The sequence below is a fragment of the Hakea prostrata genome, unplaced genomic scaffold (assembly GCF_041222555.1).
Source record: "Hakea prostrata isolate BN-2017 unplaced genomic scaffold, UWA_Hpros_2 contig_31, whole genome shotgun sequence".
Taxonomy (NCBI): Eukaryota; Viridiplantae; Streptophyta; class Magnoliopsida; order Proteales; family Proteaceae; genus Hakea; species Hakea prostrata.
The window spans coordinates 272,131-400,533 of NW_028291150.1; the positions used below are offsets into that span (position 1 = coordinate 272,131).

The 128,403-nt window shown below is 37.9% G+C and overlaps 2 protein-coding genes across 2 annotated transcripts; one reads left to right on the top strand and one right to left on the bottom strand.

The window, feature by feature from the left end:
• Positions 1-50,331: 50,331 nt before the first annotated feature.
• On the bottom strand, positions 50,332-51,588 carry LOC148999165 (protein ANTAGONIST OF LIKE HETEROCHROMATIN PROTEIN 1-like). The gene has a single exon (XM_089141414.1). The coding sequence runs from the start codon at positions 51,586-51,588 to the stop codon at positions 50,332-50,334; it is 1,257 nt and encodes a 418-aa protein (XP_088997540.1).
• A 3,848-nt stretch (positions 51,589-55,436) lies between these two features.
• Positions 55,437-120,219, top strand: LOC148999166 (bifunctional dethiobiotin synthetase/7,8-diamino-pelargonic acid aminotransferase, mitochondrial-like; the record flags this gene model as incomplete). Its single annotated transcript, XM_089141416.1, is given in 13 exon segments — positions 55,437-56,345; positions 64,291-64,461; positions 64,642-64,903; positions 65,193-65,273; positions 66,610-66,730; positions 84,012-84,160; positions 103,725-103,819; positions 104,204-104,313; positions 104,402-104,548; positions 109,206-109,339; positions 109,425-109,556; positions 110,014-110,148; positions 120,107-120,219. Coding segments are annotated over 13 exon segments (2,399 nt in total), but the record flags the coding sequence as incomplete, so codon positions are not given.
• Positions 120,220-128,403: the final 8,184 nt, after the last annotated feature.

Sequence of the window (128,403 nt, forward strand, 5' to 3'; positions counted from 1 at the left end):
ATCATGATGATGATCATGGATCTTAAAGAACATGATGAGATCATGGAATAGATGGTTGCAAGAGTGCATCATCTTCTTCCTGATCTCAACAAAGAACAAAATTAAAGAAAGAAAATCAGAGATAGAAGAAAGAGTGAGTGAAATCATACCTTTGCTATAGGAGGATGAAGAATTCTTCAAGTCTTTGTGAGAGATCACCAAAGAATGCAATGGAATGGATTAGATTAGGGTTCTAACTCGTTCTAGAGGCTTAGGAGGCAGATGAGGCGGAGTATTCCCAAGATTAGACTTAAATAGAAGAGACAGGACCAAATTGGTAAATTCATAACCAATTGGTCAATTGGTCCAATCGCCAATGAGTCGACCAATCAAGACAGCAACTTCAAAATGTGGATTTGAAGGCTCAGATCAAGTCCAAACATCAAGGGGTTTTGTACACACCTAGAGTGACATACCTAAGAGTTAGAAATGCCTTTGAATCAATACAAAGACCACTCCAAGACCATCAACTAATCCAATCTTCATCAGGGTGCAGTTTCCACCATTGGAACACTGGCATCAACACTCATGGATTCCAATCCAGCCATCAAGTCTTCAACAGAAATGGCCCAAAGATGACTTCTTGCCTTACTTCGGGTCACTGGACCTACAAATAACAAAGTTTCTGGATTAGGGTCAGGGCTGGGTTTCACATTCACTCCATGCATATACAGGAACTATTTCTCACCAAATTCCCAATGTTGCCGAACTTTGAAGAATTGTTTCATAAGAAGAGAAATCTGATCCCAAGCTCGCCAAATCTACCAAGAAAAGAAAGCATACAGCCCTCCGTTCATCCAAGAAAAATTCTATTGAGAAGGAATCTTCTCTTGGTCAAGAAAAAGTTGACCAGGCACCAAAAGATTCTGGTTAGAGAAAAACTGTTGTTGAAGAAAATCCTGATGTACAGCTTATTAAAATTGTTGCCAGTGATACTCATGTTGCCAAGAAAAGAACTTCCAACACTTTGAGATGTAGACTACGGTCTACAGGTCCAGCCTCTGGTCAGGGGTTATCTAGCTCCAAGAAAAGGAAAAAGAAAGAACCTGATTCTGCTCCCACTGAAGCCCCCATTGAAAAAAGTAATCCTCAAGAAGAAGCCCCCACAGCCACTGATGACATTGTTGAAGAAGCCACAAAACATACACTTCCCCCTGCATCAGCCGAATTACCCCATGACGCTTCAATTCTCCCAAAAGAGATGGTTGAGAATGAAGGTCAAGGTAAGGAAATTCTTGATTACTCTTTTGATCATCTGAAGAAAATTGCTAAAGATATACTCGCTAATGTTGCAGGTGAAATTATTGAACAGATTGTTGATCAATTATTTGATGTGAATGTTGATGTGCCCAATCCTCCTTTGGAAATTGTTGCTAAAGAAAATATGTCTGAAAGTATTCCTCAAGAATGAAAATATTTCGTGAATGATCCCCTTGTTTTTGCTTTGCCTTTACCAAATCCTGTTGTGAATGATGTCATTCCAGACATTAACATAGCTCCTGCTCCTGAAGAAAATGTCCAGAACATCCACCTAAAGAAGTCTTTGAAGTTGTCCCCCAAGAAATTAATGTTGCTCCCCAAGAAGTTAATGTGCTAGCTGATCCCCAAATTGGTCTTGAGGACCAAGAAAACATTGCAGCTGAAAACTTTGATATGCAAGTTGATCCAAATGATGCAGCTGCAAGTGTGGGTCCTCATAATATGATTGAGGTCGACAATCTCCAACCAATTCCTGATCAGCCAGATGATACTCAGAGTGTTGCTGACTCAGGAAATCTCTTTAACCCTGGATGGCTTTTGAAAGAGAACCATACAGCTAGCCACAATTGGGAGGTTGCTAGAGAATGGGGAACAAAGGGCAAGATTCCTCGTGATAAGAAAGAAACAGCCCGTATGTCTGACCTAGATCTTTACTCACATGGATGGGGGTAAGGAACAAATTTCTATCTTTCTTATTAAAACTAGCTTACTATTGATTTCATTTACTTACTCTATTTGGTCTTTATTGATTAACCTACAGATGTTTTGGAGCTGCTTTCAATGCTTTTTCTGAAGTACTAGAAAGAGAAAAAGTTTTGTCTCAGGAAAATGACAGACTGATTAAAAGAAATTTTGAACTGGTAAATGAGGTACAAGAACTCATAAAAAGTTTGAACTCTTCGAAAGAAAATTGACCAGCTGCTGAATTCAGAGAGATAGATTTGATCAATGACATAGATGATTTACAAACTGACTACCAACTTTGCTCTGATTTATGCACTAACTTGCAGGAAGAGGCTTCTATGTTAAGGAGTGTTGTTTTGAAACACAAAGATGAGCTTCTTCAGCTCGAAATGTTAAAGAATGATGCCCTGGAAAGGGCCAAACTTGCTACTGTTAAGAGAGAAGATCTCAAAGAAAAATTAGCCAGAGCCTTTGCCTGGTCAAAAGATGTTGAGAGAGAGAAAAATGAATTCCTAGAAAAGTTTGAAAGGACTAAGAAATTGAATGCAGACTTGGAGTTGGCTCATGAATACCATCATAAAGCCTTTAACTCAATTTTGCAGGAAAAATCTGTTTTGGAATATCAAAATGAATAGTTTGGGATCGAGACTTCACGAGGTTGCTGCAGAAAGAGATAATCTGAGGGTTTCTTTAAGTTTGATTTCTCAGGAAAAAGAAAATCTAGATGCTCTTTTGGATGAGACTCTGAAAGACAAAACCTCTATGCTTGAAGATATGCAGTAAGAAAGAAAACAATTTGAGCTTGAAAAGAAAAGAATACATGATGAACATCAAGTTATTCTCAGCTCAGCTACCTCATCAATGGAGGAAGCAGGAGATAATCCAGCTTTCCTCGGATTTTGCAAGAATATGGTAAAGGACTGTTCTTACCAAATCTTTTATGAAATCCTCAAGATTCACCCCAATATGGATTTCAAGCTGCTGCCTCCAGAGTTTCTCCCATCTAGAAAGTTTTTTATCTTAGGAATTTAAAGCATCCGAATTCAAGTAGTTCTTCGGAAGATGACAATGATGATGACAATGATGACTCTTCCAGTTCTAACAACAGTTACTCTTCCAGTGATAAGAATGATGATGATGATTCACCTCCCAAAGGTGATAAAAATGCTGCTACAAATGATAACCCACCTGCAAATCCAAATATTTAAGACAACATTTTCCTTTGTTTTTCAACTTACCTTTTTGTCAACCTTTTAATATATGGTCTCTGGCTTTGTCAATCTCTTTTATATCAATAGGATTTCCTTTTCTTTTCTTTTCTTTTGCTCCTTGTGGTTTTGATAAAATAATATTTTGAAGAGAACCTTTGCAATGTTGACCACGGATATAAAATGATAACCATCCTCAATTTGTTGCACATCTGATCAGATACCGCACTTCTGACCATCTACTATATCTTTGATTAGTTGCTGATGAAGTATGCCTAAGGAAAATATGGCTGATGAAACTTTTATAACTGATCAAATATCCTTAGAGAAAAATAGCTGATGAAGCTTTTGCGTCTTTGATTAAAATCTTCCATATAACCTGTTTTGTAAGAATTTTTCTTGATCAACTCTTCGCCCCTCGATCGAAAGGCTACCTCGGAAGGCTGGCTACTTGAGCCTGACTTTGGAAAGTTGGGATCATCCTCGAAAGGAATAATCCATGATTAAGCTAGCATGACCAAGCCTCAGAAGGCTGGCTACTTGAGCCTAACTTACGAAAAGTCGGGACCACCCTCGGAAGGAATGATCCGTGATCAGCTTCGAAAAGCATGACCAGGCCTCGGAAGGCTAGCTACTTGAGCCTGACTTACGAAAAGTAGGGACAACACTTGGAAGGAATGATCCGTGATCAGCTTCGGAAAGCATGACCAGGCCTCGGAAGGCTAGCTACTTGAGCCTGACTTACGAAAAGTCGGGACCACCCTCGGAAGGAATGATCCGTGATCAACTAGCATAATCAGGCCTCAAAAGGCTAGCTTACTAGAGCTCGAATTCGGAAAGTCGGGATCACCCTTGGAAGGAATGACCCTAGATCAGCGTTGGAAAGCATGATCAGACCTCAGAAGGCTACCTCGGAAGGCTGGCTTACTAGAGCCTGACTTCAGAAAGTCGGGATCACCCTCGGAAGGAATGACCCTGGATCAGCGGTGGAAAGCATGATCAGAAGACTAGTTCGACGAAAAAGACCTTTTGCGCAAATTGAAGAAGAATCTTTTGATGACAATGGTTGATAAAATAATTTCTTCAAGAATACCAAAAAATTCTGCTTCCTTTCTATTGATAATATTTCTTGAGGTGAATTACATTCCATGGTCGCCTCAAACAGCTCCCATAAGCATCCTTAAGCCAATATGTATTTTTGCTCACAGTTTTTGTTACCACATATGGTCCTTCCCGGTTGCGAGAAAGCTTTCCACAGTTCCTCAAATTTGATGCTGATTTCTTTCTCAAGACCAAATCCCCCACCTTAAAGATTTACGTCTAACACAAGCGTTATAGTACGTCGTTGTTCTCCTCTGGTACTCTATATTTCAATATAGAGCTCTCTCCCTGACTTCATCCAAAAACTCAAGACTTACCCTCAATCCTTCTTCGTTAGTCATCGGATCGAACCTCTTTGATATGTCTGTCCAACCATAACCTCCATTGGAGCCAATACCTCGGACCCATATGCCAGCTTAAAGGGTGTTTCTCCCGTTGGTGTTCTGACTGTAGTCCTATACGCCCATAGCACATGAGGTAACTCATAGATCCACAGGCTGTTTGCCTCATCCAATCTCCTCTTAATTCCTTGTAAAAGTGTTCTGTTAGTTACCTCAATTTGACCATTGCATTGAGGATATGCTATAGAGGAGTTCTTGCATTCGATGTGATAATCTGCACAGAATTCCTTGAATCTTTCATGGTCAAATTGAGTTCCACAATCCGTCAATAAGACCTTTGGCAGACCATATCTGAAGATGACCTTGTTTCTAAAAAACTTCTCAATTTGATTTGTGGTGGTTGTGGCTAAGGCTTCTGCCTCCACCCATTTTGTGAAATAATCAATTGTAGCTACCACAAATTTTTTCCCTCCAGTCGTAACAAGAAATGGACCAAGTAGATCCATCCCCCTCATTGCAAATGGAATGGGATTGAGAATTTATGTCAGTTGCTCCCCCGGTTGGTTCTGAATTGGAGCATGAATTTGGCACTGATGACATCTTCTTACATATTCAATTGCTTCAATTTGCATGCGTGGCCAATAGAATCCTTGCCTTAAAATTTCATAAGCCAAAGCTTTCTCGCCCAGATGACTTCCACAGATTCCTTCATGGACCTCTGCTAGAGCATATTGTGCATCAGATGGTCCACAACATTTCAAAAGTGGTCCTGAAACTGTTCTTTTATATTACAGTTTATTCTTTAGAATAAACTTGGCAGCTCTTCTTTTCACAGTTCTAGCATTTTCTCTGTCCTCAGGGAGAATACCCTCTTTTAGATACTATATAATAGGATCCATCCAAGATATTTCTGCATCAATTTCCATTATCTCTAGCTCTGATATGCTAGGATATCCAGCTCCTCAATATATACAGACTGCGGTAAAGAAGCAAATTTTGCAGATGCTAATTTCGCAAGAGAATCTACCATTGTGTTTTGATTTCTAGATATTCTCATGATAGAGAATTGTGAAAACCATCCTTTACATTCCAACACCTTCTTAAGATAACTGATCATCCAATCATCTTTCACATCATATACTCCCGTGACTTGACTGACCACCAGCTCAGAATCGCTTTTTACTTCAATGTTTTGTACACAAAGGGACTTGGATATTTTAGTCATAACACACATAAAATCTTGCATAAGACGAAAGACCTAAGATGAGAGTGATGTATCTCCTCCCCGTCTTTTGTTTTGGTAATCTATTTCCTCTTCATCAGAAAAGAACAATGTGATCTTCTACTGTTTTCCCACGTTATAAATAATATTTATTTATGGATATCCATTACCCCCAAAGAGATCATACCAAAAGATTAACTTCCAAATGAAGATCTCAGCCATCTTAGTGTGCAATATTGGCAATTCGCATTCCCATATTAACTGAAGATCTTAGCAACCATCATTCCACATCAAGAACATCTTATTGTATTTCTTTATAAACTCTGATATTCCATATCAGAGAAGATGCTACTTCTACTGTAAATATGTAATGCACTCAATTCAATGAACAATTTTGATTGATGTTGTTCTAGTTTTCTTTCTTGTCTCTAATATATTTTCTCTATTATATAACATGTTATCAGCACGATTCCGCTCGAAGTAATTGTAAACGACTCCACCCAAAGTAATTGCGTTTTGAAAAGAAAGACAACAGACTATATACCATTATCCTTTCTATTCTAAGGTGAAAAGGATGATCGACCTCTCTGCGTGTTTCTGTAACAATGGAGTTTGTCTTGTTCATCTTGTAATGTAAGTGCATCGTGATTAAGGTATGCGTTTTATTAAATCTAAGAGTCAAACAAATAATAAGATATTATGTTGCCTTGATAATTATGGCTTGTCATTGATCAATCTCAACATGATGGTTTTATTTATTGCATATAATGGTTGCTAGTTTTGCACCACAAATATTGTTGGATGCACCTGAAGTTGCAAGATTTGAAAATGTAAATAAATACACTTTTGCAAATGCACATGAAGTTGCAAGATTTAAAATTGTAAATGAATACAGATCAACAGTTTTTAAAACTAATTCTCAATTGAAATTATTTGGAGAAACTATTATTGATGAGGACTTACTAGAAAAAAAAAATCTTTTTCAACTTTTCATGCTTTAAATGTGTTATTACAATAACAATATCAGGAAAATGAATTTTAAGAAATACTCTAAATTATATCATGCTTTTTGTGGTTGAGTAAATAATGAACTATAAATGAAAAATCATGAAGCTCGTCCTATTGGTTCTACTCCATTCCCTGAAGTGAATGCAACAATTCATGATAAGCGTGAAAAAAGACAAAATTATAATTTGGTCATGACTGTGGAAGGGACAAGGCAAAAGACAGAATAATTACCGTCATTATGATGAAAATAAAAAAAAAAGAATAATAAGGATTCTCATGTAACTCTTAAAGGAGTATAAATAATATTTATCATTGATGTGGTATAAAATATCATTAGGCATGTATTCGTACTCCACAATATTTCGTTAAGCTTTGTTAAGATTTAATTAAATGAATGAAAATAATATGAAGATAAATTTGGATTTTTCAAAATAATGATACTGAAGCAAATTTTGCCTATGAAGAAGATGATTTTAATAGCCTCACAGATACTACACATCTAGATGCTGCAAACTCATTCGAAGATAATAATTGAAGATTTAATTATGTTAACAAAGTTCAAATAAAAATAAAATTAATATTATGTTAATTTGTAATTTTTTTCCCCCTCAAATCTCATCTCATATGTTAGTTTATCTTAAATTTAATCTTTTTCCCTTCTAATTTATTTTTATTGATTTTCTATATATCTTTGATGTATTTTGTTCCATTTTGATGAAGAATGTGAATATTCTCTAATGTGCTAAGACGCATATTATACTAAGAGAAAAAATATATTATCTTATTTGATGACGCGGAAGCCAATTTTCATACAATAATTGATAGTACAACATTGATTGAGGGCTCCAGAAGAGTTAATTTATTATTATCTAGGAGATCAAATTGGCTATAAATAATGCATTATTTTATAATAAGTCTCAAGATAAACTTATTAAATTTCAAGCTATTTGCCAAAATGATTATCAGATTGAAACTACAAATCATACTATTATATAAAAGCATGTACTCCAATTTCATGGCAAATATTTCACTTGACTATTGTATCATTTGTTTTTATCCAAATGTTATATTTTATTTACTCAGTTTTTTTCATCATTTCCTTCTTTTCTCACCAATTGTCAATACCCTTTGTATTTTTTCTTTTTCATAAATTTGTAAGATCAAATAAGAAAGGCAATTACTACTTACCATCATATTAATGGTAGAAGATATTTCCAAATCTTCCCTCAAATGGTATTTCAAGAGATTTTTCCCTCTTAAAATTGTTTTCCATATTTTGTTTGCTAATTTTAACTAATAATTGTGGTATACTTTTTTTATTTTACATCTATAAAAAACATTAATAAAATTTTCTTTTTCTTTTTTCTTAAATTAATAAAGGAGAGGATTACTAAAAAGAAAATTAGGGGAGAGAATTTTTACCAACGATCATATTATTAATTTATTAATGGTAAAAAATATTTCCGGATTTTCTCTACAGTCTTCTTTCAAGTAATTTTAAAATTTAAACTCTTTTCCATGTTTTATTTTCTAATCTTGATAATAATTGTATTTTTGGATTTCTATGGAATATTTTTCTCATTCATTTCCATATTTTACTTTCTAATTTTACTCTATATATTTAGAAGAAAAAAATTATAATTTTGCTAATAATTGTGATATATATAATATTATAGGATTTTAAACTTTTTTCAAGTAATTTTTCCCTATTAAAATTCATTTTCATGTCTTGTTTTATTTCCATGGTACATTGTTTGTCTTTTTTTTTTTTTATTACCTGAATTGTCGTTTGTACGAGTTACAATGCTTTGATTTGAAGCGTTTCTTTTCTCTCCAACAAAGACAAAGGCGAACAAAGGAAGTGACATATCTCAATATTGACTGTGTTTCTGTTATGAGATCCTCTTCATTACTCTATGTGTAATAAGCACAAATGTATTATTTTCTCACAAATCCCATTTTCTTCCAATAATTAGGGTTTTGACCTGACTAGCTAGTGTTTCCTATTAAAATCCTTAGAACTGCTTTCCTTCACCAATAGCTCACAGTCTAATGTTGACTTGATTGAATTTTTTACTGGTCATCTTCTGTGGTGAAGTTTATGTTGCTTGTGCCTTGATGTTTGCTTCTTTCTAATAGTTGTTTTTAACCTTTTGTGATTTCAAGGGGTAACAAAAAAAAAATGATAACAGCAGCACGACCCACATGGACACCTGCCAAGGAGGTACTCGAATTTTCGGTACCTCTCAAAAATATTCCTCAAGAGATATTGCATTTCATATGACTCTCAAGCCTAGGTTAGTGGCACTTATATGCCTTCTTGTTGATTCCTAGACTGTTGGATAATTCTATATCCAATAGATTCTTAAGATGTTTTTTTTTGTCTATGTACTTCAACACATTTCTCTCATGGGATACTTTCAATGTTTATGGTTTTATGATCACTTTTATGTTTAGTTGAAGTAAACCACTTGCAGGGGTTAATTTCTTTTGGTATTTGATCATATATACATGATGTAGATAGCATTTGATTTGATTTTAGTTGGTTTTTTTTGCAAATGAAGGCTTAAGGACAGAGGAGTTACAAATTCTTTTTGTTCACGGTATTAGATAAAAGTAATAAACAGTTTGGATTTTTATTTGTTTCCTCTGACAAGTTTTTTTTCTTTCTAATTTTGCTAATAATTTTGATATATATGATATTATAGAATTTTGAACTTCTTCCAAGTAATTTTTTCCTCTTAAATTTTTTTTCCATGTTTTATCTTCGAATTTTGCTAATAATTGTTATTTTCTTTCTTCATGTTTTATTTCCACTATGATCTATTTTTTATTCTACAAAATCTATGTTATTTTATCTAGAAATCTACAACGTGACTTCTTCTTCTTCAAGTCACATCAAAAGTGAGTAGAATACCAAAATTCAATCAATCTTCTTTAACTGAAAGGTTCTCTCATTTCTCTATTACTCTCAGTCACCCTTTTTATCTACTCCTTTTACTATGTGTAGTGTTTAGAAGCAAACCACATACCGTAATAGATATATGTTATCCGACTGATTATCATGGTGATGGTTATATGTACTATACGAGGCTCATTTTATGGTTCTTTAAACATTTGTTTGGTTGACTGTAAATCCCTTCTTTACAAACGTTGGAAACTGTAGCTTTGAGTTCTAATTCTTTTACTGAACATTTAATTAGCTCATTTTTCTCTAAACTACTGATAAAGTGTTCAATTTAATCATTGTAAAACTAAATTGGGAATTTTTTTTTCACATTATTTAACTAGATGAATATCTTCTTGTGTTATTGTTTAGTCTGCATGCTAATGACATCTATAGGTGACGTCACCTTCTTTTGGTTAATGTTGATATTATGGTGCTTTGTTTTTAAATATCTTTTTAATGGCTTAATTTTCTTATGCATCTTGATACTATATCTAAATTTGTTGATGATTAGATGATCAAAGCATTCTTGTGTTATAGCTTGTTTGTTTGATGGCATCATCATATAATATTGTTGAACCTCTTAATTGTCAAATTGCATTCCTAAATGACGCACATCTGTAGGTGACATCACCTTCTTTTGGTTAATGTTGATATAGTGCTTTGTTTTTAAATATCTTTTTAATGGCTTAATTTCCTAATGCATCTTGATATTATATTTAGATTTATTGATGATTAGATGAATAAAACATTCTTGTGTTATAATTTGCTTGTTTGATGGCATCATCATATAATACTGTTGAACTTCTTAATTGTCAAATGGTATTCATTTGTAGTCGATTGTCAATGCAAGCTCACAAATTTAGAAGCCTCAAGCGATAATTGAAGAAGAAATGAACCCAACTGTATGTTTTTTGTTTGACTTGCTTTTGTTGCTTCTTTCATAGAGAAGGAAAATTTTAGAAACAGTATATTGATAGACCTTTTGTGAATGAAGTGTGTGCAACATATTAAGGTCAACTGGGTTTTTTATTTTGGATATAGGGATGAATTTTTATTTAACTATAGTTTGGTTAACATCTGAATCAAACAGAGGTTCTTAAGGTTTCATCTTGGCATATCTTGATGACTAAAATATAGGTATGATTAATCAAAGTTTTAACTTAGTCTGCATATATTAAATCCTTTAGAAAGAATCATGGCATGTTTCAAACCTAAACCTTTATTTTTTATTTTGGAAAAAAAAATCGGAACCTTAAACTCAAATTACAAGGTTATTAGATGATTGGATGAAAAGTAATTACACTATGAAAATTACCCACAAGTCTTTGTGACTCTATTAGAAAATCATCATGTATAAGTTTTAAAAGTTGCTAAAACATTTATAAAAAAATGTATATTGAGAACTTATCTAGATGCTAGGTGAATGCCTAGAGAAATTTGGATCAAGGATTTTGAGTGTGATTTTGTACTTTCTATATTTTTTTGAAGCCTGAAACAGCTTCTGTTTTTTGGATTTCTCTAATCAACTGATTAAGAACTTTAAGGATCTCGACTTAGGTATTGTTCTTAAATGATACTTTAACTTGTGCATTTTCACCTCTATTTTGATTTTAATTATGTGTGTAACTACAAATGTAATAAGACACTAATTTGTAATTGTTGAGCATAACCTTTTTCTTTTCCATCAAAGAATTAGACAATGACTGTAATAACACCTTTAAGGTATAAATTTGTTGTTCGACAACGAGTTTTCCAACAGGCCTTACAAGGAGCTCTAGGAACTTAAATAGTTGTTTGAACAATGAGTGACATTTATGTATCATCAGTGCTAATATTGGCATGTTTGGGGCAATGAAATAAATAACCGATTAGTCCTAGTACTGTAGGCATTATTATTATTTTTTTTTGCTTCCGAAAAAGAATTAAGAAAGACTCATGGTAACCATTTGAGCTGACTATGTCACATCCACCCAGCCAGTACCCTATCCGCAGTACCCGAGTATGTGATCCACAGCCCCAAAGATCAGTTCGTGGAAATCATCCTCCCCCATTGACAACAATACAATCGAGAATAAGACTAAATCAATGTGTAAATATTATAAATGAATAATCAAAGAAAGGTTCATAGAAAGATTACAATTCAATCAAAGTGCGGAAAATAATACCGATAGAATAAATCAAATATAAAGGTGTAGTAGAAAATCACTCTATAACGGCAGCAGAAAAGTAGATCAAAATGTAAATGAAATTACAACCATCTCAAGAATATAAGAAAAGAATAACTAAGTCTAATCTAACTCTCTTCAAATCTATAAATGGTTTGTCGAAAGGTAGAGGCTTTAATATCCCATCGCCGACACACAAGCACTAGAGTCTGTCTAATCTTGATAAGTTCCAACTTCACACTGATAGTCTTCACCGTCATAGTCATAACAGCTAGCACTTTGGGTACTATATGAGTCATCCACTGGGGCTTCATAGTACTGGTTCTCATAGTCATCAGTACCTGCAGAAAGAACTAACAAAGTTGTTACAAAAAGGATGAGATTAAAAGAACTCAGCAAGGCAGTTCATTCCACAATCAACTCATATAACATGATAGCAGAACATACAGGATGCAATGTGATATGAAACAGATATGCAAGTATGCTTATAACTCTATGTATGCTGGTCTCTAGTGGTAGGCATGCTTAAGTCATAGCACCATCTTCTGGGTAGGTCTCAAATCACTCTCCCTCAACCATCTCGATATCTTGGATTCTCCGGTGGTAATTGGGTCCTGCATCCCTCTCAAATATTCCATGGATGGGGTTTAGGTCAACACTACTGCTCACCACCATTGGTCTGAGTATTGGCGCATGTCATGGTTAATCTTAGCCCAATGCAAGTCATCTACTTAGTTATATCAAGTCCGGATTAGATACTTCCATTCCTCGCCTCTCGTGATCCTTTTCGGAATCCTTCCCACTAGAGTCATCGTATCCTATGGCACCGACCAACTCGGACTACAGACTCTTAACCCTACTGGTAATCCACAAATAATAGACCAGAAGCTCTCATGTCCTCTCACAGGTTGGTTATCGGTCTTGAGCGCCCATGAGCCCAAGTCTACTAAATGCAACCCTACCAATGAATGGCCCCTCAAAATGTGATCTATGTCCTCTCACGGGTTGTTTACTGGTCTTAGAGCCCAAAATCCGCCATTGCTGCCATGGGTCACTCGGTCTCAATTCCCCGCCGATAGGGCTGATATAACACGATAATCCTAGCCAAACACTGCTAGACATGCTGTGAAATCCAGCCCTATCCTAGCCCTAACCCTGACCCGGAAACCCAGTTGTTTTTAGGTTCGAAGACTCGGAGTAAAGGAAGAAGCCAGCTATGGGCCATCTCAGTAAAAGACATGGTGTTTGACTCTAAACCCATGGATGTTGATGATGGAGTTCCATACTTGGAAGTCTATGCAGATCTGGAAAGGAAGCTGCACCTGTTTGAAGATGAGATTAGTTGAAGGACTTGGAGTATTATCTGACTTGGTTTGAAGGCATTTCTACACCCTAGGTATGTCACTTGATGTGTGTGCAAAAGCTCTTGGGGTTTAGTGTCCATTTGATCCTTCAATTCCCTGTTTGAACTTTGTTGACTTGATTGGTTGACTGATTGGTCGACTGGGTCAATAGACCAATCAATCGACCAATGGTGTGTTAAATCTGAGAAACTCCAATTTTAGGGTTTTTCACTCTCTATTTAAACACACTTCGTGTTTCTTAGTGTCCTCTGCCTCCAGAACACTTTGAGAACGTGGGAAGACTCGTTTGAAACTCTCTTCGGTGATTTCGAAGATTCCTCTGCAAGATCTGAAGTCTCTCATCTCCGATCTGTTAGTCTAAGGTTATTATCTCTTCTGTATTGTAATTTATTCTTTCTTTAATCTTGTTCTTGTCTGAGATTAGGAAGAAGATGCTGCATTCTTGCAACCATCTCTTCCATGATCTCATTCTGTCTTTAGGGTTTATGATCAGCATAGAGATCTCAACTCTAATTCTTGTAAGATCCATTTGAAACCCTAGTTCTTCTTATGGATCTGATTTCGTAACCATTTGAATCTAATTTTCATGACGTACTTGTATTTGATTCTGATTACCTTTTTCTTGGATGAGATCTAAATCATCCCTTGCCTTTGCGGTGATTTCCATGGTGTATTTTCATCGAATTCTAGGGTTTTCACCCAATTAGGGAAACCATGATTTTAAATTGAATGTAATGTTTTTAATCATTATTAGTGCCCGATCTTTACTCCCTTGGTGTTAGAATACTCATATAGTTTTCCTCCAAGTTTCATGAAGTTCCGAACCCTGTAGTTTGAGTTTCGGATCAGAATTCCCGTATTTGCTTCATACTGACCTTGTTGGTCGATTGATTGGTCGACTGGGTCAGTAGACCAATCAATCAACCAATGAAGTCAGTAGCTTTGTTTTTCGCTCAATTTGACTCGTTTGCTCTCTAATCTTTTAGGCATCTTTCCTAATGTTGTATCTATTGTTAGGAGTTTAATTGCTAAGTTTGGAACCTCTCTCTTTGATCTTTGGATTATCTTCGATGATAATCAAAGAAAGGACAGTTATTTCATAATAACATAGATCGCATACTCTTTGGTTTCTACTTTAAGAAACTCTGAGTTTATTTACTGTTCTTGTATTTATACTTCTGATGTACTACTGTAAGTACAGTAGCACTTCACTTATGTATTCTTTTTTTTCATTATTCAAGTTTATATGAAATGCTTATTACTATATATTGTTTAATGATTAGATTATGCTTTTATATTCTCTTTTGTATGATGAGTTGTTGATTGTGTATGTCATAACTGATCTGAGAATGTGTTTGATTAAGTATGGTTTGGGATTGAGAGGTGTCCTTTTGACACTTCTGTCTTTGGACAATGTGAAACCCAGCCCTAACCTTGACCCGGAAACCTTGTTATTTGTAGGTCCGATGACCCGAAGTAAAGTAAGAAGTCAGCTTTGGGCCATCCCAGTAGAGGACTTGGTGTCTGGCTTTGAATCCATGAAGGTTGATGATGAGGTTCTATTTATGGAAACAGAATCCTGATGAAGATCTAATTAGTTGATGGACTTGGAGTGCTCTCTATCTTGGTTTGAAGGCATTTCTACCTACTAGGTAAGTCACTTGACTTGTGTACAAAACCCCTTTAGGTTTGGATTTGATCCTGGGCCTTCAATTCCCTGTTTTGGCCTTCTTGTATCGCATTGGTCGACCGATTGGTCGACTCGGGCCAGTCGACCAATCCACTCGACCAATGGGTGCTGTCTTTGGCAATTAGGTTGATTCTTGCTCTATTTAAGTCTAACCTCGAGTCCACTTCGTATTTGCTGCCTCCAAACCCTCTGGAACGAACCAAAGACCTCTGCAAGTCATCTCTCTTGCATCCTTGGAGTTTTCTTGGCGGATCTTCGTCGGAACTCTTCTTTTTGCATCAAAAGGTATGTCTACTCTCTCTTCTTCTCCTACATCTTTGTTTTTCTTTCCTTTTTGAGTTGAGACAGTAGAAGAGATGCTGCATCCTCTGTTGCAAACATCTCTGAACATGTTCTCATGATCATCCTAAGGATTTAAGGCTAGAACAATGATCTTAACCATGATCATTGCAAGCTTTTGAAGGATTCATGATCAAACCATGATTTAATCTCTGTTAATTTCCTAATCTGAATTCTGATCTCTTTGGATCTTCTTTCATTGATCATGTTAGTGGTTAATGGTTGTGTTTTCTTTCTATGATCCATAATCCATAGAATTCTAGTTGTTCTCTTCTACCTTACTATGTGTTCTTCATGATGCATGATAGTACATATATGGTAGGTTTTATTTCCTTATTTAGATTTATGCTTCTAAGCCTTATTCCATGAAGACCTATGCATGTTTTCATGTTTTCATTACCAAAAGCAATGATCCATCCTCCTATTGTTCTTGTCTTTGTTTTCTATTTCAAAATCCATCAAGATCCATGTTTGATTTATTTATGGTAACTTTTTGTTTCCTAATTTGGATCTTGATACCTTGATTTGAATAGTGTTTTGAGGTCCCCTATATGTTAGAATACTACTGATGTAGTCTACCCCTTGATTAGTACCCTTTTGAACCACCAAATTCGGGTTTCATATCTCAAAACTCTGATTTTCTAAGCTACTGTCTGCATTGGTCGACTGATTGGTCGACTGGACCACTCGACCAATCCACTCGACTAATGAGTTCAGCAACTCCAGAATTGGTCTGTTTCGGATGTTTTGGTATCTTTTCTGTTAGGGATCTTTCCTAATATGTTGTATATACTTGTTTAGGACCTTCTTCTCAAGTTTGCCAAGATCTTACTTGATTTCTTTGGATTCTTTGCGAGTTATAAAAGGTAAGGATGGTTATTTCCTTAATTACATAGATAGCATGAATCTAGTTTCTATATTTGAATATCATTGATATGTTTCCTAAATTAGATTCTTACAATGATATACTACTGTTGCATAACTTTGATTACAGTAGCATTACTTATTCATATTGAATTGATTCATGTATGATTTACTTACCAATGTTATACAAGTGATTGTTATACTGATTTCTTTCCATATATGGAGTTACCATATATGTGATGATATGAATTGATGCATGTGTATGCTTACGTATGGTTTGGAAAGGAGAGGTGTCCTTTTGACACTTCTGTCCTTGGACTACTACGGGAATATTATGGGATATTTTCGGAGATGCCCTCTGGACACCTTCCTAAACTGTTGGATGACATATATAGGATTGTCTAGTAGTGTTTGGCTAGGATGTCCTGTTATGTCAGACCCTAATCGGAGGGGTATTGAGACCGAACGACCCGTGGTAGCAATGGGGATTCATGGGCGCTCAAGACCGGTAACCAACCCGTGAGAGGACAGGAATCACATTGTGGGGGCCATTTGTTGGTAGGGTTGCATATGGTTAGACTTGGGCTCACGGGCGCTTAAGACCGGTAACCAACCCGTGAGAGGACGTGAGAGCTTCCCGTTTACCATATGTGGATAACCAATAGGGTTGATGAGTCCGTAGTCCGAGTTGGTCGGTGCCATAGGATACGCTGACTCTAGTGTGAAGGATACCGGAAAGGATCGTCAGGGACGAGGAATGGAAGTATCTGGATCTGACTTGATGTAACCAAGTAGAAGACTTGCATTTGGCTAGGTATTACCCTGACATGCGCCAGTACTTATACCAAATGGTTGTGAGAGAGTGTGTTGACTTAACCCCCTGCCAAGGTTTGTCCTAAGGGATGAAGGACCCATTACCAATCGGTCGCCCGAGATATCTTAAATGGTTGGAGGGAATCCAAGATATCTTAAATGGTTGAGGATGTGAGTGGACTTTCCTAAAGAAGTACGGTGCTATGACTTAAAGCATGTCTGCCAATAGAGACCAGCATACTTAGAGTTAGATTCATTCATTCATTGTTTGTCTCATATCATTTGCATTTATGATTGTTCTGGAATCCTGCCATTTATGTTATTATGGATTTTAACTGCCTTACTGAGTTTCTTTGAAACTCATTCCTTTATTGTACAATGTTGTTAGACTATCCTGCAGGTACGGAATACTATGACGGTCCCTATGAGGAAGCGCAAGGCGAAGAGACATATCTCCAGGAAGGTGATTGCGGTTACCACAATTACTCTGAAGATCCCACGGGTGGTTATGCTCCGTACGATGCTTAGTCCGACCATTGAGTGGAAGCGTCCTTGTGCCATTTATGAGATCTATACCTACAAGGATGTCGTCTACAAAGTGGAGAATAATTTAGTTACCCAATGTACTTGCTACTGGGATTAGCTTTTATCTAGTTTATTCTTTAGAGCTACTTTTCCGCTGGGTGTAAAGTGGGATTTTTGCTTCACTTTACTTATTTGTTTGACACTCTGATTATATCTATTATTCCGTTTCGTTTATGATTCATTCTTTCATTATTGGATCTATGATTTATCTTCCGCACTCTTGTTATGATTGTTCATGATTATGTTATTGTTTATGTGGGAGGTTGATCACTCGATACCTGATCTTCGGGCTGTGGATCACACTCTCGGGTATGCCAGATAGGGTACCGGCTGGGAGGGCGTGACAGGTTGTCATACCTAGGGTTGTCTAGCAGTGTTTGGCTAGGATGTCCCCGTTATATCAAACCCTAGTCGGAGGGGTATTGAGACCGAACGACCCGTGGTAGCAATGTGATTCATGGGCACTCAAGACCGGTAACCAACCCGTGAGGGGACATGAGAGCTTCCCGTTTACCATATGTGGATAACCAATACGGCTGAGGAGTCCGTAGTCCAGGACTATGGGGACTCTAGTGTGAAGGATACCGGAAAGGATCCCGAGAGGGGAGGAATGGACGTATCTGGAGCTAAGTTGATGTGACTAAGTAGATGACTTGCATTTGGCTAGGCTTAACCCTGACATGCGCCAGTACTTAGACCAATGGTGATGTGAGAGAGCGGTGACTTAACCCCCAACCATGGATTGTCGGGAAGGTGTTCCTACGCACTACCAACCGGAGCCGAGTGACTGAGACTTACCCAGAGAAGTATGGTGCTATGACTTAAAGCATGTCTGCTAATAGAGACCAGCATACATAGAGTTAGATGCATACATACATTATTTGTTTCATATTTCATTGCATCTTGTTATGTTCTGCTACATGTTATTTATGTTGTTATGAGTTAACTTGCCTTGCTGAGTTCATTCGAACTCACTCCTTATTGTACAATCTTTTTGTTAGATTATTCTACAAGTACTGACTATTATGAAGGACAATACGATGAAGCGCAAGCCGATGAAGCGTACTACACGCAAGGTGCTGGCAACCATGAAGATAACCCTGATGATCCCGCGAGCGATCAAGTTGCGTACTACAATTAGATGTAACATAGAGTTGGAACATCTATGTTGGATTGATGAAGTCCACTATTTTGAAGATGTTATCTATAGGATAGAAAACTCGTAGTCCAGTTTGACTTGCTTTCTTTGCTTTTCTTTAGACTCAGTTGTAATTCTTTTTACACTTACGTGCTACATTCCGTTGTAACTGTGGAGTGAGTTTCCGCCTCACTCTACTTCTTTTTGATGTGCTTACATCTGGTATCATTTTTCCGCACTCTGATTATTCTGATATTCATTTCCTGATTAGATCTTTTGTTTATAATATTATACTTGATTTTATCTGTTCATGATTATGTTATTGCATATGTGGAGGATGATTTCCTCGATACTTGATCTTCGGGGCTGTGGATCACACACCCGGGTATGCCAGTTAGGGTACCAACTGGGGGGATGTGACACATGCCCTAGGTATGTCAATCAATAATCAGGGAAAGAGTTGAGGGGCACTATAGGAAAGCGTTCCATACCACCTCCACTGGTGTCCAAAGACAGAAATGTCAAAAGGACATTCCCCATTCCCCAGTTACAATGAAGGCAATCACATCTCAATTCAGTCATTCATAATCATAACTGAAAAACCTTTCACATGAGTAATAACCAATAATTCATATTCAATATAAATAAGTGAATCACATGAGCAATGTTCTACTGTAGTTACAATAGCAATATAATTTTTACCAAAAAAAAAAAAAACAATAGCAATATAATTATAAACAAGTCTTAAAACAGTATTATGATCATGCAATTCAATTCCAATATAAGCAATCATGTATTTTAGGTTATTTGAGAACAAACGTCCTTACCTTAGTTAACTTCGTAAGACTCCGGAGAAAAGTATGAGGATAGGTCCAAAGTTACCAAAGAAACCCTAAACAAGCATAGGTTAGACATTAGGAACAAACCCTCCAAGATTGGAGATGAAACGAATCAAAATAGAGCAACCTTGTTGTCACTGACTACTTTGGTTGGTCAGGCTTGGTCGCTCAGATCGACCAAGGGTGATCGACCAAGGCAGTTCTGTATGGACAAAGCCTCTACTTTTTTATCCGAAACACTACGAAATTTCAAGGGAAATTCTATAGTAGTAAACTAAGATTATCTAGCATAGTCTAAGCATCAACAATGATCAATGGAATATAATTCTAATTTAATCATAAACTAGGCTTCTATCAAAATCAATCCACAGATTCAATGGAAAGACTAGAGATAAATGAGAATTCACTCTAGGAAAGAAATGACAGTAGATCATAGTTAAAAACCATCATAGGAATGAATCTAGCATGCATTAGAAATCAAAGTCTTAGAATGAATATTCATTCGTGAAGATCACACTAGATTTCCCTTCAAAATCATCTTGTGTAGATTCACAAAGTGATAGAGTGAATTGAGATTCACTCTAAAGCTACGGGGATTAAAGGAGAGGTCATGGTAAACATAAAACCTTCCTCTAAATCACAGAGGTAAGAAGAAATCAATGTGAAAGTAGATCAATGAGAGAGTACGAGTGTGAAATCCCCCGGATTTCTACCCCTTTAACTCGTGGTTTCAAGACCGAGAACCGGGCCTCAAGTCGGCGACAACTGTAGGCCATTCAAGTCGAGCCTGAAGGTTTGGAAGTGGACTCAATGATTGTGGATGATCCTAGTCATAGATTGTAAGAGAAGAGAGAAGATTAATCACGATGGTGTTAAAAGGGCGATTTTGGTATGTCCATAGATCGACGATGGAAAGTTCGATTGACGATATTAAGGTATCCAAACAAAGATCATCAAAAGACCTTCCATCAAACCAAAAATCATCGAAATCGGAGTTCGGATGGGGGTCCAACTATGGACTGGTCGGTTGGGCAGGTTGGGTGACCCAACCCCCCACCCCTTTTTTAGTTACGGGACAGAATCAGGATTTTGGGTTTTTAAACCCTATTTTAGGTTGTAATTCACCCCTTAATGCTAGGAGGCTAAGGCTTGGGAAAGAGGAGAAACCAAAGAGAAGAGTAGATCTCATCCAATCAAAGGTGCTCTGTGACTCGGATCGTTGCGGGAACGATAAGAACAGTGAAAATTCTTAAATCCTTCTCTTTAAACATAGTTTGTGGGAATTTATCTTCTCTTCTTTTGAGGGATCTTGAAAGGGAAGAATGTTAGGTTTATTGGATGCTATTGTTTTCTTGAATTGAGGTTGCTCTTTATTATGAAAGTTGTTGGTGTACATCTCGCCCTAATCCACCCAAGGAGTACCTTATCTGGATTACTTAGGGAAGTGATCCACAGCCCAAAAGATCAAGTTTAGGAACGATCATATCCACTTAGCACAATAATATAATCAAAAGCAAGAACAAATCTTTGTATTCAATTACTTTAATAATAAAAGTCAAGAAAGGACCTCAGAAGGATCATAAAAGAACATCAAAGTGCGGAAAAGATACCAATAAAATACATAGTCAAAAAGCGGAATGAAGGGGGAACCCCACTCTACAATAACAGCGGAAGGTAGATCGAGTAAAAGTAAAGGTTACAACCAGTTCTCAAAAGAAGGGAAAGAAAAAGGTAAACAACTAAGTTACAGTTTCTTCTAACTTATACAATGTTTCCTCAATAAGATAATCATAAGAAACTAGACCAAGCCGAATCTGCTCCTGACAAATATCAGTCTCGGACTGATAGTCTTCACCGACGTAGTCACCATGATCAGTATTGTGTGAGTCATCAATTTGGTTTTCATAGTGTTGACCATCATAGTCAACAGTAGTAGTACCTGCAGAAAAGTCTAACAAAATATGTTGCAAAAAGGAGTGAGTTCAAAAGAACTCAGCAAGGCAGGTTATTCCACAATAACATAAATCACATGATGCACAGCATAGCATGATGCAATATGATATGAGACATACGATGCATGTATGAATCTAACTCTATATATGCTGGTCTCTATTGGTAGACATGCTTTAAGTCATAGCACCATACTTCTTTGGGTAAGTCTCAATCACTCAGCACCGAGGGGAATTGGGTCCTGCATCCCTCTCGAACAATCCATGGCTGGGGTTTTGGTCACCGCTCTCTCACATCACCATTTGGTCTAAGAATTGGCGCATGTCAAGGTAAAGCCTAGCCCAATGCAAGTCATCTACTTAGTCATATCATGTCAGATCCAGATAGGTCCATTCCTCCCATCCCGGGATCCTTTCCAGTATCCTTCACACTAGAGTCACGGATATTACTCACCGGACTCACCAACCCTATTGGTCATCCACAAATAGTAGACGGGAAGCTCTCACGTCTTCTCACGGATATGACTCACCGATCTTCGAGCGTCCGTGAGCCCAAGTCTAGCTATTTGCAACCCTACCAATAAATGGCCCCTTTCGGGTATCCGTAATGCAATTTATGTCCTCTCATAGGATGGTTACCAGTCTTGAGCGCCCACAAATCCACACTACTACCACGGGTTGTTCGGTCTCAATGCCCTTCCAATTCGGGTCTAATACGACAGGGACATCCTAGCCATACATCTAGACAATCCTATGTATGTCATCCAATAATTCGGGAAAGCGTCGATGGGCATCTTTGGAGAACATCCCATACTATTCCCTCCGATGTCCAAGGACAGAAATGTCAATAGGACATTCCCCAATCCCAAATCATACATATTCAATCACATTCTCAATTCCATCACATCATACATAAATGATATTTCATCATATGAAACGAGATATAATATAGCATGATCAATCACATATGTAATTAACAAGAATACATAATCATGATGACCAAAGTGATATATAACATGGTACTACTGTCTTGAAGTATATACAGCAGTCATATGATGTTAGAAATACAACAATTAGTGTGAATCTACCAAGTTTCCAACATAGAGGCATAATTCACATAATCCATGTAATTATGGTAATAACCGTCCTTACCTTAAATCGCGATGATGATAATCCAATAATCTCAAAAGAATGATCCAAGATGGTATTAAGACCCTAGACAAACATAAATGAAAGATTATAAAAGATATCGGGAAAATAGGAGGTCGAACGGGTCAAAACGGCGAAGAACACAGTTCATCATCTGCTTGGTTGATGCTCCTTGGTTGATGGGATCGACCAAACAAGCTTCGGGGCTGCAAGGTGGATTTTGGTGATTTTGTTCAAAATTGGTCTTTCGGGGCTCAAATCGATCCGAAACTTGGAGGGATGATTAATAACAGTATAAGAACACTACCTAGCAAGTATTATCATAATCCAATGGCCCAATTGAAAACCCCCAATTTGAAACCCCATGTTCTATATGCTAAACATCAAGTCTCATAATGAAATCAAATGCAATTGTAAGGGAAATCAGGGATTCAATCAAGAGAATGATAAGCAATAGATTAGGAATGATTACTAACATATAATCAGACCTAGCATACTATAGGAATCACTTTAGGAGATGAAATCATGTTGCTATAAAGGAATTTCATAAGGAAGACAAGGTTAAGAATCGATGTGAGATGCATAGCATTGATAGGATGAATGGGGTTTATATAAATCAAAAGAGACACTAGAAGAGGTGGTTGCAAGGTTGCAACACCTTCTTCATAGCCCCAACAGCAAGAATAAGGTGAGGTTTCTTCATAGCCCCAACAGCAAGAATAAGGTGAGGTAGAAGTAGATTAGAGAGAGAGTGAGAGATTACATACCTTGTAGAAGAGATTAGAGAAGAGAGACAATGATTCTTGTAGAAGATCATCACCCAAGCCAAGGAGGAGCCTAAAAGGAGCTTTCTCACATTCTCAGGTGTTGAAATGAGTAAAATAGGGTTCTAGGTTCGAGGTTTCACTTAAAAAGAGGAAGGAATATCCAAAAAGCATCTTTTTCTCGAATCTGGGCTGCCTTGGTCGATGCTCCTTGGTTGATGGGATCGACAAAAGACAGTTCAGCAGAAAACTCAGCAATAGTTTAGCAACTTCGGACAGGGATTCGGAGGGCTATACAGGGTCAAATTGAGTGGGGTTTTCTCCTACAAGTCAATAAAGAAGTCTAGTTTCCAGAAATACTTTGAGCACGGGAGTTCATTAGGTACTTCAAATAATTCACTCCTCTTTGATGCGCAAGAAGGATTGGCCAGACATAGTTCAGCAACTTCGGACAGGGATTCGGAGGGCTATACGGGGTCAAATTGAGTTGGATTTTCTCCTACAAGTTAATCAAGAAGTCTAGTTTCAGGAAATACCTTAGGATCGTGCACAAGAGTCCATTAGGTACTTCAAATAATTCACCCCTCTTTGATGCGCAGAATTTTTCTAAACACTGACAATGTACTCAAGTAAGGAGCATCATCGTCAATGTCCATGGGTTTCGGGTCAAACACCATGTCTTCCATAAAGAGTGCCCACAAGGACAATTTCCATCACTTCAGAAAATGGTTCTACACTAAGGGAAAGGTCGGACATGACCTCCTAAGGCTTTCAAAGATAGTAACACTGAAAACAAGGTCCAACATCAAGGTCTAACATTAAACAAGTCTTTCTTCACCCAAAAACAAATAGGGTGTCCTAGCTAGTTTGGGCCGAATTTCACAGTTGGTGTGATCCCTTGTGAAGGATTTCCCATTTTGACTCTCCGAGTTGCCCATAGGTGATTTAGGAGAGCCAATGGGCTTTTTGATCTAGATCGAATTGGATCAAATTGAAGGTACCCTTAGAATCCTTTTGCTGCCAATTAGACTTTTCAAAAGTTTCGTTTTGATTCAACTTTGAATCGGTGGCGAAATAGAGACCATTCACTAGTGAGGTTGAGAACTACCATTTTTAAACTAGTGGTCAGAATTGTGTTTTCATGGGAAGATCTTGGGAGATCTTTCGAAACCCAAATTGACTCTAATTTGTGATTATTAATCCTCTTGTATGAATAGGTTTATGTATCTTTTAGTCACCAACTTGTGGAAATGAATTTTGGGACTTTGGAGAAAGGATCAAAATGAAAGGTGAGGAATATACTAACCTTATATTACATGTATAATGATGTTAGTTAATTTTCATTATTGATATCTTGCATTGCTTTAGTATTATCTTGTGGTTATGTATGTGACTGTTGAAAGGTAAGAAAATATGTTTGCTTCTAATTTTCAATATTCTTTGAATGATGATATGAGAATGTATGAGGTGGAGGAGGTTGGATGGATTGAGTTTTTCTTTTATTGTTAAATCTTAAATTATTGATATGAAAGTATATGGATGATGTTGAATTAGATTACTCCTCTTATCATATGTTACAAACTAGGGTTGTGGGTTCGCCCATCGCCCTTGCAACCTTATGTTAGGTTGTGATTGGGGAATGAGGAATGCCCTTTTGGTGTACAATCATAAACACCAGAGGAGGTGGTATGGGACACATTCCTATGGTGCCCTTGGCGCTTTCCCTAAAAACCTGGTTGACATTCCTAGGGCATGTCTAGAAGTGTTTGGCTAGGTGACCTCATGAGTACTACTACCCTTCCGGCAGGGGTATTGAAGTCGGTTAACCCGTGATGTTAGTGGCTAGGTCATGAGTATCAAGCAGGCCCGCTATCATCATAGAGAGGTAGGGTTGCATATAATAGATAAGGGCTCCTAGGCACTCAAGATCGATAACCAACCCGTGAGAGGACATGGAGAGCATCATGTCCATTATATGTAGATGACCATTGGGTTAAGGAATGGGGTCCAATGGATGCCTCCCATTGAGGATTCCATTCTTAGGTGGGAAAGTATTGAACCAAAAGGGCACTAGGCATGAGGGGAGATATTGGATACTGAACCAAGTTGATTGGTGCCATAGGGGAAGTATCTATACCATATGTAGTATGAGACCATATAACTCTGCACTGAGCTAGGATTATCCTTGACACACGCCAAATCTCATTCCAAAGAGTGATGTGAGAGAGTGGTGACCTATACCCCAACCATGGCTTGCCAAGACTTTACCCAACAACTGCGGAGAATCCAATAAACGTCTTTTGTTGAGGGAGAGTGACTGAACCGCCCAAAAGAGATTGATGTATAAACTTAATGTGTGTCTACCATAGAGACTTCATGATAGAGTTGGGAACATAATATCATAATCATTCATACATCATATCATTATCATTAATTACATTATCGATATTCATGTTATATGTTTGTTTCCATTAGAATATACTACAGGTTATGAGGACTCTTTCCAAGTGGAGGATTTGTTGCTAACAGACTTTCTCGAGGGAGCAACTGAAGAAGATGTAGACTCACATGGAGCTTCATGCCAGTGTCAAGACTGTTCTTATGGGGTTGGATTCCATTAGAGAATTAGTCTAGTTTATTTTTCCGCTGCGAAGAAAACTATCCTCTTTTCTTTTCAAAACTCTAATGTTATACCTTTTGATTTGAAGTAATGGGTGATTGTAATCAGTATTCAGATTTGATAATTTATTAACTTAAACTTGATTTATTCTTGTCCGTTTGATTTTACTATATCACATGTTGTATGAAATTGTCACTGAACCTAGGTCTTGCAGTGTATCACCCCCACGGGTATTCGGGTATGATCGAATCCGGCTGGGTGGGGTCTGACAACGAGTGATTACCAACCTTGAGGAAGAAGATTCGCCGAAGAACTTTGGTGAATGGTTAAGGATCTTCCAAAGCTCCAATGAGAGCACTAAGAGGTGATTCCCATGTTCTCTAGAGGCTTTAGAACATAATGGGGCAGTTTAACACGAAGTTATAATATATAGGGTTTCAAAAACCTAAAAACACAGAGATTGACAAAAAGTCCCTGGCACCTTTGGTCGGTCATGCTTGGTCAATTAGATCGACCAAGGCTAATCGACCAACACTCACAATAAGGCCAAAAACAGGTTATGAAACTCAAAAAACCAAAATTCCAAAGGGGGCTTTTCCCAACTCAACCAAGAGTCTTACCTAGCATTAAGGGACCTTCCAAAATGTGTCAAACTAGGGCTCAAGTCCATCATACAGGCTCTTCCTTGAGAAGTTGCAACTTCTTCTCCAACTCAAGTAAGGTTTCCATATAGGGAACTCCATCATCAATCTCCATGGGTTCTGAGTCAAACACCATGGGTTCCACTGAGATGATCCACAATTGTCTTCTACCTTCGCTTCGGGTCTTCAGACCTACAAACAATTAGATTTCTGGATTAGGGTTTGGGCTGGATTTCACAGACGAAATTAGTAATATTATCCATGAACGTATTGAGCAATATAGTAGAGAAGTAAAGATTGTGAATACCGGCACCGTACTTCAAGTCTAATATTAAGCTCAAGGTTTTAATATTTGCAAAAGTTTCTTTTATATTAGTATGTGTCCATATTTCTTTGCAAAACATTCTCCAACAAGTTGGGGTTTCTAATAAAATGTTCATTTAAGACAATTTTACATCAAAGATATTTCCAATGTTGATCAAAGAAATTCTCAAGTACAGCATTTTTTTGTAGGTAACAAAAGAATGTCGCCCCTGAGACCATGAGTCTTTACATCTGCTGACACCTTGTAGCCCTTGTGAAACTTATCATACATAAAGAAAATAAATGAAAGATGATGAATTTTATAATGTTATAGAAATAGTTTTTCATTGTTGGGAAGTCAAACTAATTGTCTTATCATGTTTAATGTTTTATTCCATTGTATTCAAATTTCTCTCATGTTTAATAAGGTTCTTTTTTTTTCCCCTAAGTATGTGTGTTCACATTATTGTTTAAATGTGAAGAAAAAATCTGATAAAATTAGCATTTTAACATTCTATCCAACTTTTCTTTTTCCTTATTTGTGTTACTCTTGGCTTAGTAGAATAATATGCGTGCAAGCTACCTCAATGTCAGTAGAAGGGAAGAAGCTAGCTACTTTATTGGTTAACTTAGTTTTAGCATTCTATCCAACTTTTTTTTTTTTCTTTCGTTATTTATGTAAATCTTGGCTTAGTAGAAAAATATGCATGCAAGCTACCTCAATGTCAGTAGAAGGGAAGAAGCCAGCTACTCTTCTTCTTCTTGTTCTTCTTCTTCTTCTTCTTCTTCTTTCTTCTTCTTTCTTCTTTCTTCTTTCTTCTTTCTTCTTTCTTCTTTCTTCTTTCTTCTTTCTTCTTTCTTCTTTCTTCTTCTTCTTCTTCTTCTTCTTCTTCATTTTTTTTTTTTTTTGAGTTAACAGAAAATAATCTAACTAATTATCTGCTTTGTTACCAATTATTTCACGACAAAGTAAAGATTTTTAAATAAAGAATGAAATGAATTGTATAGAATGTGTAATATTTGAACTTCAAATTGTTTCTTCACTAAAAAAGATATTATTAGTAGATAAACATAGAAAAACATAGTAAATCACTTTTTTTCTTTTTAAAGTAAATCACATTAGATAATTAGAAGACTTTACTTAAGATCTATCTATTCAAATTTCAAAATAATATAACCAAAGAAGATTTCAAAGATATTTCCTTCAGTCACACGTGCCTTTGCACGTGTAATTTTTTACTAGTGATGGCAAAAGTGAATAGCTATACATTACTACAAAAGTGTTAGATATTTTCTCCTAATTTGTGCTACATGAATATTCACATGGTTGAAACACATGATTGGCTAAATCAAATGAAATTGATTCCGATAGTTTTATTATTTGGCATGACCGGTTGGATCATCCATGATCAAGTATGATGCAAAAAATTATTGAAAATTCATTTGTCATCTATTGAAGACCCAGAAGATTCTTCAATTAAGTGAATTTTCTTGTGCTGCTTGTTCTCAAGGAAAATCTATTATTAAATATTCATTAGATATAATTGAGATTGAACATTCTGCGTTTTTAAACGTATACAGGGCAAAATATATGGGTCTATTTACCCATCATCTGGATCATTCAAATAATATATGAATTTATTAGATGCATCTATAAAATGGTCATATGTATGTTCATTATGAACTCGCATTTTGGTATTTGCAAGATTGCTTGCTCAAATAATTTGATTAAGAGCACAATTTATGGATATAAGATAAAAAGAGTTTGTCTTGATAATGCTGGTAAATTTACATCTCAGGCTTTATGATTCCTGTGTAACAACTGAGATTACAGTTGAATAGCTTGTTGCTCATTTTTATATCCAAAATGTGTGAAACCCAGCCCTAACCTTGACCTGGAAACTCTGTTGTTTGTAGGTCTGACAACCCGAAGTAAGGCAAGAAGTCAGCTTTGGGCCATTTCAGTAGAAGACTTGATGGCTGGATTGAAATCCATGAGTGTTGATGTCAGTGTTCCATTTATGGAAACTGCATCCTGTTGAAGATCGGATTAGTTGATGGACTTGGAGTGCTCTCTATGTTGGTTCGAAAGCATTTCTACCTACTAGGTAAGTCACTTTAGGTGTGTGCAAAACCCCTTTATGTTTGGACTTGATCTGAGCCTTCAAATCCACATTTTGAAGTAGCTGTCCTGATTGGTCGACTCATTGGTCCACTGGACCAGTCGACCAATCCAATCGACCAATTGGTTCTGTTTTGCTAAATTAGGTCGTGGCTACTCTATTTAAGTCTAATCTCAGGATTACTTCATCTCCTCTACCTCCTAAGCCTCTGGAACGAGTTAGAACTCCATTCTAATCAATTTCCTTGCATCCTTGGTTGATATCTCGCAAGAACTCAAGTGACCTCCTTCCTCCTGCAGCAAAGGTATGTCTACACTCTCTTTTCTTCTCATCTCTGAATTTCTTTTCTTTGATCTTGTTCTTGATTGAGATCAGGAAGAAGATGTTGCATTCTTGCAACTATCTATTCCATGATCTCATTCTATTCTTTGAGATCAATGATCATCATCATGATCTTAACCCTAGCCAATTAAATTCTTGAAACCCTAACCCTTGGATGATCTTTCTGGAAACCTTTGGTAACCTCCCATGTGAGGGAAACCTCATGGGCAATGTTTCTATTAACCTAAACTAGAATTTCTATGATTTCTTGTTATTTTCTTGATAACAATCATTCCCTCTCTTTCCGTGATCATAACCTTTTCATGAGAGCCATAAAGGTTGAAACCCTAGTTTCTTGGGTCAAATCAAGAACCCATATTTTGATCATGTTAGTAGCCAATCACTTTGTTTTCTTTACAAGATTTGTAACCTATCATCCTCTAGTTCTTTATCCTTGATCATACCATGTTTTCTTCATGATCCATGATTAACCTAATCAGGGTAACTTTTTGGTTCCTAAGTTGTAACTTGAAAACTTGATTCGATTGGTGGTTTGATGTTCTCTTTATACTAGTATGCTGCCATTGTAGTTTCCCCCTGATTTTGTACCCTTTTGAACCACCAAATTCGGTTCTATATTCTCAAAATTCTTATTCTTGAAGGCCACTATCTCGGTTGGTAGACTCATTGGTCGACTGCGGCAGTAGACCAATCCAATCGACCAATGAGTACAGCAACCTCATTCTTGGTCTGTTTTGATTGTATTGATATCTTTCCTTCTAGGTATCTTTTCTAATATGTTGTATACACTTGTTTAGGACTTTCTTCTCAGGTTTAGTCAAGGTCTTACTTGATTCCCTAAGTTCCTTTGCGAGTTAGAAGGTAAGGACAGTTATTTCCTTAATTACATAAATCGCATACTCTTGAGTTTATACTTTATGAAACTCTGAGTTTACTTACTGTTGTTGTACTTTATACTTCTGATATACTATTGTGAGAACAGTAGCACTTGTTTATGTATTCTTTTTCATTATTCATGCTTATATGAAGTGTTTATTACTGCTTGATCGGATTATGCTTTTACATTCTCTTTTATATGATGAATTGTTGGTTGTGTATGTCATGACTGATTTGAGAATGTGTCTGATTAAGTATGGTTTGGGATTGGGAAGTGTCCTTTTGACACTTCTGTCCTTGGACAACTACGGGAATAGTATGGGATGTTTCCGGAGATGCCCATCGACGCTTTCCCGAATCATTGGATGTCATACCTAGGGTTGTCTAGCAGTGTTTGGCTAGGATGTCCCCGTTATATCAGACCCGAATCGGAAGGGTATTGAGACCGAATGACCTGTGGCAGCAATGGAGATTCACGAGCGCTCAAAACCGATAACCAACCCGTGAGAGGACGGGAATCACATTGTGGGGGCCATTTATTGGAGGGTTGCATATGGCTAGACTTGGGCTCATGGGTGCTTAAGACCGGTAACCAACCCGTGCGAGAACATGAGAGCTTCCCGTTTACCATATGTGGATAACCAATAGGGTTGATGAGTCCGTAGTCCGGGACTATTAGGACTCTAGTGGAAAGGATACCGAAAAGGATCGCCCGGGGCGAGGAATGGAAGTATCTGGACCTGAGTTGATGTGACTAAGTAAATGACTTGCATTGGGCTAGGCTTGACCCTGACATGCGCCGGTACTTATACCAAATGATGATGTGAGAGAGCGATGACTTAACCCCTAGCCATGGATTGTCCCGAGGGATGCCGGACCCACTACCAATCGGAGCCGTGTGTGTGACCTACCCAAAGAAGTACGGTGTTATGACTTAAAGCATGTCTGTCAATAGAGACTAGCATACATAGAGTTTAGATGCATACATACATTCTCTGTTTCATATTGCATTGCATCTTGTTATGTTCTGCTGAATGTTATTTATGTTGTTATGGATTAACTACCTTACTGAGTTTCTTCGAAACTCAATTCCTTTTTGTACAATCTCTTGTTAGACTATTCCACAGGTACTGACTACTATGACGAACAGTACGATGAAGTGCAAGCCGATGAAGCGTACTACACGCAAGGTGTTGGTGACAATCAAGATTACTCTAATGAAACCTCAGGCAACCAAGTTGCGTACTACGATTAAAGGAAACGTGGTGTTGGAGCATCTCTGTTGGATTGATGAAGTCCACTATTTTGAAGATGTCATCTATAGGATAGAAGACTCTTAAGTTTAGTTTATATTTCTTATTTCCTTTGATTTAGTTGTAGTTCCTTTTAGACTTACATACTACGTTCCGCTGTATTTGTGGAGTGAGTTTTCGCCTCACTTTACTTCTTTTGATATCTTCGGATATCTGGTATTATTTTCTGGCACTCGATTATATTGTTTATTTATTTCTTGATTTGAATCTTTGTGTATAGTATTTAAACATTGATTACTTCTGTTTATGATTATGTTATTGTATATGTGGGAGGATGATTTCCTTGATACTTGATCTTCGGGGCTGTGGATCACACTCTCGGGTATGCCAGTTAGGGTACCGGCTGGGAGGATGTGACAAAATGGTTTGGCAAAATCATTTATTAAATGTCTCCAATTAATAGCTAAACCATTATGAGAACAAAATCTCATGTCGTCCGCATGGGGATATGCTTTTTTATATGCAGCATTACTTGTGAGCATCAAGCCAATAAATTGTCATAAATTCTCCCAATTATAATTGGCTTAAGGTCAAAAGCTAAATATTTCTTAACTTAGAATATCTGAATGTGTAATTTATGTTCTAATTGTACCACCACAACGCACAAAGATGAATCTTAAATAAAGTTGGGAATATATGTTGGATATGAATCTCCTTATATAATTCAATATCTTGCCAATGATAGGAGATTTATTTAAAGCAAGACTTGTTGATTATCGTTTTGATGAATTAGTTTTTCCAACATGAGAGAGAGAGAGAGAGAGAGAGAGAGAGAGAGAGAGAATAAATAGTTGGAAAAAAAAAAGATTGATTGGAATGAATTATCATTATCTTATTTAGGTCCTCGCACTGAGCAATGTGAACTTGAAGTTCAAAAGATAATGCATTTATAAAGTAATATGAATCAACTACCAAATTTGATGAGAGTTACTAAATCTTTAGCTGCAAATAATTTAATTTTGGTTAATGTCTTGGCAAGACAATTTATTAATGCAAATGAAATTAAACCATGTTTAAAACATTGAATGCCAATTGGTTCCAATGATAAATCCTAGAAAAATGAAAAGAGCAAATGATCAAGATGATTATAATATGAAGACAATTAATTATGAAAATCCTGAAGACATAATTTTTTTAAAAACCCCAGAAGAGGTTCAGATACCTGAAAATAATGAAAAGATCTTGATTAATTATGTCATTGCATGAAAAATATGGAACTGAAAATAAAAAGTTGTCAATAACATTTTTGTATATTATGTTATTGTTTAAATAATGCAACAAAACGAGGATCTTGAACATAAATTTGTTGATGAATGTAAATGAATAAATGATTGGCCAAAATTGAAAATACAATTCAAAAAGAGTTGAATTCGTTCGAAAAAGTAGAGTTTTTGGACCTGTAATCCAAATATCTTAAGGTATAAAGCTAGTGGAGTATAAATGAGTTTTCATATAAAAATAATGAAATCGTGATATATAAAGCATGAATTATGGCATAAGAATTTTTGCAAAAGTCTGGCATTGATTATATGGAAACATGTTCTCTTCTGATCGATGCAATCACATTTAGATGTTTTATTAGTTTGGCAGTATATAAAATTTTTTATGTGCATCTAATGGATATTATTACAACCTATTTATATGGCTCACTCGAGTGTGAAAATTATATGAAAATCCTTGAAGGATTCAAAATGCCTGAAGCACATAAAAATTCATAGGAAGTTTGTTCAATAAAGCCTCAGAGATGATCATGGCATATATGGTATAATTTCCTTAGTGGATATTTAATAAATAAATAATATAAAAATGATCCAATTTATTACTGTGCTTTTATTAAAGGATATTGATATAATTTTATTATAATAAATGTATAATGACTTAAATATCATTAAAACTCCTGAAGAGTTTTAAAAAGCAATAGATTATTTAAAAAAAAAGTTGAAATGAAAGATTCTAGAAAGGCAAAGTTTTGTCTAAACTTGCAAATTGATCATTTGACGAATAGAAGATTCGTTCTTCAATCAATTTCTATAGAGAATGTTTTGAAGCAATGTTACATGAATAAAATTAGGGGTGTCAAGGTGCGGTTTCGAGCAGTTTCGAGCTGGAAACCCCCAGCCCAAACATAGCCCATTTAAAAGATAACGGTTTCGGTGCGGTTTCAGTTTGGTGAGATTTGGGTTTGGGTTGATTAGTGGTTTGGGCTAACGGTTTGGACTAAATTAAAAATCAATATTGAAACTTATTTTTATTTTTCCTCAACTCTTCACACAAAAAACTACGAAAGAGAGAGGAAGAAGACTCCAAGTAAATCTAGTGATGGCATTGGCTTGATGCCTTGATCCAAACACCCCCCTCCCCCAACCCCAAAAAATAAAAAATTTAGATTCTTCTATCATGTGTAGGTCAACCTTACAATCTTCACCCAATGAAATTAGATTTATATGAAGGCTCAACTTGAAATTACTTGTGGTAAGGAATAGATTTGCTAGAGCCTAGTAACAACACATGGTCCATTGGTCCTACCATCATGGCATACAATGTAACAATTATGAAAACATGATTCTAATTTCTAAATATTACAGGAATAAAAACACTTAAATACCATTACAAAAAAGCTCTATTTTAAAAAGAATAAACAAAGGGTAACAACAAATAAAAGAAAGTAACTTAGAGAAACTTCAATGAGTTCATCCAAATTCCAAAAGCATAGAATTTCAACCTCCTTCTTAACTGTTGAATACTTTGTTCAAGTCCACCTATTTGAACCAAATCAAATAAAACATGAGAAATGAGAATAAATAAATAAAAAAAGCTAAGCTACTTTAAAATCTGAAATATTTATAAAAAACATGTCCTTGAAGTCTTAACAACATGACAAAAAAATCATAACATAATAGAATGTATGCTACTAGATTTCAAATGGCTTAATAGTACACTATCTTAGTATTCAAAAGTTAGAACAAGCAGAAGAAGTAGCAGCTGTTGAACTTGATGCAATGACGCTTCCTAGCACATTATGGCCTAACGCATTGTTTAACTCATAAAGATCATCAGTAGGTTAAGCTACACACCAAAGTAAACAAGTTATTAATTGATAAACGAAAGTTTATTTTAAAATATGTGATTAAAGGGGAGAAAGGGAAATGGAAGAAAGAAAAAAAGAAGAAAAAAAAACCTCTGAAATCAATATCAAACATCCAATCTCGAAGACATATTAAGCCTTCAGCGTTGGTTGGTAGTAGCTTGCTTCGGTACTTATCAATGACACAACCTCCACCACTAAAAGCTAACTCAGATGTTATAGTTGAAACTGGAATAGCTAGTACATCACGAGCCATTCGAGCAACATCTGGATATCTTGACCCATTTGCCTTCCAATAAGCCAACACATCAAAATTATCATCATTATCCATGCATGGGATCTTTGGGTCAGATAGATAGACATCTAGCTGAGATGTACATCCACTATCCATTTTAGCTATCACAGATGCCGTAAATTCCTAAGGAATACATAAATTTTTAGTAATATTAGTAATTAATATAGAAATTTACAATTCTAAAAAAGATAAAATAATAGAATTTAAGTAAAGACTAAGAATCACATTTACTTACAATTCTTGTTCTAAATTTTCCAGGACGAGGAGGCATTGCACTTGATAGATTCTCATTTCCACTTTTATGCATACTCTTGTATTCATCAAACAGTTGATATAGTGCAATCTTGATCTTGTTGAACATAACATTGGCATTTGAGTCCAACGGAGCAACTTTTGAAAATACCAATTTTACAAAATCAAGCTTGTAACGAGGGTCAAATATCAAAGCAATGGCTAAAATCGTACTATAACCACTCCAATACTTGTCAAATTTCTTTTTCATCTCCATTGCCATTGATCTCATGAAATTTCTTTCATTTGAAATCTCCACTAACAAACTCAAATGTATCTCTCATATATTGACAAAGTATAGATTGGATGTAGGATATTTGGAGCCAGACAATAAAACAGTAATTTCATAAAAAGGATGCAAGAAACCTATCAAACATTCAATATTTGACCATTGATTTGAATTGGGGCATGCTTGATAATTGCTCTCCAAATCCTTAAAAACTTCAAATGCTTTTCGATAAAAAATTACAGATTCAAGCATAAGATAAGTTGAGTTCCACCTTATGGTGACATCTCCATGCAATCCCTTATTACTTTCCAATCCCACTTGCTTACAAACTTTCAAAAACTTTACTTTCCTTGTTTGAGATGCTTTCACATAGGTTACACTAGATTGCACTAACTCTACAGACTCATCAATGCATTTCAATCCATCATGCACAATTAAGTTAAGAATGTGTGCACAACACCTATTGTGAAAAAAATTCTCTATTACATAGAAGAGCATTCTTGAAGTTTAAATTCCTTTTCAGCATCTCAACAAAACTGAAATTAGAAGTATCATTATTCAAAGTAATTGAGAACAATTTTCTTTCAATGCCCCAATCATTCATAATTTGAAAAACCATGTTACAAATATGCATACCAGTATGACGGGGTGGCATTATGCAAAAACTCAATAACTTCTTATGCAACACCCAATCCTTATCAATGTAATGTGCAAGTAATGAAATATACCCATCATTGGATATGGATGTCCACAAATCACTTGTCAAAGAGATCTTACCATTAAAAGAGTAAAGCAAAGACTTGGTTCTATTACCCTCTGATCGGAAAAGCTTCAAAATCTCAGTCATCTGTGTATTTCTACTTATATGAGTATAGTCCGAAAAAATATAAGAGATCAATTCATTAAACTCCTCATACTCAACAAAAGCTAATGGTAACTCATGTGTCACATCCACCCAGCCGGTACCCTATCTGGCATACCCGGGAATGTGATCCACAATCCAAGGATCAAGAATCGAGGGACCATGCCTCCCACATACACGATAACATAATCATGAACAATAATAATCAAGGTAAAAGCAACTAATACTAAATATCATGAATAAGATAAGATTCAATAAATCAGAGTGCGGAATACAGATAATGTCAAAGTATAAGTGTGATCATAAAGATGAGAGAATGTGTGATAATCACTCTCTCAAAGCAGCGGAAATGAAGTATAATTAAGTTAGTTACAACTCCAAGTTTCAAAAGATAATCCAAAGCAAGTTAATTACATGTCCAATTGTTCCAAAAATAAACCAAGGAAATGGGGCACTAGACTAGGGTTTCTTCTATCCTAATGATCGTCTCCTCAATGGTGTGGATGAAGAAAGCCCAGCTCTGCCGCTCCCGCACTATCGTGGAGCTAACCCTGGTACGAATAGTAATCCTCTTCGACACCAAAACTCTGATCTTCACTGATGATATCACCCGGAGGGTAGTATGCGGGATCAAAGTCTATCTTGAAGGAGGTGCCATCAAAATCTTCGGTACCTGTAGGATAATCGAAAAACATTTGTACAAAAGGAATGAGTTCGAGGAACTCAGCAAGGTAGTTATTCCATAATTAAAATCATACATATACAAAACATAACATAATGCAATGTGATATGAAACATAGGATGAAAATATGATTCTAAGTCTATGAATGCTAGTCTCTATGGTAGACATGCTTTAAGTCATAGCACCATACTTCTTTGTGTTGTCAATCACTCTCCCTCAACCCATTCCATTTCTTGGGAATGTTGTGGTAATTGGGTAAAGTCCTCTCAAACCATGTAGGGGAATCGGTCACCGCTCTCTCACATCACCGTTTGGTATAAGTATTGGCGCATGTCACAGTAAAGCCTAGCCCAATGCAAGTCATCTACTCAGTCGTATCAAGTCAGATTCAGAAACGTCCATTCCTCGCCCCTGGCGATCCTTTCCGGTATCCTTCACACTAGAGTCAGTGTAATCCCAGATTACGGACTCATCAACCCTATTGGTCATCCACAAATAGTAAACAGGAAGCTCTCACGTCCTCTCACGGATTGGTTACCTGTCTTGAACGCCCATTAACCCAAGTCTAGCTATTTGCAACTCTACCAATAAATGGCCCCTTTCGGGTATCTGTAGCATGGTGTATGTCCCCTACTGGATTGGTTACCGGCCTAGAGCACCCATCAAACTATACACTAATACGGGTCGTTCGGTCTCAATGCCCTTCTAATTCGGGTCTGACACGACAAGGACAATCCTAGCCACACAAGTAGACAATCCTATGTATGTCATCCAATATCCCGGAAAAGTGTCGATAGGCACCTTCGGAGAACATCCCATACTATTCCCTCCGATGCCCAAGGACAAAAGTGTCAATAGGACACTCCCTAATCCCAAGTTATACGTAGGCAATCACATATTCAAGTTCATCATTTATCATGCATCCAATGCATCTTCATAATAACAGTTAAATCATGATATTGAAATGAACCATCATAGACACAAGTAATCAAGAATAATAATTTAACATGACAAGAGGAAATGAATTGCAATATTACTGTCCTAACACATGTATAACAGTCTTATAATAGTTAAAAGCAATCAAGAGATTCTATTCTTTAAATATGAGCACAAATCATAAGTTGATGGCCTATATGTTATGGAGATAACCATCCTACCATAGGTTGAGTTGATGATGAATTGAGAATTACCAAGTAAATGGTCCAAAAGAATTGTTAAGACCCTAAACAAACATCAATAATAAGTTAGAGAAGAAATCGGGAAGATCGGATGTTAAACGGGACAAAACTGGCTAAGATTGCTGTCAGCAACAACTTTGGTCGATGGTCTTTGGTCGATGGCATCGACCATGACCAAAGACCATCGACCAAAACTTCTTCGGGACAGAATAGTGGATTTTGGGGGTTTTGATCCGAAATTGGTTTTCCGGGGTTCGGATCAATCTAGAACTTGGAGGAATACTTAAGAACAGTATGAGGACACTACAAATCAAGAAACTAATATAATCCAATGGTCTAAATAGAAAGCCCCAAATTGAGCTATCAAGTTCAAGTGACAAGCATCATGGCATGAATTGGCATTGATTGCATTGATATAGAAAAGGCATGCATTAGATAGGGGAACTTATAGAAATTCGATTGGAATCATATGCTAGTGATAAACATTACATAGCATATCATACAACTCAGTTTTGTACAAAATGTCATGATGATAAGAGGAAAATCAAAGAATACATATGCTAGGCTTGAGATGGGGGCATAGCATCAATAGATGGCTAAGAAGATCATAGGTTAAGCAAGAGTGGACACTTGGACTGATGGTTGCAAGGTTGCAGCACCATCTCCAATGTCTCAACAGCAAAAGAGGAATAGAAAAGTATAGAAAAAGGTATAATAGAGAGTGGAATGATGAATCATACCTTGTAGTTGTAGATGGAGACAAGAAACAATGAGTTTTGGTGGAGTATCCTTCACATATGCCTAGGAGTTGCTTTGGGAAGCTCATAGGGCTCAAGGCTCGAGGATAGTATAAATAGAATAGGGAATATTCCATAAAATCATTAACTTGGCTAACTGGGAAACTTTGATCGATGGTCCTTGGTCGATGGCATCGACCAAAGAGGATAGACCAAAATATTTCTCAGCAGAAAAACAAGCATAGTTCAGCAACTTCAGGTAGGGTTTTGAAAGGCTATACAAGGTCAAATTGAGTGAGGTTTTCTTCTACAATTCAATCAATAAGTCTAGTTTCGGGGAATACCTTCGGATTGTGCACGGGAGGTTATTAGGTATTTCAACTAAATCATTCATCTCCGATGCGCAGACTTTCATTAAACACCGACAATGTACTCAAGCAAGGGGTATCATCGTCAATGTCCATGAGCTCTGTCTCCGACTCATAATTATCAATCAAAAGGGTCCATAAGTCTCTTCTATCACTGCTTCGGGTCTTCGGACCTAAATACAACAACGGATCGGGGTTAGGGTCAGGGTTAGAATAGGGCTGGATATCACATCATGTCTAAGCACAAGCCTATGATTTTGTCACATACAAAGTCTTGATCCTTCTTTTTGTCTCTTACAATCATTTGCCATTCATTTCGAACCTTAAGCATTTGTCCCATATCAACATTTTCCCTCTTTGGACAAATTTGAAAATGTCTTCAAAGAGTTCTAGTTCCATTTCTAGTACTATTAGCCTTATATATCTTTCCACATTTTCTGGCATTCACTCTTTCTATTCCATCCACAAAATCTTTTACATCAAGTACATTGAAGTCATCCCATACTGTATTTCTCCTACCCCTCTTTAAAGTTGTTGCAGTAGTTATGGTAGCTTCACTAGATTGAGATACCATGGATGGCACTTCAGGATATCCCAATGCATCATCAGACATCTCATCAGCATCAAGCTCATCTACATTGATAGGTCTTCTTGACATTTTCCTAATCAACTAAAATAAATGTGATATACTATTGAGCACAATTAGTAAAATTCAATATTAATAACAAAATAAGATGAAAATGTATTTAATCGTAATCTATAATTGTCACCATAATGAACACTCTTATGCACACATATTTAGAATATAATAATAAGGAGATTTAATAGATCATAAATACAACTATACAAGGTTAAGGCAAAATGAAAAGAAAATGTTTTGTATTGTAATGCAAATCACATATTGGTATAAGCAAGAGGCATATCCATTTTAAACACTTTCACTCTAAGAGGCAAAAAGTGATCAAACTAATTTATAGACAAGACTATTAAACAAAGTTATTTCACCCAAAAAAATTATTAAACAAAGTCCTCAATAAATGTGAAAGCAAACATACCCATGAACATAGCAAAACATATTGAATTTCCACTGTAATTTTCTTCCATATACCCATGAACATAGTAGAACATATTGAATTATTGATCTACAAACCACTCTAAATTTCATCTTTGTTTGCTTTGTTTTGTTGCACATTGATACAAAGCTGAACAAAATCACTTTGACTGGTAATGTAACAACAGAGGAAGTGGTGAGGGTTCTTCAAAAAATTGGGAAGACAACAAGTTCTTGGGAAGAAGAACAGAGGGAACTTACAGCATATAACTGAAAGTCACATTACATGAAGATCAAATTAGAACTAGAAGAAATGGCCTCTTTTGAATTCATTGTCAGTTGAGAATGGAAAAATTACAAAAAATGATTTGTGTTCTTGATTTGTGATTGTGTAAAGAAAGCACAGGTCTTGTGCTCTGTTTTGCCATATCAATAAATTACATATGAAATTCATTTATCTGAATAAAATTTAGGCCTACGATTTCCATGAGTTTACCATTTTCAAAATATAACCTCTTCTTATCAAATTAATAAATAAAAACAAAAATGATGGTCAGATGGTCTATGAATTGTGATCGTGCAAAAGAATCGACGAGTGATTGTGAGATTACCTGGAATCGTCGAGGAGATTAAGAGCAAGAAAAAGAAGAACCTGTTAGCCAAAATTGATAATATAATAAGGGGAATCAAAGAATTAAGAGAAGATTCGGAAAGATAGAACTTGAACCGAAAAAGAAGAGTAAAGGAAAACCCGTCAAGGCGCGTCAGACGCTTTCCTTAAAACAGATCCGTCCCCTCCACAGTGTGCTTGAAGATTCAACGGACGTCTGTCTCCCAGGATACAACGACGAACAACCATGTACTTAGCACAAAGTATATCGCAACTACGAACTTGACATGTGCCTTCCTTCTATCACCACACGAAACCAAACTTGAAGCCAAACTCAAACCATTGACAACACTCACAAATCGTTTTAAGAAGACTCTTAAATCACACTTAGCATTCTTCTTAAATCATAAAAGAAAACACAACACAACAACCATCTTCACCAAGGAGGGGTCCTTATTTATAGATGAGATCAATGTCTTTTTAACTAGCTTGAAAGATGAAAAGCCATAGTCACTTATTACCAAACTTAATGAATAAGTTATGGGAAATGAAAAGCTTTAGACTTTAATAACAAGCTAGGAAGTGAGAAGTTTTCTTGGGAAATCAAGAGTCCCAATACCCTCCATTAATCACAATAGGGAAATGAGAAGTTTGTTGTGAGGAAATAAAAGGTCTCATAACCTCCATTCATGAATTCTCCTTGGGAGATGAAACACCCAATAGTCCATAGGTATTCCCATAACCCTTCATTCATGACCTCTCCTTGTGCAATGAATCACCAAATAGTCCATTGGTATTCCATGCACATATTTCCACAAATTCATTTATTTTCACAAACTCTCCATATGAATATTTTCATTCACATTCACTCATGCTCAAAGAGCATATTCTAACAGAACCAAGAAAGCAGAATCTCGCTGCTGCTTGCTTGCTTCCAAAGTCACCACCGCTTGCTGCTAAAGCCACTATTGCCGAGAGAGAACAGGAGAGTGGTAAAATGTGAAAGCAGCTGAACAGAGAAAGTAAAACTGTAAAAGTGAAAACCCTTTTCGAAACAGTGAAGATAGTCTGCAACTGATAGTGAAACCATAAGGATTAAGGAACTAAGGCGTTAGTTTTTTTTTTGGTTTTTGGTAGAAAACTAAGGCGGTAGGTTAAAAGGTATACAATGATAAAAGTTAAAACTAAAATTGAATTATTAAAACATTAAATGAAATAAGGTTTGCCACCGTTTTGGTAAAACTTAAAAATTAAAATAATGAAAACTTTAAAATTTGAAATTTAAATTTTAAAGAATATGAAACGTCGGTTGAACAGTGAGTTAATGCGCCTTAACAGTAAGGAATAATGGTTATTATTTTATTTTATTTTATTTATTTATACAAACAGGTTAACGGGCTGGGGTTCTGGCCTATCGGTTTTGGCTAGCGGGCCGCACACGGGCTGGCCCGACCCAACCCGAAATTGTTCAGGCTGAGGGTCTTCAGCCCAAACACAACCCATTAAGGTTCGGTTAGGGCCAGTTTGGTTCCGTTTCAACGGTTCGGGTTGAAAATTGACACCCCTAAATAAAATACATCTATTGAGTATCTCAATTGTTGTGAGATCGTTCAACATAAAGAAAGACTAATTTCAATCCCATGAAAACAATGAAGAACTTATTGGTCCTAAAGTATCATATCTAAGTGCAATTGAGACACCAATGTATCTTGCTAATAGTATACAATTAGATATATCATTTTCTATAAATGTATTAACAAGATTTATCTATTCTCTAATACGAATACATTGGAATGTTGTTAAACATATATTTCAGTATTTTCGATGAATTATTAACATAATATTATTTTATGAATGTAGACATCAACTTACTTGTTATGTAAAGACATGATATTTATATGATTCACACATAGCTAGATCTCAAACATGTTATTTATTCACAAATAGAAGTACAACTATTTTATGGCGTTCAACAAAACAAAACAAACTAATTGCCACTTCTTCAAATCATGCAGAGATAAGAGCGATTCATGAAGCAAGCCGATAATGTGTTTGGTTAAGATCAATTACTAAACACATTCAAGAAACATGTGGTCTTCTATCAGAAAAATGGGTTTCAACAGTATTATATGAAGATAATACTACATATATAGCTCAATTGAAGAGAGGATACATCAAAGGAGATAGAACGAAACATATTTCATCGAAATTCTTTTTTACTCATGATCTTCAACAAAATGGTGAAATCGATGTTCATTGAATCGTTCAATGATTATTTGATAGATTTACTTATTGAGGCAATGCTTACTTCAAATTTTGAGAAGCTGATATATGATATTGGAATGTGTGTATACAAATATACTCAATGATGTTATCATTAGAGATAATAAAATGTACTGCATTATTTGTTTCTTCACCAAGATTTTGTCCCACTAGTTTTTCCTGATAAGATTTTTAATAAGGCAACTACCAATACGTATTATTTAGATATGTATAATCTTTTTTTCTATTTCCCTCCTGCCCTGTTTGTTTTAATTAACAAAAAAAAAAATTTTTTTTTTTAATTTATTTCCTAAAAAAATTTCCCCCCCACTAAGATTTTTTCCCACAATTTTTTTCACGCGTTTTTTTCCCCCTCTTTTTTTTCTTTATAAAAAAAAAAAAAAAAAAAAAAAAAAAAAAAAAAAAAAAAAAAAAAAAATAAAAAAAAAAATTTTTATTTATATCTAAATACCCAAAAAAAAAAAAAAAAAAATTAAAACCCCAAAAAAAAAATAAAATGGGTTTTGGTCCGTATTCCCCAAAAACCCCACCTCAGAGATGTGTAGGCCCTTGAAATTAAGTTTGTTTAGAATCATATTCGTAAAAAAAAACTGTTTGGTTACCCCGATTCCGGGAAAGTGAATCCGTCTAAAAAACCATTTGGTTACCCCGATTCCGAAAGTGAATGCAATGAAAAACTGTTTGGTTACCCTGATTCTAAAAGTGAATCTGTTTGGTTACCCTGATTCTGTGAGTAGATTCAACCTGAATCACTTTGAAGAACCATTTATTAATGGGTTGAGGGCTAATGATATGACAATTTTTTTCTTTAATTTGGATTAATTTTTTTTCCCTGTAAGTATAATATATAATTTTATATAAGTGTAACTACATAATATAAAACATGGCAAGACCAAAACTTTATGAGAGTACCAACCACCACTAACAGCAGCTTCAAGTACTGGATCCAATGTTGCATGATCCTATAATTGAAGATAAGAGGTTAGACAAATACCCAATTTAATTAGGATCCCTTTCATGCAGCTGCTAATGTCGACCTCTTGGATCTCTTTCCAAGTTGGCTATAAATCTAAGGTCCATACTTTGTTATTGGCATCGCAACAAGTGTGCAAATAATTGAAGTGAAATTAAATGGGATCAAAGTCCAGGATAAAGGATCAAACAGTTGATCATTTTGTAGCGTTTAACTCAAGTGAATTTGTATTATGTCTTAATTTTTTCCTTTGTTTACACCCAGAAGGTATTCACTATACACTATGTCCAGTCAACAATTAGCCTTGGTGGCTTATAATATCAGTCAATTGATATGAGAAAGGTAAGCAACATTGATACCCAGTTGGTAGATTATAACATCAGTCAATTGATATGGGAATAATTATAAATTACTGAGAATGACGTTATGATACTCAGTTGGTAGATTATCTACATCGAACCTCATAATCTTTCCAAGCAAGGATTTTTTGTTTTAAGCCATGAGAACAGACAGGTGAAATATTAAATGTACCCTTAACAATACATGTTGAAAAGACAAATGTTTTTACCTATTTGTTGCAAACAAAAATACATAACAAGAAAGTAAAAAAACCCACACACATAAGAACAAGAATCCATGATACAACATTGTGATTCGGTTTGATAGAATTTCAACGTGCATGATATCAGTAGGGGCTCGGCACGCAACACCCAAATTCTTCTTGTTGGACTTGTCATATGATGCTGAAGCTGTAGAACCCTCATCCATTGTATGAATCTCAGACATATTATCTAGCCAAATAAAAGAATTTGGATGGTTACTACCACTTGGACACCTATAAAATCTTCGACCTGGATTTTTCCTAGTTCTTGATGTCATTAGGATCATCCTTCCTTGCCTACAATAGCACAATGGAGGCTGTTGTTCCATTCCAGTTGAAGTTTGATCTTCACAATAGTAACCACCCATCACTTCACCTGTAAAACAAATTCAGTTGGTATATATCAAATAGAGAATATTTTAAATGGAGAATCTCTAGGCTGTAAGCTGAAAATATATTAAATAAAGTTTTTGATGTTCTATTTTCTTAATAGTTAAGAGCACATAAGACAACTTGCATGTTCTCTGTTTTCACAAGTAGGAGCTATGAATTGTTTAGTGTAGCGACAAACTGGGACAGAGAAAAAGAAAACGTGTGATTTTCAACTTTTACTCAATAATCAAAAAGGAAGGAAGAAGCTGGGTGGAAAAGTGAGAAGGGTATCTCTGTGTGTTCACACTCCAACCTAGTTGAATTTCTCTTCTTGAAAGCGTGGGGGTGATGCTGTGAGAATGTCAAAGAAAGAGGCTTCTGTTATGGTCATCTATTTTAATATCAATCATCATTGGCCATCTCAATGCATTGTTCACTTCATTGATCATATAGGTTTTTTTTTCATAACCCCCTTTCTCCACTCATTGATGGGCACTTCAACAGTTTTGGAGGCCATTGTATTGGAATTAAGCCTCTCAAGAAATGTCAATTGGGAGGTTTATAATTAAGAGATCTCTATCTTGTACTACACTTAATGATGTAAACGATAAGCTCTCAATTATTAGATTAAGACAGCTTCAAGTTTTGTTAAGTGGGTTCCCTCTTCACCATCAATACTAATTAACTTCTTCCCTTGCATTTTGGGCAAATTAATAGATATTTAAACATACGTTTAGGATCCTTTCAATCAACTACTTTAAGACAACATTCTTCATTTTTGACATTTGTATGTTGTAACCCCATTAGAATTTTCTATTGCTTAATTAGTCTAATCCTCTACCCGTCGCAAAGAAGATTAATATAAGTTCTAGAAAGATGAATTCCTCTTCTGGCATCCTAATTGAATTAAGTTGGAAGGTATAAAAAGTTAAAACTTCATCAATAAAAAACTCATTATTCTTCTTCTTCTCTAAATTTTAACTTACAAGTTTAGATGGATGATTTTATCTTCTGGGTGACTTTGAATTGCTGAAGCTAATAATGCAATTATATGATTTTTATTCCATAATCTTGTTGATTTGGCATCCTAATTCATATTTAATTACCAGAAACTTCTCATGTCCTATAAAATAAACTTCTCAATGTTCTATTTTCTTAATAGTTAAGAGCACATAAGACAACAAAACATTTTCTCATGTCCTATAAAATAAATCGAATGATTCCATGACGATATAAATGGGCAAGACAAAGAAGGAGATGAATGACACGAAGAGATCTAGATCAAGTAGTACTTTGTCAAGTAAAATATATTATTGTGAAGTCAGCCATCAACAAATAGGATATATACATGCAAACCCACACAAAAAACTGGTGGCTTAGACGTATCCAAACTATTCCTTCCACCAAGAAATATTGCAACTAAACCACATTCCTCATTCATTGTAGTTAATTTGTTGTAGTCATTCAAGTGTTAAATCTAGCTAGATGGAATGGCTTGTGGCAAACATTACTAGCAGTAGAAGTAAATTAGTTGCAGCCATGAGATGGATTCTGCTGGTGAAAAGTTGTGAAGCTACAGAAACAAAGGAGAAGAGCAGGGGGAAATGAAATCCTAGCATATTTTCTGACCCTGACTCCATTTAGGAGACAGGTCGTATTTTCCTAGTCATAAGAACTGGCCCCAGCAAGCTATTTTCTGATTTCTGAGGAGTAATCCACTTCCCCCCCAACTCTCCTGGGTAGAAGTTTTAACCTTGTAAGATTACATCCTCTTTGTTTTCTTCTTTTTCCACAGTTTATTGATCAGGGGTTCTTTCCAGCTTTGCTCTTTTCATGTGGTTTTCATGTTTCTAGTTAATCAATCATGTGTTGACCTCAGAAGCAATAGACATTGCTGCAGGTCAGTGTTAACTAAAATATGAATTGTACAGTGCAGCAGCTTCGCAATATATAGATTCTATTCATAACAAGCTAAGTTTTGACAATTACCGGTGCAATTTTAGCAAGATCTCCTTCAATGCTGGCGAAGCCCTTTCGAAAAGTTTTTGGATCATCAATCTGTAGACTTAGGAGCTTACATGTTGTCACAACTCCTACACCAAAGAAGTTAATCCTATTTAGATCTTAATATGTTAGTAGATCTTCTTAGTCCAGAGCCATTTTGAATATTCTGATTTTGATCCTCCCCAACTTCTACAATCTGTACAAGTTCTCCATAAGCTGGTTGAATTTGTTAAGTAATTCTTGATACAAAAAGAGGCTTACATAGGGTTGTTAGGATGCATCTGTTAAAACTTATAATTGAATCTTTTCAATCTTCTGAAATATCCTCTGCTATCCTTAGGGGTCAAACTCTGGAATAAGAACTCTTCTAGAGTTTGCACCATCAAGACAACATGTAAGCTTGGTCTTCATATCAGAAAGAATTCAAGTGGAGACTAAATCAAGGATCAATGAGGATATATCACCAATACCTAACCCCCCACACTGATAACAAACAGCATACCTTAGCTTTAACAACAACAGACAGCATCTCTTTAAAGTAAAATACTTATGTGGCCCTTCCAGCCTTCGCATGTAACAAGAGAGGTTCACATGATGTTTGTAATTCTCATTCCCTTCCAGCATAACTTCTGCATTGGCAGGGGATGTTCACATGATATTTGTAATTCTCATGCTCTTCCTCAAAAAGAATACATCCAGCAGAAAGTAGGCATGAGAACTGAAATCTAGGAGCAACCAATCTATATGATCTTTTACAGAACACGTGGGTATGCAAGCTCATCAGAAAACCCTACTACAGAAACGGCTAAAAATAAGAACTGCCGCAAGAAAATGTTTTATCTGGAAAACCAGGAACATTAGTTTAGATCTCAGAATAGATACCCTTAACCCTGGGCAAATTCTTCCATCTCATTAAAGAATGGGAAGAAATTACATGTTTAAATGACTAATTCACCCATTCACCAATACCTAACCCCCCCCACACTGATAACAAACAGCATACCTTAGTACACACAGAAATCACTCAACAAGCATTACAATTTTCACATGAGGATATATCTTAAGCTCCACTTTTGCAAAGAATGTATTGGCAGGTGAGGCAATAGATACCAACAAAGGAATAGGAGTTTTATGATTCTAACTTACTGAGCACCACCTTGTTGTTATGGCAAGACATGAAAAAACTAAGCAGTACTGCATAACCAAAGTCATAGCTATTTCTCTTTGACAGAAAGATACAGAACAGTCATCAATATCAATTGGTCTTCACTTCCAAAACTACATTATACACGTGGCAAACATCTTTTCATTTCAAACTCGACAATTGAAAAGGCTACCTTGGGCTACCTGTCCATATTTCTAACATCTCCATATTTGCCACATGGCAGATGTCAACCAAATCATTTAAATAAACACCTAAATAAAACCCAACTAAGTAAAATTAAGGAAAAAGGTAACAACATAGTCGTCATAACAAGTAATTAAATATCCACATAGTTTTGTACCCGAAATGAAAAAATATCCACATAGTTGAGCTGGACCCAACTAGGTAAAATGTTAATACCCTAAATTAAATCTTAAAGTCATGTTATCAAAACATCATGATTGTTTGGGTGATTCAATAGCACTAAACATCAGCCATATTTATCTAAGAAGTACTTGATGACGCTTGGCCTAGCCTCCTCTTTTTTTGAAAGTAGTGCATTCCTAAACCGGATGTGATTTCCAAAGAGGTCTTTTGCACGCAGCCGAGTCTCGAAGTCAAGCTCTGCTGCATTAATGGCATTTTGTAGAAGTTCATCCTTGTCTTCAGCCTTCTCAGCAGCAGCAGCAGCCTCAGCAACAGCCTTCTCATGGGAAAGTTTCACCATGTCTATGAAAGCAGCAGAGATATTCTCCAAGGGAGCCAATGCTTTATCAACTGCAGTTTTCTTCTTCTTCTTGTGGGAATCATGAGACTGCTCATCACCTCTTGGCCTACCTCGAGAACGACTACTCTCATGTGGTGTAGATTGGGTACATGACATGTCAGGTGTAGTAGTCCGAGGCTGAAAACTGGAGTTGCCAATCTCATTGTCATCCAATTGGATCTTGAACTCATAGGCTTCATGTGAATTCAGGTGGGAGTCATTGAAGTAGTCTGTAGCTGTTCCAGCTTCAGTGCCAGTTGCCATCTCATTACCTAGGGCTGTAGCAACCTCTAAGTGAATGGGACGCACTGAATGGTCCTTCCAGTATTTTTGCTCCTTCTTCTACAAATACAAATTATACATTTTCAACTTTGAATCAACTATATTAAAACTTCACATTCACTCACTTTTTTCTTCTAATGTGCACAGCAGCGAGGAAAGTGTTTTAATCTATAAAAATTGATGGTTTGTCAATATAGTTGTTACCTTAACTTCAGACCAAAAATGTGGGGCAGCTTCAAACCTCTTCTCACTTGGATTCCATCCAAGTCCACTTTGTTTTTGCAAGTCTGATAATGCTCGCAACCTAGTTTTCCAAATCCTAAAATGGTTGCGGCATTGCTCCCAATCATAATTCGAGCCATGCTTTTCAGATATTTGTCTACTAATTCCCAACCAATGCTCTTTTCTGAGTCCATTGTCTCCTGCCCTACCACTACCATGAATTTGTAGGAAAAACTCTAGTAATGAAAGAGACACCTCTATAGGCCATGAGGCTATGTCTCTTCCTCTTGAATTTGATGTATTTTGAGACTCCATCTGGTAAAATCATAATTGAGGGACAAAAGTAAATACATATGATGCATTGCTAGTTATGATCAATCAAATACATATGGTACAAACATAATTGCAGCAATCATATGATGACACTAGTATTCATGATCAGTTGCAATTCTAACATTTGAAGCTAACATTTGAAGCAATCAAAACGGAGACATGAAATAATACCACAAAGTTTGAGACAAAGTAAAACAAAATAAGGTACAATCCAAAGTCAAACTCAAACAGTTGGAGTCATACAAATTGAAGTACATTAAAAATTTAATCATTTCATTCTGACTCAGTCTCTGATCCCATGTCTTCATCATCTGCAGCATTTGTTGTTGCATATGCATTCCACATCTGTATTGCCAAGTCATTCCGGAATGCTTCTGCATCGAATGACTCTGCATGGTTCTCTTCATCTTCATCAGAATCACTACTTTCCTCATCTTCCTTCAACTGTGGTGCAGAAGAGGAAGCAGTTGTTGGCCCTGACCCCTCCCTCGACTCCTGAGCAAGCCATTCCTCCTCTTCTTCCAATGAGTTGTGGTTTAAAATGTGGTTGTGAAGCAATACACAAGCTATCACAATCTTAACTTGAGTTCTGAAAGGAAACTCCGCTCGAGTTGCCAATATCTTAAAGCGACTCTTCAACAAACTAAAAGCACCTTCAATGACTTGGCGTAACCTTGCGTGCCTCAAGTTAAACAACTCCTTTTCATTTTTGGGTCTTAGACTTCCCCTCTTCCATTCCTTCAGATGGTACCTAACATTTCGATATAGCCTCAAAAAACCTCTTTGGTTGGCAAAACCAGCATCAGCAAGATAGAGTTTACCATTTGGAACAACTAATCTTCCATCTCCTTCTCTATGGAGAGCATCATCCAAAATGCGGGAGTCACATGCAGACCCTTCCCAACCAGCAAGTATATACGTGAATTTTTTGTCATGGTCGCATGCAGCTAAAATGTTTTGTGTAATAAGACCCTTCCTATCTCGAAACCTCCTATGTTTTTCAACAGGTACCCAAGCTGGTATATGAGATCCATCAATGGCTCCAACGCAATCTTTGAAGAATGGGTAGAAGCTGTGATGGTTACCTGCTATCTTCGGATGTGTGGTGAGACTAGGGGGTTTTAAAAGCAACGGGTGCAGTTTCATCATTGCATTTAACACTTTATTAAAGTGTCGACTCACTGTCTCCCCAGAATGCCCAAAACGGCTCTTTAAAGTTGAATTTTTAATGTGGTGTCCAAAACAATGTAGAAACATCTTTACTTGTTCCTCAACTAACACCAATTTGTTGTCTTCTAAGTGCCCCGTCGTACGCAATAAATTCACCAAGTGGTAAAAGGATCTTTGGCTCATTCTTGTTTCTGAACGACATGTATGCTCGGTGCCACCAATAAAACGTTGGGTTTCAAGAAACCCACGTCGGACATCTACTCGATATGGTTGCCTCTCAACGTATGTTATTCTAATATATTCAATGATTGTGAGAACTGCTGTTGCCACCATAAGAAGTATCAACTCATCGTCATTCATGTTGATCTAGGTGAGGGTGCCTTATCTAAATTTATGCCCTGAAATAGATGACCCACCAACAAGATTGAATACCTTATTAATAGCAAAACATACAGATTAATAACCATTCAATCAAAATCAACCAATCCACCAATGATAAACTCATATAGCCCACAGCATTGACAATAAAACCATCCATCCATCCCCCCCCCCATCAATAAATAAGAACTGAAACTGCATATCCCAATTAAAATAAAAGAACACAAGTCATTCGTTTGATTCCTGAATTTCAAATTAGATATAAAACTCAACTGCCAACACATAGCTCCGACAAGTCAAGTAACATGGCTAATGAATTGATACAAAAACACAAGTAAAACAAGCAAAACAGATGCATAGTGTTTTGTTGAAAGTATGAAAATATGTATACATGGTCTTCTAATTTCTTGGCTACGTACGTAAGACTCTAGAGCAAGCTACGATCGGATAATGAGATCTTAATTATACGCAGATCTATACCTGCGAAACCCACTTTAATTTATATGCTCAAATAAGAATTTATTATGTACGGTGCTGGTACGCGAGCATCCACTTACTTTGTTCTCCAACATCTAATTTAGAAAGCAGCAGCAGCTAGGAATATATATGTTATTAATAGAATTTATGTATGTTAATTAAGGTTAAGCACACATATTAATCATGGGTTTCTTTTCCGGATTACAGAAGATGACCCATGTGTGGTTTTCAAATCTTATCCCAAAACCCACCCTTGTAATTCAAGCTTTCTAGTGATGCATGGTTTAAACCAATTGTCTATATATAGAGAGTCTCTCCTTGTTTGAAAAACTCATTCATTCATCTGCTGCTTTGATAGCTAGCTAGCTGCAGAAGTTACAAGTTCGGTAATTACATAATTTTAAGTGTGAGGAGCAAAAAAAATATGGAGAGTACCCGCAAGCAGAAAGGTTTCATGGGAGGTAAGCTTCTCATCAAGTTTTTGTTCAACAAAACAGATGCATAGCCAAGGGATATTATTGTTTAGAAATAAATCAAAAACCCTTCATTAAGAAACAAAAAAAATGGCCATTCTTCTGGATTTTGCATGTATAAGAAGGAAGATTAGTTCCACATCTAATCAAGTCTGTGAACCATAATGAGCCAACAGGAGTCAACAGAACTCATTAAATTGGATTTCTTAAACTTATGCAAGCAGGGGAATAAATTAAGTGTCCTAAAGACCATATGCAGAAATGATGCTGTAGACAATTAAAAGGAAGAAGCAGAGGGTTTCTATTCTTTTTGTGTGTCTAATTTTTTTTTTTTTTTTGGGGGGTGGGGGGGGGGGGAGGAGGCAAGTTGGCTGCATTTGTAAGAAATTTAATTTTCATAGACACAATTGAAACAGATATAAAGATAGAAATTCACACCATATTGAACAAATTCACACAGCACTCTATACATTTTGGTTTCGATAAGCAACAACTGCTTAATTCAAAACAAAAAAAGGAAATCAAAGAGAAGAAATGGACTAATTCATCTTCAAAACAGATCTGAAAAGAAAATAACCATAACCAATATCGATATTCATGTAGAAGAAAGGTCTCCAGTCAGATCTTTGTACATTGATGTACACTACTTAAATCGGATACTCAATCAACATGGATACAGGTGGGAATATATCTCCACCGGGGTATAGGACCCACACAAAAAAATTTAGGGCCCATTCTTACAGGTGTGGGATCAATATCCCAGGGAAGGTGGAGAGCTGTTTAGACAAATAAGTCTACATGGGCTCGAACCATCATCTTCTAGGAACAGCTCTTCCATTTTGAGCTGAAAACCCAAGTTTTGTGAACAGTAGTACTGAGCTCCGATGCTTACTTGCAAGGTCTTAGCCCAAAAGGAGTGCATTATGTGGCAAATAATGAACATATACAAACAAAAGAATGTGTGGTGCTTATAGATGAACCCATCCGGCTAATCGAGAATACATTTGAAATATGGCTACGAGGGGCATACATGGAAGTGTATTTGATTAAATTGAGTCTTTCCGTGTTACACAAGCTGTTTATCCCATGGGATTATCCATGGCTACAAGGGTTTTAACTTGCTTGGAACCTCGGATCGAGCATTGTAAGAGGGTTAGATCAAACCCAGTCAATGGCAATGTTCTTGACCTCTTACCAATGCCAAATGCTAGCCCTTGGCCTCTGAATTAGTTCCAGTTCCTTGACCACAACTCATAAGATAACTAATACTGAATTCACTGTGTTACCAACCCCACCTTGTTGTTGTTTTCCCTTATCAAGAGATTCAAAAAGCATTGAGAGGTTTCAGGATCCCACTTTCAACCACTTGCTGATACTATTAAAGCTGGACAAATCAAATTTTTATATAGAGCTCAAATTTTTGTGAATATGTAGACTTGAATGTCTCCTACCAACATTAAGTTTCTCCCTTTGAAAGAAGCTTACTAGCAGACAAAGAAGAATTTTAAAAATCTAAGGACTATGAGAGGATGCATGAACTGACTCGAAAGTAAAAGCACCGATCTGCACCAGATCTAAAAACTTATATTGTAAGAATAACAAATAAAATTACAAACACATTATCATTTTCAATGGAAATGGTATTTGAAAAAATTACATGTATATTTGATAGTTTAGTTATCACCTATCAATACAAAATGAAATAAAAGATGCAACCGCAAGCCAAAACCAAACAATGGATCGGATAACAAGACATTAGAGCTTAACAAAGAATAAATCATAGATTGCAGTGAAGGCATATAAGAGAGAGATGTTACCTTTTTGCGAGAAATGGGTGTGAATGAAGCTTAGAAGAAAGAAAAAACCAATGGAGCTCAACGAAACACCAAGTGCTCGACGACGAAATGGAAGCCCTAGCGAGAGACGAAGAGGTGTTGAGACAAGCCGAGCCCTCGAAGGCCGGAGATCAACAAGCTGCTCGCCAATGACGATGACGGAACGGAAGCCCTAGCAGAGACGAAGAGGTGTTGATCAAATTTGTTGTACAATGACTCAATAACATGAACCTCTTACCTAAGACTCACAAACCTTACAGAACCATGCAAGAGAAGCGTGAATCTTCACTACAGAAATCACCGAAACACACAGAAGAAGAAGAAAAAAACCCCTAGAAACAACACCCTAAACCCTTCAGTGCACAAGATTTTTTTCCCCAACAGGAAAAGCGATGAAAATGAAAATGATCCAAACAACTGGGTACTATACTCTCTTCAATCAAAATAACTTGAAAAAGGAGACCCGGAAATGATGATCCAAACAAGCTGCTCGACGATGACGATGACGGAACGGAAGCCCTAGCAGAGACGACGATGACGATGACGGAACGGAAGCCCTAGCAGAGACGACGATGACGATGACGGAACAGAAGTCCTACCAGAGACGAAGAGGTGTTGATCAAATTTGAGACCTCGAAGCTGGAGATCAACAAGCTGCTCGACGATGACGATGACGGAACGGAAGCCCTAGCAGAGACAAAGAGGTGTTGAGGATCCTTTCACGACAAAAGTGATTCTGAAAGTGAGTCGATCGTATTTATACCCCAGCTTCAAAACGATGAGTCTATTTGGAAACCACCTCTTGAGGTGGTTTCCAGTGGATTTCATTTTTTAGGCAAAAACGTGGATCCGAGCTGATTCATGATCCCCTTAGAATCAGACTCATTTTTAAACCAAACACGTTTTTTTGTTGGACTCATGATTCCTGAAATCTAATTCCAGGGAATTGCGGAACCAAACGCCTCCTAAGATATCTTGGAGAGAGCCGATCCGGATTAGAGAGCTACTCACCTTCACTCTTAACCCTCTTTAAGGTGATAGGCTTATACCGCGCATTTGAAGCTGAGGGCGACGTTAACGAAGCTCCAACAAAGCTTACTTGGATCATATCCTCAAGAACTTTACAGAGTGAACTCTTCTCTTCTCTCTCTCTCTCTGTTTACGGGGACCAGCTCAAACTCTTTCTCCATCTACGGGTTTAAGCCATGTCTTCCACTATTGTCATCTTAAACAAGTCTCATCGTCGTCTTCTCTGCAACACTTTCTCTCTGCATTTCCGCAGATACATATCGATTCCAACATCTTCAGTTCCTGAGATAAACGTGAACATCTCTCACCCTACTTACATGGTTTGGGGTTCCAATACAGGCCTTGGGAAAACACTAGTTTCAGCTGGTATCGCCTCTTCAGTGCTCTCTCCATCTTCTACTCTCTCTCCAAAGCCAACCATATTCTCCTACATCAAGCCTGTTCAGACAGGCTTTCCTGCTGATTCCGATTCTCGCTTTGTATACCGGAAGTGCTCCGAGATATTTCTCCGTCGGAAGTATCCGGTTAGCTTGCTTGCTTCTGATCATGTTGTGAAGGTTTCGGTTTCGGCTGCGGCAGAGGTGATGGGAGCTGAAATGGTGAAGGGAAATGAGGGTGGATTTAGGAATTTATGTTGTTATGAGGAGAGGAGAGAACAGAAGGAGAATGCTGGAGTAGTGAAGTCAAAATTGGTTTGTAAGACAATGTATGCTTGGGAAGAGGCGATTTCGCCGCACCTTGCTGCTGAGAGAGAAGGTGCTGTTGTGCCTGATTCGCAGTTGTTGGATTCCTTGCAGAAATGTCTTGAGGTTTGCTCCATAGATGATGGCTATGATCGGAAGGAAGGGATCTGGTGCTTAATTGAAACAGCTGGCGGTGTTGCGAGTCCGGGGCCATCGGGTACTCTCCAATGCGACTTGTATAGGTGCGTGTTTAGTCTGTTTAGCTTTTCAATTGTTTCTCTAGACTGGTTTGCTCTGTTCAAGAGAATACGGATGAACCACTATATTTGTGGCTGTTGTTGATGATTACAGTCTGCCAAGTCAAACAAGATGATAACTTAAAATAATAATTGGCCGAAATACTATCACTGAAGTAAATACTATTGCCCAAAAAACAAGTGAATACTATAACAGAAGTAGATAGCATATTTTATAATAACATTGATGGAATCTTTCAATAGTGATTGTGAGCAATGTAAGCTAAAACTAATTGCTGGAATCAGACAGGAGACTTTAGTTCTTGGAAAGAATGCTTTGAGTGTTATTGGTGTAGGTTCTCTTTGGTTGGATTTTGACTTCGATTTCATATTGTTTTCTTAAAATAAGTCAACAATGAAGATTGCAAAACTGCTTGGCTGAGGGTTGTACAGGGGTCTGCTAAATACCGAGGGGTGGGTGTGAAAGGAGTTGAGGTGGTGAGACAGAGTGTCCATTGCCAGTCGTGCTCTGCCAGATGCTGGGGGCACAACATCTAGCTGCAGTTGTAGCTTCTGGATAGTAGCAAGAGATGGTGATAAACTATGTGCAGCAACATGGACTTGAGGTTGTAATGCAGGCTTTGATTCAAGTGGTAGGGCTGGTGCCTTGGGAGGTTTGTTGTCTTAATCTGTTAAGCATGGCGTTACCTTCTATTCCAAACCACAGTGTGCTGGGACAGTCCAGAACCCAGGATTCAGACCTGGTCCACAGGGCCAATACTGGCCAGGTCGAGCAAACTGCCAATCATGCAGTGGTTATGTCCCTAGGCGATCTGAAATTGCTGCTTTCCCACATTTGCAAAATAAGCAGGGAAGGGGAGGGAAACTGTGCACACTACTAGAGGAGATTTCATAACCTAGTTCGGGTATAGAAATTTACCCTGGCAGCAGACTGCCCAGTGAGTTGAATGTTATGATATATCAAATCATTTCAAGATTTTAATGAATTTGGATTTGGATTTAAACTTAGATGATTTGGCAAGTTTGAGATTTATGGATATGGATGTATGAAGATTTATTTAACTTCTCTGTACCAGCATATTTAGATGTTGGATTTATTTAACCTGATGTCAATTATGATTATTTAAGTCTTCCATTGTGTTATATGATGGTGTTATTGAGCATTAATTGGGAAATATGATGTAGGTTCATCTTTTGTTCACATATTTAAAGCCAAAATTGAATCTTTCATTTGCTTGCATGGGTAGTAGGTTAGTTATTTTGTCTAAACTCCAACTTTTTTTTTTTTTTGGATGAATAAATAAGTATATTAAAAGAACGGAAACAACGATACAAGGCCGAAAGAAGAGCTGAGACCCCAGGAGACAACAATGAATCTGTTCCTTGGGGTATCATCAATAGGGGGATGGGGGGTAACTAACAGCTTAGAGGAAACATCAAAATAGATGGCTTTCCAAATCAAGTCAATAGAGCGAGATTTGGACGTCCATCTCCTGAGATTACGCTCCCACCAAATGTGGTGAATAAAGGCACAGAAAACAAGCTTACCAATCCGATCACAAATGGAAGAGCCTGAAAAGTTTCTCACCATCCAAGACCAATCATGCGCAAACCCATAGGAGCGCCTCGAACGGGGCCAAATAGAAGCAAGGGCTTTTCTCCAGATATATCTAGAGAAAGGGCAAGAGAAGAAGAGGTGATCAATGTTTTCCAAGTCGTTCTAGCAGAGGATGCAGTTGGGGTTGACTGGGATATGGCGGCTAATGAGGAAAGATTGGGTGGGGATAGCTTGGTTGAGAACTCTCCAAAGGGTAAGGGAGTGGCGAGGGATGAAGCCTTTGAACCAGACCAAGGAAACCCAGGGGGGTTTGGGGTTATGGGTATGAAGGTGATGCCATGCAGAGGAGGTGGAAAAGATTTTGGTGGGGGAAGGGAGCCAAACAGTGAGGTCGTGGGCAGAGCTAACGATAGGGGGAAGAGTATCCCAAACCTGTGTGAGAAGGGGAAGGGGAGCGGGGTTCCAGGAGCCATCAGAGATAAAAGCAGACAACGGGGTATCTTGGGGATTCGGGAGTCATAAACAGTACGGAGACCAAAATGAGTGTAGAGAATGCCCATCGGATGCCACGGGTCTAGCTAAAAGGAGGTGGAAGGTCCAGAGGAGATGATGGTAGAAATAGCAGTGAGAGCTAGAGGACGAAGGGAGAGGAGTTTCCTCCAGACCCAATAAGGATTGGAGGGCAAGGGAGAAGTCCAGAAGGAGTTAGAGCGAAGAAGGTGAGAATGAACCCAATTAACCCAAATGGAATCTTGCTTAGAGGCAATTTTCCAAATGAGTTTGAGAAGACAAGCGAGGTTGACATCAGAGATCCTACGGATGCCAAGGCCTCCCTCAAAGGTTGGGCGGCAAATGGTTGACCAACAGACAGGATGGATGAAATGGGTGGCCTCCCTCCCTTTCCAAAGAAAGCCGCAGAACAGGGATTCCATATCATGGACGATAGATTTGGGGATGGAGAAGATCCCACACCAGTAGAGATAAGAGGATTGAAGCACAGAGCGAATGAGGACCACTCTTCCGGCAAAGGACAGAAGCTTACCCTTCCAGAGTTGGAGCTTCTTACGAATATGGTCAAGCATTGGAAGGCAATGGTGGCGGGTAAGCCTGCCAGGGATGAGAGGAAGCCCAAGATAGACGACGGGAAAGGATCCAAGCATAAAGCCCGAGAGCAAAAGAAGAGAGGAACGAAGCTGATCAGAAACCCCAGAGAGGAAGATAGTGGATTTATCAAGGTTGACACCAAGGCCAGAAAGGGATTCTAAAAGTGAGAGGGCAAAGAGAATGGAAGAAATGGATTGATGATCCGCTTTGGAGAAGATCATAAGATCATTAGCAAAGGCAAGATGGGTAAGATTAAGGGACCTACACTTGGAGATGGGAGAGATGAGGAGCTGACCGGTTTTGGATTGAAGGATGCGGGAGAGAACTTCTAAAGCTAAAGTAAAGAGGTAGGGGGAGAGAGGGCAGCCTTGGCGAATGCCAACGCGGAACGAGAAGAAGCCTGTAGGAGAGCCATTGGTGAGAATGGAGAAGCGGGGCGTAGAGTTACAGATTTCAATCCAGTGAATGAAGGGGAGAGGGAAGCCCATGGAAGAGAGAACATCACTAATGATGTCCCAGTGAATAGAATCAAAGGCTTTATGAAGATCAACCTTTAAAAGAGCAGCCGGGGAGTGCGTAGATCTTTAGAAGCCGCGGACAACTTCCGCACAGAGGAGGATGTTGTCCTCAATACTACGCCCCGAGATAAAAGCAGACTGATTTGGGCTAACAAGAGATGGGAGAGTCTTTTTTAGCCTATTCTATAGGACTTTAGAGATGAATTTGTAGATGAGGTTACAAAGGGAGATAGGACAGAAGTCAGAGAGGGAGGAGGCTCCTTGCTTCTTGGGAATGAGGCAAAGGAAAGTTTGATTGATGGAGGAGAGCTGACAAGGATTGGAGAAAAAACTGCGGATGGCCTGAACAAGGTCATTCTTGATGAAATCCCAAGAGGCAAGAAAGAATCCCATGCTGAATCCGTCCGGCCCAAGGGCTTTATTGGATTTATGGGATCGGATGGCAAGAAGAATCTCTTCAGAGGAAGGGATAGCACAGAGGGAGGGGATGATGGAGGGATCAATGAATTTGTTGATGAGGCCAGGGGGGAGAGGAGGACGGGAAGAGATGGAGGGGGGAGAGAGGAGATTTGAAAAGAAGGAAACAATCTCCTACTTGATACTAGCAGGATCAGAGATCCGAGAGCCATTACTAGTGACGAGGAAGGGAATGGAGTCAAGATTATTTCGAGCTTTGAGGGAGCGGTGAAAATAAGCAGAATTTGAGTCCCCAAGCTCAAGCCATTTGATTCTAGCTTTCTGATGGAGAAAGCTTTCCTCAGAGGCAAGGAGGGAGGAGAGATCAGAGGAAAGGGTCCTTTTGTCTTCAGCAAGAGAGGGATTGAAGGGATCATTTTGAAGGAGAGATTGGACCTGAAGGAGATTAGAGTGACAGGTGGAGAGGCTGGAGGAAATATTCCCAAAGGTGGAAGAGTTCCAGGAGCGAAGGGCTTCCTTAGTGTTGCGAAGCCTGCGAGCGAAGGCAATGAGAGGAAGGGAGAAACAATGGACAGGCTTCGCCCAGGCTTCCATGACAGTGGGGAGGAAAGAAGGACTTGAAGTTCACATGTCGAAGAATTTGAAGGGCTTGGGACCAATCAAGGAGGGGGGAGCGAGTTGGACAAAACAGGGGGAGTAGTCAGAGATATTGAAATTGGAGAAATAGGCATTGGAGGCTGGGAAGGAGGAGAACCAAGGGGCATTAGAGAGGAAACGATCAAGCTTTGAGGCGATTCTGGCATGACCGGAACGGTGATTATGCCACGTAAGGGGGTGGCCGGACCAACGAAGGTCAGAAATACCAGAATCATCTAAGTAGGCATTAAAGTCTCCCATCGTGGCAAGAATTGGGGAGGAACCTCCAACACGCTTATGAGAAAAATGGATGATGTTAAAGTCCCCACTGATGCCCCAAGGGAGCTCCGGAGATGAGGAAGAAATAGAATGGATAGCCTCCCAAAGGGGGGCGCGATCAGCAACTCGGTTGAAACCATAAACAATGGAGAGGAGAAAAGGGGGCAAGTTATTTGAGAGAATGCTGAGATGCATGAGTTGAGGGGAGGATCTAAGAAGAGAGATTTGGAAAACAGCAGAGTCCCAAAGGATCCAGATATGACCATTAGGAGAGTCGGAATAGTTGGAGATGAAAGACCAAGAAGGGGCTATAGATTGGGCAATCCGATGAGCATTGTCCACTTGGACATGGGTTTCGAGAAGGGCACACAAAGCGAAGGGCACACAAAGAGACTTTTGAGGTCTTAATTGTATTTTTAATCTCAGCTTGCTTGGCCAGGGTATTGAGATCCCTGACATTCCAGATAAAGAACTCAGACATAAGGATCAAAAGGAGAGGGGGCATCTAAGTTGCTGTTGGGGGAAGAGCATAGAGGGGAATTAGTGGCAATCAAAGAAAAGGAGTTGAAGGTTGGAAACTCACATAGGGGGGAGCTGGGGGGAGATGGGGTTACAAAGGGGTCCGGGTCAATGGAGCAGTTGGAGTTTGGGGATGAAGGTTCATGGATGGGAAAGCTTGTTGTAGGGGTGAGCAAATGGTCTGGTTCAATGGCTACGGGTTGAGTGACAGAGGACAGGGGGTTGGGGGAGTTGAGGTCAATGGGCTGTCTTTTGTTGGTGGCGTGTAATCGGTTAAGGGGAGGGATGGCTGTGGCGGGCTTAAGAGAGGAACTGGTTAAGTGAAGTAAGTTGGAAGCAGTGGGTTTTAAGGGAATAATGGGCTTATGGGTAATATGGCTGGGGGCTTTTGATGGGCCAGGCAAAGTCAGGGAAGGTCCAAGTAAAATGGGAGGCAAATGGGAAAGAGAGGTAGATGGGCCAGGACAAGTTTTGGGTTTATGAAAAGTGGAATTGGGCTTTATCGGGTAAGGGGTGTTTGAGGTGATGGTTTTGGATAGGGTTGAACCAGAAATGATGGGTCACTGGTCTAAGAAGGGGTTAGCGAGGTGATAAAAGAGGGTTTTGGAATTCTGGGTAGAGGCGGAGCTTGTAAGAGAACTAGATTCGTGAAAGGAGGGAGATTGAGAAACTTTTCCAGGACGGGACATACCCGGTCGATGATCGGTCGGGTCGGAGCTTGACTTTCGGATCCTTGGGAGTTGTCTCCGAGGTGCGAAGCTAGGAGAAGCATCGAGTAGCGGCAGCAGTAGCGAGCCCTGTCGTGAGATGCGGGTTTGCGGCGGAATCGGGGATTTGCAGGTTGTAGCAGAACTTTTCATGGCTTTGGGAGCAGCGCAAGTCGCCGGTGGAGGCACCCTGTTTCCTCTTCCCGAGTTACCGGTAAGTTTTGACTATGAAAGGGTTTGAATCATCATTAATGCCGGCTTCTTCAACAGCTGTGGATGGAGCAGAGGGAACCGAAGTAGTGATCTTTTCCAAGATATCAATGGTTCGCGGAGGAGCTATGGGGGCATTTTCTCAAGAACGGGAACAGCAGAGACATCTTGAACAGCAGTGTCTATCGTCTGAGAGAGGTCCGTTGAGCAACAGGAAGCACTATCGTGACCGAATGAGAGACAGATATCACAATGCAAAGGAAACCAATCATAAACAATAACTTGATCATACAGCAGGCCATTATTATCAGAGCTGGAGATCGAAGCAGGAAGAGGTTTAGTAGCAGGGAAGTCCACACATAATCGGCATACGGAGCTTCTCCATGTTGAGAGTCTTGACATCGCGCGCAGGGGAGTACCAATAGCAGAGCCGATTCTACTAAGGCAATCACAATTCCAGAACTCGAGAGGCAGACCAGGAAGGTTGATCCACAGGGGAAGAGAGTTAAAGTCGACCTTGCGGAGAGGCGAAGATTGAGACCAAGGCTTGACTAAAATTTGAGATTTTCCCACAGACCAAGGAGAGCCAACCAGAGGACGATCTTGACAGTCAGGGGAAGAGAAATTGAAGAGGAAAATTCCAGAATCTAAAAGGTAAGCATCCATGAGGCCCGAAGACTTCCATTGTTTGGAAAGGGAAGCTTTAAGGATGTTGAAAGGAGGAACGGGACCAAGAAATTGGCCAATAATGGCAGTTTTCCAGCGGGAGACACCGGGAGCAGTGGAGGAGGAAGGACAGTGAGCAAGAGGGGGGTGATTTTTGGTGGTTGGGGGAAGGAAGGTTAAGATTTCCAGTAGGGAGAGAAGGTTCAGAGAAAAAAAAATCCAAGGTTTAGCTGGTGGTAAAGGAGGTTCGATTGAGGGGGAAGAGACAGGCGAAGGTGGGGGAGAGAGGGGTAACGGAGAAAGGGAAGGAGACATCACCGGAGGATCACCGGAAAAGCTCATGGTTGATTCATGGGGAAAAAAGCCAAAACCACTGTGACTTGTTTGAGTTAATTTAGGGCCTGTTTGGTTACATGAATCCAGAGATTTCAAATCTCTGGATTCATGAATCTGATAATTATACCCGTTTGGTTGTAAAAATCTCTAGATTCATGAAATCTAGAGATTCACCTTTTTACACTAAAAACGTGAATCTGTAGATTTATGGGTAAGGGGTGAAATCCAGAGATTTCAAAAAAGCTTTACATTTACACATTTACAAAAATCACGTCGATCAAATAATTTTTTATGATGAATTCACAGATTTCATTCCACAACCAAACACCTAATTTTATAAATTATAACTCTATAGATTTGAAATCTATAGATTTCAAATCTTTAGATATTTGAAATCTCCAGACTCATGTAACCAAACAGGCCCTTATGATGTTAATCCATCCTGCTCATGAAATAAGCCACCCAGTCATACGGTGGCTTTGCACTGTGATTGGGCTTTAGTAGATGCAGCAGCAGTGTATGGTGAGTTGATAAGGGATGCTAATGGTAAACCTTTCTTGGCTTATCCTGGGATACTACTGGTAAACTGTTACTGGCTTATGCTGGCAAACCTTTACATCTGCATTTGTTTCATACTTTCTGCCAGTAGATTGGATACTACCAAGGAAGTAGTTCAGGTGGCACATCAAGTTGAAGAAAAATTGGGGAAACCTTACTCAAGGTTCAAGAACTTGAACTTGAGGAACAACATGCAACCCCAGAAAAGTGAGTAGGGACAAGAATATGCAGGTTCTGGGCTTATCATCTTTATGATTCACAACTTAAAGAGTCTGTACCATCAACTCTCCAGAAATATGTCCTCAAGTATACATATCATTAGTGTCCATTGTTACATTTCAGTGACGTGTTTCTAGAGCTATGATAAGTGTTACTATTTGCAACTCTTTTATAATCATGCTTACACTCTTCCGATATAACAGGCCTTTCAGGTTGCCTGCTATTCTTGTGGGGGATGGCAGGTTGGGTGGTATATCTGGGACTGTTTCAGCATACGAGAGCCTAAAACTTCGCGGATATGATGTTGTTGCTGTTATTTTTGAAGATCATGGGCTGGTAAACGAGATTCCCTTGTCTTCGTATCTGCAGGACAGGTAACTGACTAGTTTTGATATTTTCTTTAACAAATACTTTTGGCTACTTATTATTATATTTGTGAATTGCAATAGAGTTGATGCTTGGCCTGTTCTATGTGCTTCTTTTGAAACAGCTACTGTCACTGTGTCCTTACTATTCGTGTTTGTGGTTTCTTTCTTTCCTTTGGGTCCTCCTAGGGTGCCTGTGCTTGTGCTTCCTCCTATTCCACAAGATCCATCAGACAACCTCATGGAATGGTTTGATGAATCTCAGAGTGTGTTTTCTGCACTGAAAAATATAATGCTATCAGCTCATTCAGAAAGACTCGAGAGGTTACGCGAAATGCCAAAGAAGGCAGGGGATATTTTTTGGTGGCCATTTACTCAGCACAAACTCATTCCTGAAGAATTTGTGACAGTAATAGATTCCCGATGTGGTGAGAAATTTGCTGTTCATAAGGTTTGTATTTTTCATCTTTTGTTTTCTCTGACTACAAGCTTTTAGTACTATCTATCAGATCACACATTTTTCAGTTCTTGGGATTGCTTATTGACCACTAATTAATTTGTAATGTATGAAGATCTGGTTTCAGTGAACCTCTAGTTGCTAAATCCCTTTTGAACTTCTATTATCTTCTTTCTGCTTTTCGCTGTTTCTTCTTGGTGTATCTTTACCTTATATGTGCTTGTAGACATTGACTCGAATATGTCAACTAACTGTTCACCACTTTTTGAATTTCTGAATGTAGGTTAGGAATAATGATTTTATTACCCACCAATTTGATGCTTGTGCTAGTTGGTGGACTCAAGGACCAGATGCCACTTTACAGGTCATCCCTATGAAACTTTTCATTCTCATCTTAGTTAGATCATTGATTCTGTTATCATTACTTGGTACCGTATTTGTTTACGTATAGCTTATATGCTGCCCCACCTTCCTCCTCTTTTTTTTTTCTTTCCTTTCTCCAACATGCACCTTTTTTAATATATTAATTTGTAGTTTTCCTCTTTGACATTTAGAAATGGCATCTGCAAATACTATTCTCCTACTGATGTTAAGCTATATTTATAACTTTAGAGACCAAGAATGGAAATCAAATTGTCTCTTTAGTTCAGCAGAATTCTATTTGCACAATTTACTCAGCTTTAGGAGGAAAAGTATTGTTATAACTCTTATGTACAGATTTCTTTTCCTTCCCTTTTTTGTCTTTATGGGTTCACTTTTGGTGCTCCTATCCGAGGAAGTCCTGGACAGTAAGCTGCTTTTTCATATATTATAGAAGTGCCATACCTAAAATTAAAGAAGTAGTACCTAGTGCACAAGGATCCCGCATTTGGCAGGCTCTGTAGAGGGTCAAATACAACAGACATGAGTTCTTCAAAATTTCGTTCTGTTGAATTCCTGTGTCCATGTCATCGTAGGGAACCGGCTCTCCCATTTTTTGTATAAGCCATTTAACTTTCTGCTGGACTGATGGGGGCTGTTTCAGATGCTGACTTCTGTGATAGTGTCCTTGCTGCTTAAAATCGTACTGCTTGAGAGATTATATAGATGAAACAAAATAAATTCGCATCCAAGTCCTGTGGGGATGAGCTTTGATAAACAAGCTTTGATATGGTGACCTGCTAATCTATGGTATATGACATGATATTATGCTTTCATGGCTCAATACCAAATTTGATGAATAGGGTGTGAACTCAGAAAACAAAGAAGTAAGACTAAGGAGGAAAAACATGTAAAAGATGAGATTTACCCAAAATAAAGTATAAGATAAGATGAACTAGTATACCATAATAGCACCGTTTGCACCCCAGCCCGCTTTTTGTTACTTGTTAGAGTGTATAGATCAAAAGGAACATAATTTCTACTTCAGAATACTGACGAAAGAGATAGAATTGTAAATAATCTTATGCTCTCACTTTATTTGATAACTACTACATTAGTTTCTATCATAATTTTTAGAAACTTGTGTTGCTTACAGTGCCTTTTGAAGATTCACTGGTAAATTTTCTCAGATAATACCGCATTTATGTATATTTTGTCATTAACTAAATGTTCTTTAACCATTACATGAAATTTAAGCTGCTTTAGTTCCCTTTTGTTATACTCTAGCAATGGAAGGTGCTCTGAGTTTTTCTTTATAATGGAACTTTAGGTGGTTTCAGATTGATCTTGCAAGAGATATGGGTTATGCTGCTGCAAGATTTGGGCATGTAATGTTTCCTGAAAATGTGTATGAGCCAGCCTTACAATGTGCAGAACTCTTGCTTGAAGGTGTTGGTAAAGGTCAGTTTCATTACTTCCTATTTGTTTCCAATACCACTGAGAATGGCCTCATCTTTTTCCTTATATATATGTCAGGTATGAGTGGATGTAATTGGAAGCCTGGTCAACTTGTGAAATTGCCAATCATTGGCACGAATGATATATAAAGAAATTGGGAGATAGCATAGTTACACTATGCACAGAAGTGATGAAGTAAAATATAATGTATATAAACTGTTGATGAATATTATTGTAAAGGGGTATGACCCTTGTGTACCATCAGGGTGCACATGGGTCATGCACATGCTCATTTTTCTCCCTTCTTTAGTTACTTTTTATTTCAGTTTAGTTCTTTTCCTTTTTGTTGCTTGGGTGTCAAGCAAGTCTTTTTTAGGATAGTAATATTTAAAGATATTTGAAGATCTTGCAACTGGGTTTGAGGATATTTAAAGATCTCTCTAATCTGGAAACCTTTTGAACAATTTTATTTTCTCAATGTTATATTTTCTTTCTTTTCTGATGTAATTCATTGTAGGAAAGTATCCCTAGTGTAAAGGGGCATGACCCTCGTGTGCCATGGGGCTGCACATGGGTCATGCACCAAGGGAGAAATTTCGACTTTGCAAAAGGTCGAAATTTCAACCGAAACTGAACACTTTTTTCTGCACACTTGTAACCTTAATTTCGGGCCTCATATGGGCTCAAATTGATTTAGATTCTTGCATACTACCTATTTCAAGCATAATAAACACTATAAAACTACTAGTTTACTAAAAAAACCACTGAAAATGTAACATCCAACTTTCCAAGTATATAGTACATAAGAGAAGAAGCGAAAATGTTACAACTTACAAGTCTATTCTATTCAATGTCTCCCTCTTCCGTCTGCACCCCATACAAATGACAATACAAGTCCTATGATGTTCGCCCCATATAGTTTTGGACGTAGTCAACAACAACATCTTTGTACATGGCCTCATTCACATGCATAAGATTTTCTGACGGTGGGAAGTTGTGAATCTCCAAACAAGGAACTGGTGGTGGTGGGCCTTCTGGCTGTGGAATAGAGTGGAAGATCTACTCAACAAATGAAAGAGCACCTGGCTGTCAGGAGAAGGATAAGGTCCATACTGATAAGGTCCCAGTGGCTGACTCCGATAGGTGACAGTGGGAGGGACACCATAAGCTCCATAGGTTGCTCCATAACTATAAGGCTCCACTAGTGGCTGACTGGCTTGACCCTGAATCTGATAGCCAAGAGGGATACCATATGGTCCATAACCATAAGTCGACTTGGTAGAACCAATACTCTCCACAACAGTATCATATGAGGACTTTGCAGGCCTATGCCATCCAGATCCTCTGGAGGTGGAGTCTCTAGTATCATCAATGCTCATCGATCTTATAGATCCCACCAAGCTCTCGGCATCGGCTGGACAGTAGGACCCATATAATGGCGTGTCCTCTGTGCTACAGCCGTGCTGTCTCCCCTTCCCCTTCCTCAAATATCTAGAGGAAACATTTTGGCCTCGAGATGCAGTTCCAATATGGTCTGAATCCTGTGTCGCGTGGGTGAACTGACTCTTGCCTGTGAATCTCGGTGGTCGTCCTCCCCACCCTTGGCTCTCACGTTGTGGTGGTGGTGGTGGTCTGCCCTAGGATCAGCTGAATCCTGATCACGAGGTCCAACACCCTCCTCATCCCCTCCTCATCCCCTCCATCATCACCGCTATTGTCATCATCATCGCTATCGTCATCATCACCACCATCATCGTCATCGTCGAAGGCCTGAGTCACCTCATCCTTAGTGTCGGACCAGACAATCAAATCCTCACTCTGGGTGGATGCTCTAGGGTGTGGCACGAAGGGACGGGAGGGCTCTGCATGTGCCCTCCCTTTTGGGCCATGAAGTCCTCCACATCAGTCCCCATCTCCTCTACAATCTGTCTACCGGGACGACCTCCCTCCTCATCCAGCAATGGCTATCCACTGTCCCTGATCCAGTCAACTACTAGGTTATCATCATCATCAATCTCAAATATGTCGGCTAACTCGATATTGGTACTCTCTCTGTTCATCCCCTGTTTAATATGATCCTCTCTCAGTCTCATATTATAGTGTATGTAGACAAGGTCCTCTAGATGCTTCACACCCAATTGGTTGCGCCTCTTCGAGTGAATGAGGTTGAAGGTGCTCCAGTTTCACTCACAACCAGTGGCAGAACATGTCTGGGAGAGCACTTTGCTTGCAATCACACTCAAGTGGTGTGAGTCACGTCCAAATTGCAACCACCACTCACCTGCAACAAAACATGGACTCTAAGTCATTTTAATACTTAAATAACTAAATTAAAGATAGAATATAATAATTAAATATATAATGAAATAAATGAATGAACTTACCCGCAGGGGCGGATTCCCATCCCGATACAACCATAGCACGACCGAAGCTCTTAGTGGCATCCCTAAAAGCCTTTATCTAATATATAAAGAGAAAAAACAATAACTAGTTACTAGGTTAATGACTTAGTATAAAATTATGAATTGTGAATATTAAATGATTCAAATCACTATCTCACCTCCATAAGGATGACTGCTTGTTTAGATGAATCCGGTTCAAACTTCTCCACTACAGTTTGGACAACATCCATCAAATCTTGCCTCATCCCAAGATTGTCCTTGTAATGGTACTTGGGACTTAAATAGTATGCTGTGTAAGAAAAAGTATGTCATAAAAGGGAATAGTTAATGCTTAATAGTGTGATAACATAATGAAAATTAAATTAAAATACTAGACTTAACAACTCACCAGCCTTATGCAGTGGATGTTGCAATATAGACTGCCATCTAAGTTCGATGATTTGGATGACTCTCTTGTTGCCGTGTGGGTGGACCTGAGCAACTTGCTACTTCATCCTCTCTACTGCAACAAATATGTGTGGTAGAGTAGGTTTTATTTGCTAATCTACCATCCTCAACACATGTACCACAGGCTCAAGCATCTTCACCACTATCCTCACATTGTGCCAGAAAGTCTCATCGAGTATGGTCAACTATGCTCTCCTTCCTTCCACTGATGAAGAATCCTCCCAGTTAAACCACTCCTCTGATGCAAACATGCTCCTAAGGCTAGTCTTCCTACTCTTAAAGCTCTGCAGTGCTATCCAATTAGTAACAAATCTGGTTATGCTTGGCCTCACTAACTCACCCTGACACTTGTCCCTCATCATCCTTAATGCATGGGTTTGGTTATATATGAAGGTGCTAACTTTTTTTTGGATGATTAAATAATTCATTACCAAAAGAAGAAAATACAATAGCACAAGCGACAGAGTGAGAAAAATGCCTCAGCTAACAAGCAACCTAAGAGGCAATGGGCCAAGCAACTAGCAACAATTAAAGCAAATAGATACACAAGCAAAGAGGCTCAAGGTCGAGACAATGAGCCAAGCAATAATATAAGGGCAATAACAATAGCAACTTGTTATATAGCACAAGAGATCCATAGCCATACTTTGCACATGGATCCACATAGCAGCATCACATTTGCAAGGGTAGGTAGCAACACAAGAAAGAGAGAAAGAGCGAAGAATAGATTAGACTCCAGAATAATTAGAGAGTTCAAAATCTAGAGCCCTCATGGCTTTCCTCCAAAGCCAAAGAATCCATCAATGGCTAAACCCTCGACAAAATTGAGAAAATACTAGAAACAGGAAGGGAAGAGAAGGAAAAGCAAAGGGAGAAAAGGGCTGGAATCAACACAAGGGAGCCGATAAGAAGAGAATATATCAGGGTTGGAGAAGTTCGGAGAGTTCAACAATGATGGCTCTCATGGCTTCCCCCAAAGCTAAAGAGACCATCAGAGGCTAGTACCCTTGACGAACAGAATGAAACCATGATACAGGAAGGAGAGAGGGCCAAAGAAGGAGAAACATCTGGATCTGAGAATGAGCTCGATTCGGAGAAAACAACTATAATGGCCCTTAGGGCTTCCCCCACACCAGAAGAGCCATTAAGGACAAGAACCCAAGACGAGCAAGCTGAAACCAAAAACAGAAAGGGGAGAGAGAAGGAGAGAAGAGGAAGGAGATGAGACCATAACTTGGAACGAAATAGAACTTGGGAGATCGGCAATAGTGGCCCTCAGGGCTTCCCTAAAACTAGAGAGACCACTGAAACATAAATCATCAACGACCATATACGGAACCCTGAAACGGCTAATCTCAAATTTTTTTTTTTCCGGACAAAGGAGATGGTAGAGAGGAGAGGGGAGAAGATGGAAGCATGGTTGTTAAAGCGGCAAAGCGATTGGGGCTCCGTCTTGGCATTTAGGCGACTAAGCGGCAATAAAGCGACCAAAGCGGTTTGGTCAATATTTTTAGTTTAACTACTTTTAAACTACTTTTTAATACAAATACTTTTTATAATAAACTAATGTACTAAACATACATTCAACAATCACATTCATAAAAATAAAAATAAAAAAATTCAAGAATCACAATTATGAATATTGCTCATTATTCCGATTTCCAAGTCATTGTTTATTTAATGATTCATTGATTATCGATGTTGAATATGGCTCATGAATTATTTTTAACATGACTTTTTTGTTAAATATACATAAATAATATTCAAATTGGAATCAGAATTGATGTATCCATTTTTCCCTTTTTTTAACCAAACAGTGCCGACATGATAAATTAATAGATCTCATTATTCCGATTTCCAAGTTATTGTTTATTTAATGATTCATTGATTATCAATGTTGAATATGGCTCGCTTCACATTCTGTTGCCAACGGGCATTTTGGGCCTCGGAGTTCATTTGCAAATTGGGCCTTGATTCCAAAATGGCTCACATATTTAAATTTATATACGGCATTGTAGAATAAATTATGATTAAAAAAAATAATATGCACAAATTAAAAAATGAAAAAAACGCGGCTGCTTTAGCATCTAGGCGGCAATATGGCGCAAAAGGCGGCAAAGCGGTAGTGTCTAAGCAAAAAAGCGGCAAGAAATCAGCTCGTTAGTTAAGTGGTTACAATTTAAGTTGTTCAAAAACCGCTTTGCTGCCTAGGCGGCCGCTTTGATAACCATGGATGGAAGCAATGGTAGGGAAACAAGGAGGAGATGAGATCGAGAGGAGAAGAAGCAGAGGGAAAGAGAGAAGAATCAGGATATAGAGGAGATGAGAAACAACATAGAATCAGGTAGTAGATGAGATTGAGAGAAGGAAAAATAGAGAGAGAAAGGAGAATCAGAAAGCGGGGAAGGGAAGGGGGCGGAGAGACACAGGTGGCGACCTGTGTCTCTCTGCCTCCAGAGTCACTCAACGCAACAACAATAGAGAGGAGGAGGAGAGATGCAGAGACGGAGGCAGGAGAGGAGGAGAGATGCAAAGACGGAGGTATTAGAGAGGTCGGATGCAGAGTTCGGTTGCCAAGATTTGACGCTTTGTCGCTGTTGCTTCACGGGCGACCGAGAAGATGAAGACGATGAAAGCTTCCTCGCTTCTACATCAGTATGGTGGAACCCAGCAGAAGGATGAAGACGATTTAGATCTGGGAGTCCGCAGAACCGAACCTTGTGATGTAGACTGGAGAAGTCGCAGACGCTTATCCTGCTGCTTCACCAGGGAGGAGGACTAGATCTAGAATCGCTAATCCAGATCTAGAAGCTTGAGCAGATCGTCACCCTTTGTCGCTCCCACCGTCACCATCACCGTCGCAGATTTGGAATGTCGTCGGAGAGGACCGAAAAGACCGTAGTACTTGATCCAGCAGCACCTCAAGAATCTCAGGAAGAATCAGTAGCACCTTATCAAGCAGCTGCTTAAGAACCCCAGCAAGAACCAACACCACCTGAGACAGCAGCTGATCAAGTAGCACCCCAAGAACCCAATAAGAGCTAACATAACTTTTAGTTGAAGCACACAGTGAAGAACAAAATGATTGCCAATCAAGAAGTAGAGGCCCTTCTATGCATAGTTTGCCTGGAGGGATACTGAAGAAACTAGCAAATGCTGGAAAGGGTTGTGTTTTGAGATCCAAGGACAAGCTTATGGGAGTCCCTCATGTTCTATGGCCTATAAAAGTAATTGTTGGTTACAGTTTGTATGAAGGTGCTAACTTGCCGGGCTTGCTCCACGGTCTTCTTCACAAGCTTGACTTTCCGATGTCCTTCAACATTAAGTCAATGCAGTGAGTAGCATATAGAGTCCAAAAGAGCTTATATCTGTCCATCCATCAAGGCATCAATACAAAGTTATAAAGTGTACATGTAATGTAAATATATGTATTTAGTATTTACAAATGAAAATTAATACTATTTGTTTAGATACCTGGAGTTCTCCTCCATCTTCAACCCAACTTTTTTGTAGTTGGAGCCATTATCACTCACAATTTGAACCACATTTTCCACTCCAACCTCCTTCACCACTTGCTTCAATAATTTGTAAATGTATTTTGCATCCTTTTTCTCATCGGATGCATCTATTGACTTGGGGAACACTGTCCTCTCATCACAATTTAACATGAAATTGATGATGGATTGTCTAGTGGGACCAGTCCAACCATCAGCCATCACAGTCACTCCATAATGATCCCACATGGGCTTTAATCCCTTAATATACTCATTTAAGTCCTCTTTATGCTTAGGCAAATAGACATTATATATCTCATATGGAGTGGGGCCCTGTAACCACTCACAACCTTACCTATCTCCTCAATCATATCTCTATAGTAGGGCCCCTGGGCTGTATGTGCTGGAATACTATGGTAATAAGCCCATTTGGAGAAAGCCATCCCCACTTTTTCCTTCACACTCCCCCATAAGTGCTTCAACTTTCTCTGTTTATTCTCAGGCCTCGCAAATAGGGCCTGATCATTGCGAAGAATCTCAAGATCCAGATCTGTAGGATGTGCTGACGAAGCTCGACCCCTTGTAGGGGCCCGTGGGATAGGAGCCTCCTGCCTCACACTCTGAGTCCTCCTCATAGGGGCCAGTGGGATAGGAGCATCCTGCTCTCTAGAGGACCCACAACCCAGTCCCCTCTATTGCCTCCTCATGTCATCAACCCTCTGTTGCTCCCTACTCATCATCATTGCCCTCCTCATCTGATCGGCCTCTGGATCAGGGTCACACTCTCCTGGCTCATCCATACCATAATTCTCAGGATTTGGAGGGTCATCTAAGCATGCATCCTCGAACTTATCCCTCTGTGTTCTCTTCTCTTTCCTCTTTTGCTTTCCACCACTAATATATGAGGCCATTGCCCTCTTGACCTCTACGGGCACCTTTGGGCACCTTACTACATCCCTGTTTCCACCAGCTAGATGCACCTTTAGTCTAGTGGCCCCACCTCCTCCTATTTGTTCTTATAATAATTACACTCGCTCTTCCTTTTATCAGCTGTCAGTGGCTTCCCGTGTTGCCAAGCTATGTCTGACATCTTTGAAAGAGAGTGCTTGATACAAGAAATACACACTAAGTATCTTGAAAAGCTCCACAATATGCTCCAAAAATGACATACATGCTTCTAATAATAACCTCCTATTTTTAAATAAAAAAATATATAACTATATAAGTATTTTTTTAATATATAAATAATTTAAAAATATATAAAATACACACTATCTTAAAAATATTCTCAACATTCTCCAAAAATTGCATACATGCTTCCACTAATACTATGCTATTTTTAAATTTAAAACATAAATTAATTAGTTTTTTTTAATATTTAAATATATATTATTAATTATTTAAATATATATTAAATACAGTAAAATTACATAATTAACAGAAAAAAAATTTAATTCAACACCATCACAGCAATATGGTGTCTCAACTCTCACATACATTAATTTGAAGCTTATACATGTACTATACATATACACTTTTAGCAATATATATAATTTACAAAATAATTTTTAATAACAGAAAAATAAAAAAATAGTAGGAAGAATAAAAAATTAATTTTGACACTACAAATTTATAGATCAACACTCTGAAGTAAACATACATAAATTTGGAAGCAATCTAAGATGATTTAAGGCACAAACGAAATAAAAATAAAAAAAATGAGGAAGTTGGTTACTCACCTTGCAAGATTTGAGAAAATGCACAAATGGAGGAGCAAATCTAGTATTTGAAGGAAATGGAGATATAAAAATTAGGTGTTAAGAGGGATGAAAGCAAGAGAAATAAAAAAAAAGTGGAAATGGAGGTCGAAATATCGCTGGCGATATGGGTTAAAATCTTGAAAATGACCGAAAGCTCGATAAATGGCTCGAAACAGGTTATTTTATAACCTGCGCATGTATCATATCGGCCCGATATGGTATCGGGCCGAAATTTCGACTCGTTTCGACCGATACAGGACACATTTCATGCCTGTACCTGTATTTCGTTTCGATTTGAATTTTTGCAGGCATTTCGGTCGAAATTCGACCATTTCGATCGAATTTTTTTTCCATGTCATGCTCATTGTTCCTCCCTTATTTAGTTACTTTTTTTTTTTTTAGTTTATTTCTTCTTTTCCTTCTTGTTGCTTGGGTGTCAAGGAAGTTAATTTTAGGATAGTAATATTTGAAGATCTTGCAACTAGTTTTAAGGGCATTTAATGATCTCTCTAGTCTGGAAAGTTTTTGAACAATTTCTATTTTCGCAATGTAATATTCTTAGTGTGAGATTGGATCTTTGACTATTAATAAAGCATGTTTAGGGAGGAGAGGTTCATATGCACTCTCTCCCCTTTTCATTCTATTCTCTTTCTTCTCTACTCTTTGTCTGCACTGCTCTGACTTTCTAAACTGCAGGTTTTGTTGCATAAATCTCTTGTCCTAAACAGCCTGGAGCCTCATTGCCTGTAGCTAATTCCTTGAAGGAGTGTATGAATCTCCTACTTTTATATGTCCTACAACACAGTAAGAATGAACCTCAATTTGATTCACTTCTTCTAAAAAGATTCCTTCCAAATCAAGTACTTTTCATGTGGACTAAGTATGGTCCAAGAGAAAACCTAAATAAAGGTAATGATTTGCCTCCAAATAAATTGAGTATAATCACCATAAAAAGGGGAATTGATTGATTAATCATTTTAATGCATGTAAGTATATTATTATAGTTTAGAAAAAAAAAAACCAGGAGCCTTCTAAAGATTTGAAGAGAGCTTGTCATGGCTGTAGGTCCAAGTGCCCTTGTTGCTTGGTTCGGTTTTTTAGTGGGTTGGTTTAATTATAAGCTGTGGTTCAAGTTATTATTATTCAGTTGGTTAGTGAGGGTAATTATGTAACTTTGTATGTTTCACATTATTATAAATAGGATGCTTAGGGGTCACATTGATTACCTAAGGATTCAATTATTTCCACATGGCATCAGAGCCAAGTTAAATTCGAATCGAGCCAAAATATATTTATTTTATTCTTTTTCCTTGTTTCTTTCTTCCACGATATTTCTTTTCTCTTCTTTCTTCCGCCTTGACTTTCCACTTTTTTTCCTGTTTCTGCCATAGCCATCTCTCCTTCTCCTTTGTTTCTTCTTCTTCCTCTTGTGTTCTACACCACCAAGAAAAAATTTCATTTTTTTTTCTGCTTCTCTCTTTCTCCTTTTTTTCTTTTTTTTCCTTCCGCCTACCTCTTTATCGATTTTTTTTTCTTCCTTCTTTCTTCTTCCGCCTCTGCTTTCTTTCTGGCTGTGTTTCTGCCATTAACAGCTTCTTCCTCCTCTTCTTTCTCCTTTGTTTCTGCTATTCTCTTCTCTACTGCAATGCAGAAATTTTTTTAGGAGTTTTTACACCTCCTATGATGTTTCAGATTCTCCTAACAGCAGGTTTTATGCAGTATTGATCAGAAAATTACTGCAACATTGCATCCGACAAATACCACTGCTTAGAGAATTTTTTTTTTTACCTCTTCCACCTTCTTGGGATATTTCAGACCCAGTTTGCAGCCTGCAGAACAGCAGTTTTTATCAGTTTTTTCTCCGGCAGATTTGATCAGCAAGTCATGATATTTTCTGCAGTTTTTTCTGGCCTTTTTCAGAAGGTTTAATCAGCATTTTTTCAGAAGGTTTGATCAGCATTTTTTCAAAAGGGTTTGAATTGTTTTGGTGGCATTCTTGGTGAGTGGATTGAGATACGACTACACCGAATGTTTCTATAGTTCCGACAAGTCATATCCTAGCCTTCCATCACTCTCTGTTAGGTTTGATGGAATTAATTACTTGATCTGGTCTAGTTCGACTTTTGACAATTACTGGAAGAGGTCTAGTTGGTCATATTATGGGCACTACAACCAAACCTTTGACTGCTAGCATTTTTCAAGATAGGTAGATTTCGCACGACTCTCTTATCATGTCATTTCTCTTGAATTCCATGCATCCAAATCTAGCCAGGGGATATTTATTGTTGGATATAGCAGCCCAAATTTGGAAGGCTACTAAAGAGACTTATGGACAACTAGGGAATGATGCGCAGATCTATGAGTTACAAAAGAAACTCCATGAGACCACACGAAAGAGCTGACAGTTGCCTAGTACTATACTGAATTATGCTCTATTTGGCAAGAGTTAGACCATTATGGTGACTACCGACCGACTAATCCTGATGATGTGGTTGCCTACAGGAAATATGTTGACAAAATTCGGGTGTATGATTTTTTGGCTGGCTTAAATGTGGAGTATGATCCGATTCGAGTACAGGTTTTAAGCCATTCTCCCTTTCCTACATTGGAACAATCCTATGCACTTGTTCAATGTGAGAAGAGTCGTCGTCTGACTACGTTACATCACCTGATAGTGGAAAAATCTGCTCTTCAGAGTGTGAGTATGGTGTCCCGAACAGAATCAATCAAAGATATGATTAAGTGTGAGCATTGCCACAAGCCTTATCATACCAAAGCCAAATGCTAGAAATTACATGGGAATCCGGCATATTTTGAACAAAAAAGGGCTCAAAAGAAGGGTAAACCCAAGGCTCATTATTCAGAAACTGTTTCTACCACACCTACTTCTGATATCGGTTTTTCCCAGGAAGAGTTGCTTGCTCTAAGGTGCATTCTACAGTTGTCTACCGTTGCCGCTGCTGCTGCCACTGCCACTGCCGCTACCACTGCCTATGCCGCTACCACTGCCTCTTCCATTGCCTCGTCAACTGCACATTCAAATTCCTACCTTGCTACTTCAGGTACCGCATTTAATGGCTTCCATGCTTCAGTCTCTGCTCCATGGATTATTGATACTGGAGCGACAGACCATGTGACAAGTTCTGCTTCTCTTTCCTTGAATTATTTACCTACCTTAGGGAAAGATAAGGTCCGTATAGTTGATGGTTCTTACTCTTCCATTGCTGGAAAGGGAACCATACAACATTTACCGTCCCTTTCTTTGTCTTCAGTTTTACATGTTCCATCTTTTTCTATTAACCTTCTTTCCATTAGTAGTCTTACCAATGACTTGAATTGTACGATAACGTTTTTTCCCTCCTACTGTGTCTTTTAGGTTCTGGTAACGGGGAAGGAGATTGGTCGTGGGAAACTAAACAACAACCTCTACTTGTTGGAATCGAATGGAGCCTCTTCTTGTGCTATGCTTGCTACTCCTCTTCTGGTTAATTTGTCAGCTCTCCACTAGTGGCATCATAGGCTAGTCCATCCCCCTATAGGAACTTTGAAAAAACTTTTTCCTGATTTAGTCTCATCTTGTCATAAGGAATTTTTTTGTGAAGCTTGTGTTTTTGCTAAATAGATTCGTTCAAGTTATTTGCCTTCTTATAATAATATAAGTTCTATTCCTTTTATGTTAATTTATAGTGATGTGTGGGGACCTTGTCGCTGTATATCTATTACTGACCTTCGTTTTTTTGTTACTTTTATTTATTGTCATTCTTGCTCCACATGGATTTATCTTTTAAAACAAACAAAATGAAGTTTTCTGATGTTTTCAAGATTTTCAGAATATGGTTAAAACTCAATTTAATGCCATTGTGAAGGTCCTTCGTAGTGACAATGGACCCGATATAGTGAAAAAGAATTTCAGAGATACCTCTTTGATTTTGGCATAATGCATCAGACTAGTGTTGTTGCTACTGTGGCACAAAATGGAGTGGCTGAACGGAAGAATAAGCATCTTTTAGAGATTACTCATTCTCTTCTAATTGCCATGAATGTCTCCGACCAATATTGGAGTGACGTAGTTCTCACTGCATCATACCTCATGAATAGGATGCCTAGTAGAATCCTTGACTTCAAATGCCCCAGTGAGGTCCTTCAAGGGACATCTTCCTTTATAGTTCCTCCAAGGATATTTGGTTGTGTGTGTTATGCCAAACCTTCGACCCATAAGAGTAAGTTGGAACCTCGTGTCCTCTGCTGCATTTTTCTAGGGTAAGTGGGTGTTCGTGGTAAAATAGAACATGGATGGTTCAGTCAACTGATTGAAGGCTAGATTGGTTGCAAAAGGGTTCACTCAGACTTATAGAATTGATAATCAAGAGACCTTTGCTCTTGTTGTAAAATTGAATACAGTTAGGGTCTATTTATTTGTAGCTGTGAATCAAGATTGGTATTTACATCAATTAGATGTAAAGAATGCATTTTTGCATGGAGAATTGAAAGAAGAGGTCTACATGGAAATCCCACATGGATTCTCTGACAGCAAAACAAAAGGGAAGGTTTGTCGGTTGAAGCAATTACTTTATGGGTTGAAGCAATCTCCTCGGTGTTAGTTTGGATGCCTCCAAAAAGCTGTGACATCAATAGGTTACAAGCAAAGTAATGCTGATCGTACTCTCTTTGTGAAAAGGTCAAGAACTCACATCACGCTTCTTATAGTCTATGTAGATGACATTGTCATCACTGGGAATGATAGGGCAGAAATACAAAAGCTGAAGAGCTTCCTCTGCAAAGAATTTGAGGTTAAAGATCTAGGGAAACTCAAGTATTTCCTGGGAATTGAGATTGCTAGATGAGAAAAAGGCATCTATATGTCCTAACGCAAGTATATCCTAGACTTACTTTCGGAAGTGGGAATGTTGGGATGTAAAAGCTATGGATACCCCAATTGAAGCAGGCATTAAGCTTAAAGAGAAAGAGGGAGTACCAGTAGATAAAGGAAGATATTAGAGGTTGGTTGGAAAACTGATTTTTTGTCTCACACCAGACCTGACATTGCTTTCTCAGTAAGTCTAGTGAGCTAGTATATGCATGACCCATACTCGACTCATATGAATGTTGTTATTAGAATGCTTCAGTATTTGAAATCCACACCAGGAAAGGGAATATTTTTGTCACCCTCAGATAATTTGAAAGTGGAAGCTTATATAGATGCTGATTGGGCCAGTTCACCTGACAGAAAATCAATATCAGGAGACTGTACATTTGTTGGGGGCAATCTAGTAACTTGGAGAAGCAAGAAGCAAAATGTGGTGTCATTGTCTAGTACAGAGGCTGAGTATAGATCCATGGTTTGAGGAGTATGTGAACTTTTATGGTTGAAGGGTCTATTAGAAAATATTGGGTTTCTTGTTACAAGTCCCATGATGTTATATTGTGACAACAAGGCTGCCATCAATATAGCCAATAATCCAGTGCAACATGATCGTAAAAAACATATTGAGATAGATAGATTTTTTGTCAAAGGAAAGTTGGAACAAGGGCTGATATGCATGCCTTTTGTGAGATCTGGAGATCAAGTAACTGGCATCTTTATTAAAGGACTGAAGGAAGGAGATTTCTACCCTATTTTGAGCAAGTTGGGCATGATTAACATCTATGCGTCAACTTGAGGGGGAGTGTTGGTTGGTTCAATTTATTTGTGGGTTGGTTTAATAATAAGTTGTGGTTCAAGTTATTATTATTCAGTTGATTAGTGAGGCTAATTATGTAATTTTGTATATTTCACATTATTATAAATAGGATGCTTAGGGGTCACATTGATTACCTAAGGATTCAATTATTTCCACAGCCCTTTTTTGAAAGAATGCCATTCTTTTATTTTCTCAACATTGTGGGAATTGATGCAGATACATTATCTTGGACCGACCCAAACCGAGTTCAATTTTGCATTGGCCAGATGAATTCTCTTTTTGCTTTTTCCTGTTTATGGATTTGGAAATGAAAGGAGGGTCTTCGGAAGGTATTGTCTGTGCAGTAACAGGGTTAAAACAATGTGCAAGATAAGGAAGAAGAAGAGAAGAATGGGAAGAGAGATCACAAAGGGAGGAAGTAGATGAAATTCTTCAGCTCTGATTCCAAACTGGAGGGCCTGTTAGGAGAAGAGGGAAGGTTGGAATGAATCAGATATGTAATCAAAGAAGTATGCATAAGAAAAGCCGGAGGAGGGGGACGCACAAACTGGTTTTGCAGGCTCTCAGACTATAATATTTAGTTCATCTTTTTTATCTACTTGACTTGTTGGTTACACATCTATTTATAAACACAAAGAAATGAAGCATCTTAATTACTTCTTCAAACTTAGGATTAGGAAGCTACTCGAAATCAAAGGTTTCACTTTTTTGTCACTTAATATAATTTATAAATAACCTGCTTGATCCAAGTACTCGGTTAGACCTGCTTCTTCTCTGTTTGGATGCCCAATTGGGTTTGTGTTAGTTCAAGGCAGTGTATCTGCATCAAAGGGCCTGGTGAATACTGTTCTAACATGAACACTGTAGTTGCTTCCTGGGCATCTTTCCACTTTGCAGTTCTTCTTGAATCTTGAGAACTACTTTCTGAATTGAATCTTCTTTGTAGTTCTCATAGGTGTTTTATTACCAGGATTCTGTCGCTGCATTGTCGAATGTATGCCCATATTTGTGGTTGTGGAATTGGCCACAGTTGTGCTACCAAGTTGGTGCGGTCAGCGCTAAGGATGCATTAGCATAGGAAGAAATAACCTATTCGAGGTCCAGTGATCTAGGAAGACTCCTGGTTGGTCCAGTGAAATTTTGGGTTTATTCAAACTCATATTGTCACATCCCACCTGAACTACATAGATTTAGGGCCTGACTGGTATGCTAAACTGGCACAACACATAATCCGGGATTGATAGTTTAAGGGCCACAGCTCACAAGTCACAAGTCACATCCACACCATAGATTTCAATATCAATGGCATAAAGAGAATCCATCACTCATTAGTAGTGTGGGTAAAGAATTAAACTATATTTGTTGAAGTTTGGGCTGTTACTATTTATGTGAACAGTAACGTGAATAGTGTTATGCCATTATTCCTTGTTTCCTTTTTAGATATGCTACCCTACTTTCTATTTCTAATTGCTATACAAGTTTTGGGAGTTTCTAGAAAGCATAGTTTCTATTTTCTGATAGTTACTAATTTCAGAACTTTCTTTTTTGGACAAATTTTAGGAGTTAGAAGACTAGAAAATTCTGTCCATAAGTTGTACTTTTTATTTCATTTTTTAGAGGGCAAGATGGCTTCCTTCTCTAGTTGTAATCTAGACTATTGATGTCTATAAATAAGAGGCTGTGATTCCTAGGAGTACTAAGCTAGAATCGCAGGCTTATGTGATTTCTATCAATTCTTCTTCGTTCTTCTTCTCTTCTCTTCTTATTTTTTCTTCTTCTTAGTTCTTTTTGTTATTGCATTGTTTTGGTTGATTAAAGTTTATTTATCTAACAATATTAATTTTTCTTCTTTCTTCTTCTCACAAAACTCTCTATCAAAGTGCTACAGGTGAATTTAAGTGACTTTTAAGTAAAGGTATTTTGAAGAAAACTCTAATGTCCATAAGCAAAATCTCTACATATAAGCGTCATGTGTCTCTGTCTCTTGTGCCAATCAAAATTGCATACATGTTTCCACTAAAACTCTCTTATTTTTAAAATTTAAAAAGAAATTAATTAGTTCTTTTTTAATATTTAAATATATTTTAAAATTATTTAAATATACATTAAATACAGTAAAATTACATAATCAACAGAAAAAAATTGATTCAACACCATCACAGCAATATGGTGTCTCAACTCTCACATACATTAATTTGAAGCTCATACATCTACTATACATGTATATTTTTAGCAATATACATAATTTACTAAATAATTTTTAATAACAGAAAAATAAAAAAATAGTAGGAAGAATAAAAAAATACTTTTGACACTACAAATTCATAGATCAACACTTTAAAGTAAACATACTTAAATTTGGAAGCAATCTAAGATGATATAAGGCATAAAAAAACCAAAAATAAAAAAATGAGGAAGTTGGTTACTCACCTTGTAAGATTTGAGAAAATGCACAAATGGAGGGGCAAATCTAGTGTTTGAATGAAATGGAGTTGTAGAAATTAGGTGAAAAAAGGGATGAAAGCAAGAGAAATAAAAAAAATAAAATTCAACATAGGGTCGAAATGTCCCCGGCGATATTGCTCAAAATGGCTGAAAATGACGGTAGGTTGAAAATAAGCTGGAAATGGACACTTTATAGCCTACAGGTGTATCGTTTCAGCTCGATACCATATCGGACCGATATTTTGTATAGTCGATACGATACGATACAATACGATACAGGACACTTTATGTGCCTATCCATGTATTTCTTTTGGATTTGCAAATATGCAGGCATTTTGATCAAAACTTCGTTAATTTCTGTCGAATTTTGTTCCATGATTTTAGCTTGTATGTGGTACTTGTTGTAACCTGTAAAATTTTACATTTAATAGTATGAAATGAATTTTCTCCATCAGTAAATTGCAGTTGCATATTTTAATTGTTTTTGTTTATTTTTAGCTGCTATCATACTAAATTTTGTGTAACTAGTTTATATTTGAAAAAAATACAGACGAGATACGCTGTACATTGCCAACCCAGGGTAAACCAAGTCTTTATTCTGAGGGCTTCTTCCCCACCCCCCACCCCCCCAAAAAAAGAAAAAAGTAAAAAAGGGAGCAATCTATAGGTTCCATTATGTTTAAGGGGTGCTTAATTAGGTTCTGACTGGAGTTTTGGGCTAAAATAGGGCCGTTTGACCTTCAAAATGGTCAAATGAAACGACCTACTGGAATGTGCAGAGTTTCTACGACAATTCGGGGTTTTTACCCAACTTGTTGAACCTTTCTGACTACACTTCCAACTCTAATATCTGTACTTGCATCCTGGTTTGATGGAGTCCTGTAATTGTGACCCTGTGGTCCCCATCCTTGTTGCATTATCCTTTTTGCTTCATCATTTGTTAAACTGCAGTCTGAATAAGGAGGTCAGTAGACAATGGACAGTTCCTTTGGTTGATTTGTGGCGTTGTAATTCTGCATCATGTAAATTCAGTGGTTCGTTTGCTTCTTGTGCAGGTTGGGCATCTCGTGTATTCTTTTCTGACAATGGCTCTACTGCAATTGAAATTGCCCTTAAAATGGCATTCCGCAAATTCTCCCTTGATCATGGAATAATTTTGGATTCTCCTGACAATAAAATTGTTGAAAGGTTTCCTGAATTCAAGGTTTGCACATTAACTCGGGTGTATAATCTTTCTCAGTGCATTCAAGCTCTCTCTCTCTCTCTCTCTCTCTCTCTCTCTTTCTGAAAAAAATATCTTTAACTTAATGCATCTAATTGGTTTAATATTTTCATTTGATGGAACTCTATGTCAGAAATATTCTTTGAATACAGAGAGACAGTCTTCCCAGATGATTGGCAATTAGGAACAAACAATGACTTATAAGTTTATAGAGCAGTCCCCTTTGATTTTTCACTCGTTGATACATGGGTTCATTTGACAAAGATGTCAATACAGCTGACAGCTTGCATGTCTAAAACTAAAGCTACTTTCTATATGCCATATTTTATGACATGCTTTCACTTCAATGTGATATCTGTAAGATAAATCTGTTCTGTATTTGATTTTTCACTTGTTGATGCATGGGTTCATTCGGCAAATATTTCAATATGGCTGACAGCTTGCATGTCTAAAACTAAAAGCTACTTTCTATATGCCATATTTTATGACATGCTTTCACTTCAATGTGATATCTATATGATATATCTGTTGATGAATAGTTATTCATCATGTTATATAGTTCTTTCCCTCAACTTGCTTGCTAAGTTGCACTTTTGTGTGTATTTGTTATTTGGGATGCTGGTCAATGCGTGTTTCTCCATGTGTTTACTTGTGCTTGCATTCAATTTTGTTTGCATCGGTTTGCCTTTCAGCTTGCAGAGCAGTTCAAATAATCTATATATAACTGAAGCATTTTAAGGTGTCATACGTGTCCTTTGGTTTTGGCCGAAATTTGGAAGTTTAGAGAAGTCATCCTGTTCTGAAATAAGTTTATTGCATTCAGAATAGTTCAATTATGTTTTTTTTCTTCAGTTGTATGGTGGGTTTTAGTTCAATTACTCCGAACCCTACCGACTCATTTATATTTTATAATTTCATTAGGTTGAATAAATTTAGGGTTTAAATCAAGGTTTCCTACTTGGAGTTGGATCAACTAGAATTAGGATTGTTGAGACTTGGGCAGACTTGGTGTGCAAGCTTTGAGGCTGTTGCCTTGGTGCTCAAGACTTGGGGCAACAGGCTTGGTGCTCAAGGTATTAAGTTTCTATTTTTGGAGAAGGATCCTTGGTGTACAAGTTTTGAAGAGTTAGAATTACTTAGTTTCTATTTTCGGTTTATTATTATTTTCATAATTCTCTTTTCTGTTTTTTCTATTTTGGGCAGAATTCTGTGTTAGTTTATTCTATCCTTTTTTAGAGGACAATAATACTCGTCCTCAAGTTCTAGGAAGTTGATCTAAAATCCCAGGCTACAGCTGGTTCTTCTCCTTTCTTCTTCTTCTTCTATCTTGTCTTCTCCTTCGATTTAGCAACTGGTTTGATTTTAAGAGCTTGATTTCAACATGGTATTATAGCTCTTTTAATCAAATCAGATCTCTCCCAATTGTGTTCTTCGGTTCTTCCGAGACAGATTTCTGCATTCATTTCCTTAGTGCACCTTCTGCTGCAAGTGATGCGCTGATTAGATCAGGTTTTTATGCTAACTGATCTTCCCTACCTATTAACTGTACTGAAGATCCCAAAACTTGGATCATATTCAGATCTATTTACCCCTTTCTCACCCCTTATTGTTTCTGCGTTCTGCAGAATTTTGGTACTCCTTTTGCTTCTTCGTTCTGCAGAAACTTTTATTAATCTGGCTGCTGTTTCATGCTTCTATTCTACAGTTTGTGTGATTCCTACTTTAGTTTTTCATGTCTTCCATTACTAGTGATTCTACTATGAATATTGCTTACTCCAAGGGACCTTTAGGAGATCACGTGAATGTTCAGACTATTTCTATCGAATTAAAAGGTAGTTCCAACTATCTTTTTGGTCCAAGCTGATCGTGTCTATGTTCTTGCAAAAGGTAAGATTAAATTTATTGAGACTACCCCCCCCCCCCCCGGTCAAGATTGATAAAACCTACTCTACTTTGGCCCAAATGATGCTATCATCAAGATCTGGATGTGGAATAGTACGGAACATAACACCTAACATAGTGGCCAATGTTATGTTCCACAAGACTACTAAGGGAATATGGATGATTTGTAAGAAACATATGCCCAAGCCAAAAATATGACTTGTATTTATAGTATTTATGAAAAATTATTTCAGTTTTAGCCGGCTGACGAATCTCTATAGGGATTATTACAATTCCTTCAAAGGCATATGATAGAGGAGTTGAATGTTTTTCAACCCCCATTACTAATATATAGAAGCTTAGGGCCCAGAGGAATGACTTTTTTGGGTCTAAGTTTATTGTAGATGTAAATCCTGAACTAAAGGTCGTTAAAGGACATTTCTTAGTTGGTGAGCATGTCTCCAATCTCAATAATGCATACTCTAGACTCTAATGGATTGCTTTGCCAGAAAATAATTCTCTTGGAAATAATTCCAAAGGAGAGAGTTCTGCTTTTACTTCTACTCGGGGCAGGGGCCGTGGCCGTGGTTCAAGGGGAGTTAGTAGATCATCTGGTGGTCGTGGTGTCCAACAGTCAAATAAGTCATCACGCCTGTGTACTCATTGTGGTAAAATGAAACACTTGGTAGAGGCTTGTTGGGCTAAGCATGGGAAGCTAGAATGGCCAAGTAGTTTGCCGATCAGTATTTGATGGTGGTACCAAAATAGTAACATCTAATGATAATGTTTTTGGATCTTCTTCTAGGGAACTATTTAAGACTTGACGAGATGATATGAGCCAAATCCTATGTCGCCTACAAAATATTGAAACCGTTGCTTCCACTTCCATTGGTACTTTTGCCGCTACCCTTTCTCATGCATGTAACACGACATTATTTCTTCATCCACCCCTTGGATCATCCATTCAGGGGCTTCACCCCATATAACTGGTAAGTCATTCCTTTTTAGTTCATTTTCTAAATCTACTATGAATAGTTCTGTTGTTATAGCTAATGGGACTTCCATTCCTATTTTAGGTTTTGGAAGTGTCTCTCCCACACCCTCTCTTACATTATCATCTGTTTTGCATGTTGCTCATTTTCCCTTTAATTTATTATCTGTCAGCCAGTTGACTAAAGCTTTAAAATGCTCCGTAACCTTTACTCCTACCTCTTTTGTTTTTCAAGATATTCACATGAGGAAGATGATTGGTGAAGGGAGTGGACGGAATGGACTTTACTATCCAGAGCATGCTGCCCTGATTGTGGCTCTTCCTGTAGATGCCTTTTAGTGGCATTGTTGCTTAGGGCCATCTTTCTTTAGCTAGGTTGAAAATTTTATTTCCACCATTTAGGTGTGTGTTGAAATTAAATTGTGATGCGTGTGAGTTAGGGAAGCATCATCGTCCCACCTATCCTCCTAGCTTTGTCCTTCGCAGTGAATCTTTATTTTCTTTAGTTCACTCTGATATTTGGGGTCCTTGCTGAGTCAGTAATAGGCATGGCTTTCGGTATTTTGTGACTTTTGTGGACGACTTTTCCCATCTCACGTGGTTGCACCTTTTAATGAATTGCATTAAGTTCTTATCTATATTTAAAAATTTTCTGCATGAAACAAAGACACAATTTTTATTGCCTATTAAAGTGTTTTGATCCGGTAATGCTTTAGAATATGTGCAAAATGGTATATCTTGCTTTTGTGGTTCCATTGGTATGATTCATCAAACTAGCTGTTCCTTCTCTCCTAAAGAAACAGAGTGTTTGAACGCAAGAATCGCCACCTCTTAGAGGTTGCACAGGCACTTCTACTTCATATGAATATGCCTAAGAATTATTGGTGTGATAGTCTTTTGACTGCTTGTCATTTGATCAATTTAATGCCTTTGGCCATGCTTTCTAACCAAACTCTTATTTCAATTGTTTTTCCTAATGGAGATCCATTTTTAGTACCTCTTAAAGTGTTTGTTTTTTCACATACCCCATACTGCGGATAAGCTTTCTCCTCGGTCTATAAGGTGCATTTTTCTTGGGTACTCAAGTATCCAAAAAGGTTTTCGGTGCTATGATCCTATTCAGCATAAACGGTTTGTAAGTGCTGATGTGACTTTTTTTGAAGATACCCTGTATTATTATATCCAAGGAAGAAATTTCGACCGAAACAGGAATTTTGACCTTGCAAAAGGCCGAAATTTCGACGTTTCGGTTGAAATTTCGATTGAAACTGGACACTTTTTTTTCTGAAAATTGGAACTTCAATTTCGGGCCTCATATGGACTCAAAATGATTTGGATTCTTGTATACTACCTATTTCAAGCATAATAAACACAATGGAACTAGTATTTTGTAAAAAACAAAACTATTGAAAATTTATCATTCAAGTATACTAACAAATGACTGGTTCCGACAAGTGCAAACTGTATTGCATACATGCATAGAATCAACAACATACATGAATTGTTTGGTAGAATGGTTATATATACAACAAGTCGACAAAATAAAATGACCGACTAGATCAAGTGATGGTGTCTCAAATATATAAAGCTAAAGCCTATATATCATATATACATAAAATAAAAATACATAATTTTAGAAAATAATTATTAAAATAAAAAATGAAAAAATGGTAGCAAATAATAAATAGATAAGTTTAACAAAACACAATTATAGATCATAGTCTTAGGCTAAACATATATTAATTCAAGGCAATACAAGATCATTTAAGGCATGAACAAAACAAAAATAAAAAAAGGGGAAGTTTGGAACTGTTGGGTGTGGCTCATGCTTCACATTTTATTGTTGCTGGAGTTTCCTTTGTAGCTGTTGTGGCTTAGGAGGTGTTTGGAGGCAAAAAATGAGCAAAAGTGGTGTTTGAAGGCAAAGGAGTAGTGAAAATTAGGTGAAAATGGGATAAAAATCAACAAAAACTAAGGAAAAACAAGTTGGAATGCTGATATGTCGAAATTTTGGTCGAAATGGTCGAAATCTCTGAAATTTCGGTCGAAATTTGACACTTTTCCGAAATAATTGAAATTTCGTTTAGTTTTTTAAAAATGCAGACATTTCGACCGAAATTTTGACAATTTCGGTCGAATTTTCTTCTATGATTATATCCATCTTTGTTATGGATGATGCTCCTCCCATTCCATGTTTAGTTCCATCGACAGACAATGCTCCTCTATAGGTCTATCAATGAAAGTGTAAGTTGGCAGATCGTTTTGTAGATAGTACAGTTCCTCATAGTGACACTGGCATTTCTCCTCCAATGGATGCTGTTGTTAGTCCCACTATGGTTCCATCTTCACCCTCTCCACCAGTGGATTCTTCCAGTGGAGACCCTCGTCAAACTTCGGATGCCAATTGCCCTGAGGAAAGGTACATGTACTTGCACTCTACATTCCATTGTTGTTTACCCTATTTCCTATTATGTGCTTGTCTCTCATTTATCTCAGAAGATCCTAGTTGGAGTGGGAGTACAGATGTGATAGCTCCCTTAGAGGGTGAGCAATCTAACATGCACTTGCGCCATAGTGAGTGCAGGCTAGTTCCTCGTTGACGTTTCGACATAGAGGATGAAACCTACATGGTAGCTCCTGAAGAAATTGACTGTGAGGCAACTGAGATGATTCCAATCGATGAGCAAGAACCAAAGAGTGTGCATGAAGCTTTTGCGAGAACTGAAGGAATGGCTGAAAGCTATAGAGGAAGAGTTGGAGTCGATGAGTGTTAACCATGTCTTGAACATGGTTGACTTACCTTCGGGCCGAAAGACAATTGGGAACAAGTGTATTCTCAAGATCTAGAGAAAGGTGGATGGATCTATTGAGAGATTCAAGGCTCATCTGGTAGCTATGGGCTACACCCAAAAAGAGAGCGTTGATTATGAGGAGAACTTTTCCTTGTTGTTAGGTTTGCCTCCATCTACCTCATTTTTTGCTCAGATGGACTTGGAGCTTTACCAGATGGATGTAAAGACTGCTTTTCTCAATGGGGAACTCGAAGAAGAGATCTATATGGATCAACCTCAAGGCTTTGAAGCTAATGGACTAGAGCACAAAGTGTGGAAGCTCAAGAAGTCCATATATGGCTTAAAGCAAGCATCTAGACAGTGGAATGTGCTCTTCCACCAACCTATGATGTAAAATGGTTTTTCCATGCTCGAGGAAGACCATTGTGTTTACACCAAGAGATCCGATGGTAATTATGTCATTCTGACACTGTATGTAGATGACATACTCATGGCTAGCAATAGCAAAGAGCTATTGAAAATCATTAAGAAATGGTTGTCCTCCGTATTTGATAAAGGACATGGGTGAAGCAAGCTATGTGCTTGGTGTCAAGATTGTTAGAAATAGGCAAAAGAGATTACTGGGTTTATCTCAAGAGACCTATATTGACAGTGTCTTGAAGAGATATGAGACGCACAACTGCAAACCAATAGATACTTCAGTGTAGGGCTGCAACTGGGCCGGGCTGGGCTGGGCTTTTGTAATCCCAAGCCCAGCCCTATATGTTCTAATCTGAGCCCATTCCCGCCCTGACCCTAGTTCAGGGCCAAGGATCATTGTCCTTGGCCCTAAGACCTAACAGGCCAAGCCCATTCCCGCCCTAATTGGCCCTAATTGGGCCGGGTTGGAATGGGTTGTCCCTGATTGGCCCTAATTGGCCCTGGCCCTGGCCCTGACCCGAATTAACCCTGATTGGCCCTGTCCCTAGCCCTGATTGGCCCTGATTAGCCCTAATTGACCTTGTCCCGGGCCCTAATTGGCCCTAACCCTAATTAGACTTGTCCCTGGCCCTGATTGACCCTATCTTGGCCCTAGCCTTAATTGGTCATATTCTTGGACCTAAAATAACAAATATAAATTCATAAAAAAAATAATAATAATAAAAAAATAAAAGTATCATAAGTAAACTAAAAATAAAATTCATAGAAATATAAAATGATTCAAGCTCATACAAAATGATAAAATAGTCAATAAGTTGATAGTGTTGCTTTAAACATAAATAAATTCATACTCCATAATTCTATATTGATCTCTAAAAGTCTCTCATTGCTTTGATGATGGAAATTGAAAATCTCTCCATTACTTTGGTGATGAAAATTGAAAACCCCTCCCATTGATATCCTTATTTAACAACAGCAAAAAAAAAAAAAAAAAAGTCATATTCAAAACTTTGTTAACAAGTAAATCAACGATAATTTAGTATTGATATTTTTTTCGTGGTTAAAAAAAATTATATTTTAGTTATAAACATAGCTATGTACTTAATAAGTTTTTTTTTTTTTTTTATTTCTCCCTCTTGAAATATCACATTGGAGGCAAAAGAAAGATGTCAATATTCATGATGAGAAGTTGGGGTGTAGATTTGTTAGATAGTAATTCTCTATATACTAGCTTTTATTATTTATAATATATTATCTCGCCTTAGTAAAAAAAAGAAAAATCAATGATTTTTTGGAACTAAAAATAACTTAATTCAAAAAATAAAAATTATCTTAAAAATAATATAAAAAGTAAACTCATAGTCTAATATTATCAAAATGACTGAAGGTCAAAGTCGAGACTTATAGTTATATCAATGTTAATGTGAAGATTAGGGTAAAAATCTAATACATAATCATGGTCAAATTAACATTAAGACTAAAGCCAAAATTAGGGTCAGGATCGGGCCAAAATCAGGTGGATGCTTACTACATTGGTAATGAAGATATAATTTATTTTTATTAATTTTTTTACAAAACATGATCATGTTTTTAAAATTTGACTGGTGTCAAATATTCACCCATGTGGATTATAATTAATTCCTCTTCATATGGGTGGAGGGTCTAGACTCAAATCAGGGCCAAAATCATGGGCCTAGATCAAGGCCAAGATTATGGCCAAGATCAGGGCCAGAATCAAGGCCAATATTAGGGCCAAGATCAGGGTCAGAATCAGGGCCAAAATCAGGGCCAAGATTAGGGCCAAAATCAGGGACGGGCCGGGATGGGTTGGGTGGGCCAAAGAGTAATCCCAGGCCCGCCCTTGGCCCTAGTTCAGGGCCAGAATATTTTGGCCCTAACCCGCCCTTAGGGCCAAAATCTTTAGCCCAAGCCCTATTCGGGCTTAGGGTAGGCTTAGGGTAGTCAGGGCCACCAGGGCCAAACTTGCACCCCTACTTCAGTGGAGAAGGGTTTGCATTTGAGCCTTGACATGGGTCTTAAGACTCACTCCATAGGAGAAAACCAAGATGGAAAGAGTTTTATATTCCAATGTTGTGGGTAGCCTTATGTACACTATGATGTGTACTAGGCCGAGTATTTGTTTAGTCGGTACCAATCAAACCCAAGCATAAAGCACTAAAAAGCAGTCAAGATGATATTGAGAATTGAGATATCTCAGATGAACGAGTAACTACATGCTGTGTTACCAAGGATCGGATTTGCGGTTAGTTGGCTATAGCGATGCCGTTGGCTATAGCGATGCCGACTAAGCTGGAGACATTGATGAGCTCAAATCAACCTCTGGATTTCCTTTCTTGCTGAATGGCAGGGCCATATGTGGTGTAGCAAGAAGCATACTTGTATAGCACTCGACCATGAAAGCAGAGTATGTGGATGCTCAGCTGCAGTGTAGGAGGCTGTCTAGTTGAGGAGTTTCCTACGACATACTGGATTTGTGTTGACATCCAAAGAGCTTGCCCTTGTCTTTTGTGATAGTACGACAACTCTTAGTTATGTCAAGGACCCCAAATATTATGGGAAGACCAAACATACACAAATGATATATCATTTTGTTAGAGACACTACTACAAGGAAGAAAGTGTACTTAAGCACATATTTACTAGTTAAATGGTAGCTGACCCTCTTACCAAACCTATAGCCAAGGATGTTTTCATTTCTTATACAATGTCCTTGGGCTTGTGTAAAATGTGACTTATTTATGTTTTGAAACTTATTATTGTGTTATATGAGTTCATTCCAACCTTTCTTTTGACTTTCTGTGTTATTATGTTCTTTAGCATAAAACGGGATATGTCAATAGTCATAAGAATGGTTCACTCACACAAGCATTCACCTCTGGCTCTTTTGTAGCGAGCGGAAATGAGACGGATTGTGAATGACCTTGTGTAGGTCGATTCATAGTTATGTTGTCACCTTGATTTTCGAATCAAGATGAGATTCTCTATAGTGAAGAGAATCAACATGAATGTTCCCACTATTCATGTTGCCTAAAGAAGCCAGGTGCGAGAACTGTATGTGGTGTTGGGGTAGCGACAATAAAGAACTTAGGTTAGGCGCAAGTGGTTTGACTAGACTAAGAACTGTATGGTGTTGGGAGGGACATACGTTCTATTGTGTATAGAATGCTCCACCATAGCATGTAAATCATACTACGTCTGCTTAGCGACCATTGGAAATGAGAGGATGGATCCCTGCTCCTTTCATTGTGTGAGTCCAGGACTTTTGTAGTCTATTAATGTTCATAGTGACTCTTGACAACATCATAGAATGAGGGGTTGATGTGGCTACTTTGGGATGTTACTTATGGTCATGATTGATTCGATATAATGGGACATTACTGAGAAATGACTCAATTCCAAGTGAAGTGGTGATCCAGGGGAAAAGGAAGGTTTGATTCAACTGCACCCTAAAAGTGTTTGCTAGCGCCAACTATATTAGTTACAGTAGCAGACATTTTAAGGACAAGAAGGTGATCTCTCAGAGGGATCAAGATACCTTTTGTCGGCTCAGTTTGAACAAACCCAGGACATTGGTATACTGATGATTATTTGATGTGTTTCTTTAAGTGATGTTGCCATTCTGGCCTTCTGAGAAGGTTTCTAGTTTGGGGCTGATGAGTGCAGGTATATCTCCAGCGCATGACCCATTTACCAGTATGACTTGTGGATGTTGGTGTCTAGGACACAAGTGGTCCATGTATTTGGGATACACAGTAAAGAGATCAAAATGAGTATATCTGGGATATACATGTGTGTCTGGGACACACTATGATATACATGTTGGGAATTTTAATTATGCCCAAGGGCAATTATGGAATTGCGTAATTGCACTGTTATGATAGATGATGATATATTGGTAACCGTTTTCACAAGTGATACTAGATTCGTGGGACACACACTCTCTCTCTCTCCAAGAAACGCAAGAACGAAAGGAATAAACATAGGTCTTTGGAGTCTTCTTCTTCCTTGATTCGATCTCACATTTTTGATCAATTAATCCTCAAAGGTATTTGGGTTATGGACTGTATTCTCTTTCCACAAGATTAAGGATATGCCAGTGACGGATTTGTGGAGGAACGACTACGTGGATCCTTTTTTTTTCTTCCACTGCATTTTTCTATTTTGGGATTAGCGTATCCAGGTAAGATTCGATCATTCTCCTTATGGATTGATAAATCTAAATGTAATGCTTTCCCATTTAGATATAACCAACAGCTACAATAGTCTTATTGGAAGCTTATCTATCTCATAGTTACACGGCTTTATATTTCCAATTCTGTAGGTGTGTTTAGTTTATGCAATCCCCTAAAAGGCTCATTGGGATGTGGCGATGAGGGTACTTCAGTATCTTAAAAGTGCTCTTGGTAAAGGACTTATCGACCAAATCGAAGTATGGATTTGATTGCTTTTTCTGATATGGATTGGGCATGACTGTAGTTGATCATCGGTCTATTACAGGTTATTGTACCTTCCTTGGTGGGAATCTAGCGTAGAAGCAGAATATAGAACTGTGGCCCACGCGGCTGCAAAGTTGATGTGGTTTCTTTCCTTCTTAAAGGAGATGGGGTTTCCAATCTTTGCCCCCATGAGGATTTTTTGTGATAATCAAGCTGCTATTTATATTGCTAGTAACCCAGTGTTCCATGAGAGGACAAAGCATACGGAGGTAGATTGTCATTTTGTTTGTGATGCGGTTAAGAAGAAAATTTATTGGGACACCTTTGTGGGTTCTACTTATCAGCTAGTTGACGTGTTCACTAAAGCTTTGTTTAGACCTAGTTTTCAGTTTATCTGTTGCGAGTTGGGCATGGGAGACTTGTATGCTCTAACTTGAGGGGGAGTTTTGAGACTTGTGCAGCCTTCGTGCGCAAGCTTTGAGACTGCTGCCTTGGTGTGCAAGACTTGGGGCAGGAGGTTGGTGCTCAAGTTATTAAGTTTTTATTTTTGGAGAATGATCCTTGGTGTACAAGTTTTGAAGAGTTAAGAGTTACTTAGTTTCTATTTTCATACTTTCCTTTTCTGTTCTTTCTATTTTGGGCAAAATTTTATTTTAGTTATTCTGTCCACAAGTTGTAAATTTTGTTTCCTTTTCTTTAGAGGACAATGATACTTGTCTCTCAAGTTGTAATTGGATTTGGTATCTATAAATAAGACTAGCCTATGATTCCAGGAAGTTGATCTTGAATTGCAGGCTACTGCTGGTTCTTCTTCTTCTTCTTCGTCTTCAACAACAGGTTTGATTCTTATGAGTTTGATTTCTAACAAAGATTTGGAAGGGGAAGTAGAGTAGGTGTAGGAGATGCTATTCTTAAGTTGCTTTGGGTTTTAGTTGACGGTTTAGGTTGGATTAGGTTTAGGCCTAGAGGTTGAAGATACAATTGTAGAATTTTAGTGAAGTTGAAGTGCTGGAATGTAGAAATATTAGGGTTTCGGTCTTTTGATGAAAAATAAGAGTAGGGATGGGTTTAGGGGCTAGGTGTGATCCTACTAGAGGGGAATGGAAAGGTATTATTGGACTGGGGATTAGTGAGTTAAGAGGGGAGGGGAGCTGGCTGCCGTAGGGAAGAAGGGATGGGGAAGGGTTGAGTGGGGATAGGAAGGGAGAAGGGGGTAGGGGAGGTGCTGGTTTAGACTTACTAGAATAGGGAAGCTTGAGCTGCTGTAGTTGCTTGAGTTAGGTTGCTGCTGAAGCTTGGATAAGGATGGAAACTTGAAGCAATTTGCAGAATTATATCACACTCACAGCTGTGGGATTCCTCTTAGGAACCCACAACTCACTCTTCAATCTCAGATTTTATTCAATAACTCAACACCGATTGTTACATTCTATTGTGGCTTATTTATAGCCTACTAGAAGGTAAAAATAAGGGGACTCAACTTCCTAAAATTAGACTGACATGGACTCTTGCAAACCAATTCAAGATAAGACTCTTAGTACTTTGACTCATACAAGGAACCTTCATAACTAACTCTACGGAGTTCCAATTTGAATTCTAAAAGTAGATTTTGGTTCCTTGCAAGGACTAGGACAACCCTAATGGATGGTCTTCTTCACAAACTAGGAATCCAACGTTGACATGGACTCTTCAATGACTTGCAAAATAATGATGTAATTGCAAAATAAAAATAGATCTACTGTCCTACTAACATGTTGGACCCAACTAGATCCTAAGTGGACTCAACCCAAAAAATGGCAAATTACCAAAATACCTCTATACTTGGCGAAATTACGGGGGTTGCTGGTAGGGCTGTAGGGTGCTGGTAAATCATTTGGGCTCTCATTGGGTGGTCCTAGATTTGGTTTGTATCAATTCTTCCCTTCTTGAAAGCATTCATCTCCTGATGAATGTTCCTATCATGTGGTTCTGGATCAGTTCTCTGGAGATCTTCAGTGTAAACTCATCCTTGCATCTTGCAGTGGGGGGTGTTGCTGCTAGCACCATTCCTATCTGGCAAAGTAGGAACAGTAGGGACAAAATCTTCAAGTCTGGGGGCATATTCCTCCTGAAGATCCAAGGGGGCATGATGAAGTCAACGTGTTCAAGCTCAAAGTCATTAGCTATGCCCCTGGAGTTTTCTTTTTCCACCAATTCTGTCAGTATTACTATCTTGGCTATTCCTTCATGGACTCTTGTAGTGCCATCTCCGTACGTAATTTCTTCAAAGACAGCATCTTGTACTTTAAAGGACTCTAGGGGAGTGCTCTCAATTATTTCCTTCTCTTTTACAGTGTTAGCCTTGCTTGCTTGGTCATTGCCTGCCGTGGTTCCTCCAAGAAACTCTTCAAGACCAGGGGTAGAGTCAGTGTCGCATGGAAAAGGTGCTGGCGTTGCTCTGTAATTTGTGGGCAGCAACTCATTATCTTCAATATCAAGGGCATGTGAACTTCTGATTGAGAAATACTACTTTAGGCATATCTCCAACTTGTGTTGTCGCTTTGACCATCTCTTTGTACTCTTTGGTGGCATCTTCTTCAACTGTTATGACCTTGTCATCAAGGGCTAGGGTCTCCTTCTGGTCTTTCACTGTTTTAGCCTTGTGGTCTCTTTCAGGTTCTTCTGATGTCATTTTAATGGGCATGGGCAGCAACTCTTTTTCTTCCATTACTTCATTAAGATCCTGGTAGTTGTCCAAGTGCTGCTCCTTGTCAAAGAAGTCTTGTAGAGCTGCTTCATGTGGTGGGAAAAGGGCTTCTTTGTCAGGAGTTTGTTGGTGAGTTTCAACGACATCATCTCCTCTTCTTTGAGGGCACTCTCTGGCAAAGTGACCCTTCTCTAGAAACACTCTCTAGAGTTGCTGCTCTTGTTGTAGCATATTCCCATGAAGTCTGTTGTAGGAGGGCATATAGGAAGGGGATTAAATGTGCTGATTGGTGTTGGCAGCAAGAAAGGGTATGTGTCGGCAGTATTGCTAGCGGTAGTGATGGTGGAGCTGCAATAGCACTGGCAGTTGCATTTTGTGAGTCGACAGGTTTACAAGAAGGAGAAGATGTATTGCAGTGGTGAAGTGGGGTTTGGTTGAAGGGCGTGATGAAATGGTATATTGAGGGCAGTAGCTTCAGAAGAAGACAATAATGTCATTCTACCCTTTCAACGGAAGACAATTTGGTCAACATTTAGTTCGTTCAGACATCTTTAGTGGTGCAATTGCTAATTTTTTGGGGAAGTGTTGTTATGAGTAACCATAAAATACTGTTTTTTAGATACATGATCCCAAAGGGGAGGTATGTGTGTGTTTCCCTATTTTAATCCAAAATAGAAGGCTTCTGTTTAATGGTTTTTGATTAAGGGGAAGGAAAATTTTATCGTAGAATCCAAACCATGACTTGAAATATATTTTAGGTGAGACAGATCCACAAAGTAACATGATGGAAATTGGTTGCTTAAACACAATCTTCTGAAGATCCTTGTAAACAAAAGCAGATTCACCTCAACAACAGAAAATGTGTAAATGGGAAACTACTGAAGAGAGATGTCACAGATCCCTCTTCATGGGTTTAGTTGAAAAAGATTACTCGTGTTTTTTGTTTCACTAAACTGATGAATTGCAGAATGAGAGATACTTAATTATGAAAAGAAAATTAAAGGATCTCTCTCTCACAGAAGCTATTCTAGTTAGTGTGTGAAATTTCGGTGCTGCCATCACTATCTTTATAGATGCGTTTGGCCACACAATTAGTGTTATCGAAAACATTGAAAGCTTTAACTTACCTTTCTTAGGGATGAGGAGCTTCAAATGTACTAGTTACTTGTGTCTTTGTGATTCTGTTAACAAATCCTTTTGTTGATTATGACAGACCAAAATCTATGGAAGATGTAAATAGCTGGTTACAAGTGGGCATATATCCATTATCGATTGTCGCATCGTAAGAATCACCAGCAAATGTTGTTGTGCAAACTTATTTTTCTGAGGTTTTACAGTTTCTGTCACATCCACCCAGCCGGTACCCTATCTAGAATACATGAGTGTGTGATCCACAGCCCAGAAGATCAAGTTTAGGAACGATCATATCCATTTAGCACAATAACATAATCAAAAGCAAGAGCAAATCATTGTATACAAGTAACTTAATAATAATAATCAAGAAAGGATAACAAAAGGATCACAAAAGAATATCAGAGTGCGGAAAACAAGATACCAATTAAAAGATAATTGTAGAGTATAGCGGAAATATACCCCACAACAAACATGGAAGGTAGATCGAAAATATAAAGCAAAGTTTAAAGCTATTACAATTCAAAACAAAATCTAGAAGAACAAGAGTAAACTAATCAACATCTTCCGTCGACTCTTCTTCTTCTTCACTCTTCATCTTCTTCACCTTAGGGTTGTGCTCTTGTAACTTCGAGTTAGCTTCTAGCTCACGATCCCATCAGCAAACAAGAAGATGCCGGCTGCTATCAATAGGAGCTGTCAATGTAGTCCAAACCTGTGTACTGGTCACACCAGTGTTCATGACCTTCTCCAATGATTTTCGAAGTTGAACCATATAGGGAAGGGTCCTTCGTACCAAAGCACGGGTTCTCTTCCGCTCCTGCAAAAGCATCAAAAAACATGTCCCCCGAAGGGTAAGCTTAAAAGAACTTAGCAAGTAGTTCAATCACAACAGTCATTTACGCCCAATTCAAATCAAGCATAAATGCAATGACATGAGACAATGAATGCAAATAAGCTTTTAACTCTAAATATGCTGGTCTCTAATGGTAGACACGCTTTAAGTCATAGCACCATACTCCTCTGGGTAGGTCTCAAATCGCTCTCCCTCAACCTTCCCAGTATCTTGGGTTCTCCGTTGGTATTGGGTCCTGCATCCTTCTTGGACATTCTATGGCTGGGGTTTAGGTCACCATTCTGTTACATCACCATTGGTCTGAGTATTGGCACGTGTTCAAGGTTAATCTTAGCCTAATGCAAGTCATCTACTGAGTCACATCTACTTAGGGTTAGATACGTCTATTCCTCGCTTCCCACGATCCTTTCCGATATCTTTCCCCCTAGAGTCACCGTCTCCTTCCCGGCTCGTACACTCTTAATCCTATTGGTCATCCATAAATAGTAAACGGGAAGCTCTGATGTCCTCTCACGGGTTGGTTACCAGTCTTGAGAGCCCATGAGCCCAAGTCTATTACTGCAACCCTACCAATGAATGGCCCCCACAATGTGATTCATGTCCTCTTACGGGTTGGTTATCGGTCTTAAGTGCCCACGAATCCCCATTGCTGTCACGGATCACTCGGTCTAAATTCCCCTTCCGATAGGGTTAGATATGACAGGGTAAATCCTAGCCAAACACTTCTAGACTAATCCTAGGTATGTCAACTAGTAGTCAGGGAAAGCACCAAGGTGCACCATAGGAAATTGTCCCATACCACCTCCACTGGTGTCCAAAGACAGAAACACCAAAAGGGCATTCCCCATTCCACAACTACAACCTAGGCATTCACACCATATCATGATTCCATACATATCGCATCATAGACCAAATCACATTCACATCATTCATAATCAATAATAGAATGTAAATCACAATATGAACACGCTACTGTAATTACAAAAATAATACAATGTTAAGAAAGTGAAACAATAGTAGTAAATCATGCATTCGAATCATAACACATCAAGCATGTAAATATGCGTATTGTGAGTGAACATACTCACATCGAATTTCGAATCTATAACCTTCAAGTGAGAGATCAAAGAACAAATTCGAAATCACCTAAACAAGCTTAAACAAACATGTATAGAGCATAAGAAGCAAATCCAAAAGATCGGAGTCGAAACGGAGACAAAACAGGGAATTCTGCTGTCAGCAACTTGCTTGGTCGATGGTCCTTGGTCTATGGTATCGACCAAGATGATTGACCAAGCATACAGTGTACGGACAAAATCTCCAATTTTTGAAAGGAAACTCGCCGAAACACATCGAAACACTCCGAAATTAATAGGAAAATTCTAAAACAATATACTAAGACTATTTATGAAGGTCTAATCATCTAACAAGGTCAATGGAATAGAATTCTAATAAAACCCTTATTAGGTTAAAACTGCGGATCATCACGGAAATGCTAGAATGAAAGGGGACTCATTCAAAATGATGGAAAACAGTGGATCAGGCATTGAAAACTAAAAAGAAACAAGTCGAACACATATTAGAATAGAAAACTACAGTAAGGGTAGATCATGCTATCAATTTTAGATCAAATACATGGAGAAACACCATATGGCTTCAAGGTAGAACATAAAGTGAATGAGGGTTCACTCTAAGACTAAGGAGATCAGAGGTTGGGTCATTACAGTAGTGTAATACCTTCCTTATAATCAAAACAACAAGAGAAAACAGTAGAGAGAGTAGATCAGAGACGAAGGAGATTGAATACTAACCTTGAAGAAGAGTAAACAAAAGGGGATCCTTGGTTGAATGCTTGGGGATCTTCATTGGCTTGAGGAGGAGGCTCCAGGGTCCTTCCCATGTTCTCCAACAGTTGAGAGGCAAAATATTTAGGTTTAGATCGAGGTTGCAATATATAGGGGATCCAAAATCCAAAATTTCCAAAATTAGACAATTCTGTTTTCCAGAGTTCCTTTGGTCGATGGTATGGACCAAGGGAGGATCGACCAAAGGGTCCCCCTTTTCCAGCTTGCTGAATTTTGGATCTCCAGGGAAAGGTCTGACCCGACTTCCTAGGACCTTCCAAAGCTATCAACACTGAACTCAAGTCCAACTTCAAGGTCAAACACCAATCACATCACTTCTTCATCCAAAACAAACAGGGTGTCCAGGTTGGGGTTAGGTGGGATTTCGCAGTTTTCTTTACAGAGCAGATAATCTTTCTTATGACGTCAATTGCATCATGGTTGAGATATCCATAAAATTCCTGATGCCAATGCACCTAATGATGATTGATAAATAAATTACATAGTATAGATGTTTAACATACTATATCAGGCTGGGGGGGGGGGCTATATTTATAAATAATTTTCTGGATATAACATTCTTTCTAAGGAATGATTTATTTTTAAAAGAAAATGTTCAATTTGTATGTGAGGTCCTTGCGATATAAGTTATATGCCAGCTCCATCTTTGTAAAGCAATTTTACTACATTGTTCACTTAATTTTGATATTGTCAGCAAGAACTATTGCTGAAGCATCAACGGATCAAGAGCAATACCTATAGATATAATGAACCGACAGTCTGCAGGTCATGGAATATTCTTCATTCTATTCAAAGAAAATCTATATATTATGTGCACAAATAAACTAAAGAGAAAATAAGGAAATAGAAGAGAAATAAAGGGAAAGAAAATGGGATAGGGTTTTGGGGCTTTATTGACAAAGCCATTAGGACATCCTAGCACAATTGAGAGCCACTCGATAATCCTCTCTGAAGACAAGCTCTAGATTAATCAACAGTTTTCAGTCTCCTTCTCGTCACATGCACTAGGATTTAAATAGGAATAAGAACTAAAATAACTAGCCGATATCTGACTCGCATAAAACAACTTCCACTTTATTAGTAACTAGCCAGAACCTTAATAATTTAGTACCGCTTAAAACAAACTATGTGTGTACATAACAAATTCGTTCCCCTAAAATTAGTTTTGTCCTTAACACCACTAATTAACATATAAATCAAATTCTCCCAAGAAAAATATATAAAAATCAATTACGCTTCTAAATTAAAAATAACAATCAAATAATCCCCATCAGGATCTTAGATCATGATATGGGAGATATGTAAACTCCCAATTGACGGAGTAGGTATGGTCCTCTCTGAGGAAGAGCTCATTGTGGGACTTGTATCATTTTGAAGGAAGTGATGCTTAATTTGCATTGCTTTGGAATCTTCTCCTTCGTCTTCATTGTTGTCCTCATCTTCTTCTTTATTGGGGGCTCTGGGTGCTCTTTTGTGGTGGTTTCAATTGGTGGATATTCAAATTTGTTAGACAAGGCTTCCAACTTTTTCATGATTTCATCAAACGCAGAAAACATTTCTGCTTGAACATCACCAATCTTCTAGCCACTAGCTTACTCCATTGCATGTGGGCCCCCTGTCTCATGCCAATTTGTTATTTGCACAAATAGATTAATGAAAATAAAGAGATTGGAGAGATCCAATAGGGAGAGAAAACAGGATATGAATTGGGGCTACATGGATGAAGCCACAAGGTGTCCTGGCACAATTGGGAGTCCGACGATCCTCTCTCAAGATAAACTCTAGATTAGTTAGTAATTTTCCATTTCCCTCATTGGGTATACTAGAATTTAAATAGGAATACAACCTAAATAACTACCTGCGTCATTCACTCTTACAACCAAAAATTTAAAACATACTTCAAATAAAGTATGTGCGTACATGACACTATATCAAGAAAAAAGTCTGAAGTCTGCACACTCTTTAAGCATTTTAAGCGGACCTCTTGCTACATTCACTCTATTCAGTACTAGAAGAAGAGAAAGGCTTGCTGGAAAATTTTGTGGTTTTTATTTTTGGCTGTGGCAGTGGCATCTCTTAATGAAATTTAGTTCTTTCCAAACTCCTTGGGTTCTTAGACCTTGTGATCATCCTAATTTTTTATGTTGCTGTGGTGCTGCTATAGTAGATAAGAAGCACACTTCACAAACTGCTCTCTGGATGGAAATATTTAACATAGCTGGTAGGCTTCTCTGGGAAGGGAAAGTCTGTATTGATTAACATGTTGAATTTAAATCGGGATGATCCTTCTACTTCAGGTTAAAAAAATTAATGTGTAATAAGATTTTTTTTTATTATTTATTTTTCATTTTTCATTTTTCATTTTAAGGTTTAAGGTTTACCTGATTGGACAGTATGAATGGAGGATTTGCTCAGTTTGCTGGTAACTGTTAAAACAGGTAGTGCTAATCCTTGTTTTCTCTATCCAGGTGCTAGCCCTTAGTGGATCATATCATGGTGATACTTTGGGTGCCATGGAAGCTCAAGCACCGTCTTCATATACAGGTTTCCTTCAACAACCCTGGTACGAATCCTCCTATCAATGTAGCATGTGGAAATGTTTACCCATGGGAATGACTAGATATATTCGTTGCATTATCCTTCACCGCATGAGCTGATATTCCTCTTTTTTAATTTTTTCAATTTTTATGTTGCTCCATAACTGTTAGTAATCTGTTGCATATGTTCTGAGTTGTTTTTTAATGTTAAGTTGATTTGCTCCAAGTTTCTGAAATATTGGATGATAGGACAGGAAGTTCTAGTTGGAGCTTTCTGTGTTTGTATTTCATCGAGAATTAGGTCCCTAAATCATTGTAAGAATAATAAACAGTAAAGGAAAGAAGTTGTATTTTCAAAGTGACTATCGCTGTATAACTATATGATTCCGGTAACTATTGGTTTTCTGCAGGTACACTGGAAGAGGTGTTTTTCTCAATCCTCCAACAGTCTTTATTGCCGAGAGGAGTTGGAAGCTTTCCATACCCAAACAGTTGCTGAGTGAAAAATTAGAACTTAATGGTAAAGTAATAATGCATTCTCTCATAGTAATTGGAAGAGTTGCGTTGATGCAGTTGACTATATGGTGATCCCTTGACAATTTTTACAGTCTTTGCCTCACGAGATGAGTTGTTCGATAGGAGCCGGGACGATTCTGAACTCGCTAGAAATTATTCTCTATATATATCACAGCAATTATTGCAGTTTCAAGGATCAAGTGGGTTTACAAAGGTTGGAGCATTGATTATTGAACCAGGCAAGGCTATTTTTTGGTTTCTCAATTTTCTTTGCCACATAATTAAAGATCAGGAATTACATTATGCTTCATGTAATTTCAGTCTTTTATGCCTAGAGTTCCTACTTTCCTTTCCTGATTGTAGTTGAGTTTATTTTGTGCATCATCAATCATAGAAACCCCTGAAGTATCGATTACTGAAAATGCATATGTATTATCTCTTGATAATGGTAGTCTCCTATGATATGTCATATCAGCATTATGTGCATGGCATGGTCCAGTTTTGTCTTTAAAAATGTATAGTTGTAAATTTTTTTTGATGTGGATCCAAAGGGAGTGGTCTCTTTAAGAGCGACTCATGAATGCTGCCGGGTCGGACTAGCCAATAACTCGAACGCGTTCGGTCTGTTTTTTGAGCAAGAATCACAGTGTTACCTTACCTTCACCATGATACGGACTCCAAGTTCTTATGGCAGAGCACGAGGAGAATTATCATCAATATGATGATGGGAATGGAAACCAGAAGCACGATCGGGGTCTTCATGGTCCGATATAAGACTTACATCAGTAACAGTAACGTAAGCATGAGACTTTTTGGTAGTACTGGTGAACCAGATGGCCGCGTCGATGGAATCTGGGATGGAGGACTCGTAGTATCTCTCTAGATCTAGCAAAAGCGAAAGACCCCCTATTATCAGATGAATGCTACATTACTAAGTGTTGTAATTGGGTATTAGTAAAACACTATAGCTATACTCTTATCTTGAGGGCATATTTTATATTGTGCATTCTTACCCGTTTATTGTGCTTCCTTATGAACTTGGCTATCAACAAAATATCCCCTACTGGTCCTTTCAGATTCTTGGGTTGACTCCCATTCTCTCGTTCTATCGGCTAAGTCTAAAAGAAATTCCCAAGCTTTGGAATCATCAGTGAACAATGTAAATCCTGTGGGGCACGTAGATTCCAAAAGTTGCTTTGTTTGATAATCGATACGCTCATAAATTATTTAGCATAAATGCCATAATTCTAAACCATTGGTGAGGGTATTTTTGGAGAAGGCTTTGGAACCTCTCCATTACCTTAGCAAAGGACTCATTGGATTTTTGACGAAATTGAAGAATATCATTTCTTATTTAATTCATCTTAGAGAAAGGAAAGAATTTCTTCAAGAATAGGACAGTGAATTGTTCCCATGTGGTAATGCTATCCCGAGGTAAGCTATAAAGCCACTTTTTGGCTTGGTCCTTTAATGCAAATGTAATAAACCGTAGTCTTACGGCATCATCAGTGAGTTGTTGTACCTTCATAAGGACACAAACCTCTTCAAACTCCCTAAGGAACAAATATGCATCTTGATTAGGTAACCCATGAAATTGGGGTAACATAGACAAATAATGAGATTTGAGTTCAAACTTATTACCTCTCACTTTAGGTAAATGTATGCAGGAGGGTTGTGCAGATCGAGTTGGATAAAATCTATCTTTAAGACTCTTAGGTGGAGGTAGGTCTTCCATGGTAAAGGTAAACACTCGGACAATTTGATTTGTGGAATCACGAGTCCAAACACACATGCACTAACCACCTAATGCAATTAAAGGCTCTTATGAAAGAATGAATTTTTTTTAAAATAATATATTTTTTAAATTTTTTTATAATAAAGTACCTAAAGAATAAAACAAAATAATAAAAACATAAGGGAAAGTAGTGAATTTCCCCACCACAAAGATTGAAACGATGATTCCAAAGTAGTAAGGTTGCTGTATAGCTGAGCGCTGTATATGTTTGACAGCAAGGGAATCCGTATAGTCTTCGGAGCCACCTACAATCGAATCCTAGGGATTCTGCAATAGAGTGGGGACTACTATACGTTTTTGTTTCTACTCTAGTTAAGAGTAATATATTTGAATTTTTTTTAAATTTTTTTTATTTGTTTAAAACACTTCAATTTACCTAAGAATGAGAAAAATAAAATGGACTAATACCTCCCCGACAATGGCGCCAAAAACTTGTTTGTGAAATAAAAATAACCGCAAGCACACGGTATCGTGTAGCTAACTGGTCGATCTCAAGGAGATATGCCACTTAGAATTTAATCTCTTAATGGTAATGCAAAAGTGCAATGATTCAAAGATTTTAACTAATAATTAAATTAAACAAGCGGTCCTAATCCATACATCTAATGCAATTGAATTGAAACGAAAAATAAAGCAAACATAACCAACGCATAATTAATAAAAGGCAGGAAAAAATGCGAACAATAAATAAATAAAAATAAAAGGGAAGTGATCCGAGTGTTAGCTCTGGATCTAGGGAAGGGGAGTATAATTATAATGACTTTGACCGTGGACCCTTTGCCGTAGCTTACAATCCACCGATCGAGGGAACGGATATTAGAGAAAAAAATTGCATAAAGGAAATAATCAAAGCAATAAAATGAAAAGGGAAACCTTAACTAAAGAGAGGCACGACTGTAGGCATCTTTGATCAAGGACCCAGGGGAAGGGAGAACAATAAATAAATGCTGAAAGTAAATCCTAAATTAAGAATATGGAGGGGTAGATAGAAGTGGGAATGGAGGGGGGAGAGAAGATTATTGAAGAAGATTACTTGCATCTTTGAACTTCAAATAAAAAAAATAAAAAAAGAATTGAATGAACGATTCGAATCTCAACCAACCCTAACAACCAGATCTAGAATGATCTAATCTGCAATTGTTAGACCCAGAGAAAAACGAATCTTGAAACTTGAACCTTGAAACTTGAACTTGAAATTGAACTTGAAATTGCATTACATAGAAAAATTAAACCTAAAGAGAAAAGAAAGAATGCTTCTCCTAAGCTCTAAAACACGTCCTCCCTTGTTGGAGTATGCTCTCTTTTTATAGAATTTACATGGGATATGAATCTTGACAGAGTTTGAATCAAACTCAGAGTTCCTATCTGACTCAACCAATTAGGGTTTTGGCGCACTAATCGGACTGACTTAGAGAGATCAAATGCACAATTCCACCGTTGGATTTGAGGATCAAGAAGTCGTGAAGCTCTCTTCCAAAAATCAGCTTGATTGGACACCGGATGACCATTCGATGAAGGGCTTGATCGAAATTGGACAGAGACATTCAAAAACGGGAATTTCCCTCTTCTTTCTCTGAATATAATTCTTTTTCTTCTTTTTCTTTCTTTGATCAAGTCCCAAATAGGAAATAAGATATTGAAGGATCCAAGGACTCTTTTGTTTTTTCCATTACGACTCTCTTAATAATACCTCTGTAGATTTGATTGATAATTTCTAATCTTAATCGCAGATAAAAATTTGCTTCTTTATCTCTAAAATATTTTGGAGTTGGCCCATAATCACATCTCTAGCCCATCATGCTCTAGATCAGACCCATTTTCACACTTGAGAATTTGAATGGACCTCTTGACGTTTAAAATTGCATATTTCATACCCAAAACTCCAAATATTTGCTTAAATCTTAAAAAGTCCTAAAATCTGCAAAAATGACATAAAACCCAAGGTAGCTCCACTCTAAGTGTGTAAAATGCATGCTTTATGCCCTAAGATTTCACACATAAATGTGCTCTTCACCAAGGAACGAAAGTTCGCTCGGTTTGCCGGGTTCGCTACCCGGCGAACCGGGCGAACTGGCAAAATATCGTCGATTATTCGCCGAAACTCACAAAATTTCGATCTCTTCCCAAATTCCAATATTTCATTTCGATCAACCCAAAGGACACCCTCAAATGAAATTTTGAGTTCACGTGGTATGCAAGAGAAAGTTTCTTATCTTTGCTGCAACTCTGCAAGTGAGAATGGCAGTGGAGTTCTTATCTCTACTGCAACTCTGCAAGTGTCCGACAAAAGCAAAATTTCACCGAGAACAGGAAGGAAGAGAGCACCGATAATATCAGAGCAAGGATCTCCAATAGATGCTCACTTCCATTGGTAGGGCAAGAAGCCGTAAGTTCGCAGGTATCTTCCGATGACCACTGACCTGGCGAGCATAACGAACGACGGCTTTCGCCCATTTCTTGATCTCTGTTTTCAGTTTTCAGCGTCTAATTCCTTTAGTGGTTTCCCTGGTTCGATGCTGATCTCCATGAAAGAGAAACATTTATCGAAGCCATTGTCACTTTGGCAAGTTTGGTGCTCATGAGTGATGCGACCGAGCGTCTTTCTCTCTCTTTCTTTCTTTCTTCTTCTTCTTCTCCTACGGTTTTCCGGCGATTTTTCGGCATTTTTTGCTGATTTGCCGACAATTTTCCGATACGTCGATTTTCTGGCGATATTCAACCAATCTCGTTTCGCCCCACCCTTTCGGTTCGCTGACTACCGACATCAGCAAATGTCGCCGAAATTAAGTTCCTTGCTCTTCACCACCATTGAGAGAGTTGGTACCTAATACAAGCGTCTCCCTAGTTACATGCACATGAGGTCTGTCCTAACTCCTCTGTGGAATTTGTTGGTTTGTTTTCGTCCCCCCCACCCCCAAATTACATGTTTAAAGTAATAGGTGCTCTAAATTACTCTTCACATGTTCACCATATTTGATGATTGTGCTCTCTGAATAGAGTTTACATGTTATGGCGATGTTCTCTTTGTCTGTGACTGGATTTCGTTGGACCTCTAGTGGGTTAGCAATTTTATCGTATTCTGAGTTGGAAATTTTCTGCAGTTATACAAGCTGCTGGTGGAATGCATATGATTGATCCCCTATTCCAGCGGGTAATTGTCAAAGAATGCCGAAGTCGACAAATCCCCATTATTTTTGACGAGGTTTTTACAGGTTTCTGGCGTCTTGGAGCTGAGGTGGGTTGTGGGAACTGTAGCTTGTTTTATTGATTTCTTATTCCCCATCTGATTCATTAACTGGGTGTTAATTTTCATTCCATAGTCTGCAGCAGAACTACTTGGATGTTATCCAGACATAGCCTGCTATGCAAAGCTTATGAGTGGTGGGATTATTCCCTTATCTGCCACTTTAGCTACAAATTCCATTTTTGATGCTTTTAAAGGAGATTCTAAGGTACTTATCCTGCTTGGATGACCCAAGAAAATCTAATCTGAGAAGATTCATTTTTACCTTTCCTTTTCTTGGTTTTTGTGCTACACCTGAAATTTTCTTCATCCTATCGCTTTAATATGACTGTCGCTGAAGCAGATGACTCATCTTACTTACTGTCATTTATTAAGTTGATAGATTATTGACCAGTTTCAGATTAAAAGTTTAGAATTTTTGAGTTCCACCAAATTAGTGAATACATAATCCGACATAATTTCTCTTATAAATATTTCAATGTTTGGAAATATAGCTATGGTATTCGAAAGAAAAGCTGAGTTTCTCTTGAGCATGTTATATCCTGCAAAATGTCTTCCTCTTGTCTCTTTCAAATGTTAATGATATGCTTTATATGAGAGAAGGTTTGTAGCTCGTACTGGATGGAAGTAAAAGTTCTTATCTTTCGGCTTCCCTCTGATTTCAGCTCATGGCCCTTTTGCATGGGCATTCATACTCTGCACATGCCATGGGGTGCACCGCAGCTGCTAAAGCCATAAGATGGTTTAAGGACCCGCTGATGAATACCAATATTACTTCTAATGGAAGGCATCTGAAAGAGGTAAGTGGGAATTACTGCTTCTGATATGCATTACATGTCACTAGTATTTCTGGTAGATGCATTAAATTTAATATTTTAAGGAACGTTGAACATTGTGAAACCTCTCCAAGATTTTTCTACATGCTCGCGCTGATTACATACAGTATACGTTTTTAGTATCCCTTTCCCGAAGAAAAATAGAAAGAGAAACAGAGCAAAATTGGTCCCCACAGAGCAAAATTGGTCCCCACAGAAGGTATAAGAAATAAACAACCATCCACTGTACTGATATTATTGCCATGGGGGACATTCCAAGGTGGGCCTTTAAATAATGTGTTGTGTTGCTTCTTTATCTGTACATGTGACGAAGTTGTGACCAGAAAAAGGTTCAAGGTGAGTATGGAACGTATGCCATAGGTCTTGTGTGCACATCTTCAAGTGAGGAACGTGCAAAAAATAATAGCAAAAGTATGAAGCATGAAGTAATAATGTAATACTTACAAATTTGAAAATCAAAACAGGTGGTCTTAGAAGGAAAAGCCACAGAAGACCGAAAAGGCCTTGTACAAAGAAGACTGAGAAGACAGGTAGTCGAGAGCCTCTCTTCTTTTTTTCTTTCACTAAAATTTAAGAGAGATTGAGAAAGAAAGAAGGAAGAAGGTGCAGTAAAATGAACAATGGCATTGCTGTTCCTATCTCTGCTAGGAAACCACAGAGAACTAGGAAAAGGTGTGGGGAATCCACAGGGAATTATTTGATCAAGTTTGGGAATATCCAAATCATGTTTATTCCATAGAAGAGAAAAAACATGGTCAACCAGAGTCCTTGTGATGAAAAGGAACTCTGTTCCATGCTAAAAGTAGTGAGTGAGTAGTTCTCAGGTAATGAACTGTTAACCAGAACTGGATATTTTATTCACAGCAAGGACATGATGTGAACCAGGATCTGGGGTTTGGCTGATTGACGTAATGCCCTATATCTACACTCACACCAGGATCCTCTTCTTGAGAATCAGCAGTCTTCTAGGGTTTACAATACCGTACGGTTGAAGGTTATTGATGGTTTGAGTACTAGGGTTTAGAAAGGGGTAGGGTTAGCTTCGGCTAGGATTTACAATTTCTGGTTTGAAACTTCGCTTCCTGTTGAATCCAGATCTGAATCTTCAAGTTTTGGGTTTTGGATTTTAGGGTTTGAAGGGAATTAGGGTTTCTAGGGTTTGGATTAGACTAGAGTTAAGGTTAAGTTTTCTTGGAATACTCGTGAAGCTAATTCTTAAAGGGTTTAGGATTTGGTTGATTGGTTTAGGAGCTGAGGGTTTTGAAGTTTTAGGGTTAGGGTTTCCTAATGAAGAAGATAAGTTGCTGAAAATTCTTTAGAGAGAGAAGGGGGGAGGGGGCTGTTTGCTTAGGGATGGGGAAGGGATTTTTAGTTCCTAATAGGGGTAGGTATGGGGTAAGGGAAGTCTAGGATTTTAGGTTGAGTTTATTGTCTGGTTTTGAATTTTAGAGAAAAATACTAAACTGCTGCAAGCTAGAAGGAAGAAGAAGAGAGAAAAGAAAGGGGAAGGGCTGGGAATGTTATCCTAAGGTTGGGGAAGGGAGGGAATTAGAGATGGAGGGCTGGAGCAGGGGAATAGGGGAGGCCGCAAGGTTTTGGAGGGGGAATGGGAAGATTGTGATGGTGGAAAAGAGGCTGTACTAGCAGGAACTAGGGTTTGAGGGGGATGGGGAGGTCTACAGGTGGAAGGGATGAGAGAGGAGAGGCTGTTTTGGTGGTGGGGGTCTGTCTTACTTGAGGAGGTGAGGAGTCAAGGTCTTCTTTACAGTTTCTGCAGAATTGTTCTCTCTAAGCTGCCGCAAGTTCCCCCTTGAGGAACCCACAACTCCAACAAATTGCTCCTTCAAATCTCAGCTTTATTTCATTAGTCATAATCTGATTTGTTACATGATAGAGAGGTTTATTTATAGCCTTTAGAAGGAACTCATGCTAGTACTCTAATTTTAAAGACAAATCGAACCATATCTCCTACTTGACTAAAGACTCTTACTCATACAAGGACTCTAATCATATCTCACTCCAGAAGGATCCAAATTGAAAACTAAGAATAGTGAAACAATGCAGAAAAAAACTCTAATTTTGATAAGTAGGTTACTTACCTTGATGGGTAAGTCTTATTTATTTATAAATAAACATGGCTGTTGTACAAGGGTCTCAAATTTGAATTCAAATTTAAAAAAACTTGAATTCAAAAATAAAATTCAAACCATAACAGATCCATTATGGTCTTTCATCCCCCCTTAAACTCTGCATTGGCAGGTGCAAGAGTTTGTCTCTATGCTTGAAGAAAGCTTGTGATGTTAAGCCCTTAGTAAACACATCTACAATTTGATCATCTGACCGAACAAAGTGCACTTTTTGGTGTTGTTCTGAACCAAGTCTCGGACAAAATGATAGTCCACTTCTATATGTTTTATGCGAGCATGTAGCATTGGATTTGCAGCCATTTGTGTTGCAGACACATTATCACAATAAGTTTCCATTCCTCTTGGAAGTTGTACAGTTGTACTTGCAAATCACGTAGAACATAAGAAAGCCATAATAACTCAGATGCTGTGATGGCAAGGGATTTGTACTTAGCTTCCGTACTTGATCTAGATATTGTAGGTTGTTTCTTGGAAGACCATGATAATAAATTATCCCAAAGAAAAGTGCAAAACCCACTAGTTGATCGGCGTGTGTCAGGGCATCCTGCCCAATCTGCATCAGGAAGCAGCTATGAAAGAAAGTTGGGTTGGTTTCAAGAGAACACCAGCACCAATAGTATGCTTGACATAACATAAAATACGTTTTGTTGCTTGTAGATGATCTTCTGTTGGAGATTGCATGAACTGACACACTTAATTGACTACATGGGAGATATCTGGTCTAGTGATCATCAGATATTGTAAGGCTCCTACTAATTGTCTTTATGGTGTTGGATCAGGTAGGGGATAACCTGTTGTTGATGATAATTTTGTTCCAACTGCAATTGGGGTTGTGCATGGCTTTGAAGTTTCCATTCCTATAGACTTTAATAAATCGATGGGGTATTTACTTTGAGTGAGTAAAAGACCATCTGAACTTCGATTAGCCTCAATTCCCAAGAAGTAATGCAAGTGTCGCAAATTTGTCATTGCAAATTCTTTGCTCAGGCTTTGAATAACCTCTTGAATTGCAGCTTCATTGGCTCCTGTCAATATTATATCATCTACGTATAACAGCAATGTTGTCATTGTACCTTGGGTTTTGCGTGTAAACATGGAATAATCTGCCACGTTTTGCTTGAAACCTTCTCCTTGTAGGTATGTTTTGAATCTGTGAAACCAAGCTCGTGGAACTTGCTTGAGACCATAAATTGCTTTTTGTAGATGATAAACATGTGTTGGTTTAGATGTGGAAGCAAACCCCTGTGGTTGTTCCATGTAAACATCTTCTGCTAAGTTGCCATTCAAGAAGGCATTTTTCACATCAAGTTGATGTACTAGCCATGATTTTGAGAGTGCAATAGTTAATACTGTCCAAATCGTGGCTGGCTTTACAACTGGACTAAATGTTTCATGAAAGTCCACTCTTGCCTGTTGGCTGAACCCCTTGGCAACTAATTGTGCCTTGTATCTCTCAATGGAACCATCACTTTTTGTCTTGATCCTGTACACTCACTTACAGCCTACAATATTCATACATTAGTATAAGGCACCAAGTTCCAAGTCTGATTGTTTATCAACGCTTTGTATTCTTGTTGCATTGCATCAATCCACTTTGGGTCTTTTGAGGCTGATTTGTAGGTTTTAGGTTCTGTTGGGATGTTGGAAAGAAAGGTTTGAGGTATTGGGTGTCTAATAGTGAGTAAAGGGAGAGGGGGTTTTGGTTTGGCGGAATTGGTTTTACTCCTAGTAATCATAGGATGAGATGGTTGGGGCTGTCGTTGGTCTATTGTTGGAGGTAGTTGAGGTGGGGATTGATTAACATCTTGGGTTGGATTTGCCATTGATATGGCTGGTGATGATGTTGTAGGGGCTGTTTGTGATGGTTGATTGTTTGAAATAGGTGAAGAAGAATGTGAAGTGAGTGGAAGCACATTTGGTAGGGTGTGTGGAATGAAAACAGGTAGAGAAATAAATTCTACTGGTGGTTTGTTTGATGATTGGTGTGATGGGGGATTTGAGAAGAGAAATTCATTTTCTTCAAAAATAACATGTCTAGATAAATATACCTTGCCAGTGTCCATATCTAAGCATCTATAACCCTTGTAATAGAGGCTGTAACAAAGAAAGACACAAGCCTTGGACTTTGGCAATAATTTGTCTTCTCTGTAGGGTGTCAACTTGGGGTAACAAAGGCAACCAAAAACTCTCAATAAACAATAATCTGGTTTTAAGTTAAACAGTGCTTTATGAGGAGATTTTCCTTGCAATATCGGTGTAGGTAACCGGTTTATTAAATAGATAGCAGCAGTAAAGGTTTCTAACTAATATTCTTTGGGCATGTGAGCTTGGAATAGAAGGGATAAACCCATCTCTGTAATGTGTCTGTGTTTTCTTTCTGAAACTCCATTTTGTTCTGGAGTGTGAGGACATGAACTCTTGGATACAATACCACATTCATCAAGATAGTTTTTGAAAGCTCCCCTTGTTAACTTTAAGGCTCCATCACTTTGAAAAAATTTAATAGAAGTAGAAAGCAAGTTTTCAGCCATATTTTTAAAATGCTTGAAACAATGAATTGCATCAGATTTAAATCGTAGAGGATAAAACCAAGTAAATCGACTGAAATCATCAACAAAAATAATATATGAATTGAATCCACTTTTTGACAAAGTTTTAGTGGGACCCCACAAATCACAATGATAAGCTGTAATGGTTGAGTAGTTCTACTAACTGAAATAGAAAAGGGTAATTTGTGATGTTTGCCAAGTTCGCAAGCGTCACAAATTTTATTGGATCTAAGTGTTTTAAACGAATTAAATAAGACACTATTTTTCAAATGAGTAAATACTACAGAAGAAGGATGACCAAGCCGTTGATGCCAAATATCAGAAGGAGCTTTATTTCCATAAAGATCCAAAGGAGGCATAGCATTGGTCGAAAAAGAATACAATTTATCTTTGACTGGACCCTTTAGTAGAGTGATGCCTGACTCCAAATCCTTAACACAGAAACCCCATGGAAAAAATTCAAAAGAACAATTATTGTCAGATGTAAGTTGAGAAATAGAAATTAAATTATTTGACAATTGGGGAACTATTAGTATATCATTAAAAGATAAATGATTTGAATTTGTTTTCAAAGTTGAGGAGCCTATATGAGTTATAGGAAATTTCTTACCATCACCAACTGAAACTTGGTCTTCTCCTTTGTAAGTGGCAGATCGTTGTAGTATGGCTGGATCAAATGACATATGGTTGGTAGCACCTGAATCCGGTATCCACTGTGCATCATTCTGTGGTGTAATATGTTGGGTATTTTGGGTACCATGTAAGCCAGCATAAGGAATGTGAGGTGGTGGATTAGGATTATTTCGGCTCTGGGCATAACGGAAATAGCATCTATTGGCCGAATGGCCTTGCTTAACACATATTTGACATTTGAAGGAATTAGTATTAAAGGTGTTTTGGTTTGGTCGGTTATAGGAATTTTGAGATCTTGGAGGGCCATTTGATGAATTTCGGAAGTCAGATCTAGGTGGGTTCGGTTGTTGGGTGGTTATGAATCAATACTATTATTAGGCCGATTAAATTTAGGTTGATCTGTAACAAGTAATGCAGTAGGGGAATGAGAATCAATTAAGATTGATTGGGTGTTCCCATAGCCACGGCGTAACCGTTGCTCATTAGTAAGTAGTTTAGCCCTTAGGTCGGTAAAGGTAACGGGTGGGGTAATATTTTCCACAGTGATGATGAAAGTCAGATAATCCGAATCAAGACCATTTAATGTATATGCTACCAAATCAGAGTCATTTACCTTGTCATTGATTGCCGCTAAGGAATCAGCGATGGACTTAATTTTGTGAAGATAGTCCGTAATTGTTCTCGTTCCTTTATTGATCATTTGCAATTCACTGCGAAGATAAGTCCTTCAAGCAGTGGACTGTTGTTGGAAGAGTTGTGCAAGAGAATCCAATACATCTTTCGCTGTTTGAAGGCCAAGAATATGAGAAGAAAGAGACGGTGTGAGGGTGGCATTAATGCATGCTCGAACAAAATGATCATTCTTTCTTCAGGTTTGAAATGCTCGATTCAGCGTTTGAGTTCCTCCAATAGTGACAGTTTGATTTGGCATTGATCCAGTACCATCAAGATGATGCATAAGATCACATGTAATAAAAATGGATTCTAATTGTTCTTTCCACATGAGATAATTTGCTCCATCAAGCTTGACAGAAACAAGGTTGGAGAGATTGGTAATGGGGAATGGAGTGTTAGCAGTGGCCATTGAAAATGTAGTGTTTTGGGGAAAAAAAATCTCAAAACCTTAGCTCTAATACCATGAAACAATGCAGAGAAAAACTCTAATTTTGATAAGTAGGTTGCTTACCTTGACGGGTAAGTTTTATGTATTTATAAATAAACATGGTTGTTGTACAAGAGTCGTTTACAATATTCAAATTTGAATTCAAAATTAAAAACTTGAATTCAAAAATCAAATTCAAACCATAACAGATCCGTTATGGTCTTTCAAATAGATATAGATTCCCTGTAAGAAGTACACAGAAACTAGCAGCTCCCTTACAATGTAGGAATCCCAACCTAACAAGGACTCTTCAATAACTCAACAAATAATGACTTATAAATAAAAAATAAAAGGAATCTTGTGTCCCACAAACATTCTTGACCCAATCAAACTCCAAGTGAGCCCAACTGAAAAATTAACAGAATTACCAAAATACCCCTATGCTTGGACAAAATTGCTTGGATTGCTGTAGGGCCGCAGCGTAGTGCTAAACTCTCTGGGCCCTTTTTGGGTAGGCTTGGATCTGGTTTACATCAAGACAGTTCTTACCTGGTCCAAATTTTGTTGAATAGCCTTTTGGGGATGGAGAATGACCCAGTAAGGTCTTGAAAGAGATCTGGTGGTCAGATATAAAGTAATGAAGAACGCTACTGGGTTTAGGAAAATGAAACCCTCAGAGAAAATAAGGTTAGACAGACAAGGTAGAAACCAGATCCAGAATTAGAACAACGAATCAGTTTTACAGAACTTTACTATCAGAAATAGAGCAACATTGGGTTTCTGAAAATCAATCAAAGCGTTCTGCTTTTGAAAACAGAACATGGAAATCAGAATGTATTAATTGATGAAAAAGAAGATAAGAAGCTAGTTAACAAAATAGAGTTAGAAATGAGCATGCATGGGGTTGGGAAATACAGAAGACTGGCCTGAATCAATGGAGAAGATGAATAAAGGATATGATTTGGGATCCACCTGGCCTCAAGGTCGGGAAAACCACTAAAACTTTAACCCTGTTATTTAATTTCATCATGCCTTGCACTGAATCTCACAGTAGAACAATGCTCTGAATCTCAAAGAGTCCAAAGCCAACAAGCGGAGGTTATTTAATACACCAATCCCCCTTTTCTTTTTCTATACAACTTAGGAACTTCCTGTCAACATCCAAAGATGGAAGCTGGAACCAAAGAAGAATTAGGATACCTCTCCCACTTGCAGGCTAGAGGAGAAGTCTATTTTAAGTTGGACTCCAAAAAATGGAAACTCCAAATATAAAAATGAGTCACGAGTAGAATTTATGGCAATTATTTCAGCCTTGAGTCCTTTGCAAGCAGCTTGATAAGTTAGCTATTTTACAAAAGAGAGGAAGATAATTGCCTGTGGAGGACCCCAATGTTTCTTGCTTTTGAGGATTACAAGAAAATTTAATAAACCATAAAAGTTACTGGAAAACAGTCCAAACCAGAACCAGTACCGCTGGCTATGTTTTTGTCTGCTTCAGCATGAGCACTGAATCTGCATGTGGTGGGTGTTATATGGAGAAAGGGGAAGGCCAAAAAAGACCTTGGTTGAATAGGTGGTAAAATAAATTAAAGCCTATGGATTAGCGAAGTGGAATATTGGAACAGAATTCATGTACCCCTCACCCAAGGAATTAAACTCATTAAGCTCATTCAGTCAGATTTGATTGCATTAGACTGAACTTATACAAGAGAAATATAGGGTTATTTAGAAGAGAAATATAGGGTTATTTAGGATTCATGAAGTGGATCTGCTCCTTAAAATCAAGAATGTATTACTATGGATCTAGAAAATATCCATCATGGTTATAGTTATCTCTGGTTGCTATAGGCTGTAGGAATTAGGATACTTACTACTTTCCACTCCAAATCCTTAAAATGTGGGTAGCCATGAAACTTTAGGTTTTATCCACTGAAGCTTGAAAGTGTGCTTTGCAATACTTGAATAAATATCTGAAGTGTTTGCAAGATGCCTTTTTAATGATTTTCATCGAAACACAATGCATAATTTATTTAGAGTCATGAGAATAGAGGTAATTCAATATGAATGGAAACTGGATGTGCCTACCATAGAAGCAAATCTTGGTTGAAACAGGCAATTGAGATATCTCGGATTCTGGTCAAGCTGAGACAAAATGTCAAGGTTACCCCCAAAAAAAATACCGTTACTTGATCAACTTCTTTGGTTTTGGTTGGATTGACCTAGAAACCTATATATGCTTCACTAACGCAATCACTCCCCTCCAGAGATACTTGTTGACCCTTAAATATGCCAAACATTATTTAATTAAATGCTTAACCCACAATAAATAAACAAATGTCAGATTTTCGATAGTAGATGCAATTTTCAACTTTCAAATGCTAAGGGTTTTTATTAAATCTAAATATCTTCTTAAATCATAGTATAGTAAAAAATTGCTAAAGACAAAAATGTGGTAAAATATTCCTCTGTTTTGATGTGTTAAAAAAAAACTTTAATCTAGACTGATTACAAAACATTTGTACTTGCCAAATTAAGTTTGACCAGAACATAGCTTCTTCAACATAAGTCAGATTTAAGTAATCTTGGATTTGTTAGCAAGCTTTCCAACAAATTCAAGATCACCTAGATTTTATTTATATTGTAATTATGTTCCAATCACACTTAATTTGGTGTGTGCGAATCATTGTAAATAAAATACTTTTTTAGACATCAAAGCAAACAAGTATTTTAGCACACTTATGGTTTTTAGTAATATTTTATTATATTAAATTTTGTGAGTTATTTAGATTTAATAAAAGGCCTAACATTAAAAAGTTAAAAATTGCACTTACCGTTAAAACTTCACCTTTTGTTCCTGACCTGGGAGGTTGACTATCTTTTTCTTTGAGAATTTATTTTTTTACTATTTTTGTTGGAAGCATGGGTGTTTGTTTATTTAAGAATAATATTTCAAGCTTAACTGATGTTAGGCATAACTAAGTATCTGTCCTGGTTCTGGCCATTATTTAGCAACAATCTAGGGTTAAAACCAGAAGTTCTAGTGGTTTTTTCACAAAACAACTAATTCTGTATGTGTTGAAGGTCAAAAAGAGGCTGTTATGCCAAGAATCAGCTCAAAGAACCACTGATTAGGCATTGAAACCAGTAGCTTGAATTGGCTGGGAAAAGAATATTCCGCTCAACCCAACTCAAGCTATATATATATATATATATATATATATATATATATATATATATATATATATATATATATATATATATATATATATATATATATATATATATATATATATATATATATATATATTTCTTTCTTTCTTTTTAATGGTATATGGCACTAGGCAGTAGAGAGAGTTAAATTTGAAGGGACGCTCTCATAGCATGGGACATTGGGACTCTTACTTCATGAAACTTTAATTTATTCTGGTAAGGTTTTATTACTCATGATCTCTCTTTCTATATATTTTTTTACCATGCACAAATGCTTGCAGTTGTGGAACGTGGAACTTGTGCATCAGATATCTTCAGTTCCAGAGGTGCAAAGAGTGGTTGCGCTGGGGACTGTTTTTGCCCTTGAATTGTGTGCCGAAGGCAATGATGCTGGGTACTATCATTAACTTCCTCTCTTTTTTTCTTTCACTTATGTGGAACTATTATTGTGAAAATTCAATACCTAAAGTGCATCCTTACAGCTGCATTGGCTCTGTAGTATGTGTCCACCCTCATGATAAGTTGATAATACCAACTCGACGTAAGCTTTGAGGGATGTGAATGGTGACTGCCATATGTCAAATTATTCCCATATGGAACATCTGGCATGGAGACGGTATCATATGATGCTGAGGTTTCAGAATCCAGCTATGTACTTTTTAGCTGTGCCTTTGATGAAGATCAGCTTAAAGACCATCAAGATATAGGTAATTCTAAATAGTATTAAGACGATGAATAAGACCTGGAGGTTCCCTTGAAACACGACTTAGTTGTCAACTCAGTCCTCAACTTGGGTTGCTGTTCATCTTCAACCAGTTTAGCTGGTTTTGTTCCAGGTTTCTAGGCCAGCCACTAACCGGATCTTGCATTACTATTTCTAGATCCTTTTATTCCTGTTTTGTTGTATTTAGTGGGTTTTCACCATATTATTACACAATTTTTTTTTTTTTTTTTAAATCCCTTCAAAGTCATCCAAGGTAGGAGTCAATTTACAAGGTTTCGATCCAGCCTGAAGTCAAAATTTCAGCCAAAACTTAGTATTTTTTTTCTATTAGTTTCAATGAAAGGTTTTAGGGGCCAAATGGCCAGATTTGGGCATGAAACTTGTGGGACAACAGAAGCCTATTTCAGGCCAATCTTAAGAGTCCCTGACTCCTAGTATTAGAACAAGTGACATGCTGGATCGTATCCACCATCCAGTTGCTGCTGCATAACCAAGTTAGCCTCTAACTGCCACACCCCACCCTAAATAGGTCGGATGCAATGGTGTAACCTGATGCCAGCTGGCATTGGTGTTCACTCAAATTACCTGTGCAGTATTATAACCGAAAAAGCCAACTCATTAAGCAAGATAAAATGGCAATTACTCAATGAATTCAAGGAATAATATAAGAAAAATGTATCAACTATCAACATCAAGGGGAGGCTAAATGATAATAACAAAGTTATAATGGATCCTCTTGAGTCTTACTATGTGACCCCACCAGCAACCAGAGAATTTTGACTAACAAAAGGGGCATTTTGGTAATTTTGGACAATTGCGTGGTGTCCTAGGTCTGGGTCCCATTGAGTCCAGGATGTTGTGTGGAGCTTAGATATATTTTTATTTTAGTTTTCTGATTAGTATTTTGCAAGTTACTTAAGGCTGCGTTTGTTTGCAAAGGTGGGGTGGGAAAAAAGGAGTGGGAAAAAAAAACATGTGGGTCCCATGTGTAGTAGGGTGAGGGAGAAGGAGGAAAAGAAAGGGTTTTGTGGAAAAGTGATAGGGGTGGGTCCCATTTTTTACTTTTCCCAACTTTCCCACAAAGTCCCACAAAATATGTGGGGTTTTAAAATGGCATGGGGTGGGAAAGTTGGGCTGCCACATCAACAGACAAGTTTCCTTGATTCAAGGAAACTTGTCTCCCACTTTCCCACCCCAAGCAACCAAACAATATACCATTTTGGGATTTAAAGGAAAAGTAAGAAATCTACACGTTTTTCAAGAATTTTCCCACCCCTTTTTTCCCACCCCATCTTTATTCCAGCAAACAAACGCAGCCTAAGGGTCCTCATCCAGGTAATATTCCTAGTTATGTAGGGATCCCACAATTTGAATCCAAGTTAATTCTCCTTATTTTTAGGACTCCATATCTACTCTTAGAATTTTGATTGGAGTCCTCTAGAGTTAGTTACTGAGTTTCTTGTGTTAGTCAAAGTCTTAGTCAAGTAGTAGTTGAGTTAAAGGTGGTTAGCTAGCTAGAGTTTTAATTGGTTCTCCAAGTTAGAGTCCTTTTTCTATTTCCTTATTTGAGGCCATAAATAAAGCCTTCAAACTTGTAATCTACAAGTTGAATTGAATGAAATTAAATTTGAGGTTGAAGGCAAGTCAAGTTGTGGCTTCTTTGGAAGGTCATAGCAGTTGTGTGAGATCTCCTTCCTCAATTCCAACAAGCCAAGGACCCCACATATCAGATGAACTAAAGAGAAAGGTTGGTTAAACCATTTATTAACACAATATGGATGGCTCAGATGGCAAAGCTTTCAAATTGAGAAGACTAATATTTAAACTAAGCACAAAATAAAAGTAATGTAGTACTGTATTTGATTGATCAAAACAATAGCCAAATAGGACCTTTCACTGGAATCAATTTCAGATTTGATAGACTCAAGATGAAACATAATTCATATGTGAAAGAGGGCTGAAATTAGAGTGGTGTTATAAGGATAATAGCATAACATACGGGCTAAATAGATCTTCAAAACAGGAGCAGAACTATGATGAAGAAATTGAAGGGACAATACAAGGGAATTGAGAATAACAATGTAACATCTGGGCTTCACACCGCTAAGGTGTAGCGATTGGATCGAACACCAACCTACCTTGATCAAACACAAGGAGTCTCCATAGAGAAGGAATACTAAAAAAGCAATTTGATTTCAATTGATGAGTTGTGTCTCCTCACCTCTTACATAAGTCTCTTTATATAACATTTTAATGAGACATAAACATTAATAGTAACATCCAACCACTAGCTAACACCACCTACCTATTAATAACTTAACTACTACCTAACTCTTGACAAAGAATAACTCCTTTGACAATGAGTTCTTTTATTTTCAAAGCACAACCCCTTTTATTGACTTTTTAAGAACTAGACTTGGGCTTAGGTCTAGACCATGGAGATCAAAATATGTGGGATAACTTTAACCCACTAAAATAGTCTTAGCCCTATGCCTTCAATTCTGCTTAAAAAAGTGACTATCTAATAATCTTAAATTTTCTAAGGTGTCCTAACTAACAGTGGATTTGATGTGGAATGGAGATACTAGAGCAAGTAATGGGTGATTTGTCCTCGAACAACTGCAGCCCCTAGACTCACGGCCTCTATCAAGCGTCTTCTTCGTTGTGAGATCCTAAATAAATAAAATTTTGAAAAAAAGAGAGGTGACAGGACAATTATTAGTGGATGTAAATTTATGAAAGATAATAAATTGAAAGGAAAGTTAGGCATGTAAAGGACTGAAGAGAGGATTAGGAAATCAATATGTTGGACAATGCCCATTCCTTTAACATTAGTATGGAAACCAAGTCAACCAACACCTAGTGAAACTATGGAGGAAGATGAATAAAAAGAATGAAAGATACTTGTGGCCTGATTCGTATGATCATATGCTTTTGTATGAATGACCCAAGAGCAATATGTGGACGAAAGGCAAGCGATAGCATTACTTGTCTGAACAAGGGTGGCAAGTATAATTCTCATTTGTCATATTTATAGTCTTACCCCCATGTTGAACTTTAGTGGTTGTAGGAGTGAGCTTTCAAGTTGTCACAACATTAGCAATATGTAGTGGTTTTACATGAAATTTCCAACAAAAGCATTGAATATATACAACATGACCACAAGGATGTCAGGCTTTGGTCTGCCCAAAATTGTCCGGAAAATTTTGAAAGCCAGAATTCCTACTGAGGTTACTCCCACAACTCCTATATTGTATCTTGAAGTACTACATGATACTTGGCAAGAGCTGAACTATCTGTAGTAGTGCTGGGTATTCTCTTACAACATTAAAAGAACTCTGGAAAAGGTGTTTGCTAATATGGGTACATGATCACTGCCAAGAACTTGTGCTGGACAGCTTCAAGCTCCTTTCCAAAACCTCCCAGAAAAGCTCATCACAACTAGTTGTTCTATTTATTTTTGCATTGTTTTTACATCAGATGAAATAGCTAGAGTAGAGTTTAATCCTTCATACATTCTTTTGAAGTCTGCAAAATAGAGTGAGATCTTTACCTTTCCTATCAACCCTACAAAAATCTTTTGATGACATAAATCCTTGATAGATTGTTCTAACCAGAATATAACACATTTTATTTACAGTCTGCAAGTGAGTCACAAGATCAACAACATGGTCTGTGTTAAAAACCTGCTATTTGGGTACTTGTAATACTAAGTTGATTTACTTAAGTAATAAGCAAGATAAATCTGGTTATAATGCTATCAATCACCCCCACAGCATATACTGCCCTTAGCCAAAGGCTTCTCAAAACCTTATGTGAATCCAGTTCGAGGGTTACGGTTTCTTGGAAAGATTCCCTAAAACTAAGGATTGCCTAGAATCTTCTAGCAAGTAATTCCAATTATCTTATGGGATCCTATGGGTAGATGGAAATTGAAAAGGAAAATAAAGATACACAATTGGCTTGATGAGGGGATGTTATCATGGGTACAGGTTGAATTTTGGGAAAAGGGAAAAATTAGGGAATGATCAATTTGTAATGGATCTTGAAAAATCTTCGTTGGATTTTTCCTTCTTTTTCTTTTCTTTTCTTTCTTCTCTTTTCTATTCTTTTTCTTTTCTTTTTTCTCTTCTTTTCTTTTCTGCTTTTCTTTCTGTTTCAGATCTGCGGCAAGGCAGAGAGGGGAGGGAAAGAGAGTCTGAGAGAGAGAGAGAGAAGAGGTGCTGGAGGCTATTGCAGGGGCAGGGGAGGGTGGCATGGGCTGGGAAGGATCGTAGGAGGTAGGAAAGGGACTAGGGGAGTCGCAGGGGGTGGGAGAAGCTGCTGCTGTGTTGCAGCAGCAAGGGGGAGTGCACTAGCTTCTTGGCTGCTGCAGGGGTGTGGGAGGGGCTGGGGATGCTTGCACAGGAGAGGAAAGGAGGGGGAGGGTCCTTGGTTAAATCACAGGGTAAGGGAGGGGCTGTACTTGATGAAGATTTGCTGTCCTTTGTTCAGTGCCTGGGAGGGATGAGTCGCCACTTGTATCCCCGAGAATTCGTATATGAGGGAGTGAGTTACCCACCCCTACCTAACAACATAAGAGGCAGAAATGGAGGCAGAGGTGTGAAGAGAAGGCGTGCTGCCCAACCTAATAAAGGGGGCAAGCACTTGGGCGAGGTAAAGCTGCCTTGAATCTGTTAGGGAGCACCCAACCTAGCAAAGAAAAGGCCTGACCAAGACTGAAGAACAGGGGGCGTGCTTTACATCTTATCCTATATAAATAATCTCCCAGATCATGCGGAGCGAACCTGACATTGATGGCGCCGGTACATAAGAAAAGTATACCTAGGCATTCAACTTCCCGGTTATTTTCCCAGCCAACACATCATTCTAGCCCGCTCTTATTCTTATACAGAAATGCAGGAATGTGTTGCAGTTGAGTTGGTCCTATTAATTGCATTGATCGAAGGAGAAAGAGACTGGATTGCCAATTTAACCATCCAACGGTTTGGTTAAAAATCCCATCTCCGGGAATCCTGGCCAACACCTGCAAATTCCAAGTGCATGGGCATGGCATCCTTTTCTATCAGATAGGAAGGACTGTTGCACAAAATGTACTTTTAAGTAATTGCTCCATCATAAATCCGGCTGTTAATGGCTGCTGGACTTGGAAGAAGTTGCTGGAATTTTTGAAGGACACTAAACAAGGTTGCTGATCATTGAAGAAGAAAGCTTTCTCTAAAATCTGTTCTGGCCCCCTCAAACAGGAATCACGGTCCTTCAAACTCAATTTTCTTCTTCAGATATTTAGACTTAAAAAATTAAAAAGAAACAGAGGCTGTTTATAGCTTGCTAAAAGAGTCTGACACTATGTGACATTCCTTACTAGACTAGGATCCCACCACATAATCTCAACCCTTGAAATAGAATCTAAACAACTAAAGACACATGCTGAAATCAAAAGATTAAATAACTTAAAACTATTTAAGGAAGTTCACTTGAAAAAGAACTCCTTAGGACACTTAACCACCAATTGCTAAAAAGTCAACTTCTAATTAAAAGTAAACTCCTTAAAGATAGGAACCCTCTTTGTACAAGGGTCTTATTTTATCCACAACTTAATCAATTCAAATTGAGAAGTAAAAGTGTAAAACCCAAATTAAACTCTATAAATAATTCTGGAAATAATTCCAGCAATAAAAAAGGGCTGAAAATGCCCTAAATATCCCTATAGGGGTTTCATCCAGTTCATGGGGGCTTCTTGGAGCCATCTAGGGGGGCCCACCTGGGTGTCGGCTAGGGGTCAAACTCATTGTCACATCAGAACCATGATCCCAAGGCCCTAACAGCTTGCCACTGAATTAAATATCTGTTCAAGTATGTGTGCATGTAATCACCCAAGGACTAGTTTAGTCAAGTGATCTAGCTGTCCTCATCTAGTGCGAACAACGTTTACTATGGTGTTCCACTTATGAAATTTAGATAAGCCTCAGAACTTCTTTTCAGTAAACTGTTGGGAGGATGAGGTGATTATTTCAGTCATGGTGCTCCAATTAGGTACAAATCCGTTTCTCCTATAGATAAGGTACAAATCCGTTTCTCCATAGATAATCAAAGATAATACCAGAAATTTCCCTACAGAGTCTGCTCAACTAAAACAATATCGCTAACAAAAATAGTGTCCTCCCAACAGAAAAATCATATCCCAACCCTAATAGACAACCACAGGCTACCCACAGAAAATAGGGACTTCAATATGACGAACTTCAATTTTTTTTCCCTTCAAGAAGCTAGAGATAATCACCAAACAACTCTCAAATTATAATGCAACCAAACCACAACACCAAATCAATAATTCACAAGATCCAACCAGCCCCACATGATAAACAATCGAACAGGGAAAAAAAGCCTGAAAACTCTTTATCAATTCCTCTGAAAAACAGATCCAAGTTGGCACTCCACACAACTACTTCCGGTTACATGCTTCTCAAACGGCAATAAGGAACAATACAAAAAACAGAGAGGAAGTATCGCAGCAATAACCCTAGCAGATTCTCCTTGCCAATCCCAAGAAAGAAAAAAATAGTAGTAACCTCTCCATGAAAAAAACCCAGAAGTTGTGGCCTAAATCCTCAAGTAAGAAGCTGTTATAATACTTCTTCATTCACCACAGAATCTCCCCTAGAAAGGGCAGCGGAAGATGCTTGCTCCCCTTTATTGCAAGTTGAAAATGATTCTTCAAACCGATGTATATGGATCTCCAAGTCCTCAGGACCTGACCAGGGATGGAATAGATTGAACCAGCAATGAGTTATGTACCAATCAGCTCTGATACCATGTAAGTTTCCGAGAATAAATAAGAGAAGAAGGGAAGGAAAGCCACAACTCAGACTGAGAGCTTCACTGCTGAATTGTGAAGCCTCTAACCCAAAAGTATTTATTTATATCAACTGTTTACTAGTAGGAATCAAATAAGAAAATAAAAGAAACATGGATTAGGTTTTGCAATTGGGATTCTAAATAGGCATCTAACTCCATGGAGAATCTTGATGGGTGTTTTTATGGATTGTTTTTTCCCTCTACTAGACACAAAAGGTCATGATGATGAAACTTCCAACTGACCAGTCCCAATATAGTGACTACACTCAGTTTTTACCAAAATTTGCAACTGAAATATTGTGGTCTTCCCCTATCACACAAAGTTCCATTTTGGTTGCTTACCACTAACGAGGGAAGTGGGGCATGTTCAGAATCTCTAGATTTTCAAAATGACTTGTTGTGAACCCCTATCTGTATAGAGGTCCTTTTTTAGGTGTTTTTTTTGTGTGGGGCTGCCGTGGTAATTATTCTGGGACTAGGGTTTATATCTATTTTATTATTAATTAATGTTATCTCGTTCTGAGAGGGTAAAACATGAACTTAAGACTGGTCTCTTTTCTTTATCTTCCATGTAATGGAAAGCAGCATCATTGCTGAGTTATTGATGCATCCTTCAGATTAACCATGTAAATTCCTTGTGTTTTGCAATTGTTCCTTATCTTTTTTTGCATTTTCATTCTGTAGCTTTACTAACAGATACCTAGTGACTTGACTCTACATATTATTGTAAAAGCCACAAAGTTGCCCATCAATGTCTCATGTTATACTTTCGTGTGATTCAAAAACTGGTTGTGAAGTTTAACTTTCAGTCACACTCCAAGGCGAGGGATCTTGATCATATCCTCTTCTAAACCCCTTACCTGTAAACTACATCAATTAGGTCTGTATTTGTTCAACTCTGTTCTGATTCCAGATCTGAGATTCTATGAACCTGAGCATGTACGTCCTTCAGTTTCTGCCTTTATCTCTTGGATCTGGGACAGATCATTTACTGAT

What these genes read in the sequence shown, in the direction of transcription:
- LOC148999165 (XM_089141414.1), bottom strand. Translation starts at nt 51,588, where the DNA reads ATGAATGACGATGAGTTGATACTTCTTATGGTGGCAACAGCAGTTCTC.